This window comes from Malus domestica, chromosome 16 (assembly GCF_042453785.1).
Source record: "Malus domestica chromosome 16, GDT2T_hap1".
Taxonomy (NCBI): Eukaryota; Viridiplantae; Streptophyta; class Magnoliopsida; order Rosales; family Rosaceae; genus Malus; species Malus domestica.
In genome coordinates this window covers 5028156-5162855 of record NC_091676.1, presented here as the reverse complement: position 1 = coordinate 5162855, position 134700 = coordinate 5028156, and the positions used below count along the sequence as shown (strand labels likewise).

General features: G+C 36.8%; 18 protein-coding genes, 1 long non-coding RNA gene and 1 pseudogene across 24 annotated transcripts; 10 read left to right on the top strand and 10 right to left on the bottom strand.

The window, feature by feature from the left end:
- The first annotated feature begins 3506 nt into the window (after positions 1 to 3506).
- On the top strand, positions 3507 to 4907 carry LOC103402910 (uncharacterized). The gene has a single exon (XM_008341695.4). It carries the CDS (start codon positions 4069 to 4071, stop codon positions 4648 to 4650), a length of 582 nt encoding a protein of 193 aa, XP_008339917.3. The 5' UTR covers positions 3507 to 4068; the 3' UTR covers positions 4651 to 4907.
- A 12234-nt stretch (positions 4908 to 17141) lies between these two features.
- Positions 17142 to 21592, top strand: LOC103402904 (protein GAMETE CELL DEFECTIVE 1, mitochondrial). The gene is made up of 3 exons (XM_008341687.4): positions 17142 to 17771; positions 18275 to 18464; positions 18872 to 21592. Exons 1-3 carry the CDS (start codon positions 17230 to 17232, stop codon positions 19079 to 19081), a joined length of 942 nt encoding a protein of 313 aa, XP_008339909.3. The 5' UTR covers positions 17142 to 17229; the 3' UTR covers positions 19082 to 21592.
- Positions 19809 to 21592, top strand: LOC103402906 (pentatricopeptide repeat-containing protein At1g26900, mitochondrial-like; annotated as a pseudogene).
- LOC103402905 (PH, RCC1 and FYVE domains-containing protein 1-like) lies at positions 21500 to 26836 on the bottom strand. 2 transcript variants are annotated; one of them, XM_008341688.4, is made up of 9 exons: positions 26121 to 26836; positions 25864 to 25950; positions 25700 to 25789; positions 25478 to 25558; positions 25099 to 25272; positions 22886 to 24979; positions 22511 to 22657; positions 22125 to 22414; positions 21500 to 21927 (listed from the first exon to the last, which is right to left on the bottom strand). In XM_008341688.4, the coding sequence occupies exons 1-9, from the start codon at positions 26166 to 26168 to the stop codon at positions 21834 to 21836; spliced, it is 3105 nt and encodes a 1034-aa protein (XP_008339910.3). In that variant the 5' UTR covers positions 26169 to 26836; the 3' UTR covers positions 21500 to 21833. The 2 variants fall into 2 exon arrangements, with proteins under 2 accessions (XP_008339910.3, XP_070671911.1); XM_070815810.1 differs by lacking the exons at positions 25864 to 25950; positions 26121 to 26836 and having other exon boundaries at positions 25107 to 25272; positions 25700 to 25727.
- Positions 26837 to 28853: 2017 nt separating this feature from the next.
- LOC103402907 (HVA22-like protein c) lies at positions 28854 to 30548 on the bottom strand. Of its 2 annotated transcripts, none has more exons than XM_008341691.3 (5): positions 30118 to 30548; positions 29898 to 29997; positions 29609 to 29731; positions 29212 to 29464; positions 28854 to 29038 (listed from the first exon to the last, which is right to left on the bottom strand). In XM_008341691.3, exons 2-5 carry the CDS (start codon positions 29954 to 29956, stop codon positions 28970 to 28972), a joined length of 504 nt encoding a protein of 167 aa, XP_008339913.2. In that variant the 5' UTR covers positions 29957 to 29997; positions 30118 to 30548; the 3' UTR covers positions 28854 to 28969. The 2 variants fall into 2 exon arrangements, with proteins under 2 accessions (XP_008339913.2, XP_008339912.1); XM_008341690.4 differs by having other exon boundaries at positions 29971 to 29997; positions 30118 to 30347.
- Positions 30549 to 35958: 5410 nt separating this feature from the next.
- Positions 35959 to 37524, bottom strand: LOC103402908 (transcription factor TCP15-like). The gene is given in 1 exon segment (NM_001328727.1): positions 35959 to 37524. A coding segment is annotated over 1 exon segment (1209 nt). The 5' UTR covers positions 37466 to 37524; the 3' UTR covers positions 35959 to 36256.
- Positions 37525 to 47499: 9975 nt separating this feature from the next.
- LOC103402909 (uncharacterized) lies at positions 47500 to 49778 on the bottom strand. 2 transcript variants are annotated; one of them, XM_008341693.4, is made up of 8 exons: positions 49594 to 49778; positions 49336 to 49457; positions 49203 to 49238; positions 48966 to 49103; positions 48786 to 48872; positions 48630 to 48677; positions 48449 to 48525; positions 47500 to 47832 (listed from the first exon to the last, which is right to left on the bottom strand). In XM_008341693.4, exons 2-8 carry the CDS (start codon positions 49408 to 49410, stop codon positions 47685 to 47687), a joined length of 609 nt encoding a protein of 202 aa, XP_008339915.3. In that variant the 5' UTR covers positions 49411 to 49457; positions 49594 to 49778; the 3' UTR covers positions 47500 to 47684. The 2 variants fall into 2 exon arrangements, with proteins under 2 accessions (XP_008339915.3, XP_070671577.1); XM_070815476.1 differs by having other exon boundaries at positions 49336 to 49484; positions 49594 to 49735.
- A 463-nt stretch (positions 49779 to 50241) lies between these two features.
- Positions 50242 to 53482, top strand: LOC103425485 (cullin-3A). The gene is made up of 2 exons (XM_008363568.4): positions 50242 to 50840; positions 51316 to 53482. Exons 1-2 carry the CDS (start codon positions 50680 to 50682, stop codon positions 53351 to 53353), a joined length of 2199 nt encoding a protein of 732 aa, XP_008361790.3. The 5' UTR covers positions 50242 to 50679; the 3' UTR covers positions 53354 to 53482.
- Positions 53483 to 54661: 1179 nt separating this feature from the next.
- LOC103431851 (uncharacterized) lies at positions 54662 to 56569 on the bottom strand. The gene is made up of 8 exons (XM_008370021.4): positions 56189 to 56569; positions 56016 to 56098; positions 55832 to 55915; positions 55588 to 55736; positions 55403 to 55476; positions 55203 to 55296; positions 54927 to 55009; positions 54662 to 54859 (listed from the first exon to the last, which is right to left on the bottom strand). Exons 1-7 carry the CDS (start codon positions 56427 to 56429, stop codon positions 54943 to 54945), a joined length of 792 nt encoding a protein of 263 aa, XP_008368243.3. The 5' UTR covers positions 56430 to 56569; the 3' UTR covers positions 54662 to 54859; positions 54927 to 54942.
- Positions 56570 to 56995: 426 nt separating this feature from the next.
- On the bottom strand, positions 56996 to 60416 carry LOC103431852 (probable hexosyltransferase MUCI70). Of its 2 annotated transcripts, none has more exons than XM_070815809.1 (8): positions 59895 to 60416; positions 59675 to 59776; positions 58976 to 59331; positions 58523 to 58734; positions 58150 to 58406; positions 57872 to 58050; positions 57545 to 57645; positions 56996 to 57468 (listed from the first exon to the last, which is right to left on the bottom strand). In XM_070815809.1, the coding sequence occupies exons 1-7, from the start codon at positions 60073 to 60075 to the stop codon at positions 57574 to 57576; spliced, it is 1359 nt and encodes a 452-aa protein (XP_070671910.1). In that variant the 5' UTR covers positions 60076 to 60416; the 3' UTR covers positions 56996 to 57468; positions 57545 to 57573. The 2 variants fall into 2 exon arrangements, with proteins under 2 accessions (XP_070671910.1, XP_028951962.2); XM_029096129.2 differs by having other exon boundaries at positions 56996 to 57442.
- Positions 60417 to 62462: 2046 nt separating this feature from the next.
- LOC103416522 (uncharacterized) lies at positions 62463 to 65715 on the top strand. Its single transcript, XM_017327151.3, has 9 exons — positions 62463 to 62664; positions 62858 to 62980; positions 63177 to 63374; positions 63578 to 63656; positions 63787 to 63932; positions 64311 to 64424; positions 64543 to 64674; positions 65072 to 65185; positions 65314 to 65715. The coding sequence occupies exons 1-9, from the start codon at positions 62611 to 62613 to the stop codon at positions 65362 to 65364; spliced, it is 1011 nt and encodes a 336-aa protein (XP_017182640.3). The 5' UTR covers positions 62463 to 62610; the 3' UTR covers positions 65365 to 65715.
- A 5613-nt stretch (positions 65716 to 71328) lies between these two features.
- Positions 71329 to 81313, top strand: LOC103431914 (origin of replication complex subunit 6-like). The gene is made up of 10 exons (XM_070815808.1): positions 71329 to 71551; positions 71636 to 71682; positions 71782 to 71889; positions 71990 to 72070; positions 79869 to 79980; positions 80083 to 80145; positions 80241 to 80328; positions 80427 to 80477; positions 80843 to 80939; positions 81034 to 81313. Exons 1-8 carry the CDS (start codon positions 71354 to 71356, stop codon positions 80474 to 80476), a joined length of 747 nt encoding a protein of 248 aa, XP_070671909.1. The 5' UTR covers positions 71329 to 71353; the 3' UTR covers position 80477; positions 80843 to 80939; positions 81034 to 81313.
- Positions 81314 to 83756: 2443 nt separating this feature from the next.
- LOC103431850 (sphinganine C4-monooxygenase 1-like) lies at positions 83757 to 86707 on the top strand. Its single transcript, XM_008370020.4, has 2 exons — positions 83757 to 84545; positions 85872 to 86707. The coding sequence occupies exons 1-2, from the start codon at positions 84324 to 84326 to the stop codon at positions 86421 to 86423; spliced, it is 774 nt and encodes a 257-aa protein (XP_008368242.3). The 5' UTR covers positions 83757 to 84323; the 3' UTR covers positions 86424 to 86707.
- Positions 86708 to 91030: 4323 nt separating this feature from the next.
- Positions 91031 to 92991, bottom strand: LOC103425574 (protein PHYTOCHROME KINASE SUBSTRATE 1-like). Its single transcript, XM_008363664.4, has one exon. The coding sequence runs from the start codon at positions 92653 to 92655 to the stop codon at positions 91147 to 91149; it is 1509 nt and encodes a 502-aa protein (XP_008361886.3). The 5' UTR covers positions 92656 to 92991; the 3' UTR covers positions 91031 to 91146.
- Positions 92992 to 94970: 1979 nt separating this feature from the next.
- LOC103402903 (probable methyltransferase PMT2) lies at positions 94971 to 99955 on the bottom strand. 2 transcript variants are annotated; one of them, XM_029095334.2, is made up of 8 exons: positions 99621 to 99955; positions 99363 to 99482; positions 98312 to 98963; positions 97958 to 98168; positions 97554 to 97848; positions 96732 to 97103; positions 96250 to 96327; positions 94971 to 95486 (listed from the first exon to the last, which is right to left on the bottom strand). In XM_029095334.2, the coding sequence occupies exons 3-8, from the start codon at positions 98954 to 98956 to the stop codon at positions 95261 to 95263; spliced, it is 1827 nt and encodes a 608-aa protein (XP_028951167.2). In that variant the 5' UTR covers positions 98957 to 98963; positions 99363 to 99482; positions 99621 to 99955; the 3' UTR covers positions 94971 to 95260.
- A 7110-nt stretch (positions 99956 to 107065) lies between these two features.
- Positions 107066 to 110133, top strand: LOC103402902 (uncharacterized). The gene is made up of 10 exons (XM_008341685.4): positions 107066 to 107443; positions 107535 to 107626; positions 107738 to 107845; positions 107957 to 108039; positions 108326 to 108459; positions 108617 to 108666; positions 108751 to 108843; positions 109332 to 109423; positions 109538 to 109644; positions 109771 to 110133. Exons 1-10 carry the CDS (start codon positions 107201 to 107203, stop codon positions 109810 to 109812), a joined length of 1044 nt encoding a protein of 347 aa, XP_008339907.3. The 5' UTR covers positions 107066 to 107200; the 3' UTR covers positions 109813 to 110133.
- Positions 110134 to 113454: 3321 nt separating this feature from the next.
- Positions 113455 to 115790, top strand: LOC103403283 (protein FEZ-like). The gene is made up of 3 exons (XM_008342104.4): positions 113455 to 113890; positions 114235 to 114557; positions 114737 to 115790. The coding sequence occupies exons 1-3, from the start codon at positions 113701 to 113703 to the stop codon at positions 115616 to 115618; spliced, it is 1395 nt and encodes a 464-aa protein (XP_008340326.3). The 5' UTR covers positions 113455 to 113700; the 3' UTR covers positions 115619 to 115790.
- A 1193-nt stretch (positions 115791 to 116983) lies between these two features.
- Positions 116984 to 117347, bottom strand: LOC139192902 (uncharacterized). Its single transcript, XR_011577450.1, has 2 exons — positions 117213 to 117347; positions 116984 to 117141 (listed from the first exon to the last, which is right to left on the bottom strand). It is a non-coding gene; the product is annotated as an uncharacterized lncRNA (long non-coding RNA).
- Positions 117348 to 117443: 96 nt separating this feature from the next.
- On the bottom strand, positions 117444 to 118923 carry LOC103402898 (large ribosomal subunit protein eL34). The gene is made up of 4 exons (XM_008341680.4): positions 118718 to 118923; positions 118439 to 118518; positions 117871 to 117980; positions 117444 to 117774 (listed from the first exon to the last, which is right to left on the bottom strand). Exons 1-4 carry the CDS (start codon positions 118794 to 118796, stop codon positions 117678 to 117680), a joined length of 366 nt encoding a protein of 121 aa, XP_008339902.1. The 5' UTR covers positions 118797 to 118923; the 3' UTR covers positions 117444 to 117677.
- A 4650-nt stretch (positions 118924 to 123573) lies between these two features.
- LOC103402899 (uncharacterized) lies at positions 123574 to 128167 on the top strand. The gene is made up of 5 exons (XM_008341681.4): positions 123574 to 124132; positions 124218 to 125434; positions 126699 to 127124; positions 127280 to 127485; positions 127745 to 128167. Exons 1-5 carry the CDS (start codon positions 123960 to 123962, stop codon positions 127994 to 127996), a joined length of 2274 nt encoding a protein of 757 aa, XP_008339903.3. The 5' UTR covers positions 123574 to 123959; the 3' UTR covers positions 127997 to 128167.
- Positions 128168 to 134700: the final 6533 nt, after the last annotated feature.

Here is a 134700-nt window from a genome sequence, read left to right as displayed (position 1 = left end):
GCTAATAAATGTGCTCATTTCTATTGGTGATACATCTTTTAGTTTGTAAATTTAATCTCTCTAGCATTACTCAATTAAAAATAGAGGGCAAGAAGTAATCAAGGTTTTTTTTAATTAATCTTAATAACCGAACTACTTTGAACATGAAATCCTTGATCATTGAATAAGGTAGCGGAAGAAGAGCAGCGCGACAAGAAGGGCTCGCGCTCTCTCTCTCTCTCTCTCTCTCTCTCTCTCTCTCTCTCTTATTTTTTGACTCTTTGAAAATTTGTCAGTACTACTGGTGTTTACAATTTCTTTGATACGATCGATATTTTTATAGAAATATAAAAAAAATTAGAGAAAGATAGGAAAATGAGGGGTGAGGTCTAAACTTTACCTAATACATGAAAAACTCTTAAGTTTAAGCTAAAATCAACATATATATTGTCGATATTTCTAACACATCTGTTAAATATCGGATAAACCAATATTTGAGAATCCTTAAAGTTTCATTTTAAATTTCCATCATTTCTATTAAAAACAACCGATATCAATATCGGTATTTGATATAATCGTCGATATTTTAACAAATTTGTATATTGAAATTTTCAACGATACTGATATTTTAATCACTGATTAACACTTAAAAACGGCCATGTTGCACTTATATGGAGTGTGACAGGACCTTAGCGAGGAATTATGTTCTCGTTGAATAAGTGTATCTTGTAGTATCAATAGCTATTCTCAAATATTATTACGCATTAGATTTGAAAAGTATAGAAGAAAACTATTTCAAAGCTTAAATACTTTCTTCACAACTGATTTCGCACACGTCAAGGTGTTATCTAAACAAGACAATAATGTCAAATAGCATATACAAGCAAGTGCGAGGAAATTCAAAATTGACTAGGATTTTTTTCCTTTCTCTTTTCATATTCTTCCATCATCTCTTCTTACAGTCTCTTTTTTTTTGTCTTTCTCTTACTATAAAAAATTAATATAAAATATTGACGTGACTTAACCGTGACCATTCAAATAGGAGAAGACGGAAAATGAAGAAAAAAAAGAGGGGAGAGAATCCTACTCCATTCAAAATATAGAAGAACCTACATGGCAAATCGACCAAAACTTAAGTCTTTGTTGACAATTCATCAGCCTTGTCTCTCATACCTTCCAAGAAAATTCAAAAAATATAAAGTTGTATTCTCCTTCTAAAGTCTTAAAGTCCAAAGTCTAACACCAAACGTATCACCCAGGAATAATCTTTTCTTTAATTAAATTAACTTTGTATTGGCGGACTGGGTCTTATATTTTCTAGTTGGACGTTGGAAAAATGCTCTCGGGACAGAGATAGTCCAAGCAAATAAAATAATAAAATTGTAACAAGTAGTGGATCCAGGATTTAAATTTTGATGGTCCCAATGTTGAACACAAGTTTTATAAGTAGAAACAGAGCGCAAAGCGAGGAAAACAAATATTCTGTTTATTCACTTAGCGGACTTATTGTGCACATATCAACAGATAAATGCATATGCCAAAACAATCTGATTAGTTATATAGAAAGAATTTGTCAAACGTTGTCGACGCAACTTGTTGAGATATATTTAGCATGCATTATATCAAACATTTAATAGTGCAAAAAAAAGACCCGTACTAAATATTCAGAAAATTCTAAAATTCACATATTTATTTTGCGGACTAGAACGGTTCTGAAATCACCTTAGCCCCTATTTCTATCCGCCCCTAATCGTAACATCGTTGTGGTGTGTGTGTTTGACCAGAAATAAACTGTTGCTCAACTTGAAAAAGTAGCTACGTCGATCGCAAGAAAGATACCAAAACCCTAGAAACATTAAATAAGCAGGTTAATTGGGTTACGCTTTGCCGCCATCTAACACGTCGTATCCGTGACTTGAGCTTCCAAGTTAACGTGCCATACGTGAGAACAATAATTTTTTTTGAGATCCACCGTCGATGTGCATACAGATGACATTTGTAAACGCAACAGTTTGATTGTCTTTACCAATAATTTTTACATATAATTCCACAAATATCAATTGCGTCATCGACAATGATGGAATTAGCATGAGATCGTTAGTTGTTCATAATTTCACCAACTTAAAAATCTACGTATATTTGTAATTTTGTATGTGTATTACATTTGATCTTATACAACAAACTAAATTACAACCTTCTTTTATTATAGCTACTTCTTTTTCTATTTTTTTTATCATCCATGTCTTTTTTTTTTCTCTTCTTGTGTGTGACTGTATTGTGCACCCCAAATGCTTGATCAAATGCTCATTTGACAAGTCTTTGCAGTCTTCAACATTGCTCTACAATTTTCTGTAGCCCACCATTGACAAGCTTCTATATATCATAGTAGTTGTTATGATATGTTAGCATAAACCTTCAACAAATGTTTCTACCGTGCCAAATATTAAAATTGTAATACATATCTTATGCATTAAAAGGCCTTCTACAATATACCGAAAAAGAAAGTATGATATTAATATATTGAACTTATATCAAAATTGTTCCTATAGTAAATTGAAAACTTTGAGTGTGAGTCAATATATATCGAACTAAATCCAATATATTAAAATTATGCGTGTGGTACTTATATACTAATTAACAATAGTATTGTAACAGTCTAATTTGTATATATAATTAAGGTAATGCTATGTAGATTAAATTTACAAACTAAACGATGTGTCACCAATAGAAAATAAGCATGATAATTAACACTTAAGTAATAATCTAATCGTTAACTTCAATATCATTTAGTTTACAAAATTTAATCTATAAATTTTGTCTCTATAGTATTAAGTTAACCAATTATTAAACTCAATCAAATTATGGAAATGGAAAGGTTGGTACTGGTAAAGTAACAATTCTTTTGTTGGTTGTCTGCCTTAAAATTCGGGACCATTAACTTAAAGGGCTCTGCCACTTGTACCACCCGCCTCGGGCATCAATCTGCAGCTCTGGCTTTATCACACCGTTGAAATTTGGCCATTCGCTGGTGGGTCCTCCACTCACTCATTTTTTATTACACAAAAATGTACACTAATTTTCTAATTTAACCTAATAAAAAAGGTCAAGTATTCTTTATTTTTTTAACTGAAAAAAATAAATAATAATACGTCCATTATTTTATAAAATAATCATACATTTGTTAAAAAAAATATTAGAAAAATTAAAGGGTGAGTACTATCCAAAGAAAAATGTTATGAGCTAAATGTGTAAATTAAATTTTTTTAATTAAAAAAGACATAAAAATATGCTGATTTTGTTACTTAAGCGTTAATGACGGATTTAATTTTTTTATTTGATATGATTCATTATTTAATTTACAAATTTAATATGCTTAACAATACTCTCATTTAACCCCAGCAAGTAATCTAGTGATAAGAGTATGGACTCTATGACTTATAAACAAAAAAATATAAAAAATTTCATGTTCAATGTTCCGAACTGATGAATATGACTGCGCATTAAGTGAAATTTTCTATAACCTTTAAGAATCCAAAAAATATATATAATCGTAACTTGCCGACCGTTCTTTAAAAAATAAATTAGAATTCTACCCCCTCCAGATACCACTGACCACTGACATTACCAATTACTCTCTCTCTCTCTCTCTCCCTCTATCCTAACTGCCTTTGTCACTTTCATTTGGGACCTCGAGATATCTTCCTCCTCAATTACCAACCGCTCGTGTTCCTCGACAACACCAAAAGCCAATCCAACGGTCCGATGCATTCATATCTCCCCTCTATACAACACCTTTACCATTTAATATTATTATTTTTAGATAAATTATTTTTTAATTAACTTATGGTTTCCCAAGCATCTTTTCCCTCCAACACAACACCAAAAAAATCATTAAAATATTCCTCAGCTTCCATGTTTCACTCATTTTTCCAGCCCTTTTGACCCGACCCTTACCTTTCCTCCATCTCTCTCTCGCTCTATATAAAGACCTCCCATCCCCTTCTCTCTCTCATCAAAACCCTTTTATTCCCCCTAGCGTCTTCCTCTCTCTTGCAAGCTATTTTCTTGCTCTCTACTTTCTCTCTGCAAATGGCCATCGCCGATCAAACTCCGGCAAAACAGCAAAGGGAAGAAACCCTAACCCTCGTTGACGACAGTGTTCGTCAAGCTCCCTCTAAACGCCAAAGGGACGAAACCCTCACCCTAGCTGAGGATTCTGTAGATCTCAAGCGTCAGAAACCCTACACCGACATACTTTCTCTCCTCGACGAAGAAGTAGAACCTCCGGAAGATTTGTCCTCTTTAATCACAACCCTGCAGCAAGAAATCTCACCTGAACCTCTCAACGCATTCCCCAGCTCCGAAACCCTAGCCGCCGAGTCGGCTCTAGAAGGCTATGCCTCGTCTTCCTCTGGCTCTTCCACTCCTACTTCTTCCAATGCGTGTTTTTTGAAGGAGGATGAATGCGAGAGGGTTATGAGACATCTTCTAGAAGCTTCTGACGATGAGCTTGGGATTCCGCAGAGGGAGGCTGACGGGTCCGATGAAGTGGATGGTGATGGGTTTAAATTCGATGGTCTGGATGGGTTTTCATTTGGTGATGGGTTGTGGGAGCTTGAAGACGAAGCCGCCAACTACTATACCTTGGTGCAATCTGAACTGTTTATGTAGTTCACTGATTGGCGCATGGAGTGGACCGGTGGTGGGTTAAAAATGCAATGGAATTATATATTAGGGGAGTTTGGAGGCAAAAAAAGATGTTTCTGAAGGTGTTAAAAGAGGGACAAGTAGGGAAAATGGAGAGAATTTTTAATTTTCATTTTGGTCCCTCTTCTTCTGTAAAAATACCAAGCGTTCTCTGCCACCTATTAGGAGATTAACTTGTAGAAGGGAAAAAGTGATTTAAAATTCAAGAAATTATTTTAACACCCTGTCGTTCTCAATATGTTTATTTCTTGTAGTGTACCCATTTTGTCCTTGCATTAAATACTTTACGCAGTTGGACTAAACCTTGCTGAAGGGTAAATTTGCCCTTTTAAGAACACAAATTTCTCTAAATTTTAAGAAAGTATTATCAGCATTTTAAAAATTTTATTCTATACTTTTGACGGGTGAATTTTTTTTTTAAATTATAAAAAATTTAAAGTGTAAAATAAGAAATTTGAAATATCAATAACAATTCTCTACTTTTATACCTAGCTTATGTACTAAAGAATAATGTTTGACTAGGGAAGAACAATATTTGACTACTAGAAAATGAGTAAGGGATGGTTTAGGAGTGAGGTGTTTAAAAAAAAAAAATTGTGAGGGTTTTAGTTTGGTAAACTGAAAAAAAAAAAAAATTTATTTTGTAAGCTACTGTGAGGAAATCAAAGGAAAAAGTTAAAGCTGCTATTTGCAGTGTTGTTATTCAAAATTCTTTGAAATTAGAGAGCTTTGTGATGTATAACAATAAAGATCATTTTTATAAAAAATAAATTAAAACTAAGATTATTAATTAATCTATTACAGTGAATACATAAGTAGTTAGTACTACTTTTTTTTTATTCAAAATTCTTTGACATTAGAGAGCTTTGTGATGTATAACAATAAAGATCATTTTTATAAAAAATAAATTAAAACTAAGATTATTAATTAATCTATTACAGTGAATACATAAGTAGTTAGTACTACTCTTTTTTTTTTTTTTTTTTGAGAGAGAGAACTAGGAAGTAGATAAGTAAACAAGGAAAGCCCACAGGTGGGGCAACAAAGCAACAAACACAACAGGGCAGTACCGGGGCTAGAAAAACAAAGACACTGCCAAAGAAGCAAGCGTCACCCCTCAGTACCCCAACAGCAAAAGATCTAGAGAGGAGGGCACGGAAGATTATCCTTGTTGAGAATGTGAATTAATGAAGATGGGGATCATCTAACCTAAGTTTTCTCACACATCTCCATGTTCTTCTTCGACGCCAAACTATCCGCCGTTTGATTGACCGATCTTGGAATTTAAGACCAGCGAAAGCCCTGAGAAGACCTTCCCAGTATTAAAATTCCTTCAAAGATTGGAAAATTTTCCCAGCTTCCATTCGTGATACCTCCCTGCAAAGAAGCAATAATCTCAGCAGAGTCTGATTCCACCGAGATCCACTGTAACCCCAGATCAAAAGCCAATTCGCAACCACAAATTAGCCATGGTGATCACGTAACATTTTTGTAAATACATTTTTATGAAGTTATGTGACTAAACAACTTTAGTTGTAATAAATATTTTGCAAGGCCGGTTTTATATAAATGATGTATACAAAGTGAGAGCCTGAAAATGGTGAACATTCGAAAATGTCAAAAACATCCCTATGTTTTTCTCAACATCAAAATATAAAAAAATTGTATAAATTTGATAGCGAAAATTTTTGAGTATTCTAACAAGTCCACTTTACTTTTATAAAGTTAGGGTTTTGGTGGGAAATGATAAAAAACGCTTTGTATTCTCGGGAGATGCTAATGTGAGCCATACCCTGCGCGCACTTTAAAAAGATTTATGTAAACCGTACAGAAAACATTGTACAAAACCGACCAAAGTTGGATTGAAGGTAGCGACTTCGTAAAAAACATTGGATTCTATTGAGTTCTGTCACTTTCCACGACTCACTGCACGTCACATTATACCCAGTTTCTGCTTTCGCGAGTGTTAACACGTTTCCTTTATTGATTAGACTTAAGGGTGTGTTATTCACTCTTTTTTTCTTAGGCTTTTTAACCTAAATATTGTTTGAGATTTGTATAAATCCTATCTTTTTTTTAATTTGAAATCAATAAAATTCGTCATTGAGTTTGTACACCATCAATTATTTGGTCATTCTTTAAAAAATCTCCATTAAATAAGAATAGAATGACCAAAATACCCATATTTTTTGTCAAATCATTTTGGTCCATTATTTATTAAATTGAGGGTATATTTGTTATTTTGATCATTATTTAACATAATTTTGCACGGAATAATCAGAATGATTGATAATGGACAATCTCAAGAATCACTTCTATTAATTTCAAATCTCAATGACCATTTTAGCTAAAAAGCCCTCTTTTTTAATTTTTTCACAATATTTTAACTTTTAGTTATCAGATCAAATGAAGTAAAAAAATCAAACGACAAAAATTATGGAAGTAGACGTGAGTATATGGATAGTACAATTTGGACATGGATCCTCTTTGGATCTATGCATCCTAATATTAGGGATCCATCAATATGGACTATTGAAATTTCATCCAACTGCTACAAATAGGGATTTACTTTAAAAATTTATAATAACTTTAGCTGTTGGATCAAATTTCAATGGCCCGGATTGATGAATCCTTAGGATTAGGATGCATAGATTAGGAGAGGATCCATGTCTGTACAATTTTAAACTTAAAGCGTGCGTCAACGCATCGTACTGTAAAAATAAATAAAAATTAATGAAAAGTGTTTGGAAACTTTGAGTTTTAATTAAAACGATAAAAAGATGTTGTAAGTGAATAATACTATAAGTGCTTTTTTAGAGTAAAAATGTCGTTTCTTTAAAAGTAAATAGTAATGAGAGTGAGTTAAAACTTCCTAAAAATAAAAGAAAACTAATGAAAATGACTTCAAATCTTTGCATTTTAATAAAAAATCATACACTAACTTTATTTAATGATAAGGACAAAAAAATAAAAAACACGCTGTGCGCGGTTCCCCCACCCAAAACTCCATTAGACAACTTTGCTTCTAACCAACTAACCCCCATCAGCCCCGACAAAATTCTTCTTCATTATTGTTTGCCAAAAAAAAAAATTCTTCTTTATTGTTTGCAAAACGAAGTTAACTTTTTCACAGGTCCACGTCGACTATTTACGTCAAAAAGCTTCAAAATTAACCGCGCTATTCACACCAGAAGGTTTGAAGAATCAAAAGGCCACCGATTTTTACCGCACCAGCCAAATGGTATGAATCAAAACGGAAAAACAACCAACGAGTCGACCCAGCAGACAGGGCTCCACGGCTCGTCGTCTTCGCACTCACTCTAGTTCTACAATCCAGCCAATGTCGAGAGCTGACGTGCCCGAGTCAACTCGTCCCACTCGACCAAAAGAATTCTCCTTACTCAGTCTCGCGTATCGTTATGTTTGATAAACAGTATCGTAAGTTTTCATAAATAATGTAGTAAGTTTCATAAATAGTGTCGTAAGTTTCAGAAATATAAGTTTCATAAACAGTGTAAAGATGCATGGTTTGCGAGTCAGATTTTAAAATTTTTTTTTAATATTAAAATTATGTCATTTTCATTAAAATTTAATTTCTTTTGTACTTTTTTTTTAAATTTAAGGGTTTTTCATTAAAATTTAAGTTTTTTTAATTAAATAAAGTTATAATATGGTTCTTTATTAAAATAAATTTAATCCAAGTCTTTTTCATGAAAGTTCACTTAAAGTAATGGAGGAGGATTCTTTAGCCTCCTAATGCCTCTATCCTTTCTTGCTTTCTGTTTGAACATTCACGGTTAAATCACGTTAATATTTTATATTAATTTTTTTATAAATATAATAAGATAAAAATTAATGTGTGAAATGAAGGAATAGAAGGTGATAGGAATTGGAAGGTAGAAAATCCTCCTCCAAAAATAACGCATTGGATGGGTTGTTGCGCGAAAGACGATGCGAGTGCGACGAGTCGTATGCAAACCAAATCTGTGGGGTCGTTGAGGTGGTAAAAGCAAATCTAGTGGCGACAAATAATATTGATGGGACCGGAGCGGGACCGGCGAGGAGCGCCCTCGATGCGAGGGGTGGGTGGGGTATGCAAATACGACAGTGGGACACTGACGAGGCAATGCGTTGTCTGCCATCCATGGCACCCTCATAGATGACACATGTACACTTATAGATGGCCCACTGTGCTATTAAAAGAAAAAACCTTCGCTCCTTCTTAAGGTACATTGTGAGATTGAATATATTTCGTGGCTATGATCAAAATTATTTGTATTATAAATATTTATACGAAGGTATGCAAGAAAAAGTAAAATAAATGAGGTTTAGTCAATAGGTTCAAAAAATAAACAGATAGTTCGTAAAAAAAAATTTGTATCCGATTTTTTGTTTTATACAATTTAATAACTAAGCGATATCATATTTTATTATTTTTTGTATAAATAATCTTAAAAAAGTATTTATAATATAAAATGTTATGCTCATTACACGAAATTTTGTAAATTAATAACAGAACATCTTGAATAATCTTCGTGATCTATTGATAAATTTTACAAGAGAAATAGGAATTAGACTCTCTCAAAAGTGATGACTCTCCATTGATTTTCTATCATTTTATATTTTTAACACGATATTTTATATTGAACTTTGAAATAACAGATAGTCTATAAAGAGTCTCTTATTATTTCTCAATTTACAATTAGGACTTTATGATAAAATATCCATAGAAGTCATTTTCTTCATATACGTACTTGTGCTATATTATAAGATGAAATAGAATGGTTGTTTGATGTCATGGGGAATGGTGTTGTGATATGATGAGAGGTAAGATATTGTGGGATGGGGTCATATGCATCATGCATGGGGACCATGGATAGGCATATTTGAGATGACAAGGACAAAGGATGCAGTGGTGGCATCATTTCTATCTCTGCATAACATGGTCGTATGCATCATGCATGGGGACCATGGATAGACATGACAAGGACACGGACACATGGTAGGGGAAAGGGATTCTCTGGATCATTTCCACGTAATCCTCCTTATCAAACAATCCGGACTTTTAAAATTTGATAAAACGACTAAAAACACGGACCAACTTTAAAAGTAATAATAACTTTAACCGTTAGATCAAATTTAAAAGACCAAGATTGTTCGATGAGGAAACTTAGGTGGAAGAGATTCAAAGCAATTGTGGCATCATTTCTATCTATGTATAACTTGGGGACCTAATAACTGGGTTGCCAATTTAGATTTCAGCATTTATGTGCATACAAGTAATGCTAGCAAGAATAAATTTGGAACTAAATAATGTGTCACCAACAAAAAAAAAATATATATATATATATATATATATATAATCAACACTTAAGTGACAATCTAATCATATTCTTTTATATTATTTGGTTTATAAAATTCAGTTTATAAATTTACTCTCTCTAATATTTCTCGTTATGTAAACGACTCTATCGTAGTTCTACGGTTTGGATTAGGTGTCACCTTCATCTTTTGTTATTCTATACTTGTTTGGTTCACATTAGTCTGCTTAACCAATTATTTTATTAAGGGGTCATTTGATTGTCTTGTTGTTTTAAATTTTTTAGGGAATTGTTATTAGTACTTTAAAAATCTCAATATACACTCTAAACTTTCTATATTTGAAAAAAAAAATACACTTGTAAGGAGTGTAGAATAAAATTTTTAGAGTTCCAATAACACTTCCTTTGTTTTATTTTATTTTATTTTATTTTTATAAATTGAAACCTTGTTTTGTAAGCAATTTTTTTTAAATGCAAAATTTTGTAACCCAAATTTTGAAAACTCAATTTTTTTAAAACTCAAATTAATTATTGAATAAATTTTCAAATTTTCAAATAATTAAAAAATTAAAAATAATCCACTTATCCGTAAATTTTTTGTTTTTCCATTGCAGTTTTCCCTCTCCCATAACCCTCATTTCTTCAGTGTATTATCACTCCATCACTAACACCAAAAATAAAAAAATAAAAATTAAGAATTAAAAACCAAACATTAATCAAATAGGGCCAAATATTACGAACAAGGATCCTCTTCGGATCATTTTTATGAGGATTTTAGATCATCCAATAACATCAGTTGATCGTATATCGTTCAGATAATTTTCTTTCGGTACTATTTATATTTAATTTTTAAAAACAAATTTACAATAATTTTTAACCGTATAATAAACGATGAACAAATATGATTAAATGATTTTCGGAATCCTTACAAAGATGATTCACAGAAGATTCTCATTCAAATATTACGACTCGCACTATTATCATTTTCATGCTTTTACTACAGTTAGATGTGATGGTCTGTCATGCAGACAATTTTTTTTACTGAAGATGCTCTCGGACACTTTTATTTTATTTTATATTTTTTAGTAGTTAGATGAAGATTGTAAGAAAGAAAAATGTGTGTAATCATATAATAAGGATGAGAAAACGACTTTGATTCACACAGAATGCTTACGTTTAGAAATCCTGAGACCGACATAATTCTTTTTATCTTGTGTATGATTTGTAATCAGAAAGGTCCAAATTTAAAAAGAATCAAGGATTGTTTAGCATTTGTGATTGAATGTTTAATTAATTAACTAATTTGTTGATATAATAGCTGTTAATCTCCGAACCCTTGGTTGCTAATATAATGCCAGATGACAAGTTGTAAAGACAAGATAGATCTACGCGGATGATTAGATTAGTTGGACATTTTTTTATCGACATATTAGTTTGATATTGGTAGATACATTTACAGGTAAATGATTCGAACTGTTTATTTTGTAAGTCTCGATTCATATATCATCTTTATAGATTTCTCTTTGATTTGGTTTGTTACAAAAATGATCTACGAAGTGCAACTTAAAAAATAAACCGTTTAGATCGTTAAAATTTGATGTGTGAATCCCATAACTAATACTTTTTTTTTTAATTTATAAAAAATAATGATCTCTTCTCTTAAAGACCTCCTTTATCGGTATGTACGTGTGAAAATAATGGTGGCGTTTTTGTTGAAAGAAACTTACATAAATTTAAGGTTACTGTAGAGTTCAAGTAATAACGCGTTAGTATGTAAAGGATAAGTTAGGTATATTAGTGCACTATTACATGAAAAAAAAATACGTTACAATCAATCTGTTTCATGTAAATTATTTTGCCACTACCGAAATATCTTCTAAAGTACTTTCATAGAAATTACGGTTGTTCTAGAACAAGAAGAATAAAGAAGGAGATTTGATTTGATTTTGTTTTAGATGAATTATTCAAATCAAATCCACTTTTTGATTTGGCCGAGTGTTCGAAAAAATGGGCGACCGAGTAGACTTGAAGATAATTGCAAGGATCGTGCCGTAGCCGTTATCATCCAAACGCGTCACCACTTAGGCTTGCTTTCTTTGGATCTTTCCCATGTCAAAATTTAACCGATCAAACGTCTCTTTTCTTCCGATATTAATTAATCAATTGTTCATGTATTCTTCTCCAAACTTTTACGAGTCAGTCCTACAATGTTTATCTCATCGCATAATTATAATACAATGATCGATTTATTTAGGAAACTGTTATTAGTATTTCAGAAATCTTATTTTATACTTTTCACAAAAGCAATTTTATGTCTAATTATAGAAAATTTGAAGTGCAAAATGAGATTTTTGAAGTGTCAATAATAGTTTCCTTTATTTATTGTGTAATTGAGTCAAAATAAAAAGATACCAAACACCATTAGTCACGCAATAAGAAGGCTAAACAGAAGATCGTCAATTGAAAAACCTTAAAAATTATAAGATATGTAAAACAAAACTTATATAGTCGACTTGCTTTCGGTGATTATATTCCTTCCCTCCCGCAAGTGCAAGACTTTTCTATCTCGCGATGTATACCTCTTCTTTCCTTACTCACAAGTCACAAATCATGTGATTCCCTAAGACATATAAGTATTTTCGCCTTTCCAACTCACAACGATGTATATTTTCATTTGTGTAAATGATTTGGTAATTTGAGTGTAAATGAATCATTCTTCTATTGCGTTAGTTAGGCTAAATCTCGTTCTGAATACTGTGACAAAAAGTAACACAGTGGTGTAACAATATCTAACTTAATTAAGCGATTTAATTTTTCAACTTTTATAATACATGTACTAAACAGTAGTCTAAATTTGTATTCAAAAAGCACTAGTCCACTATTTTTAGGCCTCATTTTAGTCTTGAAAAAGTTGTATGAACAATCATGTGTTTGTACAATAATGTATGATAAAGATGGAGATTATGGTTGAAGCGTGCCTTCGTCGCAATTGCCTAGCAATTAACAAGAAATAGGCAGATGCCCAACAAGGAAAGTGGTTGGCTTAGGGGAAGATTCCAAATTTGAAATCTCCACACAATTACAAGTGGAGAGAACCAAAGTACGTGTACGACTTTGTTAATTAAACAGTCAACTAAAAGAGAAAGTGGGGTTTCATAATTGAATTTGACACCCATTGAGGAAGTATGGAAAAGCAATTTGTATATTCCGTGCAAACCGGTATAGTGGTATTTTGTATTAATAATATAATGACACGTAAAGAGAAATTATACTTTTTTTTGTATTATTTATACGGAAAGTCATTGTGGTGATATATGAATAAAGTTAAAGTTTCACCATAAAATCAATGGCAATGTGGGGAGTAACTCAACTTATTTGTAAGTCTATGCAAAATCTTTGTTTCTATTAATGTAAGATTCATTCTCAAGATGATTCATTAAGCTTGGTGAATTTTCAAGCCTAAGATGTGGTAAACACAAACGAAGTGACTGGAGCACGTGGTTGTTCGCTTTACATTTGAGACAACAAACTCTGATGCCATGAGGAAAGTTGAGGTGGAAAAACTAATTGTAAATGTAGAAAATAGTCCAACTTACTTATAAGCTCATGCAAGGTCCGTTTTCTCATTAATATGGGATTGATTCTCAACAATGTTTCATAAAAGTCATTCTTTGTGGTATGGGGAGAAATATTTAAAAGTATAATGAACATTAGTCATGTTATGTGGTGTATCATCTTCATATGTTATAAAAGGCAAATACTTATAATTTTATTTGAATAAAATAATAACGTAAGGTCTACTTAGTGCTACGGTCTAGTGTCTTCCTCCTCACTTGTAAATGAGAAGTTTTAAGTTCGATTATCGCCAAAGATGAATTTGAATCACATTATTGCTAACACTTGTGAAGCTAAACTCACTCATCTTCTTAGTATAGATAATATCGTTTCTTCACAAATAAAAATAAAATCAAAATAAAACTAAAGTGATTGTGTTCAAAATACAATGAAAAATTATGGGGTGTGATATCCACACACAATTTTTCATTTCTTCCACACATTTTTAGTTTTCAACCATTGGATCGGATGAATTGAAGAAGATCAACGGACATAAATTAACAAGGGATGTGTGAGAAGTAAAAAGAAATGTGTAGATAGCACATCCCAAAATTATTTGTGAGAGGTGGGAAGCTTCCTCAGATACAGGCTGGCCCTAATAGCTAACACATAGTTGTGTGATTAAAGTCTTGAGTTGGCTCGTAGCCACGTAATTTCAATTCAAAATCATATGCCCCCAACCCCACTACTTTCCAATTTCCTGCAATATAAACAGCTCAGCAGGGACAGTGAGTACCTTATTTGCAACTTGCATTTGATGGCGATTGACCCTCTCCTGTCTATTTCTCTGCAGTTAATTCTTATTTTTTAAAATATCTTCAATTTAAAGGAAATATTTTTCTCATCATCCTCAAATGATTGGATGCTCACCACATATTAATCATCGTTGAATGAGTTTAAATTTTAAGTTCTTTATAATTAATAGACACAAATATTAAATTTTAAACTTATCTAATAATATTAAGTAAGGTCATGAGCGATGTCACGATTTAAAATTAAATATTATTTCAAAAACGCTCATGACCTTACTTAATATTATTTGCTAAGAATACATCCAACTTAGAAGGAATGAGTATTGACGCTTATCACAATTTCTTCGTGACTACGTACACACGTATTTTATGGGCTAGATGTTTCCACATAGGACTTGGATTGTCTGCCCTCCTAGTTGTGGTGCCCTTCCATACCCTCCTATTTTGTGCGGTCACGGTTAAGCCACGTCAATATTTTATATTAATTTTTTAATGAGATAATAAGACAAAAAATAATTAAAATATAAAATATTGACGTGGCTTAACCGTGACCGCACAAAATAGGAGGGCATGGAAGGGCACCACAACTAGGAGGGCAGACAATCCTTGTCCTTCCAGGAGGAAGATTCTCTGTCCTTCCACTTCCCGTACCCTCTAATGCCTTCATGTTTTGTGTGGTCACGGTTAAAATATTTTAATATTTTATATATTTTTTTAAAAAAGATAATAAGACAAAAAAATAGTAATATAAAATGTTGACGTGACTTAAACGTGACCACACAAACAGGAGGGCACGGAAAGTGGGAGGGCAGAGAATCTGCCTCCAATAGGAAAATGATCATCGCTGGATCTATTTCTTAGGAATTCAGCGATCGTGATCGTTCATCGTACATCATGCAATCAAAAATCATTTCAAAATTTAAAATTAAATATAAATAGTACATAACAAAAATTGACCGCATGATCCCTAAGATCCCTAGAAAAAGGATCTAGCAAGGATCCTTTTCCTACGCAATAAGTGAATATTTATTGATTAGAAACCGCATTTTTCGTACTTAAAAAAATCATAACTTTCGTTTGGTGACTAGGATTATATTTGAGTGAATGACTCATAAAACTCAAGGTACATTTAATTCAAATAACGGGAATAACGTTCCATTTTGAGGAAATCAGAATAAATTAGACAAGAACAAAACTTATCTTTCTAATCCTACCATTATGTTGGAATTGAAATATACAAGTTTGTAGTTTATTTATGTATGATCCATCTTCTGCCTTTAAATTGGACAAAATTGCATTCATTTCTTCCTTCAACGTGCTTTGAAATTCGGAATATATCGATCCAATCTTGATTGTCAAATAAGCCCGCACTATTTATATATCAATGTAACACAAGAGCCATTGAATTTGTGAGTGTGTGTGTATATATATATTTATATTTTATTGAAGGAAGAATAACAACTTCATGTTAAAAATTACAGATAAGGGATAAGACCGTTGAATGTGACTGCGTTGGACAATAATGTTCCATCGCCATGCTTGTCTAAACATGTTTTAGTATTTGTCTAGTATTGAGGTGCTTCTATAAAAAATGGGTATAAAAAAAAAAACTGAGATAAAAAAGATGTTTGGTAAACACTTAAAAACAGCTTATTTTCATTGTTTTTGGTGAAAGAAAAGTTGAAGACGTGAAACAACAAAAATGAGCTTATTCTCACAGCACAACAGAAACAGTTTTTTTTCAACGCACATTAATACCAAACCAGCCTTTAGAACATTCATAACCAAGATAACATACGAAACCCCGAGCTCAGGTGGGCTTGTATGATGTGGCCCATCCCTTACTTGCGTACGTTTCGTAATTTTTGGGCCCTAGGGGGCCCAACACCATTACTAATCTAAAGAAACCAAATAAAAATGAAAAAGAAGTAAAGTTTAGTACGAAGCCTATGAATTTCACATGCCTTACTCTTTGAGTTTGAGTTATAAGAATGAGAACTATATTAAAGCTTTTCACATGCTTACATTTTGACACTTGCTTTTCAAAATTTGATATTGCAAATTGAATACGTTATGGTTTTTCACGCTTATAATTCAGGGTGACAATTTCAGACACGACACGTTACACGAATTGAAAACTCGCACGAATACAATAACTTACGAGTACACAATTGACATGAGTTAAACACGATTAACATTGGTCAACTAATGTTATACTCACATGGCATATATTTAAATAGATAAACCTAAGCAAACCTTATTGCCACATCCATTCCACAATAGGACTCTCTGATTTTAAATTAGAGCAAGAACATCACTACCCTTTCATATTGGTGCCAACTTACAACAATGGCATTCAACTTTTGAGGTTAGCATAAATAGTGAGGAAAAGTGCGGAAAAGGTTAGGAGTAGGATAAGAGCATCCCCAATGGGGGTTCTATCGTCCTTGAGACTATACATAAAACGCCGGGAGGGGGGAATTTGCCAATTATAAAAGTTCAGGAGGGTAATTGGCTAAAATTAAAGTTCAGGAAAAAAATTGACCAACTATAAAAGTTCAGAAAGTAACTGACTAAAATTAAAATTCATGGAGAAATTTGGTAACGTCTTACAAGTCTCGGAGGAAATCGACATATAGCTAAAAAAAAAATTGATATTAATCACAAAATTTTATTTGCTTTCTCTTGGCCCATATAGAACATTATCGCCTTGCCGTACGGCCCAATGTATTATTTGAAGACCATTGAAATACATGGGCTTTTGGTTAGGCCCGTATGTTGTCTTGTTCCTCTCTGCGTCCCCGTCTCTCTCAAAACGTAGGGTTTAAGCTTCCATTTCACCGATTCGGCAAACCATGCAAACCCTTAAACGCATAGCAACACAGACCGAGCTCCACCGACTCTCGTCCACAATCGCCAAAACCCAATTCATTTCAGCCGCCAATCTCCGAGCCTTTTCCTCCAACTCAAAGAAAGGCGGCGGCGGCGACGACGACTGGAACGACGCGTGGGAGACGGCGTGGCTCCCACCCGACCTCTCGGGAAAGAACAGCAGAGCTCCATGGGAGACCGACGTCAATTTCTCGTCTCCCGAGTCGAGCATCGTGCTTCCGTCGGACGCCGACCCCGAGACGAAGGCGTTCGTGGAGGACATGAACGAGAATTGGAACGAGAGGCGGAAACCCAAAGAGGAAAGGAAGCAGAATCGGCAGAGCCAGAGTGGGTCGTCGCTTTATAGCTTGGAGAGCTTGAAGAAGGACTATCGGGTGAAGAAACAGAGGATTCACGCTGGCCTTTGGATGAAGGAGATTGAGAAGCAGGAGGAGGCTAAATTGGTCGACTCGAATTCGATTGGCGGGGGTGACGACATCGAGCGATTGCTCGATAGTTGCTCTGAGTATGTTAATCTCTCTCTGTTTATCTCTGCATATACATGAATGTATCTGTTTGTGTATTCGTTTGTGTGTTTTAAGTGATTTTAGAATTGATGAAAGCGTTTTCCGATATCTAAACGCGTTAATTGACAAGTTTGGCAGAAAAAGTAAAAGTGCTTCGGGGTTAGAAAATCACTTTGAATTGAAAGGGAAGCATTTCAAGCACTTTTGACTGAAGCTCTGGGCTTTTTATGTGAAATTTCGATATGATTATGATAAAAGTGCTTATTAGTAGAAGTACTTTCTAGAGAAGTATGGTGGGTTTTGTTCTGCTTCATCAGTTGGTATGAACTATGGAATGTGAATGTTGTGCTATCAATTTGATGCGAGTTTGTATCCGATTTCAGATGTTGCACTTGCACATGTAAAGTTTTGACTCGTTATGTTTTAGAGCTTGTAGTGGCAAAGTTTTTTGGAACGTTGCTTGCGAATTTACATTTTTGGTGTACTTTTTTAATACTTGCAGCATTTTTGACTCTCCTAACAACGATTTGGAGAACTCTAAGGCTCCGAGTGCTTCTGACTACAAAAACAAACCTGATGGTTGGGAAACTACATCCAAGGCTCCGGAGGGAAATATATGGGAGATGACGCAGAGAGAAGAAGATATTCTTCTTCAAGAGTTTGAGCGTCGGATTGCATACAATAAATTTCAGGTGTGTAAATTCGCTCACACAGATAATAAAAATGTAGGGTACAACTTGTAGGAAGAGCCCTGAACTTGACATTGTTTGTGTGAACCTATTTCATATGTTAGAAAAGTTCATCTCGTACAGGTTTTGTAGTTTTAGTATGGTTCCGTTCTTGTTGAAATGAGTAATTGGAAGAGCCATCGGATTCATAACTCAATCACAAAAGTAGCACATGGATTGGTGCACCAGACTTTGTATAACCTTCGAAATTTGACTGTCGAATGCTCTAATTGCATCCAAGTATCTGGATGCGAAGTCTTTCTGCACAAAGTTCTGAATTCATTCGTTTTATTACACGCATGACAATCTTGTTAACGATTTCTTTCCACTGTCTCGATGCTTACCGCTGGTTATATGACATTGGCATGCAGATTGCTAGTTTTATCAAGACTCACATATTTAGCCGGAGGAGACCAATTGATGGGTGGAAATACATGATAGAGGAGTTAGGGCCAAATGCGAGGAAAGGGAAGGGTTCTGTTTCCAGGCTACCAAGTCTATCCGATGCGTCAACCCAACCCTTCAAGGAGGAGAAGACTCCGATGAGCAGCAGCAGTCTTTCCCCCTATAAGGAAAGGTAGTTTGGTCTTGGGCCACTTTCATACATTCCGTTTCTGCCTACGGGAGATATCAGCACCGAATGTATTCATAGTTACCGTATCACTTACTGCAAGTTTTGATATCCGGCTTTCTCAATGTACGACGGTACCATCCTTTAGGCAACTGAAAGTGCAATTAGTGCAAAGATCCTATTGCCCACATTTTCGCTAAAATTAATCGATTACCAACGAGAGAAACTTACAAGCATGGAAGTTTTATGGTCGGTGGAGTTCAAGACCGGTCGGGAATCCCAAACTATGGACGCGATGACATGTGAGCGATTTAAAACAAAAAAGAATGTGTGGTAGTCACTAGATATTGTCACCTTAGTATTTTCGTTGCATGTAAGTTACACCAAAAAAATATTTTGTGGTCGTCACTAGATATTATCATCTTGGTATTCCAATTGTATGTAAGTTTTTCGGCGGGGCAAGCTACCAAAAAAAAAAAGTCTGCACGGGAAAATTGAAGGATTTGGAGAAATTTTTAATTATGACGAGAACATTAGTGGTATACTACGTGTTTTAATAGAAATGGTAGGAAATTTTATTAACTTTTTAGCACACATATTTCAACATTTGTATAATAACACGTGATGTATCACCCGTTTACCGGTCATATTGAAATATCTCTCAAGATATTTGAGTGTCTGGCGTGAGCTCGAAACAATTCAAACGCTGCCGCCGCCGTGCCAGCGCCGCATGGCTGATGACATTGATAGCCAAGTCGTCACGTCTGGGTCAAAGACTCACACTTTCGCCCACACACAACTCCGTCTTCTACCAAGATCTCAGCCTCATTTCTCTTTTACAACCCTGCAAAAAAGTCTCGGAAGTCTCACAAATCCATGGCTCCATGGTCAAGACTGGTCTCGACGGCCTTCCTTTTCCCTCCAGCAAGCTTCTCGCCTCTTCCATCTAAGACATCCAATACGCCGCCGCCATTTTCAACGGCATACAAAACCCAAATCTCTTCATGTTCAATACCATGATCGGAGCCTACTCCATCAGCGATGATCCAAAGCATGCGTTTCATATCTTCAATAACTTGAGAGCTGAGAATATCACGCTGGACCAGTTCTCATTTGTCGCGACGATCAAAGCCTCGACCATTGGGATCGGCCGAGGGATTCATGGGGTTGTTATGAGGTCTGGGTTTGGACTGTTTGTCAATGTAAAGAATACCCTTTTGCAATTTTATTGTGTTTCCGGAAAAATTGAAGATGCCCGGAAGGTGTTTGATGAATTTCCTCAAAGAAATGATTTGGTTTCGTTGAATACTTTGATGGATGGGTATCTTCATCCGTCTCAGCCTCATGTGGTTGTAGATTTGTTCAAGCAAATGTGTAGTATCGGTTTTGGGGGTAGTGCGACCACCGTTTTGAACCTTTTGTCTGCCATTGGTGATTTAGAGAGTCACCTTGCAGGAGAGTGTATTCATGGCTATTGCATCAAGACTGGCTTCAGTTCGGATGTACATGTTCTTACTGCTTTGATCGATATACGCGAAGAAGGGGCAAATCGACTTGGGACGTCGGATTTTTGATGGAGTTTCTGTGAAGGATGTTGTGTTATGGAATTGTTTGGTTGTTAAGTATGCAAAATGTGGCATGGTAGAAGAAGCAGTAGCCTTGTTACGCCTGATGAAACTCGGTGGAATGAAACCGAATTCATCTACATTGGCGGGGTTGCTTTTGGGTTGTGCTGCTTCTGGGTCTGTAAGTGTAGGGAGTTGCATTAAGGACTATGTGGAAGACGAGAACTTGGTATTGGATGCAGTTCTCGGAACAGCTCTGGTTGATAATATATGTATGCTAAATGTGGGTTTTTGGACAAGGCACTTGACATCTTTGAGAGCATGGAAAGCAAAGATGTGAAATCCTGGACTGCCATGATTTCGGGTTATGGTGTTCATGGGCGGGCGGGTAGTGCCATAAGGCTATTTGACAGGATGGAAGAGGAGGGCTGTCAACCTAATGAGGTCACTTTCTTGGCAGTTTTAAGTGCTTGCAGCCATGGAGGGCTGGTGGCAGAGGGAGTTAGATGTTTCGAGATGATGGTTTGCAACTGTGGCTTTGTGCCGAAGGTGGAACACTATGGTTGTATGGTCGATCTTTTGGGTCGTGCAGGGTTGTTGGAGGAAGCACATAAACTAATCGAAAGCTTGCCCATTAAGACTGATGTTACAGCATGCCGTGCACTGCTTTCCGCTTGCAGGGTTTATGGAACTAAACGATGATCATCCCACCAATTCAATGCTATTGTCAGGTACTTACGCAATTGCCGGAAGGTTGCTGGATCATATAACAAGAATGCAGGAAATGGAAGATGAAAATAAGACGGGAGAAGTGAAATTTCGGCCTGTTCGAATAGAAGATAACCTGATCAAGGAAGCTGGACTGAGCTCAATTGAGACGGATAGTTGTGTTTAAAGAACTGTGTTCAACTTGATATACAAAAAATAAGATTAGAGATTGATATTTTTGGTACAAATCTAGAATTCTCAAATGTCTTTCTCATCTTATGGATGTCCTTTTCATTTTCCAATTTCTGGAAAATCTCTCCCTACAGTTTTGACATTCTATATTATCAGTCTACCTGCGAATTCCGGCTCCACATCCTTCGATCTATCTCAGCGGAATGATTTAGGGGTTAAAAAATTTACACATTCCGGTGAGGAAGAGGATCGTTGGAGGTACGCATATGAGCTTTGCACCGGAGAGCCGACAGCATATTACTCTGCACCTTTTATATTGTGCTGCTCACATAACTTTGCCCCATTTTCAGCCCACCATCTCTCCGCTGCTTCTTCAGTGAAATGTCTCCGACTGTCGGACAACAGTTTAAATTTCAGCAAACAAGATAGAGAGCATCAAATGTATTTCATCAATCCGCACTGTAGTATAATAAAATCGATTGTAAAAGAAAGAGAGTGAATTTTCTGCAGCCTAAGCCACGGCCTTAGATGTTTACTTGGTTGTATGTATCAAACTATGAAAATAAAGGGGGAGGGGGAGAGAGATACCTGAAGCGAACACGCACGAGCTCATTACTGCCGCCTGGCAAGGAGCGTAGAGTTATATATACACCAGGTTCATCTTGTAGCACCCGCTCTGACTTTCCGGTTGGTGATTTAGTTCCATTAGCTAAGATTCGATCCATTGAATTGCCGTTGGATAAAGTTTGCGAAGTAATTATGTTTGACAGAGAGGGCTCTTTGGATAACTGGTTTCGAAAGCTGATTGCATGAGAAATAGAACCTGTGTTGCAGTGACTGATCTCTCCTTCAGGCATTCTTTCAGACATCTCCTTCAACTGTTGGACAAGTAAAATCATTGTGACATTAGAAAATAATGGACGGTAGGATAGTTTCAACGCCACACCCAACAAATAAACGAAAATGTTTGCAACCTGAGCAGTTAGAGACTTAATAACTTCTTTTGCAGATTTGCGTTTTTCAGCTTCATCTGCGGCTATTGCAGAGACCTCCTTCAATTTCTTTGATGTTCGTTGAAGTTCAGCTTCAAGATGTTGGGATTTGAGTGTAAGGTCTTCTACCTACATTGTTTTTGGAACAATATCAGCTTCACATTACTTTAACTAATTTTTGTATGGATGCAAATTTTAATCCAATTCCTCGGTTCATAAGCGAGGCTAGTTCCTCTCCCTTCAGCAGTTACAGAATGTCAAAGATTCAGACCCCAGAACTCACCAAAGATTTAGCTATATGCAAGGATGTCATTAGGTATTAGACTGTAGACATTGAAGCACTATAAAAAGGCTTACCTGTGTCCTTAAATGTATGATTTCTTGGCTCAAACTTCCATTTATAAGCTTTGAATCCTCAAGAATGATTTTTTCAGAAGACCCGCGTTGACTTGACCTTCCTGAAACAGGAGATGTGTACCGAGAAGCCTTTTTAGAGGCAGGAACTGAAGGCGAAATAACTTTTTCTGAATCTCCAGCGAGAGGAGTTGATGCTTTTGTTAAATTAAAACCCCCTAAGTGCAAAGGTCCATTCAGCACTGGGAAGACACGATTATCACGCACTTCTGGTTTTCTTTCTTGCTTAGGCTGCTTGCTTTCGCTCTGGTTGTTTGAGCCAAAAGATGAGAGTCTGGAGAGTGTTGCCCGTAGCATAGGGATCAGATTCTCTTTATCTGTCACCTCATTGGATTTAGGACACATATTTGGACTTCTAATTGTAGGACTTCGCACAGCAGAACTGGCTTCTGCAGCCTTCTTCAGTTTACTATAACACTCGTCGCACACCCGAAATGGCTTGTTCATATCTGGAGCCAAGGCAGCTTTCAGAGATTTCTTGCTGCTGCATGCTTTGCAGAAGACTAACCCACAGTTGTAACAATTGTGACGTTTTCTTCTGAAACCAAAGGGATTGTGACAATCAGAGCAAACGGAATGGTCAGCATTTGATACCCATTTATGAAGACAAATGACCGCCGTTAGGTTTGGACCACATGCTACACTCTTTACTTCTTTATCCTTCATACAATCAACGAGGGTAGGCGTATGTCTGTGATCATTGTCTCCATGGCCTAGTTGCCCGTTTGAACCCCTTCCCCAAGTATAAACCTCTGCCTTGGAAGTCAAAACTGCAACATGATAAGAACCACAGGCAATTTCTTCAACAAAACTATCTGCAATTTTACCCTCGACCAGGGTGGGAACTTTCCCATCAGCTGAAGGATTTCCAAGCTGTCCATAAGCAGCACTTCCCATCGTATATACTTGTCCTGAGGTTGTAAGCCCAACTGTGAGATTATGGCCGCAGGCTACCTGACAGATGTTTTTATCAATCAATGCAGCTACGCATTCAGGAACTAGTTTAGATTGTTCATCACCATGTCCAAGTCGGCCTTTATCACCAGCACCCCAAGTGTAGAGCTTCCCATATGAAGAGTTACCAGAAGTCTCAGGGTAAGAAGATTCGTTCATTACTTCAACGACTGCAGCAGTGTGCCAAATACCACAAGCAATCCTTGTTGTTCTTAGCCCACGCAAAGTTTCCACCTCCCGTGGCGTACTTGTGCTACTGTGATCCCCATGCCCTAAGGCACCAAAAGTATCATCTCCAAAGGTAAATAACTGGCCACCAGATGTCACTGCAGCTGTATGCCACGGTCCACAAGCTATATAGGATATGTGTATACCTTCCAAGTGACCGCATACCTTTTTGGGAATCCAGTGACTAACTTCACTTCCATGCCCAAGCAAGCCAAAATTATGAATACCATCACCCCATGTATAGAGATCTCCAGAAAGTGTAACAGCACAAGTGTGATATTCCCCACATGCCACTAATTCAACATTCATCCCACTAAGAGTGTCAATGAGCTTTGGGTGGGAAACATCTGTATCGACACCGTGACCAAGTCTGCCTCCTAACTCCTCTCCCCAGCTGAAGATTTCCCCTTGCTTGGTGACCAAAACAGCATGTCTGGCACCACAAGCAATTCCGTGAACATCTACGACCACTGTTGATTGCAATACCTTAGGCAGAAGAGCATCCGTCCTGGAACCATATGAGCTCCCTACTCTATCCACACCGCCTCCAAGTACTCCACCACCAACACCTTCACCCCAAATTAAAACATCTCCTAAAGCATCAAAATCATCTTGACAAGAACCTTGACTAGACGAGCTTACAGCACTAGATAAACTAACCCGAAATGCTTCAGAAGCAGAATTTCGACCATTGGAGTTATCCACAGATACAGGTGATAATGACGCATTCGAGACTGATTCAGCTTGTGTGGCACTCTTGGGGTTGGCAGTATAAGATACTATGTCAGCGAATGCTTGTCCTAATCTACTCTGATGGATATTCTCCAAAGGAACTCCCTCAGTATCTCCTGGATCCTGCAGTATTATGTAAAAACACCAAGAAAAATAAAATGTAAATGCCTGATACATCAAGTCAAGAGAACTTTATTCCTTTTTTTGTTTCCATACAAAATAAAGAATAAAAGATAAGTCACCCCAATACAGAATGGTGTCCTTGATGGAGAATGTCGTCGAGTACGAGCATGGGGACTATCTATTGATGTGCCCTCCAATCTTGATTCGCTTCTCCAGTTCCGATAGTTACCTCGAGTGATTATTGCCTTAAGACCAACAAGCCAAACTTCAGCTTCATTCTTGTCTTTACATATCTGTCCAACAGGGAGGTAAAGTATTAAACCATGATACTACAAATGTAATTTCTTAGTTGCTTTTTTCCTTTTTCTTTTTCTAAGGTTCCCAGTTTTTTATAGGCCTTACGTGTGCGATGCAGTTGCAACAATGAACTTTGAAAATGTTGGCTGTGAAACATTAAACTTGTTTTATCTACCAAATACATGTAGCAAATATACTCACCAAGTTCAAGGACCTATCGTTGTACAGGAGTGAAAATGATTGATACTCCTTTTCAGGCTGTGGATACCGCTGAAATATTGCCTGCATAGAAAAGCCACAGTGATCTTTACCAATATCTTTGGGAACCAGGCATAAATGTTTAACTACATTTTCACGGTTTGATTGCGTGGTCGAGCTTTGGTGAAGATTTTATCTGAAAAGAGAATGGAAGCTGAAACTTACAGTACGCTGGCCAGGAAGAATTGTCGAAACATGACCAAGTTTAAGGTGCTTTTCTTTTTTGCCAGAGTACCATATCAACAGAGCCTCGTCCTGAAACAAAACCAGAATTATCTGAGAGCCAACAGAGCAGAAACGAGAGAAGGCTGTATGTGAAGCCAACTTACGTTAGAAAGCCGAAATGAGCAGAATTTCGGCTTCCCTCTGCGTCCATATTTTAACAAAGTTGCACCCTTCTTAAGTGCTGTTATGGCCTGGAAACAGAAGGGGAAGAAAATAAACAGCAACATGAGCTACAGGAGTAAATAACACAAGACCATAAACTGCAATGATTAAGCTTAATACATCATTTGAACAAAAAAACTTTGTCAAGGTTCACTCAAATGTCAAATTCATGGGAATTAAGTGATGAAAAAGAAGAAACCTGGTCGATATCCCTCTCGACCGGACCGTTTCTCTGAGGACTAGCCATTCAAGTTGCAATATCAGGTTTTGCCCAGAAGTCCAAGACCCAACACCCATTTGAACACCACCACCACCTAATACCATAACCCAATTCCCAACTCCTCCCCATTAAACTTACAAAAGAAAATTGATTTGCTCCACCTCTAACCCATTACACCCACAAATGAGCCTCAGCTCTCAACAACCTTGCAGCTCAAGAAACTCAACCCCAAAGCCTCAGAATTTCACAATGCCGTAAACCCAAACCCTAAAACGCCACACACGGAGGGCTCCACTGATCAACACTCAGCTCAAATTACTTGCTCAGAAATCAGAGAACCCCTAAAATTCACATACACCGTCGAATTCCTCCAAAACTCTTGGAATTTCGTAGTTTTCGACACCAAAACATACATTCTAGACCAAAAGGAGCGCAGATTAGGGCAAACGAAGATTGATTTCACCTACATTGCGAGAAAGCTGAAGAAATTCGCCGAACGTCCGCCATTTTTCAAAAATCCGACGTCGCTCACTTACAAAAAAAGAAACACAAAACTGAGAAATTGGAAAGAAAAAAAAACAGGAAAATGAGAGGAGAAGTAAGGGAGCGCTCTGCGACGCCGGAGAGATCGTCGTCGTCGTCAATGTGGAATTTGGCAGAGTGGTTGTTTGTTAGCTAACGTGCGCACCTCTCTCATTCTTTTGAAGTTTGAACTGTTGGTTTTGTCGCTCCTGCTTCATGCCACGTCACCAACTGAAAATCTGGCGGGACCGGGTCCGGGATGGTTTGCTTTTGTCCTTATTTGCGCCGAAAGCATGTCTTATTTTGTTGACCCAAATAGAGACCATGTCTTATTTGTTGATCCCTTAACGATACTATTTAGCTTTACTAATTACTTATGAATTATTTATGTAATTTTGAAGGTTAGGTTTTCCTAATGCATATTCTACTTGTAGCATTCAAGCTAGAACGTATATCAAACATGCAATCTGTCTGCGACATTTAGATCAAATATAAGCATGCATGACTCATTACGTTTTGTGAAAATCATTTGAAAAACCATGCAACCCCTATGACGTGGCATTCATCCTAGGTGAAATTACAACTATTAATAACAAGAAGCAATACTCAATTCCTCGGTGGTATTCCGACCGAATTGCATCCAATTACTCATCTAAACATCTTAATAGTCGCGAATCATTAAAACACAAAGACAATTTAAAGCATAGTGATTAATAATTCAAAGTATGCATGTATAATATCATAAGCAATTAAATAAAAACTACATATTCATGCTAAGGCTCAAGACTTCGCTCTAGCAAAAGAAAATTAGTTGCCCATATTCATAATTAAAATCAAAAGAGTTTTATTAAACTAGAAAAAGAATAAAAACACCTTGAAAGTATAAGTCTTGAAATCTCTAAGCTTTAGCCAAATTCTTCTTCTCAAATCTTGTGTACCTTTTTTCCCTTGGGGCTTGCCAAAAAGATTTATTTATACTACTCTAAATAAAATCCTCCTAGTAAAGGGTCTTAGAATAAGACTAGGAAACCTAATAAATTGAAATAAAATATGAAACATAATTCTAAATTAACTTGGTAAATTCACCCAAAAATTTCCACAGCCACGTTTTGGATCCAAATCAACTCCAAAACTGGCCCAAAATAGCTGGATTTAAAGTTTGGACTATTTTGAACACTTCTCTAGAAGGGCACGAACCCATCTGAGGTCATCTTAGGCTTCAAAAACGTAGTTTAAGCCCAGAAACGTCATTTTCCAACATCGCGCACTGCTCCTTTATTAAATCGTCAGAAAATAACTGCTTTGCAGAAAATCCCGAATTTTGATACAAATAAGCCAAGAGACACACGAACGTCCTCTAATTTGAATCGCTCCAAAATTCGTCCGTTTGATCATGTTTTGCTCCAGAGGAAGTCGAATGTCCTATATTGAAAATATAAAGCAAAGTATCAAAATTCTTTCAAAATAATTACCAAATTATACTAAAAATAAGGTAAAATATATAATATAATATTGACTCATCATGTCCCCCAGTGCTTTGATCCAAAACGAAAAGAATAAAGAATTATGTCTCCTAATATGCTTTTCAAAAAGGAGTCCGATGCGAAGGTAGTGCTCATTGCTTAGCTATAGCTGATTATAGGGGTGCTCATTGAGGGCCTTTTATTTTCTTAGACCAATTTAGTTTGGAATGAGAAGTAAAATTAGTTCGAATGAGTGACATACTTTCTTGACAGTCGAACAAAAAGTTAAACTATTCTAACTCTTTTGGTTCATTTGGAGACGAAAAATGGCGTGTTCAACCTTTTATTCAACCGTATAAATATATAACTTCGACCCTTACGTAACATGTACATGCGCACTACTTGGGATGAAGAAGTTTCAATAAGTTGCGTGCAAGACAATGATTCTTGAAAAGAAATTATAGTTTTAAGGATCTAAATGAGACTAATCAATTTTAGGTTACATGTAGCTACGTCTTTACTGGATTTAGGGTCTAGCAACAGATTTTTTTTTTTCGTGATAAGAACTGTGATGAAACTTGCCATATATATATATATATATCCAGTGAATAATTTAAGAAAATTATTGATTTTGATCGTGTTTATGTGGTTTTAAGTTTGTATCGTATTGTTAATTAGATGTATTAGGTTGCAGCTTTTAGCAACAGATTACAGTTGCAGCCAAAAATACTCAAAGCCAAATCGACACACACCATTTCATGACATTAAGACATGTAGCATACAAAATGTTCTTCGGGAAAAGATCAGCATAACTGTTAAGAAAATTAAGACACGCACTGTGATTCAGTACATATAATCATCATCAAAGATCATGTAATTGTTGCTCTTCCTGCTGGTTCTTTCTCGATCAACCTGCAAATCAGAATCAAAAACAATATTACATCGTATATTTGCCACCGTTAAGATTTCAAAAAGACGGAACGATGGCCACTACTAATTAACACTGAATAAACAGTCCCTAATCCAGTGAGTGTGAGGTTTTTATAGAAAGACCGCACACAAATTAGCTAGGCATATCAATGTACCTTGCTTATGAGCCTTTCAAATGCATCAGTCCCATGCTCTTCCATGTATTTTTCGGCAGCGGTTAAAACGTCATCCGGCTTGCTGAAGAGGCCGGCGCCCTTCTTTCTTGGGAAATACCACATCTGATGAGCAGTTTGTGGGTACATATAGTATGGTCTGATGAATCGTCGATAAACATATGCAGCTCCATTGAATTGTGGCAGCACCAACCAACATGTGAATATCAACTTGGCATAAGTCCATACCGGAAGGCTGATCGACAGTAAGGATATATACGATAATTAGGGTTATCATTCGACATTTTCTAACTAACTACTCAATTAGATATTGAGAAACTAAGACCGGAATTAATATGAACAATTTATCTGAAATCTAGCAAGAAAAAAAGTACAGTACCATTCAAGGACTTTGGCGAATGTGAGCTCGAAGATTGTCATCAGAGAATACAGAACCCAATAGGTTAGCCATTGCTGATCATCGGTGCGAGACTTGGTTTCTATTGCCCTAATTGAAGCATATCTAGCACAAAATCCCAATAAATATCATAAAAATAATAGGTGACGGCATGTCAACATTATGCATTTATTAGTAGCAAAACTTTTATTATGCTCTATATATACACATTTTTTTATTGGATCCTTGATTAAGATCTGCTGTGGAAAAAAATATTTAGTATGTAAGATACCCCGGAGTGTAACAGAAAATCCCTATTAGCAGCGTTGAAGAAGAAAGGCACAAAATCATGACACCATACTTACAGGGGATACACCAGTGTGACTAGAGGCCTGCAGATGAGAGACAAAGAATCCAACTTAGATATGTTTAAGGACCAAGTTAATTAAGCAAGAAGAATCATACATATACGTAGTTGTAGAATTTAGAGAGGGAGGTGGAGGGGCACATACAAAGCAAGAACATCTAAGTTGTTAGCCACAACTTGTAGAAAATTCCCAGAATTATTATTGTTACGACCCATCTCTCTTGCTAATTTGCTATCTATATCTTCTTGGCTAGGTCGTTTTGTCCTTGTAATATTATGAGTTGGGTATATAAAAACAGAAGAAGATCAAAAAGCTGGCTATAAAGGTGACAAGAAAGAAAGGGTTGAAAAGTCTGTAAGGGGGAAGCTGATTTTGCGGAGAATCTAACTGTACACAAGAAATTAGGCACCGATTTTTTGAACTTCGGGCGGGATTACAGTCCCTAATCATCATTAATACATATCTCTGTTAAGTCCTTATCCAACCTTGTTAATTAATTATCCAAACTTGTTGCGAATATAGTTTTGGTCTAGTTGTTACCCCTAAATTGCCTTAGCCTCGAAAATAAGCCAAATGATGGATTTCGTGAGCGTGTCATTACTAAGTATTGCTAGTAGGCAAGTTAATTAGATTGTCAGGTCTTAATTCTAACCGAGAAGTTATGCATCGAATATTAATTAATTGCTCAAATCTAATATGAGTCACCACTCCTGTCCTCCAAATCACTTGAACACAATAAAAATCATCCAAATATAATCAAGTGATATCACGGATTAACGGTGATATCTCACGTTATTGTCACATAATTAACATAAAGATCAGTTTTTTTAAGACTACTTTGCACGAATCTTTCACCTAAAAAAGATTAGTAGATTTGATATTAATGAATATGAGTAATAATTGGTGGGCCCAGATAAATTGGAGCGGGGTTTTAGTTAGTGCTTCTGCTATCTAGGCCCAAAATCTTGGAAAAAAACAAATGAAATGCATCAGCGCATGCGTAACAGTGCGCAAACAGATGGACATATAAAATTGGGAATCTGTTCACCTTAAAAAATAATATTTTGACATTAAAAAAATCAATTTTGATACTATTTATTTTACATTTTATTTTGTTATTATCATTAAAACTCTCAAACCATTTTCATTAGTTTTTCTTATAAAATTATTTTACCTAATAAAACAATAGATTTGTTAAATTAGGGAGTTGACGGGATATGAACCAATATTGTGACGTTAGGGCAACACTCATCTCCACTATTGTGCTAATATAAAATTTGAATCTATATACTTAATGCAGATTGCCATAGACAGTATTATTTTAATATATTTAATAACCTTCCTTCAACTTCAAATTTTCCTTCCATTGAAGCAAGAGGAAGGCAATGGCCAAAATAGGGCAACTGCACTGCAGCGTACTGTCACTGTGAGGCCTAAAATTGTATACAGTGTCCAAATGCATGCACGTCACATTAATACATGATTTAATTGTTAGCTGTAAATTTATTTATTTATATATTATACCAACAAATATACTAGTTCACAACATTGGTTTCCATGAATTATTTTGCTCTTTAATTTTTTGTTTTTTGTTGTCATTCCTGTTTAGGATTCTTATTCCAGTCTCTTAGGCGGCCTTTTTATGGTTGAAATCTAAGGCCTTATTTGGTATAGAGGATTGGATTGGAGCAAATAAATTATTATTTTTAAGTTATGAAAGAAATGAAAAGGTTGTGGCTGACTTGGAGGTAGGATACATTCTAATTATCTTCTTTAAAATGTAACCCCATTTTAATATCTTCAAAATGAAAAAATCATTCTACTCTATCTTTAATATATTTTGAATTAAAAAAATTATCTATTAATGTAATTCAATCATAAACAACAAATAAACGAGACCTTAAAAATTCAAAAGCGATACCGAATTCGAATATATTATTAGAACAAACCAGAAGCATAGCTAACAAGCTCAAACAGTTTGAAGACGATATTCCCTTCAAATATATAAAAATTAATCACAATGATTAGAGAACTATAGTACAACGAATCACATGCATACTTATTGAAGCATTAATAATATTCATTTTAGTAACGTTATCATCATGCGGTCGGATTGCAGTGAAATGAAAATCACTGTATGAAACAGTAGCTAGGTAGGTTTTACACTATTATAGTGAAGCATCTGGAAGCTCCAATGATGAGCAATTTTACCTTCATGGCTAGCTTGGAGCTTGCGTATAGTGGTACTTGAATAACAATAATATCCACCGGGGCCTGCGATATTGATCGTCTTACCTACCAATGTGGCATGGAGATTTTGAAGTCCTCTTGCCATACACTCATATATCTTGTTCTATATTTCAATATAAAATGGAGTATGACTACAATACTGATAGAGTACATCTGTTGTTCAGATTGTGACACTTGTCATGAGATTAGAGGCTTGGTTAGATAATTGTTATATAAGCTTGTAGTGTCAAAGACTATAAAGTCTCATTCCTTGGATGCCTTCTTCATTAAGAAATAGAATCAAGAATTGTTCTTTCCTCTTCTTCCTTTCTTTATGAAGTTCTTCCCTCTCTTACAAAATTTACAGTGTCTAAATTGATTCATGTTGTATAGATTAACATGGTATCACAACAGGTTGGTCCACGTGTGAAACCCAACGACTACACATGCTCCACGCCACCTTGTTTATGTTATCCACGTGTTAGGCCTAAAAGAGCCACTTAGTATTGGTATTTCTCTTCACTTGTAAGTGAGAGGTCTTAGGTTAGATTCTCGACAAAGGTGAATTTGAACCACATTATTGCTAGCCAATTGTGAGGCCGTTTGGCCCACTCCCCCACCCCTTATTGTAGATAATATCATTTGTCCAAATAAAAATAAAAAAGAAGGAAAAATTAGGTTCTAATCCATAGTGATGACATTTCCTTGATTGAAACCTTATGTCTTTTAAACTTTTGATTGAAGCCCTTAAGTTATTTCCACATCAGCATTTTAGATTCTTTTATTATAAGTAAGAATTTAATTGAGTGTTTAACTCCTCTATTTCATGCAACTAATTATCATCCTACATTAATTACATTTTCAATACAATTTAATTCCTAAACGTTTTGTTTATTTTTTTATTCTACCGAAAATTTTAAAATAAGTGGGAAAAAATACTTTGTATTTTGTATCCATATATAAGTGAGCACAATATTTTTGTATTCATATTGTGTATCCATGTTTATAATTTTTGGGTGCAATATTTATGTTTATATTATGTACCCCATATCACTTACCCTGATGTTTTTTTTTTCCAATCATAGAATAAACCCGTATGTATCCATGTGAGGTTTATTCGAAGAATGTACTCAAGTTTATAGTACATTTTTTTAAAGAGAATGCACCCAATGTTTTGTAGTACATTAATTATTTTTTCGTTAAATTGATGAGTGTACCCATCAGGTTGGTATTGATGTCTTCAATGTTTTGTACTACATTATTCCTCAAGGTTATGGGTTTTAAGGCTGGTATTGATGATTGTGAAGATTATGATGATAAGGATTTTTAAGAGTTTAATCTATTTTTAATATTTAAATCACAAATTATGAGTTTTTAATTCCATAAATATAGGTAATTAACTGCAATTATAAAATTTTAAATTAAAAAAAATGGGAAGTGTTATTTGCACTCCAAAAATCTCATTCTACTCCTCACAAGTGTATTTTTATTTCCTAATATAGAAAGTTTGGAGTGTAGAATGAGAATTTGGAGTGCTAATAACAATTCCCAAAAAAATAACATACATTAATACTAATTTATTGAAGTGTACATAATTCAAGGACTTTGATCAAACATTGAAAACCAATAAGGTTTCAATTAAAGAATATTGAAGAGTAGAGACCGCATCCAAAGTCTCCCAAAAATTAGGCCTAAAAGATTCCAACTTGCATGCAACAACTCTTTGAACATTTTATATATACATAATAAGTGTGTGTGTGTATATATACATTCATGCAAAATAAAAGCAAAACAAAGCAAAGCAACCCATGGCCTAATGCTAAAATGACCAATTTAAACGACCAACGTTTCACATCGATCGTTCATTGTCATTGCTTGTTAATAAGACTTAATTAAGATAGGAACATATATAGGTAGGAAATTAATACACACACATGTATGTATATGTATATGTGTGTGTGTGTGTGTGTGTGTGTATCCATGAAGAACTGCAGTACGTACGTAGTATCAACGTCTATATCTGCCATGTCCTAGCTACCCACTTAACCAAAACAATGAATGAAAATGGTCCTGCAGGACCACATGAAGATCAGTAGTAGCTAACCTAGCAAGCCACTTGATTTGATCCATCAATATTAATCCATCTCTATATGTTACCATAAGAAGAAAGAAGAGGAAATGCATGCAGAAGTCAGCGAGTACCACTGTATATTATTGGTTACAATTAATTAAGCTATGGTCAGTTGATTCACGAGTACATCGATCGTCATTGTAGCATCCTCCTGCATTGTATCATTGAGTTTGATAAAACGTGAGTAGCTAGTGCCCACGGCCACCTTAATGAAGGGTCCGAATCGAACTGATTATGCGTCGTGGCCCGTGGGGCGCTCCTTCATCCTGGCCTGGACTACGTACGGAACCTGAATCACAACTGCAATAGCTACTAGGAGAGTAGCAGTATGATGCATCTTATTAATTCATGATCGTGGGAGATCATGTATACGTATGTCTAGCGAATCAGAACCAGACATGGAAACTCTTAAAATGAAATATGAAGTCCAATGTTATAGCGAGGGAAGCAAATGTTTCTGATTCTTAGCGGCTCGTAAAATTTCAGATTTTGATCAATGAACGATTGTGTAAAATTCTACAATGGTATGGTGTATCCTATATAGAGTTGGCAAGATGGACCCAACTCGTTAACATGACTCGATCAATTCGCTCGCAAAATTTCAATGGGTTAACCCATTAGCAACCCATTAGTTAACAGGTGGTTTAGGGGTGAACCCATGAAATCCATAATCACTCATTAAAGAGTTATAAAGAAAATTCAATATTGAAAATCGGGAACTATAGTCTAGTAGTATTTCTCTTTGTTTAGAAGTGAAAGGTCTTAGATTCGAATTTCGTGGATGGTGAATTCAATACCAAATTAGGCTGCTCATTGTGTGACTTAGCCGAACTTCTCCTATTCCTAGTGTAAAAATATTCACGTACTCAAAAAAAAAAAAAAAAAAAAAAAAACTCCATTGGAGCCGCAAGGTCGGAGGAGACGGTTCAGGAAGTGAAGACGATGGAGAGTGAGAAGACGAAGACAACGGCGACAGCAAGGGCCATGGCCAGCACTTTGAACGACACGGCGTAGCTTCGCGCGACTCCTCTAACGCTGCCAGGGAATCGAAAGTTTTCCATTTCTTGGACTCGAAGTCTGACATTAAATCTCTTTTTTATTTTTTTTTGCAAATGTAGCGGATCGACGAGTGCGACTTGGCGTTGACGGTGGCATACTGCCACCCTTGATGCTCGAGTTCAGCCTTGCAATCTTTACTGTTGACAGGAACCCGGATGTCGCACTCGGGCGGAGACATGAAACCCTTCATGGCGGAGGGTTTGGAGTTGAGATGTGGTCAAGCACTAGTGTATCTCATACACCGATGTATGTTAAAAAAACTCTAGTTCGTGATCATGGGACATCATTATATACATATGTCTAGCCAGTCATAATCAGACATGCAAACCTTTCAGTTGGGGAAGCAAATGGTTCTACAGAAACAGATTTTGATCGAGTTTATATATGTTGATCCAAGATAACAAACGAATGAGCCTTAATTCATTAATAACGACAAAAATGCATGCATGTAGGCTTTCCTAAACTCGATCTGTGGCAAATATGTTATAGCGATATATTATGAATTAACAGTTATTAATTAGCAACGTAAGCATGAAGAGAAGTCATATATTGATCACAGTTCAATCACACTCGAAAGCATGCTATATATATGTTTTTGTAATTAAAACACAACTGTCGTCCACTCATAGTATAAACGTGATCAAAACCCTAATAAAATCTTCTTAATTACTAGCTGGCTCACACAAAATATTCAACATTAAACTCAAATTCAAAGCAATCAAATTACTTGCGCAATCGCTGTAAAATGGACATATATGTACTTAATTAAGACACTAGTAATTAATTATTCCAGAAAGAAAAAGCACCAAAAACCGTAGTACTCTTGTTGTAATACTTAACCTAGCTAGGATTAATTAGTAGAGGCTACCTAGCATTGGTATTACGATCATGTCCCTCGTCCGCTCCATGGTGCGGATGATGCTGCCCGTTCGCAGTAGACTCCATGGCTACCCCGCCTAGAATAGGCCGATATGCGTTGAGCGCCGCCAGCACACCCAAGTGGCTGTCAGCGGCGCCATGACTCGTTGTACTTGATCCCAAACCCAATTGTTGGCCAGGCAATATAGCCATTGGAGAAGCGAAATTCATAAAATGTAGGCCGTGGCTGCCTCCAGCCACTGGCCCCCTATGCATATTGCCGGCGTTGCCAATTGTCGGAATTGTCCACATGGGATTAATGGAATTAGTGTGCTCGTGATGAATACTCCCTTGGCTACTACTAGGGTTATTATTTGCCACCATCCAAAACGTCGCCGGAGTTGTATTTTGACTAGCCGGAATCGGGCCCGTACTAGCCGATAACAAATCTTGCTCCGGCCGAATCCGCTTTCTTGCCATGCTACTAGCCTCATCGAGAGTAACAGCCTGATGATGATCACCTAACTCTTGCTTGGCTTCCAACATTGCATTATTACTCACATTATTATTGCCAGAATGATTGAAATTCCACAACATCGACGACGGAGGAGAATTCTCAGACGACATTAACCCTGCACCGGGAAACAAAATCCTTCCGCGCTGCGCGTTCTCCTCCGTAACCAACTGCGAGGTGGAGGCAGCTGCTCCGAAGTTGTTGGAGTTGAAGTAATAATTACTTGCGTTAGTCCTCAAGTAGTGCGACGGCGCCGACATGCTGGACCCGGAGCTCCTGAGCGAGATGTTAAGGGAGGTGAAGTTGGCGGGAATGGTGCCGGTTCCAGTGGCGGCGATGACAGAAGGTTCGGCCTGCTGGAGGAGCCACTCGATGGTCTCGCCGTCGGACTTGTGCCCTAGCTCCCGCGTGAGCTGGAAAACCCTAGCTGCGCACGTGGCAGGCATGCGGATGCGGCGGCCCCTCCCGTCCACTTTGGTGTGTCTATCTTTGGTGGATGTCCTCTTCGCAGGAGGCTTCTTGTTACTGGGTTGTTGTTCTTGGATAGACGAACCGGTTCGGTTGAGGTCTGAGCCGGGGTCGGCGACAGTAGAGCATGCAGCAGCTGGTTCTGGATCGTCATCGACTTGGTTGGTTTTGTCGATGAATTGTAGTGGAAAATTGGGCCTGCAGCGGATCCCATTATCTGCTTCCATGATCATATGGGGGGGACGATCGTTCACTCACTCACAATTTTTTAATTTTTTAAAAAAAAATTTTCCTTGGTTTCTCCTGGTACGAACAACTGTAGAGAGCTGACCCAGCAGCTCAATTTCTATCAATTTGTGGTGGCCTGGCCTGGCCTAGTGGGTCTCGCTCGTGTGGTGGACTGTGGAGCATGAAATTCTTTGCAGAAAGGGGAAAGTGGCAGCTCAGCAGTTGTTGAGTTGTTTCTCTCTCTCTTTTGTGACAGAGAGAGAAGATAACAGAAAAGAAAGGATAAGGGTCAAGACTCGAGGGAAGAGGCCAGGCAAGCTTTAAGCAACAAAAATAATGAGTGGGAATTATACGGTCGGCCTATGATCCATAATAAAAAGCTAAAATATATACACATAATAAAAAGCTCAAATTTTTCTCTTTGTTTTAAGTTGTTTTTTTTTTTAATTACCAGATTATTTCAGCTTTTCATTTGGATTCGTTATATTAAGGATTGGCCAAAAGAAAATATTTTAATAATCTAACAACCCTAATTATATTGAAGGATTTATCAAATAATCCAACAACTCCGTAATTTTTTTTAAGAATTTGAACCGTCTATATTTAAGTTAATCATTCATATGTTATCTTTGTAAAAAAATAGATTAGTCTACTAAGACACCAAAATGACTACTCATTTAACCAGAGTTATCTATATCAAACAAAAAATTATCTTTAAGGAAATATTTATGTTGTGATAAAAAGATATTTATATGATCTTATTGATTGCGTGAAGCTCACAGATCATGTTTGTTCGCTGTTCCTTACAATTATATGATAAAATACTGTTTATTTATTGATCATGTTCTATATATGCATGAACTTGGTTGTAATTCTTGAAATATTACCGCTCTTTTTAAAAAAAAAAACAAGGGTTTTGGCCATTGAAATTATTGCTTTCATTCATTAGGAGGACGAGGGTTTGTTGTTACTTTGGTTTGGACGTTTCTCATTTTTATTCGTTTGATATTTTTTACTACCAAAAATATTAAAATTTGATGAGCAGTGTCGTTTTTATGGTGGTTGGACTGTTCCTTGATTCAGACTCCACGTGCGGAGCTCTTTTTCATTCAATCCATTCAGACAGTGGTGGCCGCAGGTGGGGACCCACTCTTCCAAGTCAAAAACCCTAACAGGGACTGATTGGTAATTTTCTATCATTTTTATATATGAAAAAGGAAAAAGATTATCAAGTGGCTCCAATCGCATTCATGTAATCATTGCAGTTTTGCCTTTGCACCTTTGCCCTTTACCTTTGGAATTAGGGTTCCCACTTCCCACCATTTTCTGCTACCTCCTCAAGGATCTTCATGGATAATAATTTACCCTAGTAAAGCTTGCATTAAAGTTCGAAATGTTACATTTATGAAACATACATAAAGGATTAATTAATATACGAGTTGTAAAAAAAACGGTGACTGTGTCAAACTGTTAATGAATGGGATAATGAATAATCAATTAACTTTATTTCAAACGACTAAATGCAGATGCTTGTGATTCTTACATATATTATCTAAACATAATCGTCTCAATAATGCAACTTGAGATCTAAGAAGAAAATGCAATAAGAAATTAATATTTTTTTTTAATAAGCCATTGAAATTGGAAAACTTTTCAATCCAACATTCTACCAATTATCTCCCCAACAATATGAATTTACAACTCATTACATTAGATTTCAAAGTATAAGGAAATTTTAAAGGATATGTAAAATAAGAGTATGAATAAATATGAGACTTAGTTAATTTAAGGTGAGACTTAAGACGCGTGCCTTCGTTTTGCCTGTAAACCGCCTCTGGACCTAAAGCTCTAAACTATATTGAAAAATCAGAGATATTTGATTTAGAAAAAAAAAAATTGTAACAGATATTTTGGCTAAGACCCTACATTTTTGTGTGTCCTGTATCCAAGACATGTGAGCCACAATATTGTGCAAGATATGTGGTCCTCATCACTCAAGAAATATGATTTTGAAAGTTCAAATTCTAAAATTTGCTTTTTCTATAAAAGTTTCCAAGGAACATAAGGCATCTATATGGTTTTGCATCGCTGCCAAGTAACAGTTATTATTAGCATAATAAAGATAAAAATATAAGAGAAAGGGGAGGAGAATTCGAACACGGATATTCAAATGGAAGAGCGAATACTCTAAACTAATTGAGCTACAAGCTATTTGTAATAAATTTTTTTTTTTTTTGAAAAAAAAGTATAAAAATGACATATTATATCTCAGAATATATATATATATATATGTATGTATATCCAGGCTACTTAACTTTTGATGAATATTAGAGCCTAGCACATAAATTAATATCATCGTGTTCGTGGAGTAGATTAGTCTTTGGTCTCAATTTTTATTTTTAATGATTGAACTTTAGAACATTGTAGATCTCAACCGATGTGCTGAACAGACCTAACAGTCAATTAGTGTAACTTAAAAGGGAACAAAAAGAAAAAAGAAGAGAAATAGGAGGCAGGAACAATTACATTTCAACAACCAACAAACCTAGCTACCAGAGAGTAATCATACATATGTACGTAGAAACTATAAATAAACCTTACATATAAATGGAACTAACAGTAGTTGGTATTCGATAATTACGATTAATTGAATTAAGCTATCAATCGATCAACGTTTGATTAACTTGTGCTAAACTAAACTTGAATACTAATACTATAATGAGATGCATATATGCCAGGTGTATTGAATATATGCCAGGTCATTAAAATTGCCACATCAGCAGTAGCTTAGGATATAAGCCATTGTATGTTGAACCGACTATATAGAATATTATTTCCTTGTATTAATTAGATAAGATTGGGTTGTAATAACTGTTTTGAGATCATCAGAAATATATACTTCTTTCTTTTTCTCTAAGCTTCTCTATGTTCTTCAATTTTGCAATTCTTTCATGGAGGTTAAGAATCATGTCCTTAGTATTCCAAACTATTTACTTTTCTGCACCCAACTTAGCTAACTAATCAATTATATATTCCATTATATTAATTTATTTTCTTTATGATACAAAGCACGAGAAAATTTGAATATAACCCTCACACATCACGTGTTATAAAATGGATTTATCTCAAGTATATTTTTTTTCTCTTACCACATGCAACTTCAGGGTAAAAGCAAACATCATTGTAAAAAAAAAGAAAATTAAACATCAAAATGGTTGTGACAAATATAACACTGTCAATCTCTTTACATAAAAATAGAAAGAAGGTGAAAATTAGGGCTAGTCTTGGCCTCGGCTCGCAATATATATAAGAAATTGGACTTATTTTCGTGGAAGTATAAATTTTAGATGTAATTCTTATATTTGTCAAATACGGTTTAATACGTGTGCATAAATTCAAGTTTTTTGCATTTTTAATAAATTGCTTTTGCACATATGTCGTGAAAAAGGCTCAGTCATGGAGCTTAGAGCTTTGGAACCCATGCCGGTGGTATCCTCTCCATGTCCTTTCAAAATACTAGTTCTAATATTATCATTAGAAAACTTATAGTTGTTCTCGTACGTAGTGCTCTGATTTCTACCACCAATACTACTCCCTAGACCTCCATGCACCTCCTTCCCCTAACTAGTTGTGCGGGTCTAAGCACCGTCATCTTCTAGTTTTGGACTCAGGCCACCACAACTATGCCTTTGCTGCTGCTGTCTTTCATGAGGTACTTGGGGACTTTGTGCAAAGTGGTGAAAGGGTAGGGTTTAAGTAGTTTGAAAAGGGCGTATTGAAGGAGAGAAGAAGGGGAGAAAGAGGAAGAGGAAGGCACATACTTATAGTTGATGAATAAGGGTTTGCTCAACGGACCACTCCGTCAGGTATGACAAGAAAAATGTCAAGCAACTGTTGTGTTGGTGGATATTTATTACACGTCACTATGAGATTTTGACCATTGACAATAGACTTAGCCAACAAACATTATTATCGAGCAAAGCCTAACTAGCTGATAAATACTATATTCGTCGGGCAAACTGTTTGATATTGCGCACCATTTTTTCCCTCTTCACGCCAAGATGTTACCTGACGAATTATGACTTGCCCTGCAATTGCGTTCCGTCGTGTAAAGGTTTTGAGTAAATCATAAATGTTGACCATTTTTACCTTACCAATAAAAATATGTTGGATAAACGACGAAATTTTGTTTGTCGGATTAAAATTTTGTAGAACAAGCTCTATTTTCTGGTAGTGGTAATTGAAAAAAACCGTAGGAATTAATACTTTCAGAAAAAGCGCCATTATGCTAAAAAAATATGGCCCTCATGTGGTGTCGTGGGTTCTATCTCTCCAACATCACAACATTGAAGCCACACCGTTGAAGGGATTAATACTTGATGATGATTGCCTAAGAAATCACGTGCCTTGCTACCTGGCTATCATATTCTTGCCGGTGACGAAGATGGCTTACCCTCCACATTGGCTAGCTAATAAGACTTAATCATATAAACAAATTTGTCGGAATGCTGGTGGTTGGCCGAGCTATAAATAAATCATTTTCGTCCTATTTAGGTGAAGCCAGTCCCTCTTTTTTCAAAAATCATAAGTCAATTCATATCCAAACATATTTGTAAGCACCGTGGATTTAATTATCGCATGGTACTCAAATTCTTGGTAAAAAAGAAAGACTTTGGTGTTAAAAAAAAAATTCAAGTGTATGGCCTTTTGTGTTGTCCAAATGGGCATGCTAGGTACCATCAATTGTTTACGCATGAGCCATTTGTTAATGAAAACCTGTTAATCATTAATTAGACAATTGATTCTCACAAATTGTATAATACACTAACGGGCTTTTAATCTATTGTCATTTAATATCAGAAGAAGTTTCAGATGCAGATTTCTATTTAGTTTGAGAAAACATATCATGTGTATACACCCAAAGTGATTCGTATGTAGAATGGTGTAGATAAGAGGCAGATTCACTTTGGACAAGGCGGGTCAGCTAACCCGCCCCCAAACTCAAAAATTCTCTATGGAAGAACTGGGTGTTGCCCTTGAAAATCTGAGATGGGCTTGAAAGCTTCCCTCCAACTGGTCGATGAATTGCTTTTATGGGCACTGTGCAAGGTAGTTGCTAGCCTCATGCCTTTGTTGCTTTGCTATGAGTATCTTTTGATAGGCTCATTGGGCATATGTTGGCACATGTCGGCACATGTCGGCATACTCGCTTAAAAGCTATTGATATCAGTCGATGTGCTTGTTTGAAAGGTGATTTGGTATCTGTTGACATGCGTGTAATATGACTTGGCAAATGACCTGAGGCCTACCAAGGTTCAATAAAATGACAATTTCCATGCTATACCGTCCAAAAATTTTGTCCATCCTCCCCCCTCTCAAAATAAGATTTCTTGAGTCCGCCTTTGGTGTAGATAAGATTTCCTGAGTCCGCTACGGGTGTAGATATGACATGTCCGTATGTAAAGTGATATAAAAAATATATTTAAACAATGACCTACATAGCATGCATAGATAAATTCGTTTCTATGATTAGAAGAATACCAGCCAGAAAGATAGGGAATGACAGTTGTGCATGCACAATATTAATCCAAAATAAAATGAAGGGAAAGAATGGAGTACTGAATGACAGGCTATTGGGATCATATAATTAATCATGAGAGTACTATTTTAAGCAGCTTAACCAACTTGAAGAATCCAATAAGCACTTTTCCGTACTATGCACAAAAAGCAATGCATCGGCGCATATTTGTGGGTCATTCCAGACCTATTGCTTGCGGTGACCTTACCTAATTTTGGTAGCTAGCTGTGACGGGTCTCCTCCGTCTGATATCCTTTCCATCTTAGTACTGCTTTCATAATTTATGGTCTTTGTCAACAGAAGAGGACAGCTGCTTCAACTCTTCACCGTTCAATTTTCTTTACGTACTACATACTATCAGCCATGGTAGACTATGTCGTGCATGCACATGGATCTTGACCGTTCATGCTTATGAGTTATGAGTCTTACACTTACGTCGACTTAAAAGTATGTTGACATGCCTATACATAATTTCATACACAAGTCAAGTCAACTTAAAATAAGCAAGTTTGAAAATCGCATAGGATGCTTTGACAAAAGAGGCTAGTGTGTAATTGAACTTTTGCTAGTGAAAAGCAATAGATCAGTAGAATTTGCGGTTTCATAGACAATATTGTCTCCTTTGTCAAAGCAGTGGTTGCTGCGGTGTCCAATTCAAAGGCAAAAAGTAATCAGGGTTGGGGGTAAACATGGTTCGTCCAAAACAAGCAACCATGCAAACAATTCCTACTCAGTAAGAGTTTAAGAATACTCACCTATGTACTTATGATTTCAACTTAGATTACTCTATCTGCCAAACCTTCTGAATATGTATCTTACATTTGAACTGAGTTATTTCTGGTTAAATGATTTTTTTTTTCAATTGTTCGGAGCCAATTAAGAGATGGATCTAATTGAACTTCACGCTCCAAACTTTTGATAATTCAATCAATCTTTCTTGGGCAAGAATGATATCTCGATCGAGTTAGAATACTCACATTTGTACTCATGATTTCAGGTTCGATTTCTCTCTTTCTCTTATTATTTAAAGGAAAAAGCCCATATAATTAGAGTTTGTATATGACTATAGATTTTGCCTGTTGAACATGGGATACATGGGAAGTGTTGATATGTTTGCTTGCATGGTGCAATAAATAATAAATAAAACCGTCTCCGTCATGAGAAATTAAGGATTGACCATGCTAAAACTAAAGAAACCATATCACGATCCACAGCTACGCCTATGTCGGTAAAAGTATATCCGTGCACGACTGAGGTATGGGTCCAATAATTGTTTATTTACATGCCCATTAAACTCATATATTCCATATTCTTCTAGCCTTTGGGCGTTTCACATTATAATTTGAAATATGTCCCAGTATCGAACTCGTCAGCTATAAGTGGAAAAAAATATTACGTAAATGCGTGCAAATCCTCGATGATCTTAGTTTGGAATCACATTTGCTACAAAATTAGCATCTTGTAGAACATATTACCGAAACAACATTTAATTACTCTTACTCTTGTTTTGGAAATTGATGTCTTTGTACGCGCCAAGATATAATCTATGTATTAATGTTGAGAATTAAACCCTTAAGCATTAACACTGTGATTATATATGCTACTAATTCACATTAATTCAGTCGTAAAAGCACACACATTGACATTACAAACTTACCGAAAGAGAAATAGGCACAATTACAACAGTCAGTTGCACGGATGGAATAGTTAGTAGGAGTGGGCCTCCATAGTCCAGCTCAGTCAATAGAATGTCATTCTCAAGAGAGACTTGTGTGGCACAAGCAGTGGCGTCCTTTACATATAATACAAAAGTATTTGTGTTATTTTTTCAAATGTTCTTAAGTTATTGGCATGCCACTACTGCGATGTACTTGTGCCATACACGTGATCATCTCCCTTGACTACATCGACCGATGAATGATGGGGCAATAGTCCACTGCTAATGTATCCAACATCGTATTGTATCTAATTAGCAACATGCTAGTTCAGAAGGTGGGGAATACTTTTTGGCTGAGTAGGTGTAAAGTTTTATCCAAAAAGTCGTAGTGATTTTTTTTTGTCAGATCTCAGTTGTAAAGTTTGACTTTCCTCGATAAGTTTTTCTCCAAATCATATCTACGTTGAATGTGTTTTGTGAATAAACGATGTTATCTACATTAAAGGTAGACTTAGTCATACAATAAGCTAGTAAAAATATGGTTCAAATTCATCTTTAGCGAGAATTGAACATAAAACTTTTCGTTTACAGGTGAAGAAAAATGTAAATGTCACTAGACTGTAATACTAACTCACCAAGCTAAAGCTACCGACCAAAATTTGTAAATTTGACACACGTCCCCCCTTTCTTTCATCTTGTGGCTGGTGGGAAATGAGCTTCGTTTATTAATTGCTTCAAAAAACAATTGGACGAAGCTAACGATAAGGTGTTTTATTAGTAAGAACAATTAAGTTCAAGAGCTGTCAGATGAGTACATTATTTTCAGTGATTAATATTTTGATATGGAGATAATTCATATAGAACGTAAATAATTTTAAATCATATGACCACCACACAAAACCACAATAACCAAGAGTTCAATGATAAATTTATCACAAAAACGACAGACATGACAAAACCCACGCCGATGCCTCGCATGAATGTAGTTCACTTCTTGATTATTCACACAATGTAATGCAAAACTTAAGATAATAAATCGTCATATTTTATTATATCATTGTCATACTTATCGTATCTAGATTCTAAGTTTTTGCAATGATGTGATGTGAATTGGGCAATTTGACAACCAATAATTTCAACAAATTAGTCATCATCTCTAAAGTACGAAAACAAAATACAGCCATATTGTACGTGTTCTTGGGCCCCACTCAGTTCATAATTCAAACCAGTCGCCTGCCACGTGATTGATTTGGTATAATTTGTTATCTATCACCTTATATTTTCGGTACAATATTTTATAATGTTAGTACGAGAATTATTATTAAACATTGAGATAGCAGAGAATTTATGGAGACTCTTCTTAGCATTTCTCATTTGCCAACGTGAAAATCACAGTACTTGGGTTTTTCTCTTATCTTGACTCCTGAGAAAAATTTGGATCACACAGCCGACTGCGTAATCATATGTAGATAATTGCGAGCACCGTATCAATAATTATGTAATTAAAGTATTGATCTTATCAACAATATGAAAAATATGTTATAATCATTGATGTATCAATCTTGAATTGTCATAACAGCTAACTATGCATTCATATCAACTTTGTTGAATTGTCGAAGTAATTAATTATATATTCATATTAATTCTGTTGACAAATTTATTGACTTTACATGATCAAAGTATCCATCAATAATCGAAACTACATATTAAAAAAGTCTTCTTTGTAAACTAAAAGCGAATGAAAAGACAATTTAGTCATTTACACAAAATAAAATCCTGAACAGTCAAATAAAGAGTGGTGATATTCCCACCCCAGTGTCTTATTTCCTCACCCACCATTTAATGAAAATGTTAATAACTTATTTATCCTTTTAAAAGAAGACTCTTAAACCCCTATTTAATTCAGTATTATAATAATAAATAAATAATGGTGGGTGGGGTGTGATATCTTTGGTGGAAAGAGGATGGGAAAGATTTGGGTTAGAATCAACGAAAATGTTGGAGGAAGGAATGGGCGTGTGCTAGATGAAGGCGAGAAACTTCAATAAAGAAAAAGGAGAATCGGGTGTGAAATCTACGGTTTTGACAAAAAAATGAGGAAGAAGAGTGGTTTGGGGATCCGGGGTTTTTGCGGCATTAGGTGTGAAGGAGATGATGAATGTCTAGGTCTTAGGTCTTGCATTTTCTTTCATTTTTTATATTTTTATTTATTTATTTATAATATTATTTAAAGATATATCAGAGTTATTTAAAAAAAAATATTATGGTTATTTTGGGAATAATGGTGGGTGGGGAAATAACATTTTATTTTTTTAATTTTCTACGGTGGGTGGGATTATCATGTGGGTGGGAAAATAGGACACTGGGGTGGGTCTAGTAGCACTCCAAATAAATTCACACAAAATAAATTTTAGTTTTCTTTTGGAAAGTCATACCCAAAAGTGATCCTAACATCCTCTAATTTAAAAAATAAAAATGAAAACTTCTCTATTCAATTACACGTTTTTTTTTCTCGCTCTCTTTCCTTCCCATTTAAAAACAAAAACAAAAAATAATTCCACACACAAAAATGAGGCGTATGCAAATATGAACGATCTAAAAGCTATAGTTTGTGCAAATAAGATACCAAGCCCAGCCCAACATCAATTTTGTAAGCCATCCGTACTTTTCTAAATTGAACTTGAGCGAGTCTTGTAGTTTGTACACTCTGGACACTCTGGTGCAAATTCGAACCTTAGCGATTTCTCTTCCCCTTAACATTTAACAATTTAACTCACTAACACAAATAAACTGCACGAGAAGAATTTGCGTTTGAACTTTTTGCGGACCGGAAGAAAACTTGAATTCATAGAAGCCGAAAAGGGCAAAGATAACAAACTGCAAGTCTGCAAAACCCTTGCCTCTACCAAAAACCCATATTTTCCTAGCTTAAGAGTTTCACCTTCTCTTAAAGAAATAAGTTAACGCTGATATGAACACACAACACATCTCAGGCAACAGAACCAAAAAGATTCCAGTCATTGACTCTGAAGCTAGAGACGGCGAGTTTAAAGACCTCGGCCACTGGCATATGCCCGGATTGTACTGCAGGAACAGCAAAACCAGCCCCCACAGTGTTTGCACTTTCGCTCAAAGGACTGCAACCAAAACAACATAATCAAATCAATGATGCAAAAGTTTATCATGCACATTAGACAATATTAGCATGCATATATACTCTTTCTGAACCGAATGAACTCAACCACAGTGGATTTAAATCCTTTCTGCAGCAACCGTATTCTTTTTTACCATCTTATATGATAAGGTAAGATAAAAGGAGAGAAACCGTGCACTGATATTAATGGAGGGGTCCGTACCCCTTAGATAGATCCCCGCACTCCTAAGGTAGTGCTAGAACTACTACTACCTTAAAAGAAAACACAGAGGAGACTCATGGGGAGGGACCTGTATTTCTTAAGGTGTTTAAGGGATTAACAAAGCGGGATGTATTGCGACATAAGCTAAGTTTAGGACCCTCCTAGTCATCCTGTAGTGCTAATTATTCTCTTTTTAGTTGCCTAATGTTTAAGAAATCAGGCAGCCGATGAAAGGATATTGCAAATTACGTGTAACGGTGTAAGAAGGCATACACCACATCCTACTTCGTATGGCCCGATCAGGAAGTCAAGATCTTTGATCACATAATTCATGACTATCTTGTTTACAAGAGATAAGTTCCTATTGCATCCACATAGAATTTTTGCGGCAACTTACTTTATATGAACGGGCTCATATGCAGTAATCAGCACATCTGTATTAACTTCCTTAAGGCGCAAATTTGCTATATAGACCTGCACGATTCCAAGCAATAAACCCCAGTTAGCATACTTGCCGAAGTGAATCAGGAGTAGCACCCTGAAACAGTTTAGAACACCATACAACAAAACAAACATACCCTCACAATATTTTGCGCTTCCCTTCCTTGCCGCCCTTTCGAAATTGCCTACATTCAAGAACGGAAAACAAGAAATATATGACCCAAAACGAATGGCAAGAATCAAAAGTGAAAACCAGCAAGCCACGAATAACACGAAATTCAACCTGCACATACCATTTGGCCAACAGCAGTCGTAACAACAGCAGGTGTGTTTCCATAACACAATCTGGGGGCCTCAATTACGCCAGACTGCTCGATCACCTGACGGCAATTGCGAGAATAAAACGTTAAAATACAACTGCAAAACGGATCAATTAGCTGCAAAGGTTTACGGTTCAGGGTTTAGGGTTTTACCATGCTCCCGTCAGCATCTTGCTCAGTGGCAAGGTCCTGAAGAAACCAGTTGGCGCTTCCATTGTCGCCGACTTCATGCTTCAACTCCAAGAGCTCAAAGATCAAGCTTTCGTCCCGGGCAGGGTCCACAAAAGCCTCCTTCAAAAACCCACCAAAAAAATAAAATAAAAAACATGAAATTAAATAAAAGAAGCTAAATTTGAAAAGTGGTTAAACCAATTAGCAATATTAGCGAACCTGGTGATCGGGAACTTGCCGAATGTTGCTCACATCCTACAAATTTGACAGAAAGCAAGAAAAAAGATGCAAAATTTGGAATAAAATTACAAAAACAAACACAAAAATAATTAAAATATATACAAAAACTGACCTCGAATCTGAGAGGGAAGGTGCTAGTGATGGCGCCGCCGAACAAGGGGCGCTCGGAGTAGATATCTTGGGACATTTCGTTCGGCGATGGGAAACACGAAGGCAAGCGGCGTCGTTTTGTTACTTAAGAATCGGAAAACAGAGTAATCTCTGAAATTAATTCGAGAAAATAAAACTGGAAACAGAACGAAAAGAACAGAAAGCACAGAATTCAAAGTGAGCGATTAGAAGTTTTGGAAGGAATCGTGGAATCTCGTACCTCTGAGAAGCAGAAGCTTCTGCTTTCTTCTGTGGAAGCTTCTGAAAGTTCGAATTCTGCTGTCTGCTGATTTTTGTGTGTATTTATAGCGTACAGTTGCTTGAACTTCACGACGACTGAGTTCTCACGCACGCCCGAAACTAGCAAGAAGAAGGAGAGTTATATTTAGAGTAAATTTAAATTATACCTATACGTCCTTAATTTTAATTAAATTAGAGCAATAGTCATCAACTAAAAATTTATTATCATTGATCTCTTAACTAGTTTTGTCAACTTCGTCAGAATTGCTTCAATTGGGTTAAAGTTACCATTTCTCTAATTGGATTAAAGTTGAAGGACTAATGGTAATTGATTTTTTAGTTGAAAGACCATAACTGTACGTTTTGATGAGTTGAGAGATCAATAATAATTGATTTTTAGTTAATGGACCATTGCTCTAATTGAGTTAAAGATAAGGGAGTATTGCTACAATTTACTCATATATTTAACTGCTAATTTTCAGTGGGCTTAGACCCAATAACGAGGCCCAAAATTGGAGAGGTGGCAGGAGGCCCAAAACTATTTATTTTCAACGGGCACAGGCCCAACTTAAAGGCAGGAGGCCCAAGAAGCCTAGGCTTTCAGTTTCATAGACGCGCCGAAAATATTAGAGCAAAACGAAACGTGCATAAAAAAACCCACCAACGAACGCAACGGCGAAACGTTTCGTCGTTGTAACGAGAAACGTACCGAACGAAACGAAAACGAAAACCAAAAGCAAAATCAAATGGCCTCCCACACAAAGGCACTCCTGCTTTTGCTTCTCCTTCTCTCCAACCCTTCAATTCTTTAATTATTGTTAATTAATTTAATTTATCAATAATCTTTATAAACTTTTAAATCCGCCAATCAATTGAATATTATTTCAAGTATTTTCAACGCCACTGTCACGCGGCAAATCAAATCAAAGCCTCCAATCACCGCCGGTCTCCTCGCTCCCTCGGCTTCCGTCGAAGCAAAAGAAGACGCAGAGCTCCTCCGTTTGTGGTGGCGATACCGAAATCGGTGTTTGAGGCGTTGCGTTTAGGATATCGGAAATAGAATCCGATGAGTAACCAGAAGAAGAGGAATTTTCAGATAGAGGCGTTCAAGCACAGGGTGGTTGTGGATCCGAAGTACGCAGACAAGACGTGGAAGATTCTGGAGCACGCAATCCGCGAGATTTACAATCACAATGCCAGTGGCCTCAGCTTCGAAGAGCTTTACAGGTTCGCTCGCTCCCTCACGCTCCTCTTAATTTCATGTATTTGTGTTTGCTTTTTTGAATTGCTTTGATTTGTTTGGAGAATTAGATTTTGTTGATTTTTGTTGATTTAAATTTGCTAAATTCACTTTCATCGTTTTCGTTTCGATGCTTTCGATCCAGGCATAGATTGAGTATTTGTGAAGGAAGAGCTAAAAATATGTTTGAATGAAATGAGAATAACCTTGCTGTAGAAAGCACTTGTTTAAATAAGCAGTTATGCTACAAGTGCTTTTATTACAATAACGTCAAAAAACTTATCAAATTTAAGTGCTTTCTGGAGAAGCACTTTCACCTGCTGAAGCAGTCCAAACACGCCTAAATGTGAATTGATATGCAATTGAGAAGAAGTGCTTTAGGATTTTATGTGATTTTGCTTCTTATTATGAAAACGAGAATTGATATTCATGTTGCTAAACTATGTTGTTTTATGGATTCAGAAATGCCTACAATATGGTGCTCCACAAATTTGGCGAGAAGCTGTACTCGGGACTGGTTGCAACCATGACTTCTCATCTCAAAGAGATATCTAAATCGATTGAATCTGCTCAGGGTGGAATGTTTCTTGAAGAAATGAATAAGAAATGGACTGAACACAACAAGGCGTTGCAGATGATTCGAGACATTCTGATGTACATGGACAGGACTTACATTCCGAGCACTCAGAAAACCCCAGTTCACGAGCTTGGGCTGAACCTTTGGAGAGACAACATTGTCCGCTCTAGCAAGATTCAGACGAGGCTTCTTAACACACTTCTTGAACTAGTGCTCAGAGAACGAACCGGTAATGTTATCAACCGGGGTTTGATGAGGAATATAATTAAGATGCTTATGGATTTAGGTCCTTCAGTTTACCGGGAGGACTTTGAGAATCATTTTCTTGAGGTTTCAGCTGAATTTTACAAGGGCGAGTCTCAAAAATTTATCGAGTGCTGCGATTGTGGGGATTATCTGCAGCAGGCTGAGAGGCGCCTGAATGAGGAACTGGAAAGGGTGACACATTACTTGGATGCCAAGAGTGAAGCCAAGATAACAAATGTGGTGGAGAAGGAGATGATTGCAAACCACATGCTGAGATTAGTCCACATGGAGAATTCAGGTTTGGTGAACATGCTTCTTGATGATAAGTATGAAGACCTTGGAAGAATGTACAACTTGTTCCGTCGGGTTGCCAACGGTCTCCCAACAATACGAGAAGTGATGACTTCTCACATCAGGGAAACTGGTAAACAGCTGGTTACCGATCCAGAAAGGTTGAAGGATCCAGTGGAGTTTGTCCAGAGGCTCTTGGATGAGAAAGATAAGTATGACAGCATTATTAGACTGTCTTTTAACAATGACAAGACATTCCTAAATGCTTTGAATTCCTCTTTCGAGTACTTCATTAATCTCAACAATCGTTCGCCTGAGTTCATTTCGCTGTTTGTTGATGACAAACTCCGCAAAAGTTTGAAGGGGGTCAGTGAGGAGGATGTAGAAATTATTCTCGACAAGGTGATGATGTTGTTCCGTTACTTGCAGGAGAAAGACGTATTTGAGAAGTACTATAAACAGCATTTGGCAAAGCGGCTTTTGTCTGGTAAAACTGTCTCCGACGATGCAGAGAGAAGTTTGATAGTTAAGCTCAAGACCGAATGCGGATACCAGTTTACTTCAAAATTAGAGGGCATGTTTACAGATATGAAAACCTCCCAGGATACAATGCAAGGGTTTTATGCAAGTCATCTCGAGCTAGAGGATGGCCCTACATTGACCGTCCAGGTTCTGACGACAGGGTCCTGGCCCACTCAACCTAGTGTGACATGCAACCTTCCATTAGAAATGTCGGAACTCTGTGAGAAGTTCCGTTCGTATTACCTCGGGACACATACAGGCCGGAGATTGTCCTGGCAGACTAACATGGGCACGGCAGATATAAAGGCTACCTTCGGGAAAGGCCAGAGGCATGAGTTGAATGTCTCCACTTACCAAATGTGTGTCCTAATGCTGTTTAATAATGCTGATCGACTGAACTATAAGGAGATTGAGCAGGCCGCGGAGATTCCCGCCTTAGATTTGAAGAGATGTCTGCAATCCATGGCTTGTGTGAAGGGAAAGAATGTTCTTCGGAAAGAGCCTATGAGTAAAGACATTGGCGAGGACGATGCTTTCTTTGTTAACGACAAGTTCACAAGTAAGTTGTATAAGGTGAAGATAGGAACTGTGGTTGCGCAGAAGGAATCAGAACCCGAAAAACAAGAGACTCGTCAGAGAGTGGAGGAGGACAGGAAGCCCCAGATCGAAGCTGCGATAGTGAGAATCATGAAATCCAGGAGGACTCTGGATCATAACAACGTAATATCCGAGGTCACAAAGCAGTTGCAATCTCGATTCCTGGCCAACCCAACGGAGATTAAGAAGCGGATTGAGTCCCTTATCGAGCGGGAGTTTTTGGAACGCGACAATGTAGACAGAAAATTGTATCGGTATCTTGCCTAACGAACTCGTTTATTGTTGTCTTAGCATTTACACTGGAAATTGTACCTCGGCCAGGTGATTGTAATGTTGTTCTGATCTCTGTAAGCTCCATTGATTTTCAATGAATATCCATTTCTTTTCCACTTGAAACATTCGCTGTTTGAGCTGATCGGATGACATTCTCCGTTCCACCAATGACATCATTACTTAAATCAATTAACCCAAAAGTGGGATTACATTGACATAATTACCGGCGGAGGCAACAACATTAGCAAGAAAATTTGCTTCCAGTTATTCAACGGATCATTCAATAGAAGGGAACTCCGTCACAAGTTCACCGGCTAACACCATGTCGAGGGGCTTACATAACCCGAGTTTGATCTTGATGCTTCCATAGCGCATGTCCAAATGAGCGTCGACACTACTACAACACTACTTCAACACGGGTTGGGTTTGGCACCGTGGCCCTGGCAGCTTTGGACTTGAGAGTGGCAATCTTTGAGCCATCAAACAAAAACCTCCTTGTTGAAGTACAATTGTCCATAGCGACTTCCACAACCTATGTAGGAAATCTAGTGGTGGGTAGAAAGAAGCCACAGCACCAAAATGGGGATCTGGAGGAAGCGGCACTTGATGATGATCACCATTACTAGTACTACTGGCCAAGCCGAGGGCAGTTGCAGCCCAGGTTTTAATAAATGTGCTGCCCATACATACATCGGCAGCCTCATGTGACATGCTGACTCCGATTGCCAATCCACCACATTCAAAGAAGTTGGCGTGGACAAGTAGAAGATGGCCTGTCATTGCTTGTCTGGATGTAATATCAGCTGGAATCATTTGCTCTAGCATCCCAAGATCATCTGGTTTGTCCAAAATATTCGACACGGGACAGTTGACTTGAGCTTCAAGAAATGCAGCCCAGAGGTCATCACAACAGATGGAATCGTCATATTGAATTGTTCCTGCAAAGGGATATAAGTGAGTGAGGGATAAGATAAAGATGTCTTTAGAATGCTAGATCTTTCGGTGCTGCTAATAGAGCTGCAGGCAGGATAGAAGAGCAGCAGCAAGATATAAGATTCAGGAAATAGCTGATATAAAACAGAGAGCCTTCTAATTTTGAGGTGGAGAGGAGTCGGAGACAATGGTCTAATATTTTTCACTCCCGAATCCAAAACTTAACCTCTGAAGTCCGAACTCATCATCTTGCTGTAACCAGCAGCTGCATCTGCAGCTTCTTAAAAAACAGACAACAAATGCAACGCTTGAAATTATATAGGATAAAACTTTGATTCCTTTACGTAAGAAAATTCCCCACAACAACAATGGGACTGAAATTGTGAATTCAATTTAAAACAAAATCTTATAATTTGAATAATATCCAATGAAGTTTTTACAGCCAACTGGGATGTGATAACTAATACAACAGAAATGTCGATGATTATGTTTTAGAAGCATCTAGTTTGTTTTACCGCTATTTCTTGCCATAATGAGATTCAGGATGTTAGGTCCACAGTGCGATACCTGAAAATGAGGAACAAATGAGGATCGAACCAGATTGAATTACAATCGGCAAAACACAGTGTGGTACCTTGGTTCTTTGGAAGCTATGACTCGGAAATGAGAATGCGGTTTCGAATTTCAGAGAATGTCTTCACATCTAGACCCCATAACCTGTTTATTCAAATCAAAGGTAAGTCCTACGAACTCTGTAATGAACTTACTGCGACATGGATAAAACATCACAACGGTAATACTCTTTTGCAAAAAGAATCATGAAACGCAGCACAATATGAATGTTTATATCATGATCAAAACGGGAACAGAACATGGCACAAATGCTATTTATACTGGGAAGAACTCTTACCAGCAATCAATTCCAATGGCATTGGTGCCATCCTTATCCGCAATTTTATCGTCACCAACATGTACTGCTTTGCCAGCATCCACATAAACTTGATCTGCAACGATCGAAGAACAATCAAAGAACTTACAGAGTAGCTTCAATGTGGACTTTTAAGTTGCAAGAATAAATCCCGATCTCTACGATAACATTCTTATGCATACCTAAAGCAGCTTTGAATATGCCTGCATCTGGTTTTTCATACCCAACTTCTGAAGATATGATAACAGCATCAAACCTGCAAATACAAGCAAGGGAAATCCTTCATTTCTTCATATAAAAGAAAACGAAGAAACCCAACATCCGTGTGCCACAAATACAACAAATTAGCAACAAAACAGATGCTCACAGATGCAAAACATTAAGGTCCTCAAGCAGCTTCCTCAAGCGGGAGTCGAAATTCGATACAACAGCCAGCTTAACTCCAGCATCTTTGAGAAGAAGCATTGTTTCATAAGCTCCATCCGGAAGACGCCATGAGTCACCTTTCGCATAGTACTGAAATGAACAACAAAAACCCACCACGGAAATCAAAACTAATTTCAAAATTCTCTTCAAAGATTCAAGCTTTGGTATATAATCATTGAAATTACCTCATAAACTTGTTCGAAATAATCGAGATTAGCACAACCAGTGGCTTCAGACACAACAAGTTTCCAAAACGGCCTCCCATCTCCCTACAATTATTGATTGATCACAACATCATTAATGCCCAAAACAATTAATTAGTCACAGTAATATTCAATTAGTTGCAGAAGTTAAACCAATTTAAGAAACCTGGTAACGAAGCTTCTGAGGCCAAGGAGCAGAAAAAGCTCTTCTGAAACCTTGCTTGATTTCAGCTGGAGTTGCAGTCACACCTGCGGAGAATTAGAAAATGGTTTGTTTGAATTTGGCTCCAATTTTTAAATTTTGATGGGAGATTGAGGACTAGGAATTGGATACGATACCGTATTTGGTTCCGATGGAAGCGTAAACTTCTTCGACTGGTTTTTTCAGCTGAAGCAGAGTGCCTCCGGCGTCTAACAGCAATGCGTCGTAGGCCCTGCGGCTGACAGCCGATCCTCCCCCGCCGGAGTGGACGGACATGGAAGAGCAGCGAATGGAGTGTTTGGGGACGTTCACATGGAGAGGTTTGAGGGCTTTCAGGAGAGCGCCGCCGTGAGACCATCTCATCAAGCAACCTTCCATGGCAGCGTTCTAAAGACCGTGGCATTAAGCAACGGTTGGGTTTTACGAACAACTTTTTATTATGAAAGCAATCGTCAGCTGCACGACGTCGTTTGCCATTTTTTTGGCATGGCAAATGAAACAAGCAGTTTCTACACAACAATTTGCAACATAAACATTTTCAGATCACTATTTCCAACAAAAAAAAAAACACTTTCAGATCACCAAAAGCGTATCTAATAATATTGATATAAAAAACACGTATGGAAAGCTTTCTGAATTTTTATTGAAATATTGATGTGCCGAAGAAACAGGGTTTCAGGGTCAAAGGGATAGAGTTTCTAGGCGGGAGGGGTAAGGTTTCAGGGCCGGAGGAGAGGGACACCTAAGAAGACCTAAGAAGATTTCCGAAAAGGCTATAAAAAAAGACTTAAGAGTACTTTGGATCTAATAGAAAACGTGACATAAAACCGAGCGCAATGACGTTCGAAAATTCATATAGCCGACCCTACTTAGTAGGAAAAGGCTTTGTTATTGTTGTTGTTGTTATTGATGTGCTTTTATTAAAAGTACTTTTTCGATAAGCATTTCAAAACGAACTATAGCCAACAAGTATAACCGACTTTTCAGTCGTCAATATTTGAGGCTTCTAAAAGAATTTCCACATTAAATTGATGGGCTACACAAATAATATTACAATTTGTTAAACCCTTCTTTCAAGAATATTTGAAAGTTGGGTTTGCAACTGAAAACTACAACAGAAGAAAAAACAAGTCCCTAACTATGTTTGGAACTGAACCGCAATTGTGCGAACGCCGATAGTAATGGCTGCTTGGTCTGCCCTCCTTAGAAACAATCAGCCAGCAACAGCGTTGACAGTTCTGATCGCATTAGATCTGTAGATGTTTTGTAGTGTTGAATGAATTCGCTCTGAGTGCAAAGTGGTCAGCTGCAACAACAAAACCCACCAGCCGAAAGCAGCAGCTACAATCCTTTTTTGGAAAGTCTTGGGGAATCTACATACTTAAAACTCCCTAGCACAAGATCACAGATCAAATGCCTGAAAACAATAATACAAGCTGCTAAACAAACGAAAACACAAACATGCAGAACAATGAACACCCAATTAACCTTACCTGCATAAACTATAAACAATAATCGTTGTTCAAGTAATGGGTGGAGAAGGCGGTGCTTCCCTGTGCTGGAATAGCTTCGTTAATGCTCTACGCTCACAGTCCTGCAAAAAAAATTAAGAAAAAACAATGTATCCATCTCACTGGCTAACATTCTCTCATTTGCTTAAAAAACACAGCTCAAATTCATGGTGAGTAGCTCTGAAAACATGTCGGCTACATCTCACTACATACAACACTTAAAGATCACAAATTGAATGCAGCACACAGTTGAAATATGATGTAACCACTATGAGAAATACATCATAAGTTTCTAAAAAATTTCAATACCTTGAACATGTTTAGGTAGAATGGTCTCTCTGGGTTCATTCTTCTCAATTTTAGGTAAGTATATGCGAAGCTTAGTTGATCGCGGGAGGTAAACCTGTTAACTTCATTAAACCAAAGGCAGGAAAACAAATTTGAAATTGGTGTATGTGCCCGGACTATAAATGAACCTTCAGGAACGTCTGCACAGAAATAGCACATGAAATCAGCATAAAATATCACAGATTCCAGATGAAAAGAAAACCCAATCTTTACAAATGACTAATGCTAATAAGACTCACAACTTGGAAGAGGAGTATTCGGGTCTGAAGGGTCAAACTTGGTGAGGCCATCAGACTGGTAAAATGTAAACTGTTCATCAATAGCTGTGTGATTGTACTTATCTAGACGCTTGTTTTGGAGTACCTCGTCCCAGACACAATGGCGACCATAATGGTTGGAAATGGCATACTCTGATTTTGTGCGCCATAAAAAGTATTCAATAATCAGCATTGGATCAGTATTAAGTCGCATCTTGCTGTCAAGCCAAATTGAATACCTGAAAACAGGAATTGTAAAAAAGGGGAAGAAAAATGGATTGAAAACACAAATCAGAATTGAATGGACCTAAGTTGCCCCAAGAACTATATGGCTAGAACATGGTCTGAGAATTACCATGAGTTGGGGAAAAGGCGATGTGATAAAAGTTTTGGCACCTTTCCAGTTCTGCGCATATCCTCATATGGTAAATTCTTCACTATGACTATCCTCCACAAGCCAATTCGTCCTGTATCATCAGGAACATGTCCCTCTGTTGATAGTTTTGCCAATGTTTGCTCATCCACAAACATTACAAAACAAACATTTTTCTTGGAATATTCACTCATCTGTAGCAAATGCAAACATTTTTCGGTTACTTCTTCTTGTCTGACACGAACGGGTCTAATCAATAACTCAAATTTTATTAGTCAAACAAATTATCCGATGAAGTTAAAGTTCTTTTAGCGACATCTTGTTTACAAAAGAACCCACTAAAAGAGAAAAAAATAGCTATTTAACCTAAGACACTGATTAAATGATTAATAAGGATAGGATACAAAGAAGTTCAATAAGGAATAGCACATTTACCTTTTTGCTTGTAGGCCTCCTTAGAAAGTCAGAGCTTCCGAAAATGCAAGAAGATACTACAATCTTACAGCCATTCATGTATGCCTTGTCCTTAACGTCTAAATCAAATCCAGAGCTTGAGAATCCCAGGGGTCCCTTGACAAATCCACAATGCAGAGTTTGATTTTTCGCAAAGAAGGATTGTTCTCTTTCCTCAAGTGTCTGATGCCCTCCAAATCTAGGCTCGTATATATTACTACGAGAAGGTAATCCCTCCTGGTCAATGTATTCCAGTGAAAAATGTGTGAAGTTCCTGACTTCCCAGGGTTCAACAAGATACTCAACTGATTCCAGCAACCCAACTTCACAAGGCAAATCTGAAAAGCCAGCATATGGGAGGAAGCAAAAGGGATAAGTCATATCGTAAAAATCCCGTTCCCAAAGTATGCATCTTTTATTATCCAATTACAGTCAGTCAACAAAGTTCATATCTTTCATATGCATAAGCACCAAATCAATAAGAAACTCAAGGGTTATGGTATCGGTAGTCCTTCTACATTGCGGTTAAATGCGCTATTTTACAAAAGTGCAATCAAGTTTAGCGATGACATATCGAAACAACTACAAGGTCCAAGTATGTATCAATAATATCGACGAATTATCCAGATTTTTTAAAAAGTACAACAAAAATTCATGGGATCGATGTATAACAACACTTACACTTGGCACGACGCTTGCTTCTGGGTGGTTTTCCAACACCAGACGGCAAAATTTCTGGGTGAACCGAAATACTAATACTACTACCACTACCTTCTAGTTTAGCTGCATTGATCAAAACCCACATTTGTAATTACCATCGTATTATACCAAGATGATTAAATTTAAATTTAAACAATCTAATTAACCAAAGTTGAAGTTTTTGCTGTAAATTTGCACATACCAGGAGGATGCATTTTGAAGCCGACGAGCAGCAAGTGAATAAAAAAAATGGCTGCAAAGAGAAAAACCCAGAACCAGAATTTGTTCCTGGCGATTCGACCGAGCCTCCTTCCTTTGCGAACAAGGCGAGTGCCGTGCTCACCCTGATACATCAACAACGCGCCGATTATACCTCTCCTCATCTCCTCCGGCAACAGCGATTCGCCACTGTCGTCTATGGAGCTGTTTTCATGGCGGGTTTGCCTGGTCGGAGATCTAACTGCGACAGAGTGGCGAAGTGGGAAGATCCAGCATCGCTGATAGAGCCCCGAGCTTCCATGGGAGCTTGCAATAACGAGCGTAAGATTTTCTGTCCTCTGTAATTTGTCACCCGTCTCGTGCTGTCGGGGAAAACAAATGGCACCTGTACCTTTTTTTCACTTTTTACCATTCCGCATTTGTACTTTTCACTTTTGCCACACATATTCAAATATTTCGTAAACAGCAACTCATATTTATAGTCTCTTCGTAATATGCCATCTTCGTCTAATTTTTAACATCAATTCTTGTTAACATGTGCGTCATACCCTTTTCGATGACGTTTTCGTTAATACCATTTTTTTTTTTATTCGTTTATATTTCTATCGTAAATAATTTTTGAAATTGACGCACTCAATCAATTTGATTTTAAAATTAAAAATCAATCAATTTTGTCATTGAATATGAATGCCCAAACTCTCTATATGGTCATTTCGTCAAAAAATCTATTGTGTGTTGATGTAACGCATATATAAGTTACACAAGTCTATTTAAATATCTCCACGTGAATAAATGATTTAGAATTATATATATATATATATATATATATATATATAAAGAAGTAAATAGCTTCAACTAGCTGTTATTCTCACCCTTATCGGAGATTTTGTGTGTGTGTGTGTGCAGAAAATCAATAAGCACAATTGTAAACACGGAGATTCCTGAAACAAACGAGACAAGAACATGTATACAAAATAATATTTTGTATTAATAATTTAGGGGTTACAATCCCTCTCAAATTTGATCATCTGATTCGCTCCGTAAAGGTGTTGATTTGTGGATGTGCGATTGATCCAAGGGCCGTCGAGGCTTGATCTTGAAGGTTGATGGATGAACGGATCTTCAAGGCTTTTGGGCTTGATCTTGATGAATAGTTGATGAATGGATCTTCAAGGACTTTTGGGCTTTATCTTGGAGAACGGTTGGATGTGTTGATTTGTTGATGTTGTTGATCCAAATGGCCGTTGGGGCTTGATTTTAAGATGAACGGATGATGAACGATGAACACTTTCTTCAAGGGCCGTAGGAGCTTGATCTTGAAGGAGGATTTGATGAAGAAGGAATAGGGCTTTCTTGATCCTTCCGGATTTTTTAGGAATTTAGGATGTTGGATGCTTGAAAGCTTTAGAACTTCAAAGCTTCAAGGATTTAGGGAATTCTTTTCCAATTTGGGAGTAGAAAATGTATATGTGAATTCCCTCCTAAAATGAATGAAATGGCTTCGATTTATAGGATTTTCCAAGGCCTAATTTTGAATATAATATTCAGATGAAATAAATCGTTTCTGCCAGGTGTTGACACGTGTCCTGTTTAATGACTTTTTCGATTTATTTTGATTTTTCGTTTAGTCACACGCTACGTGTAAAATTTATGTGACACGTGAGCGTTGAAATTGTAACTATTGATCAACATTTATTTCACTGAAATTTCGATGTCTACAACAACAAACCGCTATTCTCTCTCTTTCTCAGCTCTAACTCCCAGTCTACAATATCCACAACCCCAACCTGTGACCTCTACTTACCTAACAAGCCTCATCCACACTAAACCATCCAATCTCAAGCGACTCACCTCATCAGGAACAATGATTCATAACAGTTTAAAAATAAAATCATGTATAAACACAAAATTGAAACCCAATAAGAACGTGAAAGTGATTAGAAGTTCTTCCTTCTTTTTGGTTTCAGTAGAGTTTTATCTAGATTTTTGGCCCACTGAAAACACAATTTCTCTTTATTAAATCTGTGAATAACAACTCTTATGTCAGAATTTAAACTCAAGAAATTGGAGCTCCAGTTTCCATATTTTTTTTTCTCGACAAATTTCAATTTCTTTGCTCTAGCTAGCCATTCCAAATTCCTATTGTCAAATCTCGACTTTTACTTAATTTATGAGTTTTTTTTTCCACGTCCAAACACAGTGTTAGAGAAAATACTCCTGTATTAACAAAAGTGGAAAATTCTTGAAAAAAAAAGTGTCAATACTCATACACGCAAATAGACGATAATAACCTTTATTAGGGGTCAACGTGCAAGTCACGTGCTCAATATCCAACCGAATTGTGAATAAAAAATTAAAAATATAAAAATGAATGCTATTGCTAAATTGTTTTAAATTTAGGCGATTAATGACAAAATTGGTAAGTTCATGTGGCATGTATGCAATTTTCCCACTTTTATTGCCCAAAAGGTAAAAATTTTGCAACCAACGATTTTACCGGCAACAGTAAAAAGACAGCGAATGATAGAGCGTGGACGCTGCTGCTGCCTTTCCAAATGTCGGCCAAAACGGTGCGCTCCACATAAACGTGTGTAAATCAGGGCAGGACCAAATACGACGCCGTCGAACAGAATCGAGTTTCTTTAGCTCGTAGACTGTAAAAGCGGTTTGTGGCTGCGCGAGCTGCGAGGAAGACAACAATGGCGACGGAACTGGAAGAGCTAGTGGGATTTCTATCCTCTCCATCTCCAGCAGTAAGTATTTTTTTCCCCACTTCTTTGCCCCCTCCTATTTTACTGTTGAAAATTTGAGAATTTGAACTATTGATTGCTTGATGGTTTGATTTCATCTTCTTTAACTGCTGATTAAAATTAATTTGAAGGGAAATTAACTGCAAATTACTTGTCTCTTTGATGATATCTTGGATTGGATGCTTTGTTTATAAAGGTGACAAAGGCAGCTGTTGATATCGTTCGGGGGCTAACCGGCTCCGACGACGGCCTGCAGTCTTTGGCCAATTATTCGAAGATTCTGCTTCCGTCGTTATCTCGTCTCGTAGCCGGAAACAAGGTGCAATCTCACGGCTCCTTTTTTCTCTGATCAGTGATATAATTCTTCAATTTGATGACTATACACAACTTAATGCCAAATGTGCAACTAAATTTGGGGTTTTGTTGGTTTGGATACTGCGCAAGCTAGCTTGTTTGCGCGGTTATCTGATTGGTATTGATTTGGAAATAACAAGAATTGGTTTAACATTTTTCAGGAGGTCGCGGAACCTGCAGCGGAAGCTCTTGTTAATCTTTCACAAAATTCAGGTCTTGCGGCGAAGATGGTTGACATGGGAATGATTAACGTTGCTATGGACGTTTTGTATAAGCCAGGGTCTGGCATTAGCCCATTGCTGGTTATGCTTTTAGTTAATCTCACGCAGTTGGATGTCGGTGTTACTTCTTTACTGCAGGTGTTCTTCTCTTAGCTCATTTTTGATTGTCGAATCACATAGAAATATGTACTAAACAAAAGGAATATAATTTGTTGCCGATTACAAGAATTTTCATTATTTTCATTGTTATATGAAGAAGGCAGATTTTTGGAATAGTAATACATGACTGTATTGTCCCTGAAATGTTAATAGTAATAGTGTCAATTATGTATATTTGCTAGACTGGAGACGAGAAGATGCAAGGGCTCTACGTTATGAAGCTTGTGAGATCATTTTGTAGATCTTCGGATGAAGTTAGCGGTGCGTTTTTCCTTTCAAAATTTATATGTTTTACTTAAAGAAAAATATAATCTGAATGTAGATCTTTGTTACATGTGACATGTTTATATCACTATCTTGCTCTGACACTTTTTTGTTCCACATGTATCAGAAGATCCATTTGAGCATGTTGGTTCCATACTTGTAAACATCTCAAAGCAGGGAGCAGGAAGGAAGCTTTTGCTGGACCCTAAGCGAGGGCTTTTAAGGCAGATTATTAGACAGTTCGACTCTCCTAGTCCTTTGAGAAGGAAAGGGGTATGTATGATAGATCCCACAACGGGACAAGATAGAGAATCCTTTTTGTTGTTTACTCTATATTTCACTTTTGATTGTCGTCAGTTAGAAACAAAAGTAAAAATTACTTGTGAAAAAAAACGAAAGAAGCAGGGCTTATGCTGTCGATGGACTAGCTCTCATATAATTATTTTGAGACGGTCCTTCTTTTGAAGAGAGCTTTGCTATCTGGTCATATATGATCTATCAGTTAGGCATTCTGAATGAGTTCAAAGTTTTCCAAGGGAAGCACGGGTTACTCTGGTCAAGGTTGAGCAGCCAAGCTGGTGCCAATCTAACCAAGGGAAGCTCCGTTATCAACTGCTTACTTTATTAGTGAGATATTTTATTTGCTTACAGGTTTCTGGAACTATTCGCAACTGTTGTTTTGAGGCTGAGAGCCAGCTTCAGAATTTGCTTTTGATTTCAGAGTTTCTCTGGCCAGCTCTGCTTCTTCCGGTTGCTGGTAACAAGGTAGTATTCTGCACCTTCTTGACTTCCGATGCTTTCATATATATATACCCACACACACACACACACACACGTACACTTTTTTTTGTTCCTTTATATTTATCTGGTAAGTTTTGTCCAGATTTACAGTGAACAGGATAGATCGAAAATGCCACTTGAGCTTGGGAGTGCTCTCTCAATTGAGCGTGAACCAGTTGATGATCCTGAAATTCGTGTTCAAGCACTGGAGGCCATATACTTGATCACATTACAGGTCAGATGACTAAATATATTTTGTTTTGTTCATCCAAAAATAAAATAAAATGTCTGACATAGGAAAGAAAGAAAAAATAATAATCGTGCGGTTCCATGGAACACAAATATGTTAAAGAAAAGGATTTAGCAACAAATTGCAATGTTGAGTGAGAACACAGATGTCTAGGATAAGATGTGCATTGATACAATGGCTTTTATAGAGTGCTTTTCTTGAGGTAATGCGTGGAATCAGTTGAGCTCTATTACCAGTCTACAGCTTATAGTAATAACATATTCCTCGCCGTGGATAATTCTGTTGATTTTTATTGAAAAAGAATTTGGAGGATTAGTTTATACCCTTGTTGGAAAGATGTATGATAACATTTAATAACGCGTATGGTTCTATCTCTATCCAGGAGGCAGGTCTAAGAGCCTTCTGGTCCGTCAATGGACCGAGAATAATACAAGTAGGTTACGAAGATGAGGAAGATCTTAAAGTAATGGGAGCATATGAGCAACTTGGCGCCTTGGTATGGAAAAGTTTCTGCCTGCCTACTCACACACACACACTTCTCTTTCTCCGCAGTGTTTTCTGCTCCACTTCCTATTGTATTATATCTTGTGAAAACTGATATTACTCCCGTCACTGTTTTACCAGTTGATTAACAGCAGCGGGACAGAGGAACCAACAACCGAGACATCTAATTAGCACGACCGATGTTCATTACTTGATCCGGGGGATCTTCTACAGGCACTCCACGCTGCTCGTTGGAAATCAAAGCGAGGGCCTCTGGTTGATTTGTGTTATTGTGTAACCGTTGGCGGTGTCAGAAGAGAAGTTTTCAGCTGCTTAGAAATAGAGCATGTGATTTAGGGATTAAATCTGAACAGTTTTTATGCTTGGAAGAAGATGAGAAGTGGAAAAGAGATATTTGCTAGTTTCATTGGTTCTTATGTAAACAGTAAACCTCTGCTTTGTATGAACGAGGGGAATATCTTGAACAATAAACTCTACCGTGTAACCGAGTGAAAAACGGGGAATACATCATGTGTTGAGAGACGTAGCAATGAGAAATATTATCTCGGTTATACATAAGAATCTCTCCTCGAAGTGGCCAACACAAACTCTTTCTAGATCCAATAAAGTTGGTAATCAACTTATACGATTCAAGAGAAGGCAACATAATTTTACACTCAAATTTTCGATTCTTAGATACTAAGGGTGCGTTTGTTGCACCGGATTGTCTCGGATTGGATTAGCTTCAGGGACTAAGCTGGACTAGCTTAGTGAAGCGTTTGGTACAGTGTGAGACTAAGAAGCTGGACTAACAATAAATTATTATTATTATATTTTAATTTATTTTCTATTAAAAATATCAAAATGAATATAGGGAAAAATAAAAGGTCATAGCCCTCTTCTTCTTCACGAATTGCAGTTGCTTCCGCAACTTGGAGAATTATCAAACTTTCAACGACTCAGATTGATAGGCAAATGAACCAAATTTGCAGTTTAGAAGATGAACGAGCCTTGTATAAGATTTCTTGAACATTGGTTTCACCCTCACCCTCACCGACAGTTCCACTCAATTCGTTGGATTTTTGTAAGACTACCACAAGCCTTAATGTAAAAGGTACTAATTAACTGGGTAAGATCATATACCTGCATAAATTAATGAGTTAATAACAAAACAGATCAGAATTTACATAGACCAACTTTGTATTTCAATTCATAAAAGGAAAAATAGCAGATAAATTGAGAACAAATGGGTAGTAATCAAAACCCACAAATCAATCAAAAGAAAAAATATATCAAAACCCAGTAATAATTTCACGAATCTTCAAAACAAAACTGAAGAAAACTAAGAAGAGAAAGTGCCAAAGGAAGCCGTGATTTACGAGGACGCGGGGGTGGTCCTGGGATGGTCTGGCGAGGTTGTCAAGCAGGATGAGGAGTCGAGTGGGACAACGTGAGAGAAAAGAAGGGTCTTAGCAATCCGGTGGTAATCGGGGGGTCTCGCTAAGACTATCTAGCGAGCCCCGTAGTCGAGGCGAGTGAAGTTTAATCCCACTAAAGTTAGTCCCTTCCTCTAACAAATATGTGACTACACTAATACCTAGTCCAGTCCCACTTAGTGAGGGCAAACAAATGCCCCCTAAAGGAATGTAGATTTTTTAGTGTGTTAGACACACGGCTTGATACATCACGTGTAATAAAACAATTGGTTGAAAGCTTGAAAAATAAAATTTTCAACCAATTATATTATGACATTTAGTGTACTCATTTGTGTTCTGAGCACACTAAGAAATTTCCAGTTGTCATTAAATAACGTTGAATTAATCTATTTACCACACAAATTTTAAGATTTAAACACATTTAGTGACAATTAATAATTAGGGTAAAAGACTGTTTACTACCCTCATGTTTCGTGGTTTTCAACATTTAGTACATCAAGTTTTTTTCATCCCAGAGTCATACCTAAAGTGTAAATTTTGGGACAGTCTCATACATCCGTTAGTTAAACTGTTTAGTCTCCTGTTAAGTCTCCTGTTAAGTGTGACGCGGCGCCCATGTGAACAATAATTGGGCACCACGTGTCATCCACGTGAAAATTTAAAAAAAATAAAAAATATATTTATTTATTAAAAAAAACAAACAAACAAAACCTTCATCTTCAATCCCACCCGTGCCCATGCCCACCCTCCCATCACCATCTTCGACTCCACGCTCATGAAGAAGAAGAAGAAGGAAAAACCAAAAAAACCCAAAAGAAGAAGAAGAAGGAGGAAGAAGAAGAAGAAGAATAAGAAGGAAAAAAAAAATGAATCTGCCCAAAAGAAGAAGAGGAAGAAGAAGAAGGAAGAAGAAGGAAGAAGAAGGAGGAGGAGGAGGAAGAAAAAAAAAAGGTAAAAGACTGTTTGGTACCCTCATGTTTTGTGGTGTTCAACATTTAGTACATCAAGTTTTTTTCGTCTCAGATTCATACCTAAAGTGTAAATTTTGGGACAGTCTCATACATCCGTTAGTCAAACTGTTAAATCTGCCGTTAATTGTGATGCGGCGCTATGATTGGGTGCCACGTGTCATCCATGTTTTTTTTTTTTTTTTTTTTCTTTCTTCTTCTTCCTTCTTCTGCAACTTTTTTTTTTTAGTAAATTACATAGTAGCCCCTCAGGTTCGAGGTCAATTACAACCCCATACAACAACTTTAAAACATTTCACTTTCATACATCCAGTACCATTTTATTTCAAACTAACACCTCCGTTAGATTTTCCATCCATTAGTCTGTTAAATGCTGACGTGGCTGCTACATGTGTGCCACGTGGCTGCCAAATGTGTGCCACATGGAAAAAATAATAATTTTTTATTACCCTATTGAACAAAAAATAAAAAAATAAAAAAAATTGAAAACCCATAATTTCATCCCGTGCCTCCCTCCCTCCATGCACCTTTCATCTCTCCCTCTCCATGCCACTTCCTCCCTCCCTGCACCCTTCATCCCTTCCTCGCTATGGACCAAACATTGCAAATCCCTACAATTCCACGTGCCATGGCTTGATACAAAACTCAGCAAATCCAAATCCAAAAACCCATTTAAAAAAAAAATTGAAAACCAGAAACCCATTCCCCCGACCCTCCTTCCACTCTCCTCACTCTCTCTCTTAAACCCCAAACCCCACAGATCAAAAACCCACACAACTCCGCCGGGTCACCACCGCCAACGCCTTCCTCCTCAGCGGTTTAACCCTCCTCCCACTCTCCTCACTCTCTCTCTCGAACCCCAAACTCCCCATATCCAAAATCCACACAACTCCGCCGGGCCACCACCGCCGGTGCCTTCTTCCTTAGCGGTTCAAATGGCTTGATTGGTTGAACCGGATGCTGGAACGGCGGCTTGGGACCTTAAAGATTGGAACTTGCGGGGCCGGGGGTGTTGGTAGCGGGTGGATGGAGGAGGCTGTGAGGAGGGTGAAGGATGAAGGACAGATGAAGTGGAAGGTGAGCAGTTCGGTGGTGTTGGGATTGGGAGTGGGGATGAAGATGGTGAAATGAATGATTTTTGGGAGGTGGAATTTGTGGGATTGGGTTGCAGGGAAAAGGCGAGGCTCGGGTTGGGGGGAAGGAGGATTTAACAGGAGTGGGTCGTCGGGGGGGGGGGGGGGGTGGGATTTGAAGGGAGTGGGTCGTCGGGGGAAGGGGGATTTAACGGGAGTGGGTCGTCGGGGAGGGGGGTGGGATTTGACCGGAGTGGGTCGTCGGGGGAAGGGGGATTTGACGGGAATGGTTCGTTGGGGGGTGGGGGGGAGGAGGAGGTTGCTGCGCTGGGTTTCTGGGGGGATTAATGGGGAGGTGGGTTTGGGATTAATTGGTTTCTGGTTTTAGGGGTTGCGGGTAAAGCTTTCAGGTTTTTTTTTTTTTTTTTTTAATATTTAGAAGATTAGATTTTTTTTTTAAAAAAGTTAAAAAATTATTTTTGTTGCCACGTGGCATCCTCATCAGCACAAATGTGGCAGCCACGTCAGCATTTAACAGACTAATGGATGGAAAATCTAACGGAGGTGTTATTTTGAAATAAAATAGTACTGGATGTATGAAAGTGAAATGTTTTAAAGTTGTTGTATGGGGTTGTAATTGACCTCAAACCTGAGGGGCTACTATGTAATTTACTCTTTTTTTTTCTTCCTCCTTCCTCCTTCTTCCATCCCCTTCTTCTCATTCTTCCTTCTTCTTCCTTCTCCATCTCCTTCTTCTTCTTCCTCCGAATCTGGGGAATTTTTTTTTTCTTTTTTCTTCTTTCTTCTTCTTCCTCCTTCTTCCTCTTTCTTCTTCCTCTTCTTCCTCCGACTGTAACTTTTTTTTTTCTTCCCCCTTCTTCCTTCCCCTTCTTCTCCTTCTTCCTTCTTCTTCTTCTTCCTCCAAATCTGGGGAAGATGAAGGTTTTTTTTTTTTTTTTTTTTTTTTTTTTTTTTATTCTTCCTCATTCTTCATTCCCCTTCTTCTTCTTCTTCCTCCTTCTTCTTCCTTCGAATCTTTGGAAGATGAAGGTTTCTTCTTTCTTCTTCTTCCTCCTCCTTCCTCCTCCTTCTTCTTCTTCTTCTTCCTCTGACTGCAACATTTTTTTTTTCCTTTCTTCTTCTTCTTCCTCCTTCTTATTCTCCTTCTTCCTTCCCCTTCTTCTCCTTCTTCCTTCTTCCTTCTTCATCTTCCTCGCAAAAAAAAGAAAAAAAAAAACCTTCATCTTCCCCAGATTTGAGGAAGAAAAAGAAGAAGAAGAAGAAGAAGGAGAAGAATGAGAAGAAGGAGAAGAAGGGGAAGGAAGAAGGAGGAAGAAAGAAGGAGAAGAAGGAGAAGAAGGAGAAGAAGGGGAAAAAAAAAGGTTGCAGTCGGAGGAAGAAGAAGAAGAAGAAGAAGGAGGAGGAAAAAGGAGGAAGAAGAAGAAAGAAGAAAAAAAAAAAAAAAAACTTCCCCAGATTCGGAGGAAGAAGAAGAAGAAGGAGAAAGAGAAGGAAGAAGAATGAAGAAGGAGAAGAAGGGGAAGGAAGAAGGAGGAAGGAGGAAGGAGAAGGAGGAAGAAAAAAAAAGTTGCAGAAGAAGGAAGAAGAAGGAAGAAGAAAAGAAAAGAAAAAAAAAAAAAAACGTGTATGACACGTGGCGCCTAATCATGGTGCCACATCATAATTAACGGCAGATTTAATAGTTTGACTAACGGATGTATGAGATTGTCCCAAAATTTACACTTTAGGTATGAATCTGAGACGAAAAAAACTTGATGTACTAAATGTTGAAAACCACAAAACATGAGGGTAGTAAACAGTCTTTTACCCAAAAAAAAGAATCTGCCCAGAAGAAGAAAGAGGAAGAAGAAGAAAAAAAAAAAAAAACTAATCTGCCCAGAAGAAAAGGAAGAAGAAGAAGATAAAAAAAACGAATCTGCCCAGAAGAAGAAGGAAGAAGAAGAAGGAGGAGGAGGAGGAAGAAGAAGAAAAAAAAAACACGAATATGCCCAGACGAAGAAGAAGAGGGAGGAGGAGGAAGAAGAAGAAAAAAAAAATGAATCTGCCCAGGAGGAAGAAGAAGAAGAAGGAGGAGGAGGAGGAAGAAGAAGAAGGAAGAGAAGGAGGAAGAAGAAGGAAAAAAAAAAAATCTGCCGAGAAGAAGAAGAAGAAGAAGAAGGAGGAGGAGGAAGAAGAAGAAAAAGAAGAAAAAAAAAAATCGATTCTACCCAGAAGAAGAAGAAGAAGAAAAAAAATTGGCGGGAAATTTTTTTTGAACCCCTAAATAAAAAAAAAAAAGTGAAAACCCCTTCTTTAAAAAATAAAAAAAATCCACGTGGCGTCCAATCATTGTCTACATGGGCACCACGTCACAGTTAACAGAACACTTAATAGTTTGACTAACAGATGTATGAGACTGTCCCAAAATTTACAATTTAGGTATGACTCTGGGATGAAAAAAAATTGATGTTTAAATGATGAAAACCACGAAATATAAGGGTAGTAAACAATATTTTTCCCTAATAATTAATTAACTCTTGAACTTATTTTCTTAATTACAAAATTAAAATACACGTGTTACTCAAATAGACTCAAATAGAGAGGAGACAAAGATTTGAACTAACGTGCATACTATATGAAAATTTAAAGCGATTAAGCGCGAAAACCAGCAAATTTACTTCCTGCCATCTTCGAGTGTGCTCAAATGGCAATACCTCCTCTCTCAGTCTCTCTCTCTCCCCAAAACCCACCAATCAGCCGGAGAGATTCCATCTCAGAAGAAATGGATCTCTCCGACATAGAAAGGAAGCTCGACCTCTACGACTCCAAGGACGTCATCCGACCAGCCGCCGAGCTCCGCGGTCTCCGCGACATCCAGTTCGACTCCTCCATAATCGGTGTCGTAAGCTTCTCTCAAAATCCATATATCTCTTATCTGATCAATTTTCCCAACTGGGTATTTATCAAATTTGATTCTAATTTTCAGGGCGAGGTTTGCAAAGCTGTGATTTGCTTAGAAATCGCCGCCACAAGGTAATCGAGCTTTTGATTTTGCAATCCCTTCCTTTTTCAGATTCATACTGGGGTTTTAACTTTACGCTTGTGATTGTTTTGGATTGAATTGATTTGTAGATCCGGGCTCCTATTCGATAGGAAAAAGGCGATAACGTTGAGTGGGATGTCTGAAAAGGCTTACACCAGATGCTACAATTCGATGCAGAACGGTCTCGGTTCAAGCGGGTTTTCCATTTCTCATTTGGTTCTTCTGATTTCGACGCCCTTTTTCGGTTTTGTGGATACTGATTACTGGATTGGATTGTGTGTGGTGGTGGTGGTGTAGGAACAAGCTGGATGTTGGAGAACTGGCAATTCAGTTTGGGTGTGTTCGGATCATTCCCTTTGTACAGAAGGCCTTGTCTCTGTAAGATGCGATTTCAATATTTTTTCGGTTTTTAATGAATACTTTTCATACGCTTACAAGGCCTTGTCTCTGTAAGATGCGATTTCAATCTTTTTTCGGTTTTTAATGAATACTTTTCATACGCTTGCTTCATGGAACTGCATGTCACTTGCTAAATGTTCAACAAAACGCTTCTGAGAGCATCAAGTTCTGTTTATTTGTTGGGATGGCTTGGTGTGTTGTTAAAAGAGAGGGGCATTTATCTTTATCTTTTTTCCTTTAATCCCCTCCTTTTTCTTATTCCTTTTTTGTTTTCTCCGTTTCCTTCTTCCTTCTGTGCGAACAAACAGCATATCTTTCTATTTGCCTATTTACCGACAACATCAGCCTTGTTTTTTTCTTTTTTCCCGCGGGTGTACGGTTGTGTACAGATCCAGATGCAGCTGTGAGACTACACAATTTCAGACTTTTTCCTTACAAACGATCAATTCCAATTAACAAATCTAAAACGAAAACAAAAATAGCGGAAGATGACTAAAACAAAACTGATACAAACAAATTGGCAGCCATCAACAGCAGATTAAATCTCGAAGGATCCAATCTGCTCTGATACCAAGTTGAATATTCGAGTGCGCAATGAACAAGACTAACAAAATTGAAAAAATATTATTAAAAAAACAAGAATGCCGAAACGGTTACAAAACCTTAAGAGGCTACATCGTGACTGACTTTTTTCTCAAACTAAATTACAAGCAATATTTATAGAGAACTAAACCTAAGAAATCCTTATTCGGATGGGCTAAGTCCAATTCCTAAACTAACAAAGAAAATCCAAATACTAAAATAAACACAAATACTAATATTTTCCAACAACATCTAGCATACAACACACACGCCATGGGTGTACAACTATGATGCATGGACACGGGAGAAGACTAACGTATCCCGTATTTGATACACGGGGATACGGATACGCAAGATGATACGTGCGGATACGTATCCAAGTCAACAGATATGTTGTTGACTGATGGGATATGTGCATCTTACTGTTGAGATACGAGTATCATACTTTTTGGATACGTTTTAAACTGTAATAAGAGGATATGTGCATCTTACTGTTGAGATACGAGTATCATACTTTTTGGATACATTTTAAACTGTAATAAGAGGATAATCACAAAAAAAATTCAAGATAATTACTCTTAATCCGCACAGAATCGTGATAGTTGATAGTTGATTGAGATTAGCTGAACCGAAACGATTATGTGACCAAAAATCGAAACGATTTTGTGCATAAAATTCAGATCTACTTGTTTTTCCTCACTGGAACATCAGAACCGTCTTCGGCATCTGCTCCTGTCGTCTCCGTTTGCTACTGCTGCATCATATCTTATGCATCTGTTGCGTTTCGGATTCCATGCTTTCTTGAAGCTTTCTTTTCTTTTTGTTAGATTTAATGATTACAGTCGCCTTTTGCTTTTATGAAACCAAACGAAAAGCTTTTTTTGCTTTTTTGTTTTTGCATATTATAATAATATTATGGTTATTGGTGAACAGTACCGTGTGTTTTTCGTTAAAACTCCTTAGAATAATTTAGATTATAATATATTTATATATGTTTTATGTTGCTTTGTTGATCTCTTAGAATAAATTTGACTTGTAACTTTTTATGCGACTACTTTGGATTGATTCTTAAGATTTACATGTTGATAATTTAGGAAAAAAGCTAGTTCGAGAATGAGAGACTCTTTCTTTTTATTTTTTAAGTCATTTGGATGTTCTTTTTAGTTTTTCAAGTTTGAAGACTAATTTAGTTGTTTAGTGGATTCTCTTTTTAAATGTTTGAAGTTTATCGAAATAAATTTAAACTTGAATAGTATATTTGAATGCTTATTTTATAATATTTAGATATATTTATTTATTTATATTATTTTTAATTGCCGTATCCTTGCCGTATCGTATCTTCATTTTTAGAAATTTGACGTATCCCTGTGTCGTGTCGTGTTGTATCGTATCCCTATCCGTGTCTGTGTCCATGCATCACATGTGTACAACTATGTTTGCCATGGAAGGATTTCTGGATTTCTTCGATGCCTCTCCTTCAGCCAAGCCTTTGCATTTAATGAATTTTTGGATTGCGGAGTTTGACAGCATGAAGCATATAGACCGTTAGCAGCTATAGATTTATTTTTCAAAGCATTTTGGATAGGAAAATTAACGGATGGTAGAAGTAAAACTGAAATTGAAAAACGCCGAGGGTAAACAGAGGTACAGTTGAAACCACACCATTTGTATAATTTTTTTCCTAAAAAAAAAAATAGGAAATTAGGGTCATATGGCTTCCGCCAGCACACTGCACACACGCCATGAGAAGAAATTTAATGACTATTGTCTGTTGCTAAAAGAGAGGGAAGGTAGAATGTAATGGTATAAATCTGTTCTCATAATATGAAACTAATATTCTCAATGTGTTTGAATTCTCTTCTTTTCATTGTCATTATTTGGCTTCCTTCTTTCATTGTTTGTTCATTATACAACTGTTTTACTTACCAGTAAAATCCAACTCATATAGTTTGATGTTACAGATATGAATTCCAGGAATTAGTTAAACAATTTATAATCTAATCAAATTAACAAGAAAAACATATGTTCCCATGCATGCAGAAACTCAGTGGAGATAAAACTACATTTGCAAATGAGGCAGAGCACCGATGAAGTGATTATGGTGCATGTGTTGTGTGGTCTAATATAGGAAGTACATTAGTTGTAGGAGTGATAATGTGACTTATTGCATGTAAATTTATAATCAAATTTGAAATATATTGTACATTTATTTTGGAGACCGATATATCATTGTTTGATTTCAGTCTTTTGTTTTTACCTTTTCAAATAGTTGGTCTGCTTCTCTATATTTTCACATTGCCTCCACGCAAAAGGTCAGTTTTCTTTTTTTTTCATTAAAATGTTCTTAGATTGTGGTTATGTGTGTTTGGTTTTTTGCTATTGTATCTTTTGAAGTTTTTGGGAGCAGTCTCTCCATAAATGGGGGTAAGGTTAGCCGACATTCACCTCTCCCAAATCCTGCGTAAAGCGGGAGCCTTGTGCATTGGGTACGTATCTTTTGAAGTTTGCTTGTTTGTATACTTGTTTGCATCTGGTTTTGCTTGCTTGGTCTATAGGTGGCTTGGTTGTATTTTCCCCCTTCCTTTTTATCAGTTTATTGCTTAGCAATGTTATTCACCTCTCCCAGACCTTGCGTAAAGCGGGAGCCTTGTGCATTGGGTACGACCTTTTAATGTTAACTTGTAACTGCAATACGCAAAAAAAAACTAGGACTAGCAAGAGACAGCGGATGATACAAGAAAGACATATGTTAATTTGTGTGTTTAAAGAGAATATTTACGATCCTTATAAGTTCTTTTCCCTTTAACTTTTCCTTCAAGTGTTTAGTGTTGCCTTGTTGAAAAGCAGCTGCAGTGAAAATATGAGGCCGTTTCTTCTGTGTGTGTGTGTTTTTTTTTTTTTTTTTTTAATTTCTAATTTCGAATGATTGTTTATTTTTTATGGTACTCTCTCTCTCGATCTAATTTAACCCATATGCGCGCACACAATCACAATAAGTTTGGGTTCTGGTTTAGATATTTATATTTTGGGATATTAGAAGTTGTATTTTCTTTAGATTAATCCTAGAGCAGGTACTATGTGGGTTTTTTTTTTAAATTTATTTACTTATTTTAATTTTGCTTTTTAAGTTTGAGTTCTGGTTTTTAATACTTATATTCCTTGGAAATAAACTTAAGGGCAGGCAGTTCTGGCCCTTGGGGGTCGATTCTTTACTCTCACACTCACGAAACTCCATGGCCGACGTTGAGGTTGCATGAGAATGAGGCTAAGTAAATTCTATGTCAATCAACATAGCATTTGGGGAGTTCTGGGTCGAAACTTTTAATTTTTGCCTCATTCTCATGCTAGTTTATAAACAGCAAGTACTCAACTCGGTCGCTCATTTCTCATGCAAGTACTCAACTCGATCCCTCATTCCCTCATTCTCTCTTTCTTCTCCCAGCTGCCGTACTCAACTCGATCCCTCATTTCTCACTCTCCTTTCTTCTCCCAGCTGCGAATTTTGGAGCACAGCCATGGCGGACGTTGAAAATCAAAACCCTCTTCGAAATCCACCTCCGTATTCGCAACATCTAACGGAGACTTTGAACATCCTCTTGGCCTTAGCTGCCATTCTGACTGCCCTCGGGATGAATCCAAGCCACTTTGTCAAACCTCCTTACTACAGTCTCTCTCTCGTCGTTATGGCAGCTCTCTCTGTTGTCTGGTTTGGACTTTTTGTGCTCTCCGCCAGACTTCCATACCGCTTCATTATCTGGGTAGGGCTAGCCTTAGTGTGGGCTATCTACTGGATAATTCTGCATGGCATCCTTGCACCCCAATTTTTTAATCCAATGGCTTATTCTTTCAATCTTGTTCTGGCTGTCATATTGTTGTTTAACCTAAGATTTCAAAATATCTGGGAGCATGCGATCCAAGTCATAGCTGGCAACTGCGGATTTTGGAACTATGTCACGAGAAACTACTAATGTTCAGGTAATGTATCTGTTCATTTTTTTTTAGATGTAATGTATCTGTTCATACTTATTACTAAAAACATAATTTTAACCTATGAAATTTAATTTTCTCCACAATAAACCCGACTTAAGTTTTTTACTCAAATAAAATTCATTGACTAGATTTCACATTAACAAATATTTAGATTCCGAGAAAAGTTAAAAATTCATTAAACAGACCCTATGAAACATGTATTATAGAGTTTTTGGGTGAATTTTGATTCAAATATTTTTTTTCAATTGTTTTAGCAATTGAATTTTTTTTACCGTTAGATTTGATATCGATCTCAGCCGTTGGATTTACTGTATTTAAAATTTTAAAATTACCCAAATTTTAGGTTTGAACTCACATTTTATTTTAGACCCAACAAGGATTTGATTAGTTTAAAACCCAAGTTTAAAACCTAAGTGATTTATGCTTTCTTCTTATAATTATTTTATAGAAAAATCATTTAATTAAATCATGTTCATCTATATTTCTGGCCTCAAAATTATTTATACAAATATTACACATGTATACAAATTTCCACAAAAAAATAAAAAATAAAAAACACCGAATAATACCCGTACACCACACGTGTTCCATATTTTACTATGATTTGCGTATATATAATATAGGAGCGGTTGATGTTGCTCAAACACAAAATCCACTGAAAATGTTACAAATGCTACAATTGGCAACAACGAATTAGACAAATTACAGCTAAACCAATGTTTTTTAGTTACTTATCTCTTTTGTTTTTCGTATGAGTACCTTATTAATAATTGTTTTTAATTATTTTTTCTTTCAATGTTCTTTCCAGATCAGTAGAAAAATAGAAAGAGAGCGGTAGACCATACTTTTGTTTGGTCCATGAACAAAATCACTCGGAAGAAAGGAATTTCACTGCTCCGTATACTTTGTTTTTAATATTTGTGTAACGTTTGCTGAGTATTTGTGTTACCGTAGATTATTCCGTTTTTGTTAAATATAGAATATCATTCTATAATAAATAAAAAATCATCACGTATTATAATCCACTCGTACTTAAACGTTTGTTTTTATTAAAATCTGCCTCACCTAAAAAAAAATAAAAAAATTAATTAAAATAATTTGAAAACTTTGAGTTTTTATTATATGGACAAAATAAAAGGTAAAATAAATAGTAATATGATTTACTTTTTAATGTTAAAATATAATTTTTTGTTAAAATAAAAAGTAACGGGAACTTTTTATTAAAATTCTCAAAAAGAAATTAGCCTCTCTAATTTTGTGACACTTGTCTACTCACTTAACCTAACTTGACACTATTAAGTGTTTCGATTTGAATTTCGTGGAAAAAAAAAAAAAAGAAAAAAGAAAAAAGTCTCTGTTATCAACCTCACGCTGCCGTCTCCATCCCCAAACTGCCGCATTTCAAACCCAGAAAAGAAAAGCCAATCTCCCATCCCACCACCACAATCTCCAAATTCCGGCGAACAGATAACTCTGCAAAATCCTCTGCACTAAAAAAGGACTGTTCTACTAAATCCTCTCCCAAATTTCAATGAAACCGATGGCGAACGCGAGCGCGACTTCGAAGTCTTCACCTCCCTTTTCCTCTTCGCGTTCTCCATGGTTTCTTCTTTGAACGCTCGAATGTCTGCAACTGCAAGCGATTTCAACTAGGATTTGCAGCGATCCGTTCATCATTTTCAGGTGGGTCACCGCCGCGATGCCTGATTCAAGAAGTTCAGGTTCGAAAACGGTGCTCTCGCTGAATCAATTTCATCGATTTTGTTCCCAATCTTGTAAATTTGTTAATTTTTGATTGAATGATTGGGTTTGGAATCATTATCCTCTGCAAATTTGTAAATTTATTTTATCTATTACATTCGCACTCTTGTAAACCACGGAGAGGCCACTCGGAGGTGTTCCATTTCAATCCAACAATGCCCCTCCCTTTGTTATACCCTAGGGTTCGCTGTTTGTAGTCAATACCTTTTTTTCGATAATTTCAGTATAAATATATCGAATTTTAGTAGTCAATGCCTTTTTTTTTTCACATTTAAAATTGTAGAGGTTCAAATCTTTAGCTAAGGTAAAGAATTGTTCAAATGAGTCATTTGAGACATACGTCCCAGTTATAAAGCAATAGGTGCCACTACTGTAAAGAGAAAATTGTAGCAATAATCCTTGAACGTTAACCTAATTAGAGGAATGATCCCTTAATTAAAAATTTATGATCATTAGTCCTTTAACTCATAAAAACAATCATGGTCTTTCTCAGCAACTCCTCACGTGCTATGCATGTAAAGCTGAATCAAGGGGTAAATATGAAAAATCAAATGAGAACATTGCAGCAAATTAGCAATGATCCCTCAATTTTAATCCAAATGGAGAAATGGTCCATCAACTTTAATCAAATTGAAGCAATGTCCCTCAACTTTAACTCAATTTTAGCAATAATTCTTCTAACATGACTCATTTTGATGGAAGTTTTGACGGAGTTGAAGAAAATGACCATAGCTGCACGTTTTGATGAGTGAATGGATCATTGATTACAAATTTTTAATTTAAAGACCAATGCTCCAATTGTGTTAAAGTTGAGCATGTTTCAATGGTCTCAACACATTATTAGGTAAATTTGTCTCTTTTTCCTCTCCGGTCACACCATATTTTTTATTTTCTTAATTACATTAGGTCAGTTGGCTAGACCAGCATGTATACCCTGTTTGCCCAAAACATTCTTAATCACCTTGTTTAATTCTTCAGGAGTTGGGATTCTATCAAGTCCATTTGCACTTTCTGAAGGAGGGTTGCTGAGCTTGATTTCTTTTCCAGTTGGCGCTTCTTTGTTGGTATACCGGGTTGCTTCTACAACGATGCATGGACGGGAATCCGCGGATCAAGAGTTATCCCGATATTGGAGAAGTTGCTTATGGACAGAAAGGAAGACCCACCATCTCCATTTTTCATGTACCTTGAGCCGTATTTGGTAGCTGTTGAGTTTCTAATACTAGAAGGTGACAACTTAAACCAGTTGTTCCCAAGCATGGGGTTCAACAATGCAGGCTTCAAAGTTGGAGGCAAACAATGCTTTGTTTTGTTCGCTGCCCTTGTAATTCTGCCAACTACAAAATGCTCGACAAAATGCTTCTGAGAGCATCAGGTTCTGTTTATTTGTTAGGATGGCTTGGTTCTAAGTGTAGAATATTATTATTATACCGTTATGTTTCAGTTACAAGACTCGGTTTCTTGCATCGTTGCCAGCTTCTCGGAGGGCAAGTGCTGCTTTCACTCGACCCGTGTTCATTGCTGTGGCATTCTATTTGTGTGGGAAAAAACACAAGGTATCCCCATGGTTCATCTCTCACGCTTGATTTTGTGGGCAGAAACAGATTTCCTCCGTACAACTTTTACTAATTACAGTGTCATACCTAATATGTTTGCAGTTAAAGGTAGACAAGCTTAAGTTGATTGAGCTTTGCGGTGCATCTGAAACTGAATTCTCTTCCGTAAGATGCAGCCTTTCCTACTATGCAATAGTCCCTTTTGTTGTCAACTACATTTTTTGTTCTAGGCTTATCATATTTGTGAGCTTCTTCTGCAGGTTTCGACTTCCTTGAAAGACTTGTGCTTTGATGTTTGTGGAACTGAAAAGGAAAAGAAGGATCCCAAGGATGTGAAAGGGAACGGAGGTAGATATCTGTTGCTGAACTTATTTTAACTTCTCCATGGTGCATAACTTCTAGATATTTTGCCATCATTATTCATTAACTTGTCGATTGGTGCCCAGAGCTCCTAGATGTTTTGCCGGAGAAAAGGAAACTTGAGGGTGGGAACTGAGGTACTAATAACCTAATTTGAATTGCTACATTGGTTCCTAGCTGAGGCGAAGGTATTGGTTGTGATTGCCTCTTTATAATGCACACAAACAGCAGACTTGCATGTTTCGTCTCCACACCCTGTTATCATGCTGTTTTTGTTCTGTCCATCTGCCACATTTGATATGGCTATCACCATCCATTTCATTTGCTACCTTGAGGTCAAACACACTTTAGAGTGGACTCTGCCTGTACAGCATGACGGAACAAATGATATAGCCTTTCATCTTTATGTTCTTGATCAGTCTCATCTTAACAACCTCTAGAGTCAGCCACCCTAGAAATGAAAACTACAGAATGTAACTGTTTGATGCCCTTGAACTTGCAGCCTTCAAGTTACAAACGGCACAAAAAGATCGAAAAGCATGCCTACGAGGGTTGGAAAACATCAGTTCTCATATCTTATAAAGAAACCAAGGCAAAAGGTTTGAATGCATTTCCTTTCAGATTGTTTCACTCTGTACCAATCATGCACATTGAGATGGAAAAACCCAACTGATATGTGTTTGCTTTTCTCAGTTCTTTGCAAGCGGACCAGACAAACTAGCCTAAACCTTCTGAAGGATGTACATGTACACGCATCCGAAACTCAGAACTTGGAGGCTGTGTAGGACGATACATGTTTTCCTTCTTGTGCCATACAATCCAGAACGTCAAGCAAAGCATTGAAACGGTAAACGAATTATTGAAGTTTTGATTGCAAACTCATCAGACATCGATATGGAGATCGAGTGAAATGTATCAATACAAAGTTTCAAATTTCAGCTTTGAATACAAGCAAAGTTCATGTTTTTTGGTAGGGGATGGCCATTGCTCATGAAGTATTTGGGTTGATTTATCGAATGAGACAAATAGTGGCGGAGTCAAAATTTTAACTGAGAAGGGGTCCAAAGGTCTCATCCTAAAATGTTTCCTTGATCCAAGAAAAATAAAGATATGCATTGTCTTAAGCTACCGACCGCCATCGTTTAGATTTGGTACGACGTTCTTGTCATCCTCTTCCTCAACTCAACTCCCAAAAGTCATTTTAAGTGGAAGAATGAAGGAAGCTCTCTCGCCTACTTCCTCTGTCTTCCTCTTCTAATCACCTAAATCCCTCAAAATTCACGGTGATGCTGGTTAACAACATAACAGCCACCAACCTGACTTCAAACCTAGTGAAAGAAATAAGGTAAAGATTCTAGTTGGGTCCCTAATACCTTGAAAATCTTCGAAAATCAAAGGCATAATTCTATTTTTTTTTGCTTTAAGAAAATATCAGAGTAGGCCTGAAACCATTCTGATTCTTACACGGCCATGCCCCTAGAGACCAAAATGGTGTCTAGCGAAAGAAAAAATTCAGTATGGTAGAGGGTCCAGTGGTTCCAACCTCTCACCCCATACTCTTTCACAAACTCCCTTTGTTGTTTGGTTAATTTGAGTCATCGTGATAATGTGACAAACTTCTTATTAGACATTCTTTGAGCATTCCGAGGGAGTGAGGGACTCTATATGGAGCTGGAAAAGTAGTGGATATAGTCCATTTTAGAGATCTGAGGAATATTTGGGGTTTTATAAAGGAATCTCTCCCAACGAGAGGCTATACTTTCGGGCATTATATGTGGCTATATATATTTATTTATGTAGTAATTTGATTAAGCGATGATTTTGGAACTATATCACGGGAAACTACTAATGTTCGGGTAATGTATCTGTTCATACATTTCTTACTAAAAACATAATTTTAACCAATGAAATTTAATTTTCTCCACAATAAACCTGACCTAAGTTTTTTACTCGAATAAAATTCATTGACTAGATTCCACATTAGCAAATATTTAGATTCCAAGAAAAGTTAAAAATTCATTAAACGGACCCTATGAAACATGTATTATAGAGTTTTTGGGTGAATTTTTTATTCAAATATTTTTTTTTCAATTGTTTTAGCAGTTGGATTTTTTTTACCGTCAGATTTGATCGTTTTCGATCTCAACAGTTGGATTTATTGTATTTAAATTTTTAAAATTACCCAAATTTTAGGTTTTCTTAAGTTGATTTGTGGACGTGCTATCTTAACTTTTTTTATATGAACCCTTCAACCTAAAAAGTTCAAATTGTGACAAAGTTAGATTTCATTACTTATGAATCGTTCGTTGGATTAGATTCTCTTATCTCAAACTCATCCGTTGAAAGAAACAAACCCTCACTTCGCTCTCTGAAATAATTTGATTTTCACGTATAACACAACAATTTACCTAACACCAATTGGTAAATTAGTATCATACAATTTTGAAAAAAAAATATTTGAAAATTTCACCCATCAATGCCCATAAATGTGAAATCAATTTGAAATTTTAATTCATATGGAATTGAAAACAATCATTAATTATTCATATTGCAAGAAAAAAATAATAATAAAAAAGAGTATAAGTGTATTCGTAAGTGAAAGGAGAGTAATAAAATTTTGCTCACATAAGTTGCTACTTTTTTTGTGAGACCCACTGTTTTTTAGGGCTAGATGCATCCCGATTTTATGCTACTAAAAAAAGGAAGTAGCTAGCCCCCAGTGATGTATCTAGCTTCATTTTTCAGCTCATTGATGATGAAATTTCTCGTTAAGGCTGAAAATATGGTAGTCTCACGAATGATAAAACCCCCCATTAGGATGCTCTTACAAGTTAAACCATGTAACGTCCCAACTAACGCATACGTTCATCTCGTGTACTCGTGTTATTGACATTTTTTTCTTCCACCGTGCTATTGACATATTTGGTAATTGGTGTCCTTATTGTTTCTTTGACCATATGTTGATGTCATAATTTGCAAAATCTCCAAAATGCCTTCCAAGGAGTACAAGCTGACACGTCGTCCCCAATGGCACTCTGGACTTTCCACCCTCCCGCGTTGATTTGTGGGCTTTGAAACGGGAGAAAATTCCTCCACTCATTTTTCAGTCAAACCCGGCATCCTTTTTTAGTCCGTCCCACAGTAAATTAATGCAAAACCCTTCCATTACAAGACCGGATCATGATAATTTTTAAATTACGTCTGTTCATGTTATATTGTATGATTAAAAATTATTTTAAATATTTTTATTTAAAAATTAACTATCATATACAAGACCGGATCATGATAATTTTTAAATTACGTCTGTTCATGTTATATTGTATGATTAAAAATTATTTTAAATATTTTTATTTAAAAATTAACTATATAATATATGATAGACATATATAATTTAAAATTTTCTAAAATCCTGACAAAGAAGATGGAATCCGCGTTCTCATTCATTACAAAGAATGATACCCTCCAACGAATCAAAAGCTCCTACCAAATAGCAGGACCCACGAAACTCCCAATCCGTGGAGTCCACGTAGCGAGCTCACATGACCAAACATGGAATCACAAATACCAGAACAAGCACCTCCACAGAGATACGCCATAGTTTGGATGAATGGTATTTCTGGGTCTCTCTCTCTCCACTCTTTCTCTCTCCTCCCGCACATTGATTCCAACGAGCCTGCTGTTGAATTTAAATAAAAAATCAAAACTTGACCCACCTTTTTCTTCAATGATTTTTTATATAAATGTTTGTCCCCAATATTTTTAAGTTAAAAAAACTTGATTGCATTTCCAACCGAGGTCAATAATAGTGGAAAATTCCTATTTTGGTTTAGGGTAAGGATCACTTTCTCTAATTTAGGATTTTTGCGAATTTGGGGATAAATTCGAAACGAATCGATACTTCTCATGCGAATTTCGATTTGTGGGTTGCTTTCTTCTTCTTGATAGTCGGGGTTTTTTTTTTGAATTCTTCCAAAAATCAAAAAATGGGAATCGAGGTTTCCGATGAGCTGTTGGGAACTTTCGTCCCGGTTTTGATTTATTGGGCGTATTCGGGGATTTACGTGCTGCTGGATTCGTTCGAGAAGTACCGTTTGCACACCAAGAAGGACGAGGACGAGAAGAATTCGGTCTCCAAGCGAACGGTGGTCAAAGGGGTTCTTCTGCAGCAGACGGTTCAGGCTATTGTTGCTATTATCCTGTTCACGGTAACTACTTCAATTTCCCTTACCTTTCCCTTTTCTTTGAGGTTAAAATTTGGTTAATTTCGCATTCTCAGAAGGAAAGAATTAAACTTTGATCAGGTTATGAATTGGGAAAGCTTAGTTTTTTTGTGGGTAATTAATATTGTTTGGTTTGTTGGGGTTGGGGGTGTCAAAATCTGGTTAATTCTCCTTTTTGGGGATACAATTCTGTAATTTGGTTTTGCATAAAAATTTCTCTTGTTTCCTTTCTGGGTTGTGTTAATTGTGTGGTAATTGTAGCAAACAGGCTGCTAAGCCGGCAACCTAGTTGCATAATACCTTGAACTTTTCATATCGTTTTCTTTTACGTGGTTAGGAAAGTAGTTGGAAATGTGATGATTGCAGGAGTTCCTGCTTCTTTTGGTTGGTTTGCCTAATACAATATCAGACGCGTAATATTTGTCCTCGTCGTGTTTTATGCTTTTAGTGATCCTTAGCTTATCGAATGAACTAAACTTTACGTTTTGGTGACCTTATCCTCTTCCATTATATTGTTTTTTGTGATCTGTATGACATATCTTATGATCTAAGTTTAATCGTCGAAGACATTTGAGATTTCAAGGGATGGAATTGTGTGTTTACGCAAGCTTCTTTCATTTTGTTGTTAGCATATGAGGAAATCGTAACATTAATATAGAAAATTTGGCTTCTTCGGTCCGTTTAGGACAAGTGAACCAGAACTAGTCTAGCTGTGGCCACCTTCAGTCAGTTTGGATATCTGCTTTGTGAAAGTATTACTTTGTAGAGCTTCTAGCTCTTGAAATATATTCACTCAACTAATCAATGTATGTCATAAAGTAGTGCAAACTTTTAAAAAAGGATGGTGAATGATTGAATATCATTAGGTGGCGAACATTAGGTCTCTTGTCCACCTTACTGGATTTCCTTTATTGTCGATCTATGAATAACACGAAACAATTTGATAATTGCTGCCATCCAAGATTCATTTCTTCCCTTATGATAACCATTTTTAGGGAGTAAAACCAGAATCTTCACTATGCATTGTAAATGTAGCTTTGTACACAAGTCCTTGTTAGAGTTACTTTTTCTTAAAGTCCTAATTGATACATGAAAGACTGTCATTACTATAGTTCTTCCTCATTTATGCCGGGATAATGCCATGGTAGTTTTGTTTTTTTTGCAAAAAGAGTGTTTTTTCGGTAGCACCCTGCCATCAGTTATTTTCCATTTCCTGACCCCTGCTTCAGACCTGATGCATCATCTGCGGTATGCTCATATTTGTTTGCTGATTTTTACTCACGTAGCTTATGACTTCTTTTTAATTGACAGGTGACAGGAAATGATGATGGGGATGAAGGTACAAGATCTTCTTTCATTGATCTAGCAAGACAGTTTGTTACCGCGATGGTGGTTTTGGATACCTGGCAATACTTTATGCATAGATATATGCACCACAATAAGTTCTTATACAAACATATCCATTCCCAACATCACCGACTTGTTGTACCCTATGCATTTGGAGCTCTGTACAATCATCCTGTGGAGGGACTTCTCCTTGATACAGTTGGTGGGGCCTTATCTTTTCTCCTCTCTGGTATGTCTCCTAGAACCTCCATATTCTTCTTCTCCTTTGCTACCATCAAAACAGTAGACGATCATTGTGGATTGTGGCTTCCGGGGAACCTCTTCCATGCATTGTTCAGAAATAATAGTGCTTACCACGACATCCACCACCAGCTCTATGGAACCAAGTATAACTTCTCCCAGCCATTCTTTGTTATGTGGGATAGAATACTTGGTACGTACATGCCTTACTCATTAGAGAAGAGAGCAGGTGGGGGCTTTGAAGTGCGGCCTACGAAAGTCGAGAAGGAGAACTGATTCGTACATGAGGAAACACGAATCTATATTTGATTGTACCGGTGTTTGTTGTTTTTCTTTCTTAGGAAACCACACTGCCTAAATATTGTGTATATACATATACGGTGTTGTGCCTTACTCTTTTATTTTCCTTTTTGGATGAGTTTTAAAACTTAGTTGTGGAATCAGGAGTTCATGTATTAAGATAATTTCCGACGTTAGCTCCGGTGGTTTCATTCCTCCACCGGATTCTGTCATTGTGAACTACATTTGCTTTTGGATTGAGGATCTGTTGTGGGGGTCTACTTGCTCATGTAGTCTAAATTTTCACTATATTGTTTTCAAATTTCTGTTCATGCTGGAATTATCAACTTTCTTGTGGTGTCATATTGTCCGAACTCCGTTTAATAAAGACATGGCCTCGTTTGGCATTCCTTACTAAACACCGGATAGGACTACTTAATACGAATCAGGTGTCTGGTGCTACTACATATTAAATAGCCACTGGTTAATTTAACAGGGCCTGCCCACTTCGCTCAAAAACCTCTGTATTATTTAGGCGGGTTCTCAAAAATGCTAAAATGTAATTTCATCGTTCTTTCCCTTTCTCTTGCGATCTGCTTGTGCGGCCAGCTTCTTCTCCAACTGAAAGTATTCCTTGTCGATTGATTTCACAAATTCTTATCACTGCCTTTTGGGTTTTCTTCATCGTCGTCATCAAGAACTTGGTCTTTTTAACTGCAGACTCCTTCAAAGCTCTGATTTTTGGATAAAAAGTTGCTTCATTCATGGGTATTTGAGCTTTCTGCCCTTCTGGGTTCTAATTAAAGTGAATCTTCATCTAATTTGACATGGGTTTTCTTTGGTTTTACCATTTTTTTGAGCTTTTAATCTGGGCCTTGGAAGAGCAGTATGAGAAATTGAGAGGTGGAGTTTTGTTGGATTGCAAGGTTCATCATGCTGGATCAAAGATGCTTATCTGATATGCCTATCCCAAAATTTGGTTGGTGTATGATTAATTCGTTTTTTTTTCTTTTCCTTCTGTTTTTCTTTAGTTTTTCCTTTTTCCATTTAACATAGGTTATTATGTGCAAAGTTACTAAAATTATTTTGGTTTGAAGCAATTTTTCTCCTTTCTTTTTTCTTTTTCATTCGTCATCAAAGTTTCAAAAATAATAATATTTTGAAGAAAATAATATTTGTTTGAAGAAAATAATATTTGTTTGAAGTGTTCCTATTATGTACAGTGGCAGTATAAATAATACTGTTATTAGTCCGATTTGCATCAAACATCCTATTAATTTAGTCAGTTGACTATTTATCCTATTCGACTAAAATAGTCTCCGAGCTACCAAATGAGGCCCATGTGTATAGGAAATAGTTGTACCGGTTACAAGTTAACCAGAACTCACTGTTGTGCCGAACTGATCGCTCTCTACATTATCAAACTCTACCATACCTTTCTTGCTGATAATTTGGAAAGGGTTAGTTTAGAATGTCGACTTAGGAGCGAGGACCGACCTCAAATCCATTCACTATGTTTTGGTTATGAGACAATATGATAAGTGGCGGATCCAAAAATTAAATTATGAGGGTTAGGAATATTTTTTTTTACCAGAAATAGCATGCATATCGTCATTTCATCGAGTCTTGATAGGCTTGAAGTCATTTGGAAAGGCATACTGCACACTTGTTAATGTCTCATTTGCGAGGGTAACTAACATGTTTCAAGACTGTTCCCATATGAATGATTAACAAAGAAACATACTTATCTTGAACACACTAACAATGCTCAATCATTGCATCTCATTAATATGTTTGTCCAAGAATGATGATGCTTTGTTATTCACTAAGAACATCATTTCATTCACTCTCCTTTCAGACATTTTATCAAACAGTTAGAGGATATGTACGAAGCTAACTTTAATATTCAAAAGGGCAGCACCTAAAGTATCCATGGACATTCACCGAAGTTCAGAAGGTCAGCACACAAGGTATCTATGGACGTTCGTTAAAATTCGGGGAATCAGTTAACCCCCTGCCCCTCAATGCATCTGCCATTAAATACGATTTTCTAAATTACTCTATTAGGATGGAAATCCGATCGCATACCAGTAAATCCTATGCATCGTTTTTCTATACTAGTAACCGACACCTGAGGAATGGTAAAGGATAAACGGATAAAGTTTTTTTTTTTATTTTTTTATTTTTTTAAAGATTGATGGTTCTTTCGATTTTTGTAAGATTCATGGTTCTTTTGTGGGGTGCTTACTTTGCCACGCTTTTCTAGTTAGTTCACAACCATGGTCCTCAATGTTGTCCTCTCTCTCTCTCTCTCTCTCTCTCTCTCTCATTTATGGCCGCCGTCGACCACTTCTTCCTCCTTGAATTTACATCTTCACGTGCATGTCTCTAGGAAACAATTCGCATGTCAGGAGTTTGTACATTTTTGTGTCTCGTCTCTCTTCTCGTAAAGTTTTATATACTGCGACTGACAGATTTCTCTAGTTTAACTTCACTTTTCTTACAAGGTTATGGAGTTTATTGTGCCTGCCTCTCACCTCACAAGGTTATATTATAATGTGTACACGCCTTGACGTGCAAATTTCTCTCGCTTTACTCTTCTCAATGTTCTCATCAAAGACAATTGGAATGCTTCTAAAAGCTTTTCCAACAAAAAACATAACCATTGAGCTTTACAGGTACAAAGTAGAAACCCAACTGTCTGTAGTAGTCCCTCATATTATTGTTCATTCTGATTTTAGTTCTCGGATTGAAATACAACGACAACAACAAACCCTTATCTCATTAAGTGGGGTCGACTATATGAATCCTAAAATGCCACTACGCTCAATTTTGCCAAAAATGATTGTTGAATTTCCTTTTCTGCAGTTGACTTGTTATCCTTCTATAATCCAAAATTAAATATTTGGTCCAGGCATTTGAAATAGAAGGGCTAAAAATGGGCCAGTGTATTTATAAGCAAGTTATGGCAGATTTTGATACTCATCCAATTATGCTCTCTGGTTTTTAATGGGGGTATGAGTGTTTCATGGTGAGATTATGCCATTTTTGGAAGACATTCCTTCCTTTAAAATTGAAAGATCGACATTAAATAGTATATAGATTGATAGAGTGGATAATAGTAAGAGGAGACGAAATTGATTGAATTATTGGCCTTGGAGGTTGGATTCAGGAACACATGGCAACCCTTCTGGCTTCCCTCCTCTTCATGGTTGAACTTTTTTTTTTTGGAACTTACGAAATTTTCTAGCCCCCATGAGGGACCTAATGTAAAGAACGTTATGTGTGATTATTGAGGGATTTAAATTGACAGTGAATTATGAGGATGTTACTTGTTTTATTGATTCTTGATTCGTCCACATATATGAATGGTTAAACTATTCTCAAATTAAATGAATTTTTCTAGACATGAGCTTTAGATGACAATAAAGAGAACCAAGGTTGTGATTATCACTTTTTTTACGGTGAAATGATGTTACATTGTCATTGAATGAGGAATAGTCCAGTAAAATAATGTCACGTTGTCTTTAATGAAGGAACGACTCAAGCCACAGCCTGGCCTAAGCCAGGTATTGTCCAGATTATCTAATGTTGCTTCTAAGACCAATATAAATTCTCTATGCAGGACGTCTGTTTCATATGGACAATCATTTCAAAAATTAGATGCATGCTTCATACCCAGATATTACTTGTTACAAGTGGGAAGAAAATCCATCCCAGTGTGGGGTTTGATTGAATTTTGGATGTGGGCCGGGATTGATTGAATTTTGTGTTTCTGATGATGGGGAGCTTTCTGTTCATAAAACCGGACGCAATGTTTCTGCTATTTCTGTTTCTACTGAAATTCAAAGCAATTGTGAAGGATGAAAGAAGTGTGAAAGATTCGTAACTGTTTAACAGTTTACTGTTGTCTAGGGCTTTCTGCTATATATATATATCCCTCTCTCTCTCTCTCTCTCTCTCTCTCTCTCTCTCTCTCTCTCTCTTCAGGTGTGGTCCTTAGAGGGGAATATAGACAAAAGATTTGACAACTCGACCATGTTAGCTTCCAGTTTAAGCTGCCTTTTTGTGAAGCATTGAAAGTGGAGTGTTTGGAGCCTCAGGTTTTGAATCCACTAGAATATAAGAAGAAAAAAAAAAAGATAAATTTGTAGCCTTCTAAACATGTCAAGGAAGAGGAAGCATTTGAAAAGCAGTTTTCCTGCGCGTCCCTGGAGAAAAGTGCTTTTGCACTGCCGTCTGCAGACCAATTTGTTTGTAATAGGCCAGCAACGTACATCAAATCTTGCATTTTTCTTGCAGAAAAGGTTGGAAGGAACTAGTAAGAAAACTAGTTAGATACAGAGTTAAAGAGAGCTATTGCGTATTGAAATTGGATAGTCAACGCATATTTAGCCGTTAAATTCAATATTGTATGTCATACATTAATGTATTGAAGAAATTTTTATAATGATGGTACTCTACCTCAATGTATAGTAAGCATTGCCTTTTAACTTTTAAGTGGTTTAGATATACTCGTTAAATTTCTTAAATTCTTTAGAGCACATCCAACCGTTAAATTCAGTAATTGTTATATTGTACTCTAAAACTTTTAAAGAAGCAGCTTTTGGAATGAATCACTACTACTACAGAAAAATATTTAATCATACATGGTAGAAATTCCAGAGAAAATTATGATCCATACATTATATATACTGCATTAATAAAAAGATTTACTTTACTACATGTACAAAAGATGTGAAGCGTGCGGTGAATGTGAACGAGGGAGCGGCCGTGCTGCAAGAGCACGCTGCCCTTGGACTCTTGCATCAAATCCTGTCAGCTTATTAGTTGTCTCCGCTTGAAACCTTGTCCCTGGCACGTATGATTCCGCCCTGCGGTGCGTGACCTGCTGTTCGAAATAGCTCTTCTCATGTTGATACGTACTTCTGTGTGCATCTCCGGCAACTTTCACAGATTTCTGGCTCTTACAACCCAACAGCGCCCCGGAGCGGTGCCTCGGAATTTCCTTGGTCATTCTTGCTTTGGCATTCGTAGAATTTGGAGCCATTTTCGCTGGTCTCTGGTGATCTTCGAAATCGGACATCATGGAGATGTCAGCAACGCTGGCAGTGACCACACTCCACTCTATGCTCGCCTCACTCGGCGCATAACAATTCGTTGGCGTCACGCAGCCGGCATCTGATGCTTGCCGCTCAAGAAAAGGGTTTGCTTTGCCGGTGAGGCTCTCAATCTCGAAAAGATCCGAACTTGCATCACTATCCGACTCGTTATTGTAGATTACACGGCCAGAATTCGCCGGAAACTCATCCCACGGCAGCATTTTGAGCTTTTTTTCGAGGGCGAAAGACTTATTTCGCTTCTCAAACACAGGGGAGCCAAACACTTCCAAAGACTTCCTCACTTTCTCCGCCTCCTCTTCTGCTTGCTGAAAAGGCAGCATCTTCGCCGGCAAACTCCCCGCCCCGGATTTTGAAGTTGGGAAAGTAAAACAGTTCTCTCTTCCCAACCCAACTCCCAACTTTTCAAGCTTTTCGCTTTTTTTCATATCAACTATAACTTCATCAACAATGTCCACCACGTCAGGAGGTTTATGATTGATTGGTGTTATCGTGCAGCCTGTGTTTGCACCATGGTTGTTCTTCTTGAAGCTGATTTCTCCGACGTGTTCATCCACATCAACCGAATTCTTATCCGAACACACACATTTGCAGCCAAGGCTGGCAAAGAAGTTCTTCCTCTGTATGTGTCCCTTACTTGTGTTTGTCCGGTAAGGATTTCTCGACGCACTTCGAAGCAAGGCACTTTGGCTGTTCAAGCTCGATTCAGAACGAACACTCGGAGTCCCCGACTGAACCCTTATCTTCATGTGATCCATACTCACTGGTTTATCCTTCTTGTGATCGTATTTCTTCGTGCTGCTACTGCTGCCGCTTTTCGAGCTTGTCACGCTCGTCTCCTCATCCATCACTCCATTGAAGTATTTTTCAGCTCCAAAAACTCCAATTTCTTCGTCGTCAGCTGCTTCCTTCTTTGTAGCCAAGTGATCGTTATTGTTATGCTGCTGCTGCTCCTTGCTCGCCTGATCGGCAAGTTTACGCACGAAGGCTTCCTCATTGCCGCTCAAGTATGACGAAAAGGAAGCATCACGGTTGGCGGCGTTGTTCTCGAATGGAAAAGTTTGCGATATGTTCGCCGTGCTAGTCGATTTTAAGGTAACCATAGCCATAGAGAAGAGAACTCAAAATTCTCAAAGAAACTTTTTTGATACAAATGATATTACCGAAAAGCTAAAGTTGAACCAAATTCTAGACCTCAGGGTTGAATTCTTGAACAAACTCTATACAACAAAAAGTAGAGAAAACAAATTGGTTTAAAGCACATAAAACTACAAAAAGAAAAAAAAAACCGAAAAATATAAAATTTGAAACAGAAGAGAAGAGGGATCGAATCGAAGGAGGAACTGAATTGAGGAGAATGAGGGTTTTGGTGAATAGTTCAGAGGCTCGGAGACGATAAGATTGGTGAGAGAGCTAGTTGAGAAGTCTTCTTGTATATGTAGAGGTAGAGGATTATCATGGAACATGCAAAGTTGTACATTAAGAGGGGTAGGGACATGTTTGCTTGGTTGCCTAATTTGACAGTTTGTCATTTTCTTCAAGAGGAAAAATCATTGGTTTTCGTGTTACCATTAGAGAGAGAGAAAATTACATGTCAAGTCATATATTATACAGGAATGTGCTATTCACACATCTTTTTTTATTTTTCATACACCCTTTGTTAATTTCTGTCATTTGATTTTCTTCAATTCACCCGATTCAACGGCCGAAAATTAAAAGGATGTGTGAGAAGTAAAAAAAGGTGTATGGATATCACAAACCCTATATATAATATCTGACTTGACATGTAATTTTCCAAGAAATCTGCCAAATGTACGGAACGTAAAATGTTTGTTTCGATTTCTGTATCTGTGGATGTCATATAACAGGATGCTTTAATTTGCATTCGAACATTTGGACGCCTACAAACATGAGAAGCTCACATCAACTTGTTGGGTTCCAAAAATACAAGAAAATTTTCAACTTATGATTCTCTCTTGAAGGAGATAACAGACCGAAAGCAGTAGAGGTAGCCTCTGTTGCATATATAGGAAATTTTAGTAAGCCAACCCGATCATGTGATTTGGTTAGACACTCTTAGAAGTAGCATTCTAGACACTGTACAACCACGTGATCAGATTGGCTAATGAAATTTTTTACCTATACATAAATACACATACATGACTTGGTGCAACGGAAATGTTGTCCCCTTATGATTGAAAGGTCACGTGAAAACAACTTCTTTGCAAAATAAGGGTAAGGCTGCGTACCTCGATCCTCGCAAAATGGCCCTTTTGTACTTGAGCTACATTTAGCACAGAACTTCGGATACATGAATAAATACTCTCAACTACTTGAGCTACAAACCTCTTAATTATTCTTTCCCTTCAATTTCTAGAGAATAATGATGAGTATGGTTTCTATGTGAAAAATAAATATTTGTAGTCGATCTGACATACAAGCCATTTGATAAAACAAATAGCACCCATCTTCCTTTGTTAATGAAGACACAAAAAATTTGTCGTCTCAATATCCACAGATTGCTGTGTCTTCTGAAGTCTGAACACCATTTATCTGTCTTTTTTTTTTCCTTCTCATCAGTCAGAAAAATTATGCATCAATAATTGAGAAACACAATGAAAATATGGCAAACAGACTCTTTGTAATGTGTTGCCGGGGCCGGCGTGGTTAGTCACGAACTTTGACAAGTTTGTTAGAATGTAAGCATCCAACTTAATACGAATTAACAGTGAGTGAAGGGGCCCACGATCTTTTAAATTTTTATAGTAAGACTTTCATATTTAATGTGAGATAAAATTTAACCAGATAAGAGACGCATCTTAATTTTGAAAATTTTAGTATATTTATAAAATTAAAGGACATGAGGATATGAATATTACACGCAGACTTTGTCTTCATTGCTAAACCAACAAATTTAATTCCATCCCATCACAATAAATTCCATCATTGTTGGTTTGTGCCTTCGGTTTCAAGAAATCTAGTCCACACGAAATTTTACCTTCGAAGAAGTCCAAGACAATTGGCCAGACTTAGGCAGTTTTCATGTCGACGTTACGAGCCGTCGAATCGTCTACGAAAATGGTAAAATGGTATAAGTGGAAAGGAAACCTTAAAAACCAGAGAACATCGATGTTTCGAGTTCTCATTAACCTGCACGGTCATACCTCAGAATTTCGCCAGTCAGCTAAGGAAGCTAGTGTTTGTTTGAATTTTGGCCTCCGCGGCATAAACAAACAACAAAGCTTTTTCCCACTAAGTAGCCTCCACGGCATATACGATTAATAAAAAAGAAAACTAATTAAAATGATTTATGAACTTAAGTTTTAACGATAAGGACAAAATAAAGGGTAAAGTGAATAGCACCAGAATTGATTTTTTTAGTGTAAAAATATGATTTGTCGTTAAAATGAACAGTACCGAGAGCTTTTCGTTAAAATTTCAATAATAAAAAGGGGTTTTGTAAAATGAATGACACTCTAAACATACAAGCATTGTAGCTCTGTAGCTTTGTTTACTTGTAAATTACTACAAAGGAACGTGGCGGAAGAGAGTTAACGAACATAGATTGTGTAAGCCCTCCTCCTAACGAAGTATGAAGTACTCGGGCAGCAAAAGTGAGCACTGGAAAAATACACATCCCTGTGAGGACTTGTAACAGAGAACATTGCCAGCTTAGATCCACGCCGAGGCCTCGAGGCAGTCCTTTTAAGGCATTCATTGTGCGGAGGTGGAGTTTCCAACCCAGTACTGCTTCACAGCAACCAATACCTTCTCTGGTACAAGGGGACCATCCTCATGGTCCACCAGTTTAGTATCCCATCTCATTCCTCCTACTATCTTCTTCACCTTAATTAATACATCGACTTCATCACGGAATATGACGGCACCTTCTGGCCGCAAGATCCGATCCATCTCTAGAAGAATGTCTTCCCAGTTGCATCTGCAATACATTCAATACAGCTTAGCAGTCAGAGAAAAGCAGAAGGAAAGAATATGCAAAACATTATTGAATTGGTCTGGGCATAAGAAACAATCTGGAATTGAAGAAGTTAGTTCTACGTCTACTATTTCAAGTATGGGATCCCCATCATTACATTAACAACTACCCCTCAATTGGATCTACATATACTACCCCTCATCAAGATGGTTCCGCAACACGACAGTCGGATTCTTATTATGACAAGTTAACAAATAGTTGGTATTAGATGTACATATACTATTGTAACCAAAACAGTCGCTCCACCCTCAAACTAAAAGGCTTCATGTAGCATCGTTTATAAGCAAAGTGCTCAGGGAAATCACTGTTGGACCGTAAAAGAACGTCCTAAAATGTTTACTGTATTAACCATTCTTAATCATTCGAAATGAATAATAAGGCAGGCCAATCCAATAAGCTTCAAGAACAATATTCGACCGAGAAAAAGCACAAGGGGTAGAGAGCCAAGATTGAATGAAGCTAAACAAGTTCAGAATGTCAGGTTGACCTAAATGAGCTTAATAACATCATCAAGGTCAATCCATCCATACTGAAACCAGCAATAGAATCAAGCTTAACACTGTTTTCTATGTACTGAGCCCAAGAAATATCTCATTAGGTATTACACCAAATAATTTGAGGATTGAGCTAAGGCTTTCTCCGTTGGAGTGAAAAAAAGAACTAACAAGAGCCAAAAAATAATAACTAATAAAGATATACAACTTACTTTCCATTGTACAAACTGAAAACACCATGGGCATGAATGAGGTCATATGTCCTTGGGTAAGTAGAGAAACCTTCACACCTGATATAGAATCACCAGAAAAAAGAATAAAATGGTTGACAAATGAACAAAATTAATGAACGGCGAAATCTGCACCAGGACCTCACAATTATTTAACACAGCCTAGGAACTTTTTGTTTTAAGGAAGAAATGATTGGTATATATAATTCACTTCTAAAACCGTTTTGGACATAGCCTTACATACGCTGTAAAATACGCAACACAATTCTATTGACATGTTCTAACTTCGGACACAAATGTTCAGCTGCCAGATGACATTTTTAGCAGGAAAGGAAATTACAATGGTTATCTTGAAAGCACATAGTCTAGCAAGCGTGGTAAATATAGGAATGTCAACAGAATTTGCTAAAAAGGATGCTCTAGAGGAACAATTAGACAAGGGAGAAAAGTTCAGAGTAGGGTACCAATCATGGTAGATTCCAATCAATCCTCGCTCATATACAACACCCAGCGTATTTTTCTCGGCTATTGTGGGCATCACATTCATGACCCACAATTTTGGAGATTCAATTGCAGCAGCAAAACCACCCAAACCAGCATTCATATCCATAATGTTGCGATACCTTCCTGTGTCTATTAGTTTATTGATTCTTTTATAAGCATTCACGTGCTTCTTCCATTTGTTGTTATCCTCCTCGTAGTCCTCAACAGAAACTCCAGGAACAGACCCACTAGAAATCCTGGGGGGAACAGCATAAAGCCTTTTTGGAAACGGCTTCAACTCCCCACTGGAAACTTTAGGGTATGGAGTTATGCATCCCTCCATTTTCTTATACCTGATAACAACCCAAATGAAAAAAAATTAAATAAGAAAAATTATATCTATGTTAACAGCATAAGCTGATAAGCAATGCACAAACGTGGAGTTTTCTTATTTGTAACCTGACCAGAACTCAGGACCCCTTCGATGCAAAATTTGAAACTAAAAATATTTCTGCAAGGCTTTTCACTACAGATAACCACAAACCCTGTTTGCTAAAAACTTTAAGGTAACAATATTTGTATACCATTCGCGTTCATTTAAAAGTAGTTGCCCCATATTTTTCCATCATCATACACATGCTGGCATTTTTTTAAAAGTCGAAACACACAAATTGGATGCATGCAAAGTTATTAGAGGAGACCAAACAAGAATCAAGGTCTTCTTATCAATTGATAACTGAACAAAGGCCTCCAAGTATTAAAAAAATGAGAATGGTAAACAAAATTTAAGCACAGGGAAATACCAGACGCTATCTGCTTCATCAGCTTTACAAAAGTTAGCACGGGAATCATCTTGTCTGTCTCCACATGAATCAGAGTCTACCCTCTTCTGCCAAATGGCAGTTTCACCCTTCTCAGACTTCTTCTCCCAGCAAAGAAGTTTAGCAGCTTCTTCAATCTGTCTCTGTTCCTCCTGAAGATCCTCCTTGGGACGCTGCCATGCTTGGTAATTATTCTTCCAATTGATCGGAGGACCCGAAAGCACCCAATAACCCCCAGGCCTAAGAACTCGGTCAACTTCCTTGAGATATTTTCCATCTGTACATAACAAATAGAAAATTGAATGCTAGAAGTGACTACTGATTATTAGATATCAACAATTCATACCATGTAGGAGTATTCTGAGTTTGGTGTATCTAATGCATACCATTTATTCCCCATGGAATTAAGCAACGAGAACAATGAGCCATGTCAAAGGCTCTGGATGGATAGGGCAGCTTTATTGTACCCAGAACACCAATAACTGCAGGTACACCCCTCTCAAGAGCAAATTGGACTTGTGCCTCATGGGAATCTCTTGGCGCAAACGACATGGCAAGAACATTTCTACTCAACAAGTATGCACCCCAACTGGCAACCTACGAAAAATATACCATTGTTACATCATATGGATCACACAAATAGAAGAAAATTCAAATTTTCTTCCAGATAAGAGAAAGGGCAAACATAAAAGAATGGAATCAAGGCTAAAAATACAGTGAACTAGGGGAACACAACATACCCCACAACCGGTGTCCAGTGCAGTTCTTACTGTCCCATTCTTTATTGGTATCACAGCAGCAAGCTGATCAATATATTTATCTGCCCCTTGAGGAAACTGTGTTCCCCCACCAGGGAATCGAAATACGTTACCCTCATATTGGATCCAGTTCTGAACAGCCTTCTCAACAGTCAAGCTCTTATATGGTGCATTGGCATATGGTACATAGTCACGGCTCTTTGGCCAGGGGAATGGAGTTACATACCCCTTTGGTGCTGGAATAAGGCAATGTAACTTTTCTTCCTCAGGAGGGCAATGCCTCTCTCGATAATTCATATCTTCCCTTGGGAATGTCATTGCACGCTTCTGATCTTGGCACGGGGTGTAATCAGTGTAACGATGATGACACGGTTCAAAAACTTTGGGCTTCGATTCAGATTCATCGATATTTCCAACTTCACCGGCATGTTGGGAATCAAAACTTAGACTTGGAATAATATTGCAGTCAGCCTCGTTCTTAGTGATTGCTACCGCGATACTATCTCCCTTTCCAAAACCACTTCTCTGCCAAGCACCCAAAATATAGAAAAAACAGCACAGACCAGCTACAATAAAAATTTGCACCGAGCTCCTAGTCCGACCGTCTGCATTCGCTTTCGGAGCCATTTAGCGCCTGAAATAATTCCCACACTAATTCATTACCACAGACAACGAAATCTGAAAAATGCAAATCCACTACAGCAACACCCCACACACACACATACACATACACCCCACCACAAACCTGTCTAATTACGATTTACGTGCATCGTTATGTCGAAAACCGCAAAACCCACATTAGATTCGCTTAACTTAACATCATCTATACAATTACGAGCAAAAGCAGTCCATAGATCCAGATGGGTTCAAATTCTGTGATTAATCAAGAATATAAAGACTACCCAATTAACCAAGCTACTACAGCATTAAGTATAATTAATTGATCCAAATGCATCCATTACTAACTAATTAAGCATCCTTTTAAATCAAGGAAATACTCTTTAATCACTATAAAAGCACAAAACTTGCATACCGGGTAATGCTCTGTTTGTTAAAAAAGAGCTAGTGAGAGAAGCTTGGAGCTTTAAAAGTTAAAACTCCACAGTTTCTTGTTTCCCAAACGAGACCAACAAAGATTAGAGCTTTTACTGTGCTGAGTTCAAATTCAATTTATCAAACACCAAGGATCAAACTCTAATTAAGCCAGAAAACACTAATTAAGCAGCTGATTAAACACAGATTACCGAAAATTGCATAAGAAAAACGGGGTGCGAATGCTCAGATCGCTTACCAATTACATTAAAGGAAAAAGCAAGCAGAGGGTCCAGATCTATCCGACGTATCAGAGAAAAAAGGGAAAATCTTTCTCTCCTTTTTCTGTGTGAATGATGAGGGAGAGAATATGATATTATGATGTAGAGAGAGAGAGAGAGATAGAGAGAGAGAGAGTGGTAATGGAGGATTCAGTGCTGAGATGGTAATGGCGGTGGAGACGTGTCGCAAAGCCTCTGAAAAATCTCAAAAAGCTTTAAAATCTGGTGACGGAGGAGGGCGATGAGATCCTTTTCTGAATTGTGGTGGCATTCATATGGGGAACTGGATTTTACATTTTTTTAATGCCGGGAGAAAAGTAAAAAGAAAAAGTATTACTATTATATAATTTAAGAAATACATAAAAAAAATTCATTTGTGTAATAATATATGACGTATTGATTCAACATACTGAAAAAATTCTCTAAAATAACAAACATCAAAGGACAACATGAACAAACGATTTAATATAAAGCAATTTTGGTCATATTTCATAAAATAGATAAAATTTAATTTCTAACTATGCACTATGTGAGTTAGGTTAGCTAATTGGAACAATATATATGTTTTTCAAAAATAATAATAAAGAGATTATATTGTGTGGACTACATATAAATCACTCTATATTTATATTGTGAACCATATCTCTATTAGAGAGATAGTTTAGAAGTGGTTTACAAAATGTGATTTCCTTAACGTTACCTAGTCTTTCTTTCTTTTTTTTCTTTTTTTTTGGCAACCAGATCTTCCTTTCTAAAAACTATATTGATTTAGATAGCTCTTTGTCAAGAAGAAAATTGACCTGTTTCATAGTGTGAGGGAATGCATTTTAACCATAAACATTACAAGTCGTTTTAAGGTCATCTTCAACCGATGGCTGGCCAGATGGCTCGTTTTAGCCCTCTGGCCCTTTAAAATCCTCCAAGATATTAATATATTAGGTAAAAGACTGTTTACTACCCTCATGTTTCATGGTTTTCAACATTTATTACATCAAATTGTTTTCGTCTCAGGGTCATACCTAAAGTGTAAATTTTGGGACAGTCTCATACATCCGTTAGTCAAACTGTTAAATCTGCCGTTAATTGTGACGTGGCGCCCATGTGGACAATGACTGGGCGCCACGTGTCAGCCACGTTTTTTTTTTCTTTTTTCTTCTTCTTCTTCTTCTTCTTCTTCTTCTTCTTCTTCTTCTTCTTCTTCTTCTTCTTCTTCTTCTTCTTCTTCTTCTTCTTCTTCTTCTTCTTCTTCTTCTTCTTCTTCTTCTTCTTCTTCTTCCTCCTCTTCTTCTTCCTCCTCCGACTGCAACTTTTTTTTTCTTTCTCTTTCTTCCTTCCCCTTCTACTCCTTCTTCCTTCTTCCTTCTCCTTTCTCCTTCTCCTTCCTTCGAATATGGGGAAGTTTATTTTATTTTATTTTTCTTCTTCCTTATTCTTCCTTCTTCTTTCTCCTTCCTTCTTCTTCCTTCTTCTTCCTTCTTCTTTCTCCTTCCTCCTTCTTCCTTCTTCCTTCTTCCTTCTTCCTTCTTCTTCCTCCGAATCTGCCCAGATTTGGTTTTTTTTTTTTCTTCTTCTTCTTTCTTCTCCTTCTCCTTCTTCTTCTTCTTCTTCCTCCAAATCTGGGGAATTTTTTTTCTCCTTCTTCCTCCTTCTTCTTTCTCCTTCCTCCTTCTTCCTTCCTCTTCTTCTTCTTCTTCTTCTTCCTCCGAATCTGCCTAGATTCAGCTTTTTTTTTTCTTTTTTCTTCTTCTTCTTCTTTTTCCTTCGACTGCAACTTTTTTTTTTCTTCTTTCTTCTTCTTCCTCCTTCTCCCTCCTTCTTCTTCTCCTTCTTCCTTCCTCCTTCTTCCTTCCCCTTCTTCTCCTTCTTCCTTCCCCTTCTTCTCCTTCTTCCTTCTTCCTTCTTCTTCATCTTCCTCAAAAAAAAAAAAAACCTTCATCTTCCCCAAATTCGGAGGAAGAAGAAGGAAGAAGGAAAAGAAGGAGAAGAAGGGGAAGGAAGAAGGAAGAAGGAGGAAGGAGGAAGGAAGAAGGAGAAGAAGAAGGAAGAAAAAAAAAACCGAATCTAGGCAGATACGGAGGTAGAAGAAGAAGAAGAGGAAGGAAGAAGGAGGAAGGAGAAGGAAGAAGGAAGAAGGAGGAAGGAGAAGGAAGAAGGAAGAAGGAGGAAGGAGGAGGAAGGAGGAATAAAAAATAAAAAATAAACTTCCCCAAATTCGAAGGAAGAAGAAGGAGAAGGAAGAAGAAGGAATAAGGAGGAAGAAAAAAAAAAGTTGCAGTCGAAGGAAGAAGAAGAAAAAAGAAAAAAAAAGAAAAAAAAAACATGGCTGACACATGGCACCCAGTCATTGTCTATATGGGCGCCATGTCACAATTAACGGCACATTTAACAGTATGACTAACGGATGTATGAGACTGTCCCAAAATTTACACTTTAGGTATGACTCTGAGACGAAAAAAACTTGAAGTACTAAATGTTGAAAAGCACGAAACATGAGGGTAGTAAACAGTCTTTTACCCTAATATTTTAATAAACAGTACATGGTCATATTTGCCTTCTTCTCCAACCGAGGGCCAGATGGCTCGTTTTAGCCCTGTCACAAAAAACCGTCTCCAACCGAGGACCAAACATAATTTATTATTTAAAAACTACAACAACTTAAATTTAAAAACAACAACAACTTAAATTTAAAAACTACAACTTATATTTAAAAACTACAACTAAAATTTAAAAATGACAAATTAAATTTTAAAACTACAAATTAAATTTGAAAACAACATTAACTTAAATTTAAAAATTGTGTGAGAAATGGTGAATGAATGGTTTAGGTATTGATAGGAAAAAAAAATAGAATTTTTGAGAATTTAAAAAAAAAGGCCCAAAAAAAACCTAAAAAAAGAAAAAAAGAATCCAACGGTAACAGGCTAGCTAACCGTTGGATTCAAAATTCTTTTTAAGAATTTCTGTAGATTATAACCGACAGGAATACATTTATATTAAATAATATACATGTATTCTTGTCGGTTGTAACCGATAGGATTAAGCAGTTTTCTGGCTAGCCCTCTCCGATTTCGTGGGGCTCTCTCAGATTCCACATCCCTCTGCCCTAGCACTCGGTTGGAAACGGTTTTCGGGCTATTTTCGGCCCTCTGGCCCTCTGGACCCTTTGGTTGGAGATGGCCTAATGAACATTTTAGGCTTTCTCCAACCGATGGCTGGCCAGATTGCTTGTTTGAGTCCTCCAAGATTCTCCAATATATTAATATTTTAATGAACAGTACATGGCCATATTTGCCTCCGTCTCCAACCGAGGGCCAGAGGGCTCGTTTTAGCCATGTCACAAAAAACCGTCTCCAACTGAGGGCCAAACATAATTTATTATTTAAAAACTACAACAACTTAAATTTAAAAACTACAACTAAAATTTAAAAATGACAAATTAAATTTAAAAACTACAAATTAAATTTGAAAACAACATTAACTTAAATTTAAAAATTGTGTGAGAAATGGTGAATGAATGGTTTAGGCATTGATAGGAAAAAAAAATAGAATTTTTGAGAATTTAAAAAAAAAGGCCCAAAAAAAAACCTAAAAAAAGAAAAAAAGAATCCAACGGTAACAAGCCAGCTAACCGTTGGATTCAAAATTCTTTTTAAGAATTTCTGTAGATTATAACCGACATGAATACATTTATATTAAATAATATACATGTATTCTTGTCGGTTGTAACCGATAGGATTAAGCAGTTTTCTGGCTAGCCCTCTCCGATTCCGTGGGGCTCTCTCAAATTTCACAGCCCTCTGCCCTAGCACTCGGTTGGAAAAGGTTTTCGGGCTATTTTCGGCCCTCTGGCCCTCTGGACCTTTGGTTGGAGATGACCTAATGAACATTTTAAGCCTTCTCCAACCGATGGCTGGCCAAATTGCTTGTTTGAGCCCTCCAAGATTCTCCAAGATATTAATATTTTAATGAACAATACATGGCCATATTTGCCTCTGTCTCCAACCGAGGGCCAGAGGGCTCGTTTTAGTCATGTCACAAAAGACCGTCTTCAACCAAGGGCCAAATGGCCAAACATAATTTATTATTTAAAAACTACAACTTAAATGTTTTTAAAAATGTTGTTTAAGTTTCATGTTGTATAATTTTTATGTTGGTTAATATTATTTAATGTTGTTTCATATTGTTTAATGTTGTTTCATGTTACTTAATTTAATTTAATGTTGTATAATGGCTTAGGAAGTTATAGGAAAAAAAATAGAATTTAAAAAAATATATAAAACAAATTTTGTGAAATAGAAGTTATAGGGAAAAAATGGAATTTAAAAAAAATATGAAACAAATTTTATGAAATAGAAGTTGTAGGAAAAAATGGAATTTAAAAAAAAATTATGAAACAAATTTTGTAAAATAGAAGTTATACGAAAAAAATATGAACCAAAATTTGTAAAATATAAGTTATAGAAAAAGAGTTATAAGAAGTTATAGAAAAAAAAAGGTATAAATTCATATAAAAAAAAAATTTGAATACAACGACTAGTGACTGGCTAGCCATTGGAATTCAAATTAGAATTCAAATTAGTGTCAGTTTTAACCGACACTGTTCAAACTGCTATTATATTAACATTGCTATTAGTGTCGGTTATAACCAACACTAATAATATAGTATATATTATTTCTGTCGGCTATAATCGACAGAAATAAAGCATTAAAAAAAATGGCTAGCCCCGGGCTGGCTGCATCCTCTCCGATTTCGTGGGGCCCTCCCAAATTCCAGAGCCCTCTGGCCTACCTCTTGGTTGGAGACCGTTTTCTAGCTATTTTTAGCAATCTGGCCCTCTGGACCCTTCAGTTGGAGATGGCCTTATCTTGTACTTAAGGTCTCGAGTTTTGATTTTCCTTCTTCTAATATCTTTAGTGTTAAAAAAATAATTGTGGATGTGAAGCATATTGCTCCCACCTGTATATAAATTATAGGGTGGTGCTATCACACAATTTTTTTGTTTTTTTTTAAACATCTCACACACCTCCTATTAATTTATATCTGTTGATATTTTTTAATTCATTCGATCCGACAACAAAAAATTAAGAGGACTTTGTGAAAAATAAAAGAAAATATGTAAATAGCACCACTCAAATAATATTACAACTATCAAAACATGTAGAGTTTAAACCCGATACACATTGGATAGAGAAGAATCACAATACTCAACTTAACTTACAATTATAGCAGAATTTCTATAATTTGGGTAAACTTTTATTAAACCTTCTTTGATTAAGAAATGTTTGGAGCTTGACGGTGCTTGCTCACATCATGTCCGGGGGGAGTCGGGGACCATGCGCCAATTAAGGAGCGATTCCAATACCGACGGTGAAGAGACAGTTGGCAAGATATTGGATTGGGTGGGTCTCCACGGTTTTTGGTCGTTTGGATGGAGTGGAAACTATGGTACTTTGAATGCGGAATTTTTATATAAAAACAAATTTTAATCGTCAACTTTTCTATATATATATAAAAAAAAAAGGTGATATCCATACACTTCAAATTACTTCTTACACACTTTTTATTAATTTATATCCGTTGATCTTCTTCAATTCATCTGATCCGACGGTTGAAAATTAGAAGGATGTGTGAGAAGTAAAATGAGATATGTGGATATCACACCAAAAAAAAACATCATTAAACTTTCGAATTTTTTTATTTTTTATGTCACGTAGTATTAAATGCTACGAATATTGAATGATTTTAATTTGTTTGAATAATTTATTTTATTGTTATTCTATAAATTCAGATCATCTAACATTCATAACATTTAATTTAATACTACGTAGCACCGAATTGAAGTGAAATCCTAACTTTTTGAGTATAAAGTTAAAAATCAAAATGATTATGACAAAGATAACAAAGACTGTGACTTATTGGCATGACATGTCACCTAACATAGACCACGCTCATACAGTGTTACATCCTTCAAAGTTCCGTTAAATGCCACTGATGAGCTGTAATCCTATATAATTAAAGTCCATTTCAATAAGGAAAGAACTTGGCTGCTGAGAATTCAGCAGTCGGTGCTAGTTACAACCAATCTGGGATGGACACGTATCCAAATTTTTGATTAAAAAATCAAAACTTGAACACGTGTCAATTCCAAATTGGTTGTAAGCAGGACCAGCTGTTGAATTTACAACAGTCAAGTTGTGTTCTTTCAATAATTATAACTTTCATCATAAAATTCTCCATAATTTATGTACCATGTTTAGACATTTAAATTTATTTAGAAATGTTTTTGAAATGATTAAAAATGTTTTTTGTGAAAATATTTTAAAACCAATTCTTAGTAAAAATGCAACTGAATCTTGAAAAAGTACTTGAAATACTTCGTGTAAGAAGCACATAACTGACGCTTTTTGCAAAAAGCACTTCAAGTGTGTTTAAAACTCAAAACATTTTCTCTTAAAACACTTTTAATTAATCTAAAAGTACTTCTACATGAGTTCTTGCTTTTATGTTGTCCAACTAACTAAAGGGAATAGACCAAAATAAAGGATGGACCATCTCACTCAACATTGAGATCAACATCACTTTATTAGGTATTAAAAAAACCTGTCATTTATTATTAAGAAACACCATCAAGTGTATCGTATACAATCACGTCATGAGAGGATTAGAATAATGAAGTTGGAAACAATATTATGAAAGTTTGGTTTAGGATCAATAAAAGATGTTACAATAAGTAAATTGTACGATGCCTTAACTTTAACTTAATTGGAGTAAAGATTATTTAATAAAAAATTCATTACGACTGGTCCTTGAACGAAAAATATATTATCATGGGTTTCTTAACTCATCAAAACATGCAATTATGATTATTTTCGTCAACTCCGTTAGAACTTCCGTCAAAATGAGTCACACTTCATGCACGTGAGGTTAAATCAAGGGGCAAATATGGAAAATCAAATAAGAAATTTTGTATAAATGGTCCCCTCAACTTTAATCAAACTGGAGAAATTGTCCCTCAACTTTAATCTAATTGGAGCATTAGTCCCTCAATCCTAATCAAACTGTAGCAATGGTCATTCCAACATAACTCATTTTGACAGAATTCTGACCGAGTTAACCAAAAGGACTATGGCTACACGCTTTGATGAGTTGATGGACCAATAGAATAGATTTTTAGTTGAAAGATTATTACTCCAATTTGATTAAAATTAAAGAACCATTACTACAATTTATTCCGAAGAAAATAATGGCAAAGCAAGCGAGAGAAAATATGGCCTCTAAATAAGATCACCGACGTGATGTTTGCATGTCGGCTTTATCCTAAAGCCCACGATGGAGGAGTCCGTCAATAGTGTAGCCAAACGGCCCAAGCAATTTGTTCACACTTCGTAGTTCATATAGGGAGCTCATTGTAAATTTAGAAATATCACAGGGTAACAAGTGATATTACGGAAACCTCAGGCCAGCCTTATCCCTCTGCGCAACGGTCGTAAGTCTCGCTGCTCTGCAATTCTGCAATTCTGCGTGCTCAAAAGTTCCAATACAATATCAAAACCAGCAATGGTGTACACGCTGTTCACATCTGTAGCTCAATCTTCTTTCTCCAACTTCTCAGACTCGCCCAAGCTAACTTCTTCCAGAACCCAAATCCCCTCCCTTTTGCTCGACGGCGGCAGAAGCTTCACCGCCGGCTTCTCGCCGCGCCGACCAACCCAGCTTTCAAGGCTCAAAAACGTCAGAAATACGCCCTGCATTTGCTTTTTCAGCGGCGGAGGAAAGCCCAAAGGCGATTTCCAAGAAAAGGTACTCGCTTTCAGCTTTAACCGAGAGAACCCGGATTAAAAAAACAGAGTGTTTAACTTTTTAAGTAATCATATTTTGGTGAAATTATCAGGAAAATGAGTCGGAGTGGCGGATTTTGAAGCGGTGGGATGTGCCCTGGGAATGGCAAACGGCGTCGTTAACATCGCTTGCTTGTGGACTGAGGTGGGTTTAGTGTTTAATTAGCTGATTAATGTTAAGATAATTATGCTTAATTCAATCCTGGATTATATATCACAATTCAGAAGAAGAAAGATTAATTTTTGTCCCAGGCAGTTTTGTTTTAACAGGACTGGTAGAGGCAGCAGCTATACCGTATTTAGGAATTCGAATTCCGGAATTGAGTTTGGATGAGAAGGCAGAGATACTGTTTCTTGATCAAGGGTAATGCGTAATCACTTTGTAATTCTACTTGTAGGAGCTGTTGTGCAGTGTTTATAACTGTGCTTAGCAAATTTCGACATGGTCTAATTGGTTTGGTTTTTGTTTCGCTAGTATTACAACTGCGGCTGTGCTTGCTGTTCTATATGCTGTTGCCAGCACTTACCAACCACTGCCTGAAGATGTTTATCGCTACGGTACTGATTTTTCCAACTTATTTCTTTACCCTTGAACGAAAACACACTCGTAAAGTTTCTTTTTGTTGGATGATCGTAAGGTTTCTTTTTGTTGGTAATTGTCCCAATGAGATGACTCTTGTTGTAGCTCATATCTCGAATGTGTGATTTGTTGAATTGCAGTGAACGGTAATCTGTATTTCTTCCATTTCTTTAGTTGTGAATGCCTATATCTAGACTGTGGCCTATTGAGTTAATTAGCTATTACTGTTTCAGATAATGAGATAATGAGCTATTACCGTTTCAGATTTGAAGGAACCTTTCGATCTACAGAAGGGATGGCTATTGTGGGCAGGGATTGGTATTGTTGGTGCCATAGCTGCTATCACGGTGACAGGGGCTGCATTGTCCTTGTTGAGGGGGGAGAGCCCGGAACGAGAGGTGTGAATCATTCAAATTTATCTTATTATCTCTTTATCTCATTATAGGATGCAATGGACACAGGGATTAAGTTAATAAGGAGATTGTCTGTCAATCTCACCGTGTAAGGGATCGTATTTTTTTATTATATGTTTTGTTCATTTTAACATGATTTCAGAAGGACGCTCTAGTTAGTTTGCTTCCACTGATTGGATCGTCTGGTATCAGGTACTTTATAAGGTCTTTTCTTTTTCATCACTAGAACTTGAGGATTAAGCAAGTTGATTAAGCTGTTGTTAATGTTGGGTGCAGCACTGCTTGCTTGCTAGGCATCACTGGAGTTTTGGCTCCAATTCTTGAAGAAACTGTGTTTCGCGGGTTTTTTATGGTCTCCATGACTAAGTGGTATGTTTCCCTATTTTTCTCTGTTTAATAGAGTTGCATAATCTGCCTAAAATGATTTATTATTTCTATTGAAATTTCTCTAAACGGGCACAGTTCTTCCCCTAAGCTTCCCTACAATTGTTTAACTAGGAAGCTGCGATCCAGATAATGTGATTGGTTCACTCCTAAAACTGCTTTTCTGAATTAATCAACCAGAATCGGATATTTCTACTAACAAGAGCGAAGCCGGATTAGGTGTAGAGGCTAAGAAATATATGGTAGAAGAAACTGCTTTTGAGGCACTTACGTAGGACAATGGCAGAGTCATGCAAAACTTTTACATAAGGTTTCAGGGAGTTGGCTGAGCATTGGTTTAATATTTTTTGATTTCACTTGTTTTAGTATAGTTGCACTGGGTACGACCTTTACTTGTTTTAGTATAGTTGCATTTGTAGGTGTCATCTGTTCGTTCCTGAGTATCTTATTGCCGTTAAAAATCTGTTTTGCAGGGTACCTACACCAGTGGCTATTGTAATAAGTGCAGCTGTATTTGCACTTGCACATCTCACTCCTGGAGAGTTCCCCCAGCTGTTTGTGCTAGGTAACACGTCTACCAAAGAAATCAAATCAAAATTGTGCATCATCTCCAACGCACATTAATGTGGTTTAGGATTCATTGAACACATTTTATCTCATCTACTTATGGTCTGTATAGGCACTGCTCTGGGATTGTCGTATGCTCAAACTCGCAACCTTGTAACCCCCATCACAATACATGCTCTCTGGAACTCAGGAGTGATCTTGCTTCTGACCTTCCTTCAGGTAAACATGATTTCTGAGTATCTAAGTTATGATTATGATTGAGTACTCCGAATCCCAAAGCTGAAGAGCAAGCATCGAGTACTCTCTCAATGCTAAAATCAATCTTTCTTCTTGTTTATGCGACAGCTACAAGGGTACGATATCAAGGAACTGTTGCAGACAACCTGATAGGATGGTAGTTGAGTATCTTTTACGTTGATGGTAATCGACGCAGAGCATTGCTGCAACGGGTGCTTAAAGTTACAAGACGGCCTGCAAGGGGTACTTAAAAGTCGCCAAAAATCAGGATCTCTAATCTTTTGGTGGTTGTTTCATATCAATAGGCATAAGTTAATATGTATTAGAGGCATTAAACCTACTTTCGACTCTAACAGTGGAGACACAGAACGTGCAAACAATGTATTGTGGCATCGCTTTCCTGTACCATATAGTTACTTCATTGTTAATTTTTTTTATTTAAAATTGAATATAAACACCACCTGACGAAAACTGATCGCACGATATATGAACGGATGTGGTTGGAGGATCTTCGAGATCCTCACAAAGAGGATCTGGCGAGGATCCTCTCTCTTTGTTTGACTAAGTTCTCTTTTTTGGTTTGGTTGTTGACTAAGTTCCAAGGAAGAAGTATAAACAAGAGAGAAAATAAAGAAAGAAAATATTATGATATAAGCAGTATTGTTGTATTCCAAGATGTTATTGCCCCGTGTTTCTTACTTGTTAGGTGGCATAACATTACTCGATTGAAAAAGGTTGTGCAACAGTTGTGGGCACATCGGTTAGAGCATATATGTTCATCCTATACATTCGAATTTGAATCTCCTTCCTCTCCGTTTATATTAGTTTAAGTAGAGTATCGTATCAATTCTAAACAGAATGTAAGATGCTTAGTCATGAATTCCAGTTTAACTACTTATTTTCCCTTAACGAAGTAAGAGGGTCGAGTCATCTTTACCAGTTTACAAAGTGACACAGATTAACGGAATTTAGGCAAAGATTAGAATTTAAGTATTGTAATTATGAGATACATAGATTTTTGTACAAACGATATTAAACAAGAAGGATTCAAACACATAATATCGAGAGCAAGGATTAAACTCTTTAGCCATTTCAGCTGTAAGTTTCATAGTGAGTCGTTTATTAGGAATATTAGGCAGCAAATTGTCGCCAGTGAGTGCGGGTGGTCGGTGGCCCTTTGCAAATTTACATGGTTGAGTTAATGAATGAGTGAAATCGAAGGGTTAATAATGTTTCACGTAGAAAGAGGTGAATTATTCAATTATGTGTAGATGCTTGAGCTTGAAGAGTTTGACCTTTTTTAAAAACTTTGGTTGCACGCTTGGGGAAGTAAATTCTATGTCAATCAACAGACAAAAAGGGTTCCAACCGAGGGTAAGAAATCTGGGGAGTTTCACTGACTTTGGAGTCCCCAAGTTTGGCATTTGACTCAGTGAAAACCCGAATTTTTCACCATTAAATACTTAATTACTACAGTACTTCACTTGCTAGCTAGTTGCTAGTTGTTGAGAGATTTTTTCAGTATGACGGGAACACGGCTCATTATACCAGTGTAAACACAACACACTTAGTATATATTAGGCCGTACTCTCGGCACACTGAAAAGTTCTCCTAGTTGCTATCCAACCAGCAGAGCACAGCACAGCAGACCTTGTTTGTAGGCAAACTCAAGTGCTGTATGACAAATTGGACTTTGAAACCAATCAGTCAGTTTAATCAACAAAATGGAGAGAGGATTTCAAACTGTAATTTAACTTTTCATTGTTGTTGAAAGTTGAAACCTTTTTGGTTTTACAAAAGGCAAGGAATTGAGGAATCCCATACTTGGGTTTTTCCAAAGTCTACAAAATCAGAGAAACTTTAACTCATCTTAAAAGACTTGGATGTACCTAAAATCCCCATAGCTCTCTTTCCCCTCCCATATACTTATTTATGACAAAACAAGCAATCATAAGGTATGATATACATGAAATACTTAGCAAGTTAATAATATTTTTGCTCAATACTCTCAAATGATGGTAATGCTTACTGTCATATTTATCACCGTTAGATGAGTTTAAATTATGAGATTATATGGGTTTAAATTTTGAAATATGTATTCTGGTCTAGTAACACTTAGTTTCGACTTTGTTGATGAAGTTCTTGGGTTTGCATAGGCATCAATTGCTGAATTAAATATATATATATATATATATATATATATATATAAAAGACATTGTGAAAATGATAAAACACACAAATATAATAAACAAGTTGGCGGGTTACACTAATAACATGACTTGAATGTGACATATTTTTTATTTTTTTAGTCTTTCATCCTATATAGTAATAAAAAATAACAAAAATGTTTTGCCAGTTGACCAGTAACTTGTTAGCTTTGTGTTACCTTTAAAGTCCAAAAGGTATTGGGTTCAATTGGCATCATAAATCATCGAAAATAACAAACGTTTAACCCTGAAACCAAGTATTTTTCATCATGTATAATCATGCTATATGGTGACAAAAACCTCCACAAGCATTACTGCACACAAATTTGGAAAAAAAAAATAGAGAGTAACTCGGGTGCACAGTTGTATATATTAACCATCAACAATGAAATTTCCAGATAAGATGAGTGAATACTAATTAACTAACTTAATTAAGCCTCTGACTCTGAGTTTCTAAAAGATAGGTGGATTCCCTGAAAGGTCAAACACATAATTTCAGCATATCTACATGTAAAACGTAACTTGAATTCTATTCAGGGTGGGCAGGTGGTCCATATTAGCTAGATTTGGAGGGTAACTATATAGCCAGCTGATTAACCTGCAGATGAGTGAGATAATGACAAATTCTTAAACCTCTTAAACCTGACAAAGTCAGTGGAATAGAAGCTCTGGGAATGGAATAGAAACGGGATTTTCGGATTTTGAGAAACTAATATCTCTTATAATAATCGGATCCTAATAAGTCCTCTCATAGGAATCCAAATGGTAAAAAATATTGATATTGTTTGAGCTTTGTCTTGGAAGTTGGCCCCGGTCCACGTTTCCAAACACCAATTCAAACATCTCAAATTTAAATACTGGTACTTGCTTGGAAGTTTGCTCTGTCTTGATTTGTAGTGGACAGACCAAAACTTAGTTAATGACAATAAACAATATTTGTAGATGAATTAGTGAAGAATTACTAGCACTTGCTTGGAAGTTTGCTCTCGCAAGTTCGAATCATTCTTCTAATAGTTTAGATGATGATCAGGGTTAATCAAGTTCTTTAAAACAATATGCTCTACGTTTACATTCAAGTTAGAATTCTCATTCACATAGTTTAGAAGAATTAATGAAGAAATTTTTTGCATTAAAAAATTTATATAGTTGAGAAATAATTAAAAAAGTGGATTCATAATCCCTATAAGCTGGTGGTGATAGATGGTGGGTTTCCTTGAGATTCCACTACTTGGAGTAATACAAAACCCTAAATTGAGTTCATTAAGGTCCAATTGAGAAATAAGGCTCTTCTTGTGGAAATCTATTTTCTTGACTTCAGCTTTAATTTTTCTTGGTAGCTGTAATCTAATTTGATTTTTATTTCAATATTTAAGAGCTACCTTCTAAATTAATTTCAATTTGTACTACTGTGTGACTGTGTGAAGTAGCCAACGTGATCCTCGCAAAACACACACACTCTCATATATATTAAGTCGCCAGAAAAGGCGGCTGATCCTTCGGAGGCAGACCCCTTCTCAGGAAGCATATATTTTCCCTACAAATTAAGTCCACACCCTTACCGCCATCTTAAACTTGTTGCTTTCACTCCACCTCTTCACTTCTTCTTCGTTCTCGTTCTGTGTGCTTATGTTTTCTAGCTCCAGCTAGCTAGGGTTTGCTTCTTACTGCAGTTTCAGGTGTTAAAAGAGAGTACTGTGATTAATATTAACATTAATTTCTTCAGTTTCTCACTGTTGGGTAGTGATTAAAGTTTTCACTTATCTTGTTCCCTTAAAGAGCTACTGAGAAGCAGGATATACATCTACCAGTACTTTAGGGTTTTGTAGAAAAAATGGATGAGAGAAGTGATAATATCGGAGGAGAAAAAATGGATGAAGTGATCCTTCCAGGGTTTCGTTTTCATCCAACTGATGAGGAGCTGGTAGGGTTTTACCTCAAGAGGAAGGTTCAGCAGAGGCCTCTCTCTATCGAGCTTATCAAGCAACTTGACATCTATAAATTTGACCCCTGGGATCTTCCAAGTAATTTTCAAAACTTAATCTTACATATTCATGCGTGACTAAAAAAACTTCCATTTCTGAGTAATATATCGATCTCTGAGTTTCTTTTAGTCAAAATATATATAGTAGCTTTTTCTCTCTTGGGTGTTCTTTGATATATGCCGACTAAGAATGTTTTTAATTACTACTATTACGTTGAAGTTTTGAGCCTAAGATCTCAATATTATATGTGTGTGTGTATTCTGTGTTCGAAGGTTAGGGTTTCACTTCATAAATTGTTCAGAATATACAAGGGCTTTAGTTGCATATATTTTGAACAGCTTAGCTATAAAGTTTTTAATTAATTTTTTGGATGATATGTGCAGAGTTGGCAGCGTCTGGGGAGAAGGAATGGTATTTCTACTGTCCAAGGGATAGAAAATATAGGAACAGCACAAGGCCAAACCGGGTTACCGGAGCCGGTTTCTGGAAAGCTACGGGAACCGACCGGCCCATCTACTCATCCGAAGGTGCGTGTAGTTCCTCCAAGTGCATTGGGTTGAAGAAGTCACTTGTTTTCTACAAAGGTAGAGCTGCCAAAGGGGTGAAAACTGACTGGATGATGCATGAGTTTCGCTTACCTTCTCTCACTGATTCACTCCCACCAAAGAGATCATCATCGTTCATGGACAAAACCATTCCTGCAAATGTATGTTAAGAAAAACTATTTTTCTATTTGTGCATATAATGCATGATTTTTAGTAAATATCTAATTGTTATGTTGTTAGATTGTCAATTTGTCACGTGTTAGGTTAGTTGACAAAAACGATGCTTATATACACACACACGTATTACAGCCGGACTAATTAAAATGTACTATTGTTGCAGGATTCATGGGCAATATGCAGGATATTCAAGAAAACAAATTCAAGTAATGCTCACCAAAGAGCCCTTTCTCATCACTCTTGGGTGTCTGCCTTGCCTGAAACAAACACATTTGGTGATCATATGCTAGGCTCCAAAGGTGCACACAATGCTACTCATCATCATCATGAGTTTAGTTCAGAGAGCATGTCAATACTGACATCGAAAATCAACTTCTCCAACAACAATGACATAAAAATGTCATCCACAACAAGCAATATACCCCCTCTAGATATTTATTCCAACTCCTACAAACCCATAAACCCCTTGATGATGGGTTGCAATGTCAAACTACCCCATCAGTACTTTCCCATTTCCTCCAACTTTTCTAACAGATCATCAGACTACTTTTCTAACCCTAGCTTCGCATTTTCATCACCTTCAGAAACTTCATCCGGACCAGCGGCAAAATGCACGGTGGATGTGTCCTCCTTGTTGTTAAACATGTCATCCTCAATGCTCGGAGATTACAATGGCAGCAACAACGTCAAGGGCGCCTCTGGAGAAAGTACTAATTTTGACTTTAGTATTACTAATGGAGGCTTTTCATCGATGGCATTGCCACATCATCATGAGGTCATGCAAGGAAATAACAATAACCTTGGCAATGGCCATGACAGTATAACTGGGTTGATTAAGAACATTCAAAATGTGAACTCGAACGTGATAGAAGAAGGAGACGATCAACAGTGGGAGACTAGTGGGAGATCAAATATTGGGTTTCCATTGATGAGTAGTTTGCCTTTGCCTATGAATGTAGGAGGAGGGGATGCATGGAAGTCGAGTTTGACGTGGGAGTCTTCTCCATGTCCGAGTGAAATGTCCACCACCAGATGCTACACTTAAACTTGTCACATAATTAGAAACATTGCTTAATCACTAATGTTTCTTAGCTTTTTAGTTTTGCTAGCTATAGGCTATAGCTCATCAGTTAATTAAGTTCGTGTTTGTAGAATTCTTTTTGCTAATTAAACTCCAAAGTGTATGATTAAGGAAATCGGATGCTGATTAGGTTTGAAATGTTTGAGGTCCTCTATCAAATTGCAGATCGTCAATAACTCAATATTAATGCTCACTCACAAACACATGTATGACAAGGGCACGCACGCATTCACAAACTTTGTGACAAGAAATATCAAATTAACTAAGTCAAGTCCTCGGATTCGAGAGACCTAAAATACATTAATCAACATTTTTATTTTTGTGTTCAAAACAAAAAGGTGGATGCATGTTGGATAAATGCTTTATATTATACTAAGCATTGGATCGTTTCCTTCATGCTTCAAGCATGATATGTAGGATTTGCAATGATCACAAGCAGGTGAGACCGTGAGAACATCACCTGCTTAGAGTAAATATATTACTGCAAAGCTTCGGTTTTGTCACTTAGTACTACGTTGTAATGTTTTTTTTTTTTACTTGTAAATAAGAAATCTTTAATTTGAATCACATGACCAGCGAGTTTGATATTAATTTATTCTTCTCCCGCTGTTTTTACTTCTCTTTCGTCATTACCGTTTTGGTACATGGGGGAGACAAGGAACAATAGAGTAGGTTCTTCCGATTGGATCCGGAACCAAAATAATCCATAGGAATTGTTAGACTATGGAGAGAGAGCAATATGTGAAGCTGAGATAGGCCCATTAAGATATCAGTCTAAGCTCAAAACTTTCAGCCCAAGATTTCTAAGCCCAACTTCTTTTTTCTTCATTTTTTTTTATGACAATCCAAGATAATTTTACCAAGCTTTTGTCGGAAAATTCTTCCTGCTACTTAGCATTAAATGTTATTAAATGTTACGATCACTGGATGACCTAAATTGGTTTGATTAATACTTTTATTGTGGTCCTGTGAATGCAGATCATTCAATACTCGTAACATGAAAGTGGAACCCACTTATTTCATCCAATTGTATCATATAAAACATAAAAAAGCCAAAATTTTCTCAAACTCCTCCGAGTTGCAAACTTGCAAGAGAGAGAGGGAACAAGACTCAGCTGCTGCTATCCTACAATCATGTCCACAGTAAGGTTCATGCTCTTATTCGTCAAAGCAACCCGATCACCGAGTCACTCGTCATCCTCTTGAGTACAGTGATGGGACCTGGAGCAAAATGCAAACTTCCAACCTGCTGCTCTCTCTGTTGTTGCTCTCTTTTTTTTTTTTTTCTGCATGATCACGATCTCTCGTACTCATACCTAATCACTTCAATTAGTCGGGCCTGTGCAGGACGTCCTACCTTGAGAAAGATAGAACGTGTTAAGAAAACATGAGTTCTTCAAGAAACATAGAACATATGCTGTTATGAGGTCCAAAGGAAAAGACAGAGAAGGCCATTGAAGACGAGTGAATTGACTAAGGAGAATGACCTCAAAGACCATCCTCTGATCAAGGAGAAGCTCCCGAAAAGAACCTGGCATTATTTTCATGGGTGAATGACCTCAAAGACCATCCTCTGATCAAGGAGACCATCCCGCCTCACAACAAATTAATCGCCAGGCTGAAGCTTTTCTCGGCATGACCTTGTGTGATTGAGGAAGACGGAGATAAAAACTACAAAGAAACATGTATAGTTCACGCCGTTCACAAGCAGAAACATGCAAAAGCCGTGACAAGCAATCAAAAAAAGGAAAGGGTTATGAAGTAATCCAAATATAACTAAAATCGCAAATGAAGCTAGTAAATCTGACATTACACAAATAATTCAAAAACGTACATGTTACCAATACAAAACAGGAAATTCCATGGTGGGATGGATTTCCGAACAAAATGAAGCACTCAACATCATAACTTAAACCATCCACAACAAAATGTAAAAGTACAGATTGGAACACCTTGAATTACTTCCCGCACCATAAGCCAAAATCAGCGTAGTCTGTAGAAACTACTTAAAATTCGGTTGATTTCACTTGGTCTTTGCAGCTTGCTTTTCCTTTGTCTTTTGAATCTTCAACACCTTTTTCACGATCTTTTGTTCCTCCACCAGAAAGGCCCTGATGATCCTGCAAACCAATAGAAAGCAAGTTGTCTAAACCCCATTGGTGCAACACAACATGAAAAAAAGACGGAAAAAAAATGTTGCAATGCAATCTACAAACCTTTCCTTGACGGCACCTCCAGACAACACACCTCCATAAGCACGGTTAACAGTCCTCCGATTCCTAGATAATCTGGACCTCTTATACTCGGTAGGCCTCAAGTGAGGGATCTACAAACAAACACAACAATGTATCGCCACTCAAATGAAACTTAAAGTAACTGGACTACGCAATCATTACAATGATTATACACAATATTGTATTGCGGGGAGAATGTATAAGTTCCAAGTGTACTTTTTACTTCGAAAAAAGGTTAAATTCACAAGAACTTGAACCGTTCCATCTCCATACGGAATGGTGAATCGAGCCTGATAATTCTAGCACAAATTAAATGAATCCAATTACACGAGGGCAGATCAACAACAGTTTCATAGACAGCCGCTCCAACTCTAATGCATAACCTATCAATGAACTGGCATTTTGGTTGCGGTATATCGTAAAGTAAGAGAACTAAACTTTCACTCATTCGCAAATGCAAAACACTGGGAACCCATGAAAATACTACGGATACGAAACTAACATATGAAGCAAAGACAACATTTCGAATTGAAATAAGGCAAATACATACCCCTTGAATTCTCTTGCCAGTAACAGGGCACTTGGGGCCACTTGCCCTCTTCTTAGTGGTCTGGTACACTAGCTTCCCTCCTGTTCACCCAAAACAACCATCAATAACAGCACCAGCAATTCAATTAACACAAATTAAACAAAACCCACAAATCAAAATACCATCTTAATCTCAAAATACCACCTTAATCCAACATTTCATATGCAAAAAAAACACAAATTTGACCCAAAAACGAAGCAAACAAGAGTTAGGGCTTGAAAGCAATAATATTTAGTTTACCAGGGGTTTTGACGATCCTGTGCTGGTTGGATTTGGTGGCGTAGCTGTGCCGGGCGCGATATGTGAGACGCTGCACCATTTTTGCTATCGAGTTTCAGCTGTCCCTAAGTCTAGGGTTTTGTCGAAGATGAAGCCTTTATATGAACAATAATTTAATGGATTTGCTTATGATCGGAGGGTTGTAATTAGATCTTTACTTCATTGCCACCAATAATTTGATACGGTATCGGTTTAATCAAACTGGTTAGGCCCACTGTCGTAAGTTATTGGGCTGGTTAGGCCCACTAAACTCTCCCGGACATTGTTTTGGATCAAGTAGCCATCTTGTGCAGATGTTGCCTAACCATCAACCTAATCTTAGTTAGGTTGATTATAATAGTATTTATCCCCTTTGAATTAAGTTCGAATCTCTTTCTTCGTAAAATATCATTTTTATCGAAATCATTGTAACAAGAAGTTGCACTGCAAGGTACCATTTTGTCCAAGGCATATATTGGTCTTGATTTTTCAAGGGAAGCTCTTGAACTTCAATTTTATGAACGACAATTGTTTTATTAAACAAAAATATAACATGTAGTATTTTGCATGCGATCTCCTAATAGTCAATTAGTTTGTAATGTCTAACCACCAAGAGGTGATTCAATGGTTGGGGACGAATTTCAGATCTGTATTTCACACAACATGTCCAAGATTCGGTTCATTGTGCTCGTGGATCACACGATAGTGATCATCGGAAACTGAAATGTCTCTATAATTCTTTTTGACCCTGAAATAGTGCGTTATCGTGGCGAATGCATCAACTGTTTCTCTTTTTAGAAATAAAACTGGTAGCGTATGCTGTCTTATACATTAAGAGAGATTCATAGATATTTCCAACTATATACTTGATTAGTCATCTAACGAGTGAGATGACCTAGTTTTCTCCGGTGCTTGACCAAATGCAACCCTTGTTGGCTTTCTACAAAGCAACAAAGACCTAGACCGACCCTTCCATTTTTCCTCTTAAGCATACGAACATGCAAGGAAAATACAAAGTTAGCTTTGTCTTCTCTAATATTCCAATTTCCAATGGCCAACATCGGGTGATTGATCACTCGTGGTGCACATTTCTTCTTTCCGTCTTAAACTAAAATTCGTAAAGCATATGAGTGAAAGGTTAGGAGACGAAGAATACCTCCATGTCAACGTCACCATTCACAACCCTACCATGCCACACTGATATGGGCAGGTTCGATTTTTCTAATTGACTTTGCACCATTTGTGCATCACGTTACGGAGACGGCAGCTTTACTAAATTATAAATAGGGATTTACGTTTCACTCGTTGGTGGTTAAAAACGCGTGTATGTCGCATTCATTGGGTTAAAATTATGTTTTTGAACCACACGAAGTTGTGTGTTGGTGCGGTAGGAGTCTAGTTTTCAATGTTTATGTCTCATTTTTACATGCACGCGTGTGCATTGTGAGTAGGTTAGACAAAGTGTCTAGACTGTGATTATTATGATTAAGCATATAAAGACTAAATGACATGCTATTCGCTTGATAATGACGCTCACGGCCGGCAAAACCATCCATTTTGCAGAGGAAACGGAATTATTCAATTATTTATGATATTGAAATTGAACTAAAACTAATCGAAAGACGAATATATGGCTCATATAGAAGTGTTTTTAGAATGATTGAAGCCACTTTTGATGAAATGTTTTTTAAATCAATTCTTAGTAAAAACGCAAGTGAATCTTGAAAAAAAAAACACTTGAAATGATTTTTAGAAGAAACAAATTACTGATGCTTCTTCCATAAAACATTTCAAGTGTTTTTTAATTAAAAAATATTTTTCTCTAAAAATGCTTTCAATAATTTAAAAACACTTATGAAACAAGTCCATATTCTATAATCTAGTTTACATAGATGAGATATGTCACATCCCGGCCCGGGTCCCCACTACATCCCGGGTTCGACTCCACCGTAACACGATATTATCCGCTTTGGGCCCGGACCACGCCATCACGATTTTGTTTTTGGAAACTCATACGAGAACTTCTCAATGGGTCACCCATCATGGGATTGCTGTCTTGCGAACTCGTTTAACTTCGGAGTTCCGATGGAATCCGAAACCAGTGAGCTCCCAAAAGGTCTCGTACTAGGTAGAGATGATAATATACATATAAGGCTTACAGTATCCACAACCCTGGGCGATGTGGGATCTTACAATCCACCCCTTTAGGGGCTCGACGTCCTTGTCGGCACACTTCCGACCATGGATTGGCTCTGATACCAAATTGTCACATCCTGACCCCCACCACATCCCGGGCTCGACTCTACCGTAACACGATATTGTCCTCTTTAGGCCCCGACCACGCCCTCACGGTTTTGTTTTTGGGAACTCACACGAGAACTTCTCAGTAGGTCACCCATCATGGGATTGCTCTCGCGCAAACTCGTTTAACTTCGGAGTTCCGATGAAATATGAAGCCAGTGAGCTCCCAAAATGTCTCGTGCTAGGTAGAGATGAGAAGAATATACATATAATGCTTACATGATCCACAACCCTGGGCGATGTGAGATCTTACAATCCACTCCCCTTAAGGGCTCGACGTCCTCGTCGGCATACTTCCGGCCATGGATTGGCTCTGATACCAAATTGTCACATCCCAGCCCGGGCCCCCACCACATCCCGGGCTCAACTCCGCCGTAGCACATTATTGTCCGTTTTGGACCCCGACTACGCCCTCAAGGTTTTGTTTATGGGAACTCACACGAGAACTTCCCAATGGGTCACCCATCATGGGATTGCTCTCGCGCGAACTCGTAACTTCGGAGTTCTGATGGAATTCGAAGCCAGTGAGCTCCCAAAAGGCCTCGTGCTAGATAGAGATGAGAATATACATATAAGGTTTACAGGATCCACAACCCTGGGCGATGTGGGATCTTACAAGATATTTGCTTAATCTCAATTTCCATTAGTTGTCTTTTTCTTAACTAAAAGGCTTAGGGTAAATTACACAAAACTACATCAGTTATGGGTCGAATCACAATCTAATACCCCTCATGTTTTAAAAATTACAATGTCATACCTTATCTTACAGATTTGTTGCAATTTCAGACCTTCGTCAGTTTGTTTGTCAATTTTTCTGTTAAATGATGACGTGGCTTGAAGCCGAGCCCACTCTCTTGTCCAACTAAATAAAAATATTAATTATCCAGTTGGGCGAGAGAGTGGTCCTCACCTCAAGTCACGTCATCATTTAATAAAGAAATTAATAGACAAACTGACATAGGTCTAACATTGCAACAATAAATTTGTAAGATAAGGTATGACATTGTAATTTTAAAAATATGAGGTATGACATTATAATTCGATCCATAGTTGAAGTAATTTTGTGTATTTTACCCAAAATCTTAATTTTTTTTTTTGCAAACAAGAGGTCACGTCTTCCGTAATTCCTGAGAATTGTGAAAGCAGGCTAAAGACATAACACCCATAGAGAAATATTGTTGTCTCTATTAAATATTAAATTAAAGTTAATTTTTAATTATATATATTGTTGTCTCTATTAAATATTAAATTAAAGTTAACCATTAATAATATATATTGTTGTCTCTATTAAATATTAAATTAAAGTTAATCTTTAATTATATTTAAAAACGTCACCATATTAAAATGGACGGTTGATAATTGCTATATTCAGCATGCAATGCAATATGTTTCAATAAGTTTGCTAATTTTGTCCAGCAAACCCACTAATTAAATTTCCTAAAATTGAAGATATAATTAACATGTTCCGATACAATATTCTATAAAATCGTTCGATCAATTTTGGTTTAACCGACTATTTATTTAGTAAAAGTGGGTTTAAAATGTAGTGACCAAAATTCTAAATTTATGAAAAAGTACACGACCAAAAAAATAATATGGAAAAGTATACACATTTGACAAACATGAAACCGAAACCGACTTTGCTGTGCAACCTCAAGCGAGGTATTTTATTTGGTCCGGGAAATTCATAAATTTGGTGCTGAATTACAAAGTTACGCATTAATGAAAACTGATTCAATTTCGAGATTAACAAATAACAACAATTCCTTTTCCGAAGGACATTAATCTCTTTATATTTTTTTGGTCAAAGATCTCTTTATATTTAACAATTTAAATATAATTAAGATGAATGTCAGTTACATTCCTTTTTTCAAAATTTCTATTATGATACGTAAGCGCTATATTTACATTAAGATTGAAGAAATGAAGTGATATCATACTTGTTATTTATGAGATTCGTATGTAATATTATTCATTACAAATGAAAAGAAAATTACTAGACCGTAGTACTAAGTAAGGTTCTAAAATACGTCAGATACTAGTTGTGAAAGTTAAGACTTAAAACTTAAGCCATCATAACAATGTCATCATCACAGACCAATGCAGCAAAAATAAGAAAAACTCAAACCAAAAAACCAAATTCAACAATTCACTAATTCACGACTTGGATTCTTTTGGAGTAGGTTACCCAAAAAACCTTTTTTCTAACAAACGGTATACTTTACCCTTTTTTCTAACAATGGAACCGGTTAGCCACTGCCAAACTGCCTAGCCCCCACCCAATTTTTTTTTCCACATTTTGGCCTAAAATAGATCGGTCTTTCACCATCTAGCGTATAGGCCGATTTTTAGAATTATGGTACTAAGTGGTTATAAGATCGTATTATTTGATCGATAATTTACATTATTTAAAAAAAACATAGTTATTGTACCTTCAAAAGAGAAAAAGTTGTAATCTTCATTTAACCATATGATAATAAAGTTAATTTTATATTTTAAACCTCCTATAAAGCTAGTAGCTTGTAGCTTTTTAGCCTTCACCCAAACCAAAAGATAGGACGGTTTTAGTAGACCTCAAGTTTCTCAACGTTCATTGACTGTTCTTTCTTTTGAGTCCAAGTTCCAAACTTTCAAGTTCATAACACCCAAATGGAAACCACTTTAACTGTTGTTTTGAGAAATCAAAGCGACCCACCAACACGTTAAACTCCAGTTCCATGTATCCATTATTATTCCATCGCAATCTCCTCCAACAATCTCGCACATTTTTGTCTCCAGATTTTTCACCCCTCAGATTCCGCTGTCTGCAAGTGGGTTTAGTCGTCCACTTTCCCCAATGGATTCTGACCGAACAAAACTTCCAGATTTTCTCTCCTCGTTGAACTTTGCTTAGGATTGAGAAAAAACAAAGGGGTTGATTGAAATGATGGTTACCAGGAAATTCCACGTGCTCAAAACCCAATTCGATTCCGTTGCTAAGGGTTTGCTGAGCAAGACCCTGTACGGAAACATGGTTGGAGTCGTTGGTTCTATGTGGGTTCTGGTTTGCAGCTACTTTTTATTTGTTTTTGGATTCGTAAGCAGATACATGCTCAGGTATGTTCAAGTTCGAGTCTGTGATTTTCCCAGTTGAAAAGTTTGATAGGTTTGAACTGATTAATGGGTTTCTTTCCTTTTTCAGATTCCAGGAAGATAATCCGAGAGATCAAAGTCAGAGTTCTTGGATTTCAGACATGAATGTGTTCAAAGAAGAAGAAGAAGAAGAAGAGGCATTCTTTGATTCGTCTAATAGCAAAATTGATGAGGAACACAGAGAAGAAGAAACAGGGGATTTGGGTTTTTCGGAGACGGTGTCGGCCGCGAGCACCGATCCTTACGAGTTCAGGTATGGGAAAGATGCTAGTTGCTACATGGAAGAACCCAAAGCTATGAGCTTTGTTGTCCAAGAATTGTACGCAGACTGGAGCAATTCAAATACTAATGGTAATCAGGAGAAAACAGCGGCAGAAACAGAGGATGTCCATGATCAAGAAAAAACAGAGGATTTTGATGATGTTCGAGAAAAAGCACAGGACTTGGCTGAAAGTGTTTGTACAGAAGAGCACCCTTTTCAGAGTTTTAGTTTTATGAAGTATCCGGTTGCTGAAATTGCGCCTTCGGAGACGGTTAAGCATCCGGAAACTGCAAGTTTTGGTGAGCATGAATCATCAGATGATGTTCAATCGCTTGTCGAAAATCGTGCCACGGTTTCTGATTCTAAACAAGAGTCGGTTACATCAAGAGAAGGAGGAACTGATGAGGTGGATTCAATTTCTTACGAGTTTGTGGTGGGAAGAAATGTAAGAGAGCGATTGGAACCTCAAAGCCTAGTGATCATGAAGGGAGATGAACAGACGGTTAAGATGAACACGGATGATTTTCAATTGCATGAATTTAGTATCCCAAATAGTAAAGAAGTTCTTTTTTCAGATTCAGAAAATGGTTCTGATGATGAATATATCGAATTATCAGACCCCCAAATTCAAGTTTCTGACTTTAAAGAGGAAGTTGGTCCTCAAATTGTAGAGCAATCAGCAGAAGAAATTGGATTGCAGGAGGCAAATTTCGGGTCGAATCGGGATGGCGAAGACGAGGATGATGAGCCATGGGAGCATGATGATCTAATCGAGCAGCTGAAAAATGAAATAAGAAATGGGGGAGGCGGGAGGCTTCCGACAATTTTAGAAGAAGAAACTGAGGGTACAAAGACGGTGGATAATCTGAAGCTGAAGCCGCTGGTTATCGAGGAAAAGCTCGAATTCAAAGATCGAATGGCTGAGATTCAGAAGGTGTACAAAAGCTACGCAGAGAAAATGAAGAAGCTGGATATCTTGAACAACCAGACCATGCATGCAATTGGTAAGTTTGACATAAAACCACTCTGTTTCAATTTGTTTTACATTTCTTTTACTTGATAGTTTATCGATTTGCAGAAGTAAATTAATTCAATAGAGTCAAATTAGTATGTCTAGCCTCTTGCATCTAAGTTCAAATTCTAAATTTTATGAGTTAGAAATATCTCAGTTTTGCTTTAGTGCAAGAAAAGTCATGAAGTAATTTTGTATTTATTTGCTAAAATTCTAAATTTTATGAGTTAGCAATATCTCAATTTTGTTTTAGTGCGAGAAAAGTCATGAAGTAATTTCGTATTTTATTTGTTCATTGGATTTTTTCAATTTACATGCATTCAAGGAGATTTGGTCGTTTACTTTTTAGTATGCATGGCTAAATATTATCTCTTATCTCATTAAGTTAGATGAGCGTTAGCTCCAAGTACTTCATATATTTTCTTAAATTCTGTTTTTAACTCCGCCTCACAATGATTTAACAATAATGTGGTTTAAATTTGTATTTAGCGAAAATCAAACTTAAAATCTCACTTACAAATAAAAATGAATACTACTAGACTATACTGTAATACTAAATAACAACCTTAGCATCCTTGGAGAATATGTTATTTTCTGGGCCGGCAACATCATCTTTATTCCTATCATTTTCCACTAATTATCGGGCATCAATTTTTTTAATTTTACTTTCTTTTTTTTTCTGTTTTTTTTTTTTTTTTTTTTTTTTTTTGTGGGGTGGTGGAGGCCAGTGGGCCTAAGCTTGGGTTCGGCATTGATTCACAAATCGATTTCTATACATTAAGGTTTCTATCAAGATCATACATTTATTTTTATTCGGAGTCAATTTATAATTAAAAGGATGTATACCTAATAATGTTTACTTTTGTATAATAGTAATGTTTACTTCGACATTAAGGTTCGCCTTTCTACGTAATAATATGACATTATCGCATGAATGTTTTTAATGTAAGGATGTAGTGTGTATATAAAGCGCCGTAAGTTTAAGAAAGTGAAGTATAGAAAATAATTTGAACTATTACACATTTTTGTTATTTTTTGCGCCACATCGAAGTACTTTTTTCCTTAGTGAGGATCACACTTCAGGTTTCTCACAGGCCTTCAGAATCTTTGGTTGACTTTGTATATGAGTTATACTAGTTGGTTAAGACAGTGTTTACTTTTTTACATTTAAATTTGAATCATCTTATATATTAGAACAATTTAAAATATCGTATCTGTCTAACGTTGATCATTGCTTAATTGATGCTTATACGCAGGTTTTCTCCAGCTGAAGGACCAAGTGAGATCAATGTCAATCCAAAAATCTTCAACGTTTCCACTTGGGAAGTCTCTTATTTCACAAAACTTATGGGGATGCAAAACACAAAGGCACCCCACAGCTCTTGCTCCAATGCCAAAAGTGGTCGGGGACTTGCACAAAGACTTTGAATTGGTATACGTAGGGCAGGTTTGCCTTTCTTGGGAAATACTTAACTGGCAGCATGGAAAAGCCCTAGAACTGCAGCAATATGACAATCAAACATCTCATCATCGATATAACCTAGTAGCTACTGAGTTCCAACTGTTTCAAGTGCTCCTTCAAAGATTCATAGAGGATGATCCGTTTCAAGGCCCCAGGGTCCAGCATTACGTGAGGAATCGATGCGTTCTTCGTAACCTTCTCCAAGTTCCCACCATCAAAGGTAACGTTTGCAAGTTCGAGTGTTTGATATCTTGAACAATCAGACCATGCATGCAATTCACAAGTTTGATAACATAATATGTCAAATTTACATTTCTTTATGTGTAGATAGCTTTTCAAATTATATAACAGTTTCGTACGTTAATTGCGTCGCAGATGATAAGAAGCATCTAACAAGAGAGGAGGAGGAATCGATTATTTTGAGTGGAATGCTAGTGAAGATCATCGAAGAATCAATGCATATATTTTGGAACTTTGTTCGTACGGATGAGAGGAATGCCAACCTAAAGGGGCTTCAAGAGACTCAGGTCGACCATAAGGATTTAGAGCTTCTCCTTGACATACGGAAAGATCTCCAAAAGGTTTTACATACTTTTCTTAAAATTAATTTTGATTGAGTATTTTCCATTTTGTGTTATACCCAGTTTTACTACATTTTTTACGGTCTTGCTCGAACGAGGGACAAAAGCGCGAGCAATTGTGAGCAATTCTGAATATTGAACAACACATTTCTCATCCATACACTTGGTATTTGATCATACTAAATGAACAAGAACTCACTATTGCTCTCTTTTTGTCCTTCCAAAAAGCGATACTTATTATTTACTTGTTGCATTGCAGAAGGAGAAAAAGCTTAAAGAAATACATAGAAGTGGAAATTGTGTAGTGAAGAAGTTCCAAAAGCACCAAGAGAGACGACTTGAGCACGATTTATTCACTGCTCAAGTTGAATTGAGGTTGATTTCAAGAGTGCTAAACTTGTCAAAAATCAAAACGGAGCAGTTGGTTTGGTGCCACCAAAAGCTGGAGAATATCAATTTTGTTCATAGGAAGGTTCATGTGGAGCCCTCGTTTTTGCTTTTCCCATGTTGACACTTTTTGTATGTTAACATGGCAGGATGTGTGCCATGCCATTTTCTGCACGTACGGATGCTGGTTTTTGACATACTTGTAAAAAATAGGTAGATAACAGGTGAAGTAAATTGTATAGTTACATTCACATGTTGGTGGAAATAATTACTAAATAAAATTCATTACAAAATAGCTACACTATGTTTTTGTTCCTAATAATTTTACGAGTAGACGATAGGTTAGGAACACGTTTTAGAACACGGTTGAAAGTACTATCGAATCCAGGAGTTTCCTGTTAGAAAAATAAGTCGACGAAGCACACACCTAACTCATCAACCAGATTGCCACCATTTTGCCCCTTTTTTCCCGAGGTTAGAGTTTTTGCCCGACAACTATACTCAAGATAAAGCGTTTGTGAAAACTATAGGGCATCGTAAGTAGCAAAAAAGGCTAATAGCGACAATAATTATCTCGTCTTTATTTTGATTTACAACTTAAAATTGATTTCATCACATAACAGTATTTCAATACCACACAATACATTCTAAGGGACATTTCACATGCAATTTCAGCCTTGTATTTGTAAAAATTTGGGGCAATTGGATCCTCTCCTGAGCAAAGGTTCGGGATCCTCCTGACCTAATAACACGGGCTTTTGGATTTTGATCCAACAGCTACAAACAGGAAATTCTTCTAAAAATTATAATAATTGTAGCTGTTGGATCAAAATATAACAATCCGTGTTAATGAGTCAGGAGGATCCCAAGTCTTTGCTCAAGAGAGTATCCAATTCCAAATTTGGGCCCCAAATGAATGAACTCATTGCATTGTCCCAATAAATCCCGCAAATATTTTGTCAAACCCACCAAAGGATGTGGATGCATTGCCAACACTTGGTCGTGTTGCTTAACAAATAAAGGAAAACTAATAAAAAGGATTTGAAAATTTTGAGCTTTAACAATAAAGACAAAATAAAGGGTAAAGTGAATAGTATCATAATTGATTTTTTTATGTAAAAATGTGGTTTTTCTAAAATGAACAGTACTGAGAGTTTTTTTATTAAAGTTCTCAACAAATAACTCATGTTCCAACAAAATCAGTCCAAAATCCAAATAAAAAATAGGACCTGGATTGTTTGCCCTCTCTCATCACATCCCCTTCTCATCTCATCTTATTTTTGTGGTCACGTTTATGCCACTTCAACATTTTATATTGATTTTTTTATAAAAATAATAAGATAAAAAACAATAAGAATATAAAATATTGACATGACTTAATCGTGATCACATAAATAAGAAGGAATAAGAATTGTATGAGATGGAAAGGGTAGACAATCCAGATCCTAAAAAATATGAGAAATGTCAGATCCAAATAAAGTAAAGAAGAATAAAGAACAAGGACTTTGATCTTTGATTCTTGACGCGTTTGGACAAAGAGGGCGGTGGATCAAATTGAATACAACAAAAATGGATTAAAGTAGGAGAGGATTAGTGGTGGTTCCCAATTATCTTTTCAGAATCTCATAGACAGGATGTGTGTTATCACATCTTTCGTCAATATTTTATATTAATATAAATGAGAAATGTGGAGAACCTCTTAAAAGTGTCCGTGGATTCCCTGCTAATGCTATAAGGTTTTACAAACTGGACACATATATTAATGTTAAATAGTAAGATGGTAAAGCATTCATAAAGAGCCTTATTTTTTAGAGACTTTCCTTAGCATCTCTTAAAGTGAAACGATTGATTCATGGACTATCTATCATCTCATATTTTTTTACATAATATTAGCATGAGAATTAAACTCAAATAGTGAGGTGATAAAGATCTCATAGTGAGCCTCACTTTGAAAGTCTCTTAGTATTTTTCATATGAATTGTGCTACTCGCACACACTCTTTATGTCTTCGTAGCATTTTTTATAAGGAAAACTAATAAAAATGATTTGAAAACTTTGAGTTTTAATGATAAGGACAAAATAAAGGGTAAAGTGAATAATATCATGTTTGATTTTTTAGTGTAAAAATATAGTTTTTCGTTAAAGTGAACAGTACCGTGGACTTTTCGTTAAAACTTCCTTTTTTATATGGTGGTGCACTCTTCTTACCTTCTGCACATTCGTTTTAGTTTCTGACAATTAAATTGAATGAATTAAAGAATATGAAATGACAAAAATTAATAAAAGATATATACGAATGATAACAGAAGTGTGGATAATACCACCCTTCTCATATATATATTCATCAGCGGCAAAGCATAGAAAGAAGGCAATGCCTGCCGCTTTGAGCAACCAACCAAATAAGGAAAGCTGGCGTTTGTTCAGGTTCCTGGGCAGTGGGCACCGCTTCCATCACCTAAAAACCCTAATTTTAATTATATTGTAATAATATTATTTTGGATTTAAGCCAACCCCCTCGCCTGCTGAGCTTGCCTTAAAAGCCCAAGCAAATCCATCAAACATTCCAAATTAGACACTGCATGCACTACGTGTATATGACAACATATCTTTTACACGCGTCCTTTCTGGTTTCGAACTTCATACCTAATCCAGGCGTCCACTGTTAAATCATTTTGCTCGTTCTCTTTGAAGTTTAAACATCATAGCAAATATGAATTACGTAACTTGATTAGAGCAGTGTACTGATTATTTATACTCATGTATTTTAATATTAGTTTAACAAAATATCGCTTTGTTAAAATATATCATAACTTTATGTTATCTCAATCCTTTGTTTTAAGAAGTATTTACCCAACTAGTACATATATATTGCCACGGTCGTGTCTTGAACTAAATATGTGATTTCATGTATGTCATTTTCGACATAACATTGTATTATTAACTAAAAATTAAAAAAAGTTAATGTTTTACTATAAAACTAATTGGCAAATAGACAGTAACTCAAATACTTACAAGTATATGCAAAGTCTCTCATTTATCCTTAGGGGATTGATACTCATAACACGCTCTCACATGTGGCAAATTTTCAAGACTAACATGTGGACAACAAAAATCATGCGACATGGAGCACGTGTGGCTGTTGGGCTTCACACGCAGGACAACATGCTTTGACACTATGAAAAAAATTGAGGTTCTACCATATAATTAAATGATAATGTAAAGAATAACCCAAATATTTATAAACACATACAAAATCCCTCATTTTTCAGATATGGATTAACACTCTCAACAAAAAATGTCATAAAGACGGTCTTTCCTTTCTCAGTGATCGAGTGAAATATGAAGGGAAGACTGAAAAAGGATAAGAACATTATACACAGCTTTCACATAAGTAGAGGATAATATGGAAAATGGTGGATTTGGTGATGTCTGAACGGAAGCATTAATATTATACAGGCAAAAGAACAAGTTTGATGAACAAGATTATTCATTTTTGTATGATGGTCCCAAATCTAATCTCCAATCCATTTTAAAGAGTCACGGGAACTCGGTTGGTTCTAAATCTAGACCTCTTGTAATCTTATGCCCCATCTCAAGAAAATTTAATTACCAGTAATCTTTTTATTATCTCCTGCAGTGAAAAACTACTTAAATTTGCCTTGGATGATTTGGAGGTTTGCCTTAGATCTAGTACTAGCTGATCCAAACGCCTATTATCTCTCCAACGTACCTATCTACACCTCAATGGTATTTTGAACCAATAATACATCATGATCTTACGTAAATCTTGTATTTCTTATCTAAAATATTTCAATAGTAACTCAATACCTCATATTAATAATAGTATAATACAATGTCGTTTACTCGTAAACTCTTATCATTTATCAACAGTATTCTAATGTGTAGAAAAGTCTTTCACCAGAACTTTTTTGGGTGCTTTGAAGTATTCGGTATTTCAGATATTTTAACTATTAGATCTTTATTTTAAAATACAAAAAATTAAAATTTAATAGTTAGACACTCGGAGTAGCAAATACTCCAGATCCTCAATTTAAACTATATTTTGTAAACTATATGACGTGGATATTGATGATTGGATTATTAATTTTTTGATAAAAGAACAATAGATAGATTCATTATAGATCAAATACGTACAAAACACAAGAACATTACAGTATAGCTTCTTCAAACAATAAATCCGAGATTAGATCCGGAGGATCATCATCCCAAGTACAATTGAATCCTGAAAGAAGAGCAAAATGTGCTAGGTGATAAGCGATGCCATTAACTTGACGATGAACATGGGTGGAAGAAACTCAAGTGATTGATGCCATTAACGTCTTCGAATCTTTGATAATATGCCCAAATGACTGACAAATTAATAAAAGAATCATTAAGTGCAGCAACAATTTGGAGGCAATCACTTTCAAAAATCAAATTACGAAAACCCCCTTGCGTTGCCAAAATAAGACCATCCCTAACAGCCAATGCCTCAATATAGAGAAGCGAATGTTTCAATCTTCCTTGCAAAAGGCGCCACAAAAGCACCTTGGTTGTCACTCCCCGATCTCGACATACGTCTAGGATCAACACGTGACGTCACAAAAAATCCATATCTAACATACCCTACATTTGGGATATGGGCAAAGGACAACTCAAGAATCGAATTGCATAGTAATTTTTCATATGCTTTATGGTTGCATCTAACCTCCTCGTTAGACTGCCTACGTACCCTCGATAGGGATCAAGCCATTCGTAGTTCACTTTCACTACCTTTGTACAATCATCACATAAATCACTATGTCCCAACATAATACCATACAACAGGCGTGCAACATCACAAGGAACATTCGATGAAGCGCAACATAATCTCTAGCCACATTGGTCAATGAGTTTAATCATAATGACAACAATCACAACCAACATTATTCCACAATCACATCAATCAATAACACATACGATACACCGAAATGCAAGGCTAGAGCGACACAATTTGGATGAAGCCTACATTTCTGAAGCTGAAATCAAATCCAAGAAACCAACAAGTCAAATGATGTGATTTCAGACCATTTAATGAAATCTATCAACATCAGGTTCCAGACCACTCAACGAAATCAAGACAACAAAAGGGATTATGAACCACTTAACGGAATCAAAACACCAAAGGGGCCGGACCACTCAACAGAATCCAAACCATGATACGATTATGGACCACTCAATGGAATCGCGGAGTAGAAGGGATTCCGGACCTCTCAACGGAATATGAGCTGATACGATTCTGGATCACTCAATGGAATCATAAAGTACAATGGATATCAGACCACTCAATGAAATCCAAGGTATGATACGATTCCTAAACATTCAACGAAATCGCAGAGCACGAGGGATTCCGGACCACTCAATGGAATCCAGATGGAGCAGGGAACTGGAACACTCAATGGAACCCCAGCAGAAACCCAGTTCCGGATCACTCAACCGAACCAAGCGGAAGTCCAAGAAATATAGCAACGGTTAAAGAAGAAGACATGAAACAAGTACTCAAAATACAAAAACTCAACGAAACAAGAAATGGAATAATGATACGATATGTAAACAAGTCTTGAAGCAACAAAACCCATGACAATGGGTTCATGGTCCACTACTAACCCTCACATTTCATCACATCATGTCAAACATACAAATCAAACCACATTTCAAATATGCATGTCAAATCACATTTCATAAATATTTCCAATTCATAATCAAATCACATAAATTGATGATTAAAAATAAAAATAACAATTCAATAGAAATCACATTTAATAACTAAGTATACACAATATGGCGCCACAAGTACGTAAATCGAGACACTCGTCAAATGAGAATGACACGTCATCATTCTAAGCCCAATAAACTCCATGGAATCTCAACAACACTCTAAGATCAGTAACACGCTAGAAGAAATCAGGCTAGTTAACTAAAAAGTCAACCATTGATCAAGATCGAGAGTAGGTCCACAACCCTAGAAATCTAAACCGGAAGATCCGCCTATCAATTTTTTTATCCGTAATTTTCCAAAGTCCACATTATGCTTCTAGAACAACATACTAAAACTTCATTACGATCCAACGGTTGGATCTCCGTCAATTGCAAATTCAAGTGGCGGCCAACGTTTGATTTTATAAACTTAGAAATCTAATTCGAGAAGATTTGTATGTCGGATTTCTGACCCGTCAGTTCCTAATGTCATCAAATATTACATACTATTACGTATTAAAGTTTGGTAATGATCCAATGGTCAGATCGTCAATTCATATAATGACCAAGTGGCGATCTCTATCAAAACTATAGTCAATCGGACGTCACATATGGAATCAGGGTATCCAAATTAGTCTAGGAATGACAGGTGGGGTCTCGGCCCACCCGCTGCCCCGACTCGCAGAAAAATTCAACTATTTCCAAAATTTACCAAAATTCATAGAATTGTAGATTTAAAAGAGGGGATCAATTTTCATACCTGAGCCGAAATCCAATTCGGCCGGGAAGTGCTTGGAAATACCTTAAACCTTCCAGAAGCAAAAAAAAAAAGTGTGCTTCGATCCATCACCTCTAGTGCTCCGCCGCCCCCAAACCTGTTTGGGCTTAGTTCCTGGGTCAATGAGAGTTTAATGGTGGTAGAGATCTAAAGAAATTGTTTCATAAATGGTGGTTCAAAGCCAAGAAACACTCGGACCCGCTAGTGGTTTTCTTCGTAAAATCAAGGCTAAACATGTCGGGTTTGGATGAAGATTGATGGGAAAGTGGTAGGGAAATGATTTGGTAGTGGTGAGGAGCTTTCATTTGCTCGGA

Excerpts from the sequence above, each read along its gene's own strand:
- LOC103402910 (XM_008341695.4), top strand. The coding sequence starts at position 4,069 with ATGGCCATCGCCGATCAAACTCCGGCAAAACAGCAAAGGGAAGAAACC.
- LOC103402904 (XM_008341687.4), top strand. The coding sequence starts at position 17,230 with ATGCAAACCCTTAAACGCATAGCAACACAGACCGAGCTCCACCGACTC. Across the intron at positions 17,772-18,274 it reads TTGCTCGATAGTTGCTCTGA|CATTTTTGACTCTCCTAACA; the intron begins GTATGTTAATCT and ends TAATACTTGCAG. Across the intron at positions 18,465-18,871 it reads TTGCATACAATAAATTTCAG|ATTGCTAGTTTTATCAAGAC; the intron begins GTGTGTAAATTC and ends ATTGGCATGCAG.
- LOC103402905 (XM_008341688.4), bottom strand. The coding sequence starts at position 26,168 with ATGGCTAGTCCTCAGAGAAACGGTCCGGTCGAGAGGGATATCGACCAG. Across the intron at positions 25,790-25,863 it reads GCTCATTTCGGCTTTCTAAC|GACGAGGCTCTGTTGATATG; the intron begins GTAAGTTGGCTT and ends GTTTTGTTTCAG. Across the intron at positions 24,980-25,098 it reads GGACACCATTCTGTATTGGG|GATCCAGGAGATACTGAGGG; the intron begins GTGACTTATCTT and ends ATAATACTGCAG.
- LOC103402907 (XM_008341690.4), bottom strand. The coding sequence starts at position 30,188 with ATGGGTCGTAACAATAATAATTCTGGGAATTTTCTACAAGTTGTGGCT. Across the intron at positions 29,998-30,117 it reads AACTTAGATGTTCTTGCTTT|GCCTCTAGTCACACTGGTGT; the intron begins GTATGTGCCCCT and ends TCTCATCTGCAG. Across the intron at positions 29,465-29,608 it reads TTCGCCAAAGTCCTTGAATG|CCTTCCGGTATGGACTTATG; the intron begins GTACTGTACTTT and ends ACTGTCGATCAG.
- LOC103402909 (XM_008341693.4), bottom strand. The coding sequence starts at position 49,410 with ATGTCCCAAGATATCTACTCCGAGCGCCCCTTGTTCGGCGGCGCCATC. Across the intron at positions 48,873-48,965 it reads AAGATGCTGACGGGAGCATG|GTGATCGAGCAGTCTGGCGT; the intron begins GTAAAACCCTAA and ends AATTGCCGTCAG. Across the intron at positions 47,833-48,448 it reads TATGAGCCCGTTCATATAAA|TCCTTTGAGCGAAAGTGCAA; the intron begins GTAAGTTGCCGC and ends TTTTGGTTGCAG.
- LOC103425485 (XM_008363568.4), top strand. The coding sequence starts at position 50,680 with ATGAGTAACCAGAAGAAGAGGAATTTTCAGATAGAGGCGTTCAAGCAC. Across the intron at positions 50,841-51,315 it reads AGCTTCGAAGAGCTTTACAG|AAATGCCTACAATATGGTGC; the intron begins GTTCGCTCGCTC and ends TTATGGATTCAG.
- LOC103431851 (XM_008370021.4), bottom strand. The coding sequence starts at position 56,429 with ATGGAAGGTTGCTTGATGAGATGGTCTCACGGCGGCGCTCTCCTGAAA. Across the intron at positions 55,477-55,587 it reads GACCTTAATGTTTTGCATCT|GTTTGATGCTGTTATCATAT; the intron begins GTGAGCATCTGT and ends TTGTATTTGCAG. Across the intron at positions 55,297-55,402 it reads CATATTCAAAGCTGCTTTAG|ATCAAGTTTATGTGGATGCT; the intron begins GTATGCATAAGA and ends CGATCGTTGCAG.
- LOC103431852 (XM_070815809.1), bottom strand. The coding sequence starts at position 60,075 with ATGAGGAGAGGTATAATCGGCGCGTTGTTGATGTATCAGGGTGAGCAC. Across the intron at positions 59,777-59,894 it reads CTTCAAAATGCATCCTCCTG|CTAAACTAGAAGGTAGTGGT; the intron begins GTATGTGCAAAT and ends TGATCAATGCAG. Across the intron at positions 58,735-58,975 it reads GGAGGCCTACAAGCAAAAAG|ATGAGTGAATATTCCAAGAA; the intron begins GTAAATGTGCTA and ends CATTTGCTACAG.
- LOC103416522 (XM_017327151.3), top strand. The coding sequence starts at position 62,611 with ATGGCGACGGAACTGGAAGAGCTAGTGGGATTTCTATCCTCTCCATCT. Across the intron at positions 63,375-63,577 it reads GTGTTACTTCTTTACTGCAG|ACTGGAGACGAGAAGATGCA; the intron begins GTGTTCTTCTCT and ends TATATTTGCTAG. Across the intron at positions 64,675-65,071 it reads TATACTTGATCACATTACAG|GAGGCAGGTCTAAGAGCCTT; the intron begins GTCAGATGACTA and ends ATCTCTATCCAG.
- LOC103431914 (XM_070815808.1), top strand. The coding sequence starts at position 71,354 with ATGGCAATACCTCCTCTCTCAGTCTCTCTCTCTCCCCAAAACCCACCA. Across the intron at positions 71,552-71,635 it reads ACTCCTCCATAATCGGTGTC|GGCGAGGTTTGCAAAGCTGT; the intron begins GTAAGCTTCTCT and ends TCTAATTTTCAG. Across the intron at positions 71,890-71,989 it reads AACGGTCTCGGTTCAAGCGG|GAACAAGCTGGATGTTGGAG; the intron begins GTTTTCCATTTC and ends GTGGTGGTGTAG.
- LOC103431850 (XM_008370020.4), top strand. The coding sequence starts at position 84,324 with ATGGGAATCGAGGTTTCCGATGAGCTGTTGGGAACTTTCGTCCCGGTT. Across the intron at positions 84,546-85,871 it reads TTGCTATTATCCTGTTCACG|GTGACAGGAAATGATGATGG; the intron begins GTAACTACTTCA and ends TTTAATTGACAG.
- LOC103425574 (XM_008363664.4), bottom strand. The coding sequence starts at position 92,655 with ATGGCTATGGTTACCTTAAAATCGACTAGCACGGCGAACATATCGCAA.
- LOC103402903 (XM_029095334.2), bottom strand. The coding sequence starts at position 98,956 with ATGGCTCCGAAAGCGAATGCAGACGGTCGGACTAGGAGCTCGGTGCAA. Across the intron at positions 97,849-97,957 it reads AATTCCATGGGGAATAAATG|ATGGAAAATATCTCAAGGAA; the intron begins GTATGCATTAGA and ends TGTTATGTACAG. Across the intron at positions 95,487-96,249 it reads TTCAGTTTGTACAATGGAAA|ATGCAACTGGGAAGACATTC; the intron begins GTAAGTTGTATA and ends AATGTATTGCAG.
- LOC103402902 (XM_008341685.4), top strand. The coding sequence starts at position 107,201 with ATGGTGTACACGCTGTTCACATCTGTAGCTCAATCTTCTTTCTCCAAC. Across the intron at positions 107,444-107,534 it reads AAGGCGATTTCCAAGAAAAG|GAAAATGAGTCGGAGTGGCG; the intron begins GTACTCGCTTTC and ends TGAAATTATCAG. Across the intron at positions 109,645-109,770 it reads TGCTTCTGACCTTCCTTCAG|CTACAAGGGTACGATATCAA; the intron begins GTAAACATGATT and ends TTTATGCGACAG.
- LOC103403283 (XM_008342104.4), top strand. The coding sequence starts at position 113,701 with ATGGATGAGAGAAGTGATAATATCGGAGGAGAAAAAATGGATGAAGTG. Across the intron at positions 113,891-114,234 it reads TGACCCCTGGGATCTTCCAA|AGTTGGCAGCGTCTGGGGAG; the intron begins GTAATTTTCAAA and ends TGATATGTGCAG. Across the intron at positions 114,558-114,736 it reads ACAAAACCATTCCTGCAAAT|GATTCATGGGCAATATGCAG; the intron begins GTATGTTAAGAA and ends CTATTGTTGCAG.
- LOC103402898 (XM_008341680.4), bottom strand. The coding sequence starts at position 118,796 with ATGGTGCAGCGTCTCACATATCGCGCCCGGCACAGCTACGCCACCAAA. Across the intron at positions 118,519-118,717 it reads CAGGATCGTCAAAACCCCTG|GAGGGAAGCTAGTGTACCAG; the intron begins GTAAACTAAATA and ends TTGGGTGAACAG. Across the intron at positions 117,775-117,870 it reads GGAGGTGCCGTCAAGGAAAG|GATCATCAGGGCCTTTCTGG; the intron begins GTTTGTAGATTG and ends ATTGGTTTGCAG.
- LOC103402899 (XM_008341681.4), top strand. The coding sequence starts at position 123,960 with ATGATGGTTACCAGGAAATTCCACGTGCTCAAAACCCAATTCGATTCC. Across the intron at positions 124,133-124,217 it reads GTAAGCAGATACATGCTCAG|ATTCCAGGAAGATAATCCGA; the intron begins GTATGTTCAAGT and ends TTCCTTTTTCAG. Across the intron at positions 127,486-127,744 it reads TACGGAAAGATCTCCAAAAG|AAGGAGAAAAAGCTTAAAGA; the intron begins GTTTTACATACT and ends GTTGCATTGCAG.